The 114,069-nt window shown below is 33.9% G+C and overlaps 1 protein-coding gene across 1 annotated transcript; it reads left to right on the top strand.

The window, feature by feature from the left end:
* The first annotated feature begins 52,877 nt into the window (after positions 1-52,877).
* LOC132552390 (transcription factor COE1-like) lies at positions 52,878-110,606 on the top strand. Its single transcript, XM_060216558.1, has 16 exons — positions 52,878-53,029; positions 53,377-53,542; positions 54,094-54,157; positions 56,441-56,496; positions 59,555-59,628; positions 63,208-63,276; positions 93,237-93,318; positions 97,159-97,279; positions 99,181-99,246; positions 99,632-99,762; positions 102,579-102,705; positions 105,707-105,795; positions 106,698-106,887; positions 107,152-107,286; positions 109,811-110,044; positions 110,500-110,606. The coding sequence occupies exons 1-16, from the start codon at positions 52,878-52,880 to the stop codon at positions 110,604-110,606; spliced, it is 1,863 nt and encodes a 620-aa protein (XP_060072541.1).
* The last annotated feature ends 3,463 nt before the right edge of the window (positions 110,607-114,069 follow it).

Raw genomic sequence — 114,069 nt, 5'->3', positions numbered from 1 at the left:
CTTTAGTCCCTTTGTTGTATTATGTAAATTCAGCAAAATTACACGATCCAGTACTTCGTGAAACGAAAAAAAAAAAATTGGTAATTTTGCTTTTTCATAATTATCATAATTGTGCTTTGGTAATTATTGGTAATTATGTGTTTTGACGAATTATGCATTGAAAATTAAAAATTTATGTCACTTTCGGAAAAAATGTTTTCATAATAACACTCACGGTGACAAAGATACCTGAAAATCGGCTTCTGATTATAAGACAGTATGACTTAACAAGTGCTTGTTATCAACAACGGATATTTAGGCTCCAAACAAGATAACTATTGTAAAAACGTGAAGCCTTTGACTTGATTTCAGATTTTTGACCAGAAAATTCAAAACGACGTAAAATTGAAATTAGAAACAGTGTATTCAGTACAGATTTTTATGTAAAAATCATCTTCAACTCCTGCTATCCCAATATATAGTTTCGAGGCAAAATTCACTTCCATTTTTTCTAAGTAAACTTTTTATATGTGTGCTATAGTTAAGATGTTTATTGGCAGTGTATATACTTATCATAATGAAGAAATTGGGTCGATGTGTATGTGTGTATCATTAACTCTATCTATTCGTTGTGCAGGTGTGTACATATGTTGTGTAAGTGTGTACATTTGTTGTGTCTGTGTGCACATATGTTGTGTATGTGTGTACATTCGTTACGTATGTGTGTACATTCGTTGTGTATGTGTGTACATTCGTTGTGTATTTTATATACATATGTTGTGTCTATGTGTACATTCGTTGTGTATGTGTGTAAATTCGTTGTGTATGTGTGTACATTCGTTGTGTATGTGTGTACATTTGTTGTGTCTGTGTGCACATATGTTGTGTAAGTGTGTGCATTTGTTGTGTCTGTGTGTACATTCGATGTGTATGTGTGAACATTCGTTGTGTATGTGTGTAGATTCGTTGATTCTGTGTGTACATTCGTTGTGTAAGTGTGTACATTCGTTGTGTCTGTGTGTACATTCGTTGTGTATGTGTGTACATTCGTTGTGTATGTGTGTACATTGGTTGTGTCTGTGTGCACATATGTTGTGTAAGTGTGTGCATTTGTTGTGTCTGTGTGTACATTCGATGTGTCTGTGTGTACATTCGTTGTGTATATATACATTTGCTATGTATTGTGTACATTTGTTGTGTCTGTGTATACATTCGTTGTGTCTGTGTGCACATATGTTGTGAAAGTGTGTGCATTTGTTGTGTCTGTGTGTACATTCGATGTGTCTGTGTGTACATTCGTTGTGTATATATACATTCGTTACGTATGTGTGAACATTTGTTGTGTATGTGTGTACATTCGTTACGTATGTGTGAACATTCTTTGTGTATGTGTGTATATTCGTTACGTATGTGTGAACATTCTTTGTGTATGTGTGTACATTCGTTGTGTAAGTGTGTACATTTGTTGTGTCTGTGTGTACATATATTGTGTATGTGTGTACATTCGTTACGTATGTGTGAACATTTGTTGTGTATGTGTGTATATTCGTTACGTATGTGTGAACATTCTTTGTGTATGTGTGTACATTCGTTGTGTAAGTGTGTACATTTGTTGTGTCTGTGTGTACATATATTGTGTAAGTGTGTACATTTGTTGATTCTGTGTGTACATATATTGTGTATGTGTGTACATTCGTTGTGTATATATACATTTGCTATGTATGTGTGTACATTCGTTGTGTATGTGTGTACATTCGTTGTGTATGTGTTTACATTCGTTGTGTATGTGTGTACATCCCATTACGTAGGTGTGTACAATAAACAAGATGTTGATTTCTTGAGTATATGTATACCATTGTTACATTCGTGCAGTAGATATAAGATGTAAATTGGCTATTTTCTTACGTGTATTTAAATAATGTATATGAGAAAAATCTTCTCTCCGTATCCTCATTGTGGTTTTAGAGTAAAAAATACTAATAAGATTTGTGAGCAAAGTGACATATTTGTGGTGTGATACCTTACGCACAGATGAATGCAAATCAAAACCCGTTACTAGATTTAAGGCCATCCGGGCGAACAAGATTAGTTATGTTGAAATAACTTGTTTAGTAATTGTTGTGAAATAAATATAGTTTATTTATGTATTTAATCCGTTACCTGGTTACTATGTCTCTGTAAACAACTTTAACCGTCTATCAGATATGCTACTCGGCCATACCATAAGAAAACGGAGACAAAATATTGTACCTATTGAAATATCAGGTTAATGACTATATGTTTACCTCTGCATGTTTAATCGTTTTCGGTTAATAATAAAATTCCATTTAATGGCCAATCTCATTAAAAATGTCGAATTAATGGGGCACGTCCCTGGTCTACAGTAGAAATCTTTGTGATCGGTAGTAGATGGTTTACTAATATTTCCCTCCGGACCTCGGTTCCATCACCGGCATACGTTTCCGTACATTATCTTTACCAAATTGATTAGGAATTCATCATCTTCGCTGCAAGCGATAGAAATGACACGCTGAAATCGATAGCTTGAACCTCCTATATCGGAGTAGGGAGGAACTTAATATCTCCTCTCTGTTACAACCATATGGTCCTTTATTTAATGAGGACAAAACCACTTCACTTAAACTATCAGATGATATCATAATCACAATTGACCAACTTCATAACATTTTCGTTTGAAACAAGACATGTAATTTTAACCAAGGTATTTTTTAAATGATTGCAAATTTTAAAATATCCTGGAGCTATCGCCTTTTTTAAATATCGCAAACGTCAGACATGCTATCTTCTTCGAATTTTGGTTATCTCTGTCAAGATAAGTTATTGCTTTTCCACCAAATTAATATAAAAACACACACACACATAATCATAGTCTGTTTTAACGATAAGAAAGTACTCATCTCCTAAATGCATTCTATCAGATATAAGGTCTCGTGACAGTGTCACCCTGAATTCCGTGTACATTTTTGAAGTACTTAATTCAAATATGTACAAGTATTTTACGCAGTGTATCTTAATGTCTTTACTAACAATACCAGAAGTTATTCATTTCGAGGCGCATAAGTTGAAAATGACACTATGTTGAACAGCAAGAGAAAAGTATACACAGTTCAACATCTTTCAACATCGTTCCTATCTTAAGAATGCTAGTGTGTTCTACATTTCCGTTGTTTATTAGTTTGCTTGCTGGCTTGTTGGTTTGTTGTTTATCAACATTTAGCTCTAATTAGTATTTTTGGTAATTTTGTAATAAATTGCTTTTTTGAAACAAAATACTCCTTTCAAAGGTTAAACAGTCATGTAGCTATCATTTTAAATGACCTTTCGTACCCATGCATAATGAATAGACTCTGTCCGTCCAGTTTTACCGAGCACTTGAATTATTGGCATCAGTCACCAACCTTTCTAATATCGGAGACAATAACCATATGCTACTTCATTTAGAATACCATTAAAATTATTAAATTCATAAGTTGGCAATTTTCCATGACGATAAAACATTATCCTCACACACGAAATCTTCTAAATATTCCATATTTTTAAACTTTCTTTTCAGATTTTAAAATTATTGAAATTGATTACAGTGGAAGCTACAGGATGATTCCATCTACGCATTGTAATTAGACTTCCAGTCGAAGCACGAACGGGTCGAGTTAGAATTAAATATTAAAGCGTGCTGTTGAGTGCTAGCATATCCCTATATTCTCCCTACGGACTAATCAAACCGAAAGCAAGATATACGAAGAATTACAACGCTTTCGTGTAGTGTTGAATTGTGGTATTGTTTCACATAATACAACGAGTTTGATGAGGGCCCGAACATTGTATTGATTATGTGGCTTTAATTCTTGATTCTTAAACAAGTATTATCATAACAATCTGTAATAAGGTTTTTTCTTTTGATATCAATTTTACAACATGTCCAGATATAAAAAAGAAATCCGGAGTCTTTCTTTATTTCTGTTTTGTTAAAAATGTAATATGTACATCGTTCAATTGTATAATTGCCTTCCCGTAGTATCTGTTTTTAATGTCTAAACTTTATAATTTATTTACATGATGTAATACATACTAATGTTAATTCTTCTTCGATTCCTTGTCAAATCAGAATTAACATACAACATTCGGTTATAGTGTACTCAAACAGAACACGCTACATCGTCGTAAATAAAACGTTATCTACCAAACCGTGTCAGAGCATCAGTATCTATCTACAGGCCAACACGACAACACGACGGGAGAAATAACACGTATCAGACACTGAGGAAAACTGCTTCTCTCTCTTTGGATTCAAAACGTAATATTTCCACATCTAGAAAAAAACGATAATATTGTAATATTGAAAAGCAAATTAGAAAAAAAATATCAACCATTACGCGCCCACCTCAGCTCTCCTGGCAGGAGAAAGGAAACGGTGACAAGCGCCAAAATTAAGTATAAGGAATGCACTGCTGGAGCAAAAATGAATAATTCTATGACGTCATAACATTGATTAAGATGGAGAGAAATTTTCACAATAAAGTATATATTTTGATATGTTTTGGATCATTTAAGATAAAAAATATTATCCTGATTATCTACGTTACCATGGATAAAGTCTATATAGCGCCGAAGATTTCACAAAAGACATCCAATTGTGTAAGTGAATAAAAATCTAAAATTACATGTAGATACAGTAGAAAGGAGAAAAAAATAATTTCATTATACAACTGTTTCGTCCTTCTCGTCACTGATGCTAAGGGCCTAAATTTAGAAGCCTAGGAGGCGACGGTGGAAAATCAAAAGTGATCAAAACAAAAGTCAAACTCTAGATGGGGAAGTGCACTATCCCAATAATTCAATTTCATATATCTGATCATTTAAAAAAAACTCAAGTACATATGTACATTCTGAACTGTGCCGCTATTCCAATTAATCCAAAACGTGTCCTGAAGATGCTAACATTAACTCTGCGTCTCAATATTTGTCTATGTATTTCTTTGAAAAACGGCTAAAATAGATTATTCTCCGTAGTTCTTTTTTCAAATGAACTGACTTTGTTGCCCGGCCTTGCAGCTATCAAAATGCAATTACTAAAATGGTTACTTTTGTGAATATGGCCGTTTCACACTTACAACCTCTTAAGGTATACCTTCCTTAGAATGTACACGCTATCAGAGTTACTTTTAACTATTTTTTCATGGATATTTTCAGATATGTACATTTTTAACACTTCAACATCGTTCAACATCGTTCCTATCTTAAGAATGCTAATGTGTTCTACATTTCCGTTGTTTGTTAGTTTGCTTGCTTGTTGGTTGGTTTGTTGTTTATCAACATTTAGCTCTAATTAGTATTTTTTGGTGATTCTGTAATAAATTGCTTTTTTGAAACAAAATACTCCTTTCAAAGGTTAAACAGTCTTGTAGCTATCATTTTAAACGACCTTTCGTGCCCATGCATCTTTTGTTTCTGTAATAAGCGTGATTCTTTTATAAACATGAAGTACTGGCTTTACGAGTAGGTCTTCGGATGGATGAAGGAATTGATGAGGTCTCATGGACCCCTAATTTTTTATGATTAGAGTGAATACTTATGAACCACGACCGCAGTAGAAACATATACATTATAAATATACTTATCATAAAAGATATTCCTGTACCATACTGATCAATATATCTTATCTAGGGTAGTTCGGAGCATTTTCTTCTGATGGGTAATGTCGATAGAATAGTAGTTCTTAACCAGTAGAAGATTAGAGTGTGACGTTTCGATGACTACACGTTCACCTTCATCTTACAACACAGCCAGTAGAAGATTAGAATGTAACGTTTCGATGACTACAAGGTCACCTTCATCTTATTACACAGCCAGTAGAAGATTAGAGTGTAACGTTTCGATGACTACAAGGTCACCTTCATCTTATTACACAGCCAGTAGAAGATTAGAGTGTGACGTTTCGATGACTTTAACCTTTATCAGACAAATGACCAGTGTGTAGCGTACTATCACTGACGTACGTTTGTATCTGGGGATTTCTCCCAACAGTCTCTTCACTGATTATTAGATGTTTCAAGTTCTGGAAAGTTTATGAAACGTCCATTTTTATTTTTCACTTGGCATCATGTTTCGTGCTATTGTTTGTACTAAGCTTGAGTTTTTTCCTGTTTTTGTTGTTATACAATTATAAATGATAAGCTATGTATGCCTTAACAATACCCACGATCATAGGTTACACCAGTTTTGATTCACCATCCAATAAACCATCACAGGATAAAGAATCCCACTACCTCACGAAACTCATAGCTTGTTACACATAATCGCCCGCTTGGTAAGATGTGGTCTGATTACAAACATACTTTTCTGTTGAATTTACAAATTTATTTTGAAAAATTTCTAATCTACAACGATCATCTCTAAATATGATGATCAAAGTTAAAATCCTATTGCATAAAATAAACACACATATTAAAGATATTTTTATGTTTTTTTTTTTCAGTAGGGAAATTTCGACTATAAGAAATAAAATATGCATGTTTCATAACTTCATCACATATTCTTTGACTGCATACATCTATCCTTACAAGAAAACCAAATATTGTACACGTTCTTTCCTGTGAACAATTTCTTTATATAGTATTTAATTAGATATTTTGTTGGTGTGAACCTGCAGAAATTGAAATACTTCGCTGTTCCTTTCCCATAGAACAAAGCCAACTATTTAGCTAGGGAAATACAGATCGGCGACAATGTCAAATACCAAAACCCTAGAGATGTAATTTGACTGATTAGAAGGTTAAGCGTTTAGTATGGTAATATTTCAATAGTATTTCCCACTAGGACCATGTTCTTGGTTCTGAATGTTTAGTCGTGGACCACACTAACAGTGTAATTATCTATTCTCTGATGTTTACAGATTGTTTCGTCAGTCGCAGCTAGAAGTGATGGAAACATCTCCATGTATATGACTGGTCTGAAGACTCTAGAGACAAACCAACGAATTTTTCATTAACAGAGATTATCCAGAAACAGAGATCCAGAGTTCTTCTTTAGGGCTTGAGGATCAATGTATTTTAATATTAAAGAATTTGGATATTTAATTGGTGTCACAAGAAATGTTCAAGAAACAGAGTTCCAGAGTTCTTCTCGACGACGCAAAGATCAATGTATATTAATATCAAAGAATCGTGATATTTAAGTGTTGTCACAAGAGATGATCTAGAAACAGAGTTCCAGAGTTCTTCTCGACGACGCATAGATCAATGTATATTAATATTAAAGAATCATGATATTTAAGTGTTGTCACAAGAGATGATCAAAAAGAGACATATTTTCCGCGACGTTTCTATTTTGTCTAATTGTTGGGTATCTGTTTCTCAATCAGTTTGGTTTAAAAAGAAGCCATTTATGAACACAGTCTACTTGTAAAATTTCAGTTTTTTGTTTTATTTTTTTTTTCAATGGAATAATATCGCGAATAAAGGTATGCATTGAAAACAAGTTTCGAACCAAACTTTTGCATAGTACGAGAATTTCTTTCCCAAATTTATTCTTGAAAAATTATACATATCGTCCTTAGAAATGTTAAATATTCTCAACATTCCATGTCAAAATTATAATTAAAATACGTAGCACTTCATGCTTACACTTTAAAATGCACAACTTTTCAAACAAGAAATAGTGATTTTCCCATAGATAGTTGAGAAAGCAACAAACGCCAGTATCCTGGTAGGCTCTAGAGTCTACCTACAGGAACAAAGCAAATCATGGTTGAATGCCTCGATTAATTTATTGGTGATTTGACATGACGCCACAGTTGTGTGAAAGACATTATTACCTTGGGCGTTTTTAAGCCGTGCATTAACAAAGGGCAGATGTCACTATCGTTATCTAAAATCCAACTACGACTTACGTCTGAAGAATCACAATTCTAGAATGTATTAGTCACAAATCTATTATCTAATGACCTTTGGCGTTCATTTAATAAACCAACAAAAATTGGATTTCAAAGGAGGCAGCGAAAAAAAAATACTGTCGTATTTGATATCTTCAAACGCAACTGGAATATTATATAGTAGACCAGCAGTCCTATGGTTGCTTTCATATTTAATGTAATTTTACCTCACAGCTTGAAGAAGGCTTCGAACTAGAATAAAGTATTGCGAACTGTCATTCACAATGTGAATGATAGTCGTTGAATAAAAAGAAATTTTAAACTGGCAAATTCAAGTGTGTGCTAGATGCTAATAGTAGTTATGACGGCATTCTTAAATCTCGCATTATAAAACATTATGTATGTGAGGTAATTTATTATTTGAAAATACTGCTTCCAAATATAACTTTCGACAGAGGAAAGGCAAGTGCTAGTTCCGTTGATACGACATTGTCGTGTGTTTATATTTATGTCGCTATCAGACATTGCATCAATAAGATAACGAGCTATAAATTCCACAGAGTAATGTTATTGTTCAAATCACGCAGAAGAATTTGTCTTACTCCGAAACATTGTCTTCCTTGAGTTAGAAAATAAACTGAAATAATTTTAAATCATATCTACATTATGTTTTGTCATGTACCATTTTTTTAGCTTAATCAACATCTGAAATACATAAAATCTGATCAATGTTGATAATACAGATGTACTTCCCATTTTGAGGGTCAGAAGAAATTTTATAATTGCTTTTTGGAAACCTAATATAACAATGTTAATTCATTAGTTTTGGTTGCACGCCTTTCATTGGAAAGAAAATGGAGCACATTACATTCATATCCGTATTTTTTTTATATAAAAACGTATCCTTTTCATTATAAACGAACTCACTTCATGGAAGAAATCAACATACAGATTATCAAGCGGATTGTCAAACTAGGAGACACTTCGAATCATTTATTCATTTAAACGTCATTTCATCATATCTCCTGGGGTGTAGCTTTGTGAGGTTGAGGATATTCTGAATCAGTTAGTTTCTAACCAACGATTAAGGTCTCATGTAACATTACAAGTATTGAATAGCACTTTATGACCCATAACAACGTCGCCAGAACGCTGACGTTCTGAGACGATACCCAGCAACAGGTGGGACCGCGGAGACGGAAAACCTGTCGATGAGATGGTACCTGGCAACAGGTGGAACCGCGGAGACGGAAAACCTGTCGATGAGATGGTACCCGGCAACAGGTGGAACCGCGGACACGGAAAACCTGTCGATGAGATGGTACCCGGCAACAGGTGGAACCGCGGACACGGAAAACTTGTCGATTAGATGGTACCCGGCAACAGGTGGAACCGCGGACACGAAAAACCTGTCGATGAGACGATACCCGGCAACAGGTGGAACCGCGGACACGGAAAACCTGTCGATTAGATGGTACCCGGCAACAGGTGGAACCGCGGAGACGGAAAACCTGTCGATGAGATGGTACCCGGCAACAGGTGGAACCGCGGAGACGGAAACCCTGTCGATGAGATGGTACCCGGCAACAGGTGGAACCGCGGACACGGAAAACTTGTCGATTAGATGGTACCCGGCAACAGGTGGAACCGCGGAGACGGAAAACCTGTCGATTAGATGGTACCCGGCAACAGATGGAACCGCGGAGACGGAAAACCTGTCGATTAGATAGTACCCGGCAACAGGTGGAACCGCGGAGACGGAAAACCTGTCAACCAACCAACCAACCAGCCAACCAACGACAACCATAAGGTCGCCAGAACACTGACGTTCGTCGGTGGAACGATACCCGGTAGAGGTATATAACTAACTAACGATGACCCTTCATATACCTATCGAGATATGCAAGAATGGAGAAATTCTCTAGGACACCTCGCAGAGTAGATTTAACCAACCAACCCCCAACCCCCCAACCCCCAACCCCCATCCCCCCAACCCCCACCTCCCCCCTACACACACACCTTGATTTATTATGACTTGATGTCTGAACATATACAGCTGAGAAAACTGATTGATATGAATCTGGAAATAATGTACACGTGGTTACTAGCTTCGACCTTTATACTGGAGGAAACCAGCGGACATTCCTAAATGATAAACCTTGGAAAAAATAGCATTCATGATAAAAAGTACAAAAAATACCACAAACATTTGCATATGGAATGTACAAAAGACACACAATTAAATGACACTTTTGAATGCAAATTTCACTACATATACGACTGTTTCGTCTTCCTAGGACTTGTCGTCAGTAATGCTCACGGGGTAAGTCGTAAAACCTGTGTTACGACCGACGAAAATAAAAATAAAAAAACGTCAAAAACCGAATACAGAAGTTGTGCGCTAACTCAAAATTAATTATTGTAATAAATCTCGATATTGCTTGATTTGAAAAAAAAACTTCAAGTACATGTGTATGATCTGAGCCGTGTCATTATCAGAATGAATAAAAAGGTGACATGCAGGTGCGAAACTACATTCCCCCAACAACAGACACACCTTTGAAGAAGTAAAATGAACACAACAGGTGGAATTTCAGACGTCAGATACCAAATAACAGAGCGAGTCTCAGGAAGGATGCAGCATCCATAACACAAGAAGGACGCGGAAAAAACAGAGAAAATAAAAAATGCTGTTTCGTATTGACAAAATCAATATAGTGATGAACTTTAGGGAAAATATCAAATATCGGTTAGCAGAATGAACCCTTATCCACACCACATACACACTATGATTTATACGGGGTATATAGTAATGAGAAAGGCAAAACAAATACGAGCCGAAGAGTTTGAAATGAAGCCGTTAAAATATATTATTGTTGTCAGAAAAACAAATACGGTTAACTGTTATCCGCAATCCATCATCCAGGAAGCAACAGGTTAAGTCGACAGGCAGAACAATAGGACGTTAATAATCTTTCCCATTAGGTCCCTTCTTGACTTATTGTTAAACTCTAAGACGACAGTGACAAAGGATTGGCTTTTCACGCGCTCGTCCCGGGGGTTGGGAGACTATTACCACAATGTCAAGGGGATGTCCCATGATACCTCAGCATGTCACACACCAACAAACGCAGGAGAATCCAATTATTTGTCCCCAGAATATCTAGTTATTTCAAAGTTGAGGAATGATAGAGTCGAAATGTTGAACGTCTTGTTTGACAATGATGAAGTGACCGCCTCGCGTTAACAAATAGAGGCCGTCTTTTTCAGTAAACTTTACATTAAAACGTTATTAGGTTGTGGTTGTAATCATGTATAAATAATAGAGGTACTAATGACAAGCTTAAGTAAGAATTAAAGAGTTACACATGAAAGGGAGATAAATCATGCCATTAAACCACAACCTAACCATAAACATCATTGCATAAACATCAATAGTAAAGAAACATATGCATTCAGCGGAATCTGAATTCTGATGAGTAAATCAAAAATAAAAAATGGATCCCATATCATTCGAAGTTTAACCATTACAAATAGAATTAAATGAATTAAACGTGTTTCTTTAAAGAGTCGAGTTACATAAAACCCCAGAAAAGGAATTGGAGAATGTCGAATTTGCATACAGTAATCAGACAAGAATTCGCAAATTTTGTGAAAAAAAATGTCCCAGACAAACAGACTTCCAACACAAACTTCTAAAAAATAACTAGTGCAAATCAATATCATTTCGTCAGTAATATCCACAAACCGTGTCCACCTGACATGGTAGAAAAACATATCTATTATTGACACAGTATGTAAATATTGTCACTGAAGGATTTCAACATCAAATACTTCAAACCACGGCTTTAAAGAAAAGTAGGAAACAAGGACAATAATTAATTATCAGAACCTTTATTCGAAACCTCTGTTGACTAACAGCGGTACCTATCTTTCATATAAATCATTTCTTAAGGCAACTATGATATGATTTTTTACCCTTTATCTTTAAACATTCTGAAATCTTATCTTTGCCTTTGAGTCGTTAATATTACTTTGTGAGAAATAAATATTATCCTACTAGTTATGTTTCAAGTATGACCCCGATTTGCTAATACCTTCTGTCGAAAACCATATCATGACAGCTGTGTAATGTATCGCAAGTGAAGATGATTTATAAATTATAGAAATTTCCTCTTCGTCATTTAAGATCATTTAAGATAAATAATAATCTCTTTTATAAGAAAATTTATGTACTAAAGGAAATTATTTTTTCAATAACACTTTAGAAAATTTTCGAATAAACTTATCAACATTTAGTGTTAAAAATATCCGTATGAATAACCGCCATTTGAAAGGTGCCTACTCAAAATACAATTTTTCCCATCATATTTGCTCATATTCAGGTTGTTAAAAGTATACTGTTGTTAGTATGTTTTATCTCAGATAATTTAGTAACATGGAAATTCATGAAGGACCTGTTTACTCTCGATGTATTAAATACGCGCCTATAAATTGTAAGATATGACGAAAACATTTATTAATCACTACAAAGAGACACAAAATCTTTTCTTCATCAATGAAATATTTACATGTTTTCTTATCAGATGTGAACTACCCCTAATCGAAGATCCCGTAAAAACAGTTAAATTGAATCATCTATTCATATTTCATGTCAATATTATTGTTTTCCACTTGAATGATCTGTCATTCTGCACACTGACATTTATATTACAAGCTTCTCTAGACTCAAGTGCTTTCCAATATCAATTAAAAACTCGTTAAATTCTAGGAGAGGAGACGTGACGCTAAACTAGTACGCAAACCTGTCTCAAACTAAATATACAAGTGTTCCCCATCGTGAACAGCAAGATATGCAGATAAATAGCTCTTGAAACACGCCAAATGTCGGACTTGAGTGGCCACGATAGCCAATTAAACATACAATTGTATTGCGGTGCCACGCGTCATGTTAAGTGCCACCCGTCTGCTGATATTCGTCAACGGCGCGTGCGCGTTCAAGTACCTCAGGGTATTTGGTTAGAATCACTATCGAGACGATTATCAAACACAAGTGTTTACGTAGAATTAATCGAACATAGTGGCTTATGAATAACTAAATGACTTCATGACTAAACGTGATGTATATTGAAGTCGACAAAACGTCCCAAAGAAAGGGCCATTCCAGGACAAACTACTTCAGGACGTAGCTTACTTATACATGCTCTTTATGTAAGAGCGTGCGACGACCGGCCCCGGGGTGCAGTTGTACACGACAATGGTCTCCTCGAGATGGAATTAGATAACTGACCTAGATATTTACTGGGATATCAACACAGAAAGTAAAGGGAAAGTACAATGCTGGATGTAACCAGACCAATTAACAACACAACCAGCACATACATATTCTTACCAGGGATAATTGTAAAAACATATATCATTTGGAAAACATACAACGTCAATATAATATACACTGAATATACATACCAAAAATACACAAACGATACACATACTAATGGAGAAGGTTTCAAGTCAAAACAATTTATGAAAAGACTGTAAGAAAATCATCCGGTAATTTTTCGTCGTAATAAATGAAATATCAGTAAAACATTTAATAATTGTAACATGAGAAATGGAAACAAAGAAATTCAATAAGCTAGCTTTGAGATAATTCCTGTCGAAAGGTTGTATAACGTTCCATTGGTGTATTTATTCTTTAATCCAACAACTGATGCGCTGATATATAAGGCCAGATATTTCTCAATCTTAGATTAAATAGGTATATCATATTGATTATATTTACAAAGGTATAATAATATGGAAAATTATTATGAAAATTGCAAGCTTGTTAAAGTTTAAACATGGCAAAAATTAAAATAAAATGTTATCAACAATTAATAAGAATATGATTTGATAAAGCAATGCATATATTTATAATCAAACGCTTCAATTAGACAGATATATCAACCACGATAACAGAGAAACGATATGTACAATGTATTATGATATTCTAGTTAAAAAATGTTTGATATTTTGATATCATCTCCTCATATTCTGTGATGGTTTTCCCATATAAAAATGGATACCGGAATAATTAGAATTATTTGGCAGGTAAACGGCTTACATTTCCAAGAAATGTTATTTCCTTTTTTATTGAAGTATCCAATAATTGAAAACGTTTTGCAAAAATATGACAAGTTTTTTAATATTATTATCTTTTTTATTTTGTCGTTATCAATTCAGTAGGGAATGAAAAACTGAATTAACAACACATAAATTTACTATGTATAAAATATTCTCATAGTTGATTATTGATAGCGTACGTCAAATAAGAAAATATTATAATATGACAGTTTCGAAGTATGAGCATAAACACAAAATAACGGATAATTAAAGTCCCAAAATGGCAAGTATGAACTCCACAAATAGGTATAATAAATTATCCAAGAAAGGTTGAGTAGATCTGACGTAAGGTGTGTGATGAAAAAGGTCAAAGGTAACACAAATATCTAAAGTTTTCCCTTGGGAATTCAACTTTTAACATTTAGAGCAATATAAAGACAATGTTTCCTTCTTGATGTTTCCAAGGTTAAATTATACAATTTCATCAATATTATATTATGCATAGTTATATGTATATGGTTCCTGAACTAGATTCAACAAAATACAACTATAATTTAGATTTTGTAATAAATGTAGAAAATAAACAAGACAAGAAAAGGGATTACGATGTGGACATGGATAATATACAACTTGTAAGTATAAGATATGTCACACACGAAATTCATACTATAGCAATAGAAAATAAAGATTCATTAAAATCGAGAAAAATGCTACATGTGGATATAATTTCTAAAAATAAATAAAAGCAATTGTGAGTTAAGAATATGTAACAGTTACTGCAAGGATTTGTACAAAAGACACGCCAGTGGATACACTTTCTGTTAGGAAATTAGAATTCGATAAAATATAACCAATTAACTAAGTTGTGGCATATTTTGTTTTGTCCTTCTCAGATTCGTCAGTAGAACATGAAGTGTAAATTATCGAAACCGAGGAGACCAGTGAGGAAAATCAAAATAAAGAAGGTAAAGTTCAATAACCTCTGAATTCAATCAGTTTCCTTATTCCGATATTTGATTTGACCATCGAGTCTATACTATGAACCATGCTGTAATTTCAGAGAATTAAACATGACCTATAACTGTTTTTAATATTTCATACATCTTCTGAGTAATATTTGCGTGAATGGTCCCCTCTTAATGACAAAGTAGGAACACTTTATACCAGAGCATAACGACACATCTTAGGGTCATGTATATCTACAATGTGATCAGAATATTCCCAGACATATACATGTCTCCTATTTCTGATCCATTTCACGAGAAACCGTTCCAAATTCTTAACACAGGCTGGCTGTTTCGTTATACAACACTCGCAGCTAACAGTGTTAGAGGTGATATCAACGTAATGCATAATACGTATGAGTGGTCACGTGGTACAAAATTACCGATATTGGTAGTATCCCAAATCACATAATGGTAGAAGTATTAAGTTAACCGAGATAACTTTCCAGGAAATTAGAGTAATTCCTTCACATCTGGAAAGGTGTATTATGAAACTATTCCTTAATTTTCAAACTACGAACCATCCCTCTTTTTATCAAATTTTGTTCATATCTATTTTCAACAAAGCACAGTACCAAGTTGAAGATCATTCAAATTTGTTCCATTGCACAACCATGGCTACTTTGCTTTATCTTTAAAAAAATAACTCTAAAACATAACGAACAGTATTATAATCATTATGATAGAACGGTTTGCTAGAATTTGATATTTTGATGTTACACATACTCTCTTAAATGACGAAGATTTATAAAACATTACACAAATGGGGTTGGTTGTAAGTTGTTCGCATGTAAATCTAGTTTTTATATGCGAATAGATTAACATTTTATCATAAATTTCCATCCAACCATCGTAAAGATATGCAATAGTTTTAACCCCTATTCAACGTCACTAAACACCCACAACGTTTTCTTCAGTCTCTTACAATAAGTAATATTCGTAAATGTATCTACCCACATGGAGTAGATATTAGATCAGATTGTGTCTATGATATTGTGTGTGAATTTCACCCGTTGATTAAGATAGTATTGCTGTGATTGAAACAACATTTGTCAAGACAAAGGATTACAATTAGCATGCCTGACCCGCATCCTTGTGGTTTACACGTTACTTGGTAATTCAATAAGCGGGCATTTTCATCTTGAATCATTCCAAAGCCGATGCATTCTACTCCAATGAAGTACTTAATACCATTTTTATAGAGACACTACTGTGTTAAATCGATCGCCCTCAAAATATTTATAGCAGTGGAAGTTGGCAGTTTGTAATTGTTTTCATTTTTCTCTTCAATATTTTGTCGATTTGCTGGAAACAAATTATTTGTTTAAAATCTGTATTAATAAGTTGTACTTCATTATTACAAAGATGATATAAGCACTGTCGCGGGGAAAGCATGTTGACAATAGTTTGAAGAAGATTAGATTGAGTTTGTATGAGGTGACTACCATTCCAGTTCAGCACACCATTAACGAATTTCAGAAAAAAATATATTGCAGGGAATTTCTCGACATCTGTTTTCAAGCAGTTAACATATACGAGATCACGATGAAATAATCACAAGTAAATAACGAAAATACTACAGCACTCTACAGTAAGAGAGGAGAGAGGTATGATTAACTTAAAAAGTAATTAGAAAAAAAATTGAAAATAAATTAAAAGAATGGAGTTACATGTCATAATGTGATGAAGCTACGCCAGTGTTAATCTTTTTTTTTAATTTAAAAATTATCTGAACTTCACTGAACGAAGTTTTCCCTGAGTTATTATATCCTATCATCGATAAATGATATCATTTCTATTGTTTTTTTATTCAAGAAACAATGTCATGTCCATTGTTCATCTTATCAACCAATCGCCCACAATGAGACATGAATAAAATATTTGAATTTCATGCGAACATGCATGCTTTTGAAAATTAAATTGGCGTCTCTCCAAAATGGATGACTATTTGACAATATGGGAATTTTCTTGCACGAAATCCATATCCTAAAAATGTAGAAAAATAGGACATTTAGCTGAATGAAAGAGGAAAAATGATATATTCTTGAAGTTGAATAAAATCAGTTTTATTTCAAAATTACAAAATGAATGACGTTTTTAGTGGAATTTCAAATGAAATATGATAAGAAATCCTTTTTATGATACCTTACTGCACATGATAACAAAAGAAACTGAAGAATAAACAGTTAAAATTAGATTTCATTATTAGATAAGGACTGGAAAAAGTTTGCGTTTCAACATTGTACAATAAAAGGCAAAAAAATGGTTTAGCAAAAGTAATAGAAGTACAAATGTAACAGAGCATATACTATTCTAACTTATATTTTGAGGTAAAATAGTCTCTACTTGTAAGTCGACTTATCAAAATATACCCGTATGTCTATTTAATATTGTATAGGTCGATTTACGAGCATAGTTTACTAATTACTGTAATTTTGTGATTGATACTAATACCATTTTACTACTCCCTTATTTTCAATATGCTATACAATTACTTTGTATATCTTTTTTTTTACTAATATTTGTTAGTTATTCGTTACATGAAAATTTCAGGCAATATTTCTTGACAATTCGTTGTCGAGATATAAACCAGATGTTAAACTAATATCTGCAAATGTTTCTGGGTGAATTTTCAAAGCGCATTTGGATTTGTGAAAAAAGACATCGAAACTTGAAAGTTATACGGAGTGTTTATTTCAAATAGATTTTCTTATGAGGCAATTGTGCTATGATTAAAGCATATACATGATGGTATACTAATTGTTTAACGATTGGTACTTATACTAATATACATATATATCTTAATAAATGTATATTGTTCTTAATGGTTTAATAGAATATCGTCACTTCATGGACATAAATGCGAAAACGAGATAATAATAATACGATAGTTAAAAATATCAATGAATATTTGGACCACATATTCTTAAAGACATGACTATATTACTGCCTTTTTAATTGATATTTTTTCATTGAGAACGCATTTTACAAAGGGAAATGAAGTAATAAATATATTTTTAAATGTAATTTTTGACAATACTTTCTGCAATTTTACAGCTAATGCATCTCTGAATTAGCGGTAATATATTGTAATTGCTTTTGGTACTTGCAGTTTTCCACAAAATGAGTATTTTATTTTTCTATTAAAAGTAACAGCTCTTCATTGTCACACGTGATAATCGTTTTACCACTGATTTCGTGATTGTCTTGGTGTTCAATCGAGTCACTATGGACGTGACATAAACGGTTGACACATCGGTGGAATAGGATTGAAAATTAACCCCTGCAACTCATTCATCATGTAAGGTAGAGGTGAAATATTTTCCAGTCAGAACGTGATGTGAAATCAGCTATTACAGAATTTAGATTAAAGTTGAATTTTAACAACAACAAAAAATAAAAGAAACATGTATGACCATTGGATTGATGAGGAAACGAAAAGAATGCATCCGTAATATGGCATTTAACACTTTGACGTGATGATGTATAAAATATTCAGGATGAAATGATGGTGATCAGTGTGGCATTTCGAAACAATACCATATCGATGCACGTGCTAGGATTATTAATTTATTAGTAAGAGAATGTCAACAGGATTTAATGATTTTTTGCATAGTGCATTTTCTAAACCAGAATATATTAAATATAATTCATTATGAATCTGGGATAAAACTATACTTTACATTCAAAAAATGTTCTCTTAATCAGATATCTTGTTAATTATAAACCATATACGAAATGTAAATACATGTATGTTTAACAATAGGTACGAAATATAAGTACCTTAACTTTTAATGTAAGATATGCTTTTAAAAGAAATGTATACTTATATATATATATCGATATATCAATACAGAATTTAGAAATAACATCATTAGAGACAGGAAGGACATAATACCGTTGAGACAGAAATGTATTAATTCCATGAAATAACAGATACAGATAACTGAAGTTAACGTTTCTGTCCAGTCTAAAACAAAGACATTTCAAATTACAGTTAAATGCTGAAACAATATATCATATTTCTATTGTTCAATAAATGAATCAACAAACAAATATAATAATACGCAAGTCTATTTAAGTAAATATGATTAGGTAACTAATATTCACTTTATAAAATAAATGTAATATGAATAATTACATGTTAATACGTGGGGAAATATTAGTAAATCAGAAATGATTTTGCGCAAATGACAACATTGTAAAATTAAAATAAATAGATAAATATTTTGTTATTTTTTAAAGGCAAAATATCAAATAAAATACTTTTTATATTCTATATTATTTATTTTACTATTAACCGAAATGGAGAAGATTTTGAATATGAAATAATAACTTACCTTTTTATACAATCATACAAGGACATTTAGAAATACGTGACGACTCAATGCAATAAGAGGAACATGTATAGATGCAGTTGACAAGTTGTATGTGTAAACAGAAAAATAAAGGAAATTGATTGATGTGAACTTTCTTATAATTCAGAACATAATTTTATAAATATATGCCATGCATGATAATACTAAAGTTAATTTAATAAAATACAATTATGAATAACTGAACAAAAAATAGAAATGATTATTGAATGCAAATATATTGCCATTGTTTTACCCCGAACATGAAGTCTTCGAGCACGTTTAGGATTAATGTATGTAGAAATCTTACAGGTAAAATGTGTTTTTTACTGTACACACTAGAAGCACCGTCCTTATACATCCATATCCTGTACGTATATAAGTATTTCTAAATGTACACGCCATTAATGAGTAATAATTTGTCACAAGAAATAAGAGTATATCGGAAGACGAATGTATAAAACGACTGAAATGAGCACATAAGGAAATCACAGCATGCCATAAAAAGTCTTAATGGACAATATTATCCGATTAAGCATCATCTGTACCACTTGAATCCGCATGTATACTAGTAGAATTGACTTAACGGGGTCGTTCAGTGCTTTTTTTTACCCAAAGTGAGGCCCAAAGGGGAATGGAACCATTTCGTGCAATCTACCTGTTCTTAATGGGAGAATAATTAACAAATTCTATGGAGACCCTGCATAGGAGGCCAAGCATGGTACATGCAACATCAAAAACATTTTCTTATCTCAGAGGTCTAAACCAAATTTTTCCCAACGAGTTTGAATGATACTGATTGAACAAAAAATCACTTTGATTATAGAAAACATGCGAAAATAGCGATAGCAATTTTTATCCAACCGTTCGTGAGTTTAGTGATTTTTAGCAATAAACGAGCTATTTTACAGCCTCCATTTTACTGAAGACATCTATAATTACTCTTTAGCAGGTCACAAATTAAAAGTGTTAATTTCTACGTAATAATTAAGCCTGCATCGCTGAAACGGTATGTTGATTTACTCACCTTGTGAAAATCTGCATCAATACACGGCAAACATTCTGACGAGGATTTTAATGTGCTTCTGGTTTTAATCTGTTAAACGAAGGCCTTTATAGCATTCCTCCGTTTGTTTATCGTACCGTTTTGATACATTATGCGAAAAGAAAAACCCAAATGAATAGTAATTATTTCAAAAACTGCTCTAAAGCTATCATATCTTTCCCCCATGGTACCATGCGAAATCAGACCAAAGAAAAAAGCGAGACATTTAGGGACCTTGGTTATCCGCTTGCATCAGGAGTTTAGATTGACTCGCGGTCGGGGACACAGCCACGTGCCGCACATGCGGGATCCAGTCTTCTTAAAACGCCTCGACGCCTCAAAGGGACCATCTAATATTACTGCTGTACGTTCTATAATTTAGCACTGGCGTTAGGATAGCATGTCTCTATCTATCTGGTTGCACTGGGTTTAGGTCTCCCTTTACACCGCATGTCAATATAATGATGCCTCCCCGAACGGCCCAAATCCCCGGGACGAGACGGAAATCGATACAACCCAATTAAGGAACGAAAAGGGGGTTCGGTGAAAGTTTTCCGGATGTGACCATGGTAAATGAACATTGTGAAGAGAGATAAATTCCATTTTATCACAGCCTGTGCTGTGCTTTCGTCTCTGTTTTTCTGTGTACATTTACTGCATTATTATTTGTCGATTTATGTAGGTTTTTTTCTAATGACTGCTTTTTCCGTGAGAAATAGAAATAAAGTGGATTCGGACGTCTCCTTCGTCCACGGAACGCACGTTCCTTGAAACTGGGGGCTGGGCAATAAATTGTCACGTTTCTCTAATTGACTTTGACAGCTTTGCATAAGAATTTCCTCCTGTGTCAATCGGCATTGCTGGTATTGTGGAGAAGTCATAAATTGGCGATGTTGTGAATTTCTAGGGAAATGAAATATACAACTGAGAATAAATGGTGTCAGCTTCAATTGCCTTTCGTTATTAAAAATGCCTGTGTATGCTACATGCACGCATATACGTCACAGTAGTTTATTGAGGAGTCTAGAATCAAAGAATTACGTATTAATAAATTCCTTTTGAACATGAATGTCTGATAAAGGATTCTGCTATGTACTGTGATCTTAATGCCATAAATCAATTATCTTAATACTAGCCAACTTCTTTATAAGACGTGACAATGTGTCATAAATGGACAAAGAAATGAAAAATAAACTTCTACACCACATATTAAGATCCATCAGATTCAGTTTATTATGAAATATGTCCCAATGTTCGAAAACTTCTGAAAAAGAGATGTCCCAATCCTGATATTAAATTCAATGAAAACTATATTACATTTTGTTGTATCAATAGGTCCTGTCATTAACATTCATATATTAGTATACACTGTGTCAGTTTCAGGCTAGGTATAATTGGCAATAGGTATGATGAATGGAATTGGAAACATTATGGATAGATTCATGCAAATAATATACAGACGTAAATCTTGTTATTTATAGTAGACCGATTGATTCATTGGATATTACGATCTATCAGAAATGACAAACACCATTAAAAAAGGAAAGAAGAGAGAAACAATAAACTTTACTCTTAGCAACCAAAGCTGTTTTTCATACGCGCAAAAACAGGAGTAGAAATGTTTCCTAACTTTTACTTTGTGTTGTTTTCATTATGACAAAGTTAACATTTTAACACTATTTTTTCGTCCATCCATCCATCCATCTATATGGGTTAATTGATAATTACACAAATTATGTATATTACAACATCATATTTTCTCTAACATAATAAGTCTTTTTTCATGTTCATTCATTGCATTACTTCATGAGAGTTGAAAAAGAAAATAAAAAATAGAAAAAAATCGGTATTTCAGTTATTAAATTACTTCTGAATGGAAGACTGCATATCTATAAAGAAGCACAACAGTTCTAATCAATGATCATGTCATATACATTAACACTCAATCATTTAAAATATATCGATTGTTGTGATTTGCTTTCGTTTTGCCTTAGCAACTGACACAATCATATTGCAAAAAATATTTTTTATTTATCTGCAATTCTGTAGAAATCACTGATAATTATACCTGGATACATAACGATAACAAGTGTCGCGAAATATTAATCCAGTTATGAAAACCATCGTAATTTGATAAGTCATTGTCCTTCAGTTCTAATATTTTCATCCTCATAAATGTTCAATACTTTTTTTTTTCGTCGTAGGAAACTCACACCTCCTTCGTCACATGGGAAGATTTTAATTTGACATCTCCATGGTGACAGTACACGTTGCACAAACTGTAATATTATGACTCTGTGAAAGTTTAGTTCACATAACTTATTCCCATACTAGATATTAGAGCTCATCAAAGTTTAGACCAAATATTGTTTTTCATGTTGATGGTGTTTCAAGTTTTTTTTAAGATCCAAATTTAAAATTACAAATTCAACATATGGTAGATGTAATAACGAACATATGATTTGTCAAATGCAGGCTAGAAATGAAAACAATAATATAAAACTTTTATAGTGTGGAATGGAACTTCTTACTTCTCTGTGATAATTGATTTATAGTACGTCAACAGAACAGGAAATACATCTTTAAAAAACTTGTTTAGTAAAAAGCAAAACTTTTTAATGGTGAAAGTATAAATCAGTAAATCAGTAATGTAAACATAAACACAACAACGATGATAAAAAACAACAAAACAGATCCACAAAAGATCCAGACATTAGGAATTTCGAGGACAAAGTAACGGCGAACAGAAATGCTACATCAAGCGTTATAGATGTATGGCAATAGCTATGAGAAAAGGGGTAGAGAAAAATATTTATAATACAGATTTGTATAAATTAATTCTTGTTTAAAATTGGATTTTTTGTTAGTAGTTTGTACAATACTTTCCAATACATTCCTCTCATGGAGTTTTATGATCTGGTTATCACTGATGTTCGTTATATCTCCGTGTATAGCATATAAAAAGAGTTTCCATTTCATATGAGATATAAATTTAAAGTTTTTAATGAAAACCTGATACTTTTTCTATCTAATTGATTTATTTCATTTCGGCAGATAAATGATGCTAAATACAATAATTTATATAGAGACATAGAATCAAACTTTTGGTGACTTGGTGATTTATCTATATATTGTTTTTATTTCATAATTTTGTGAGTTTAAAGTGTTTTTGAATTGATGGATATTATCCTTGATAATGGTTAATTTTCAATGCAGTTGTTAAATCAATATAATGAGAGAAATAGTCCAGTGATCGCAGTAGACATCACTTTCATGAGATCTGACACCTATCAATCCCAACAATGTGTCAGTCACCTTACCTGTCAAATATGTAGAGATTAAATTATCAAATGTCTCCGTATGTTGGCATTTATTGTTACCGAAGGACATTTAAACAGTTTGAAATTCATTTTCAGTTCAGAGACCGTGAATTATTATCAAATATTCATGACTTCGGGTAGTTTAAAACTGATCGATTGACAACCGAAGCAGACGACACCATTCAGTCCTATAATTAATGCAGTATAAGCCAGTGTCAGTACTTTTATAGATTTACCTGTTAAGGTCAATAGTACATATACAGAAATATGAATATGATGCGGGATACTTCGTGCATTAAAATGAACTGTTACCTTTGTATATTCCATCTTATAATTTTGCGTTCAATTGAATAACATAAACAGTTCAGCTATAATCTTTTCTTTAATTTAATATTCGTTGATTTTTAGGTGGTCTTGATTACAGAATTTATGTCCACAAATTGATGAACTGTATGAAATTTGAGATGATATTTCATAATCATTAGCATTCGTGAGTACCCTCTATACCAGGATGGTTGAAAGGTGCAATGGAAATGCCAAGGCCTTTCATGTAGGCGCCCGCGGTTCGATTCTTCGACCAGACTTGAAAAGGTATGGGGGTCACCTGCTCGACTATGTGGGGCACGTCGAACACGGACGTTCATCGGTGAGACAACGCCTAGAAATAGGGACGAGCCATGGGGAGAGAAAACTTTTAATCTACCAAACAAAATATGTGGTTTTTCTTCGGGTATTCCTGTTTCGTCCCTCAAGTAGACCACTCGCATGTATCCATGTCAACAAGAGGATTGGTATTGTTCCACAGTAAAATAAATAAAGTGAATATTTTTTTAGCTTGCAAAATCCTATATTATCAGGATTATCATTAGTAGCAGTATTGTCGTCCTGTTATCATTAAGGGATACATGTAATGTCATTGAGATAATTAACAAAATGAGTTATTTTAACAAATTGTTGTCTGGGAATGTTAGATATTGGCAATGGGATAAAATAAAACTAATAAAATATCTTCATAGTCAAAGGAATTTAGATAAGAAGCCATGCAACATCTTCACATGTAAAAAAATATTTTTTTATCATTGACCTTGTAGATAGGGTGCTACCAATATTGATACTCGGAAACAGCGTCATAAAAAGTGACGTTGCAATAAGTGACCGTATCTGCTATAAACAAAATAAATGACAGAACGTATTTGTAAATAAATAAATGCAGCATTTCATGGTATCATGCGAATAAACTTCCTCCCGAAATAACACACACTGCCTCCACCTCACTTTTTTTGTACATTTACGTGAGAGTAGGTAAAGTACATTAAATAGAAAATTTCATTGTTTTAACTTTAATGCCAATTACTTTTACGTAGATATCAAAATAAACTGATACCAGTCTCTCTAGTTTTGCAATTGAGACAAAGATTAGTATTCTGCCACACACATGAAATGTGTTTGGTATTAAAAAGGAAATAATTCAATATTCTCTAGGAAGGAGATTAATAGGAGTCAGACTGATGTTGTATTATATCACCAAACTATGTGATTAATACGTCAACATTTATAAAACAAGTAGTTGAATTAAAACAATAAATAATAAACTACATTACTATAAATCATATCATATTATGATAAGATATTGATTTATATGACACTTCTATGAAAGTGAAGTGACAAAATTACGAATTCATTCTGGTTGTTATAAACAGAAGTTATTGAATATCAATTTATGATCATGCCTGGCTTTAAGAAAAAGTTGTAAACACCTGTGAAGAAAATTACCTATCGATAAAAAGTAATTTAACTGTACGGAAAAGATATTCATACCAGATAGTTATTTTGTATTTCTTGTCGTATATACACCAACAACAGGAAATAAAAATGGACATTTCAACAAAATCTTAATTTAACCTCCATTTCGGTGAAACTAGAAACATGAATGGATAATCCTGATAAAGAGATTAAAACCAGATATTCCGGAATGGAAAGCGTTTTCTGCTTCATCGACGTCGCCCGCCATGTAACTCTTGATCAATCCTAGTAAATAGTGTCATACTATTACATGATAACAAAGTGATAAGTAACTGAACCAGTGGGCATTCTAACGAGCATTAATTACGACTTCACGACAAGGCAATAAAATATTTCCCAATGAGATCACAATGAAGACCACAGAAGACATATCAAGAATATTGATAAGACACTTTTCACATATTCAGCATACTTAATAATGACATAAATATGAAGGTAAAACTTAAACATTTCTTTCCGTTCCAGAGTTGGCAAAATTCAGAATCCACCCTTACTTTAAAATACACCAAATTCATACAGTTCATATTTAATTCTAAGGGCATATTCTGTTAAAATTCAGTTAGCTTGCAATGATTTGCTGTCTCAAATCACTTGTTTTCGATTAAATAGGAATATACCGTAATATTTTCTAAAATCTGTGAAAAGAATTTGATTCGGAGGCATAAAACATACGTCGGAGAATATGCAAATATCATTTGATAACGTCAGAGAAAGGATGCACCAATGATGTGTTCTATAATGGAAACTGGCAGCATTGCGTATGTTTTTTTAATTTTTTTTATTTCTCCCTTTTTAATCTATACACATGCTTTGATTCCATTTCTTGTGTTAATAGTATAATATACGTTTGAATACTCGAAGCATTCCCTTTCCTGAAACAAAGATAAATGTTGGTCAGTAAAAAAGGTCATGTACTCAAGGTTGCTATACTCACGAGGACTTTATTCCGTTTCAAACTTTTACCTAATCCGCGAAAATATCAATCATTCAAATAAAAAAATTCTTTACAGTATCAAAGCCTGATGAATATAAAGGCTTCATCAACAGAATAAACAAGATACTGAAACACGTTCCAATTGTAAAATATCAACTATCGAATTATATGTTTCCGTTACATGCCAGGTTTTGAATTTTCAGAAAGAGAAAAACATTCTTTTATAGAGCCAGCAGGAAAAAAGGATAGATACGATATACCTTTTTCATTTTTTTGATTGTAACATGTAATGATATGTGATGTGTGTTTCCCTTTAAGTGTAATAGTGAAAATCATCAACAGACCAACGCGATGTGTATAAGAGCTTATCATATGCATTTGTCAATTAACACGTGCCGTTAAACATAAAAGATTTAGCAAGAAATCAAAATGAATCGATTGATTGTTTGTGATGTAGATATAAAGCTACCTCATGCATACGTTAACATAATAATGAGCTGTCTTTCAGGAAAAATTATCTTCTCCTGCAATCGTGTCTTGTCCGTTGCTGTCCCGGTATTTGGCATGACGGTATATGGAGAACGTTCTAACGTGACAAAGATGTCTGCTTCGTTGTTATGGTTGTGGGCTTTAGCATTTAATGACAAAAAGCACTTACATAGTTGATAGATTAAACTATATCGTCATTTTAATATAAAAGTAAGAACGTAAAAAAAAAAAAAAAAATGCATATGCAACAAATTTAAACGACAGTTACCTGATGTATATTTTTCGACCTAAATTTTCAATTTGACATAAATTTACAGATTGTAAAACTGCCTTCTCTCATGTCTGACATATTCACCTAACCATGGCCGCCCGAGACAGAATCTCCACAGACGAAATCTAAAGCCTTATGGTCCCTATCTTGACTCGAGTGACGTCCCTCACTATTTTCAAATTTCACTAACGTAATATGTGTTCAGCATCGTAACTCACTCTTGCTAAAGATGCACAAAGTATCTGATGAATTTAAAGATATCTGGCGTTTTAGAGAATTATAATTGAAACCGCTTCGCGTATAATGGACAGGTTTTCAAGGAAATTGACTAGGCGTACGTTCAGTGAAGGCGTTCAGCGAGATATGCCAAAGAATGGGACATTTTGGTTCTTTATCATCGCTGTTTTAATGTCCATTATTTGAGTCAAGCTGTACTATCGTTCGGCAATGTCCGCCCAGGGGAGAGACGCAAAAACTATAATATCTATATTATATGTTCATTATAGTCGGTTTCTAATGTTTTATCAATACTATCACGGCGATAAATTAAACTGCAATAGGTCAGCTTTAGGCAAAAGTTTGCAACGAAAGTTTTATTTCATACCGATAAACCAGGGCACTCGTAAAATCGCATACTATGAAATATTGAAATGTGATTCAACTATAGATTTCCAACAACGGTAAAATTGTTTGGGAAATTTTTTAAAAATCATAGTTACTGTTGCCATGTAGAAAAAAATATTTATGAATACGCTATTGTTCGAATTCTACAGAAAGGCCCAACACTTAAATGGCAAGATGCCATATTTTCAATGATAAAATTTTATAGTGATAATTTCTAGAATGATATGTATTCAGTATGAGACATAAAAGCTCTGGTTGAAAGAAAAACAATCAAGACTGTTTGAAGGAATGTTGATGATTGTTTTTCGTTTCTTTTCATTTTCAGATTACTTAAATTTCTTCTACATTTTCTCTTTAACATTTGGTAGAACTTGAAGATTTTTCAGGTCTTTGTTTTGTTTTGTTCTCTTGAATTGTTTCGTTTCCCTTTTTTCACACAGAATTCTTCCTCTTGAAAACATAGAAATTATATATCTGCTTTTGCAAGACATATTCACAAAATGGTCTGTTCAAATTAAAAATTTCTCCAATTACCAAAATTTTGTCACATGGTTATATTATTATGGCATACACAGAAATGTTCTTCAGATAGCATTGCGTTTGGTTAACTGTTTATTGACCACGTTGTTTAAAATAATTCCTTTGAAGTTCAAGTATTTGATATAAATTTGATTTTTTGAACCAAGAATCTTCAGTACGTTTAGTAAAACTTATTGTCACTTAGTTGCAATTTTATGGAAAACATTCATATGATATATATTCAAGTTGGTACTTTTTCTTACATCAAGTGAATAGCACCTTTAATACAAATTTAGAGTTAGATATATAGTAGAGACAAACAATGAATTAAACGGCATCGTACTGGAGTTTCGTCCTACAATGACTCAATCATGCTTAAGGCTTAAACTGTGAAGAATAGAATCAAAATGACCGAAAGAAAAGTCAAAATCTTGATCGAGAGCTGCCACTAGCCCAATAATTGAATAAATTTCTTGATTTTCATATATCAGATAATTTCAGTAAAATGTCAAGTACACGTGTATCTTCTGAACCGCGGCATTACTTGAAGAAATGAAAACGCGGTATTCAGGATTTGGGAATGCTTTCTTTTCATATTTTTACTAATGAAATACCAGGAAGTTGGAGAAATATTCATTAATGATCGTTTGATTAAGGTACAATGAAAGAAAAATTTGTGATCTACGAACTGGTCGTCTTTGTGTATGTTTGACGCTCGCTAGTTTGCCTGTTGGTTTCGTTAGTGTTTAACTTGTTCTCATTTGGGAACGCGACATTACTTATTTTGCTGTAGTTTCATCGAATTTGTGTTTGCGGATTCTGTTAAAATGTCGGTACTTTCTTTATTGCTCATGTCTTATAATGAAAAAATGTGAATGGTGTCAATTTTTAATGTTAATAACATCTGCATTAAATGGATTAAATTGTAGATAAATCATTTTCAAAATATCAATGAAATGGTCCTGTCGCTGACTAGGGGAATCAAACATTTGGATATCGGAAAAATCTTGTATTATTCCGACATGTCAGAAATGTTACATAATATAAGAAGTACAGGATACAAACATGCGATCTGGCCTTGAAAAGACAGAAATAAAAATATGTCCATAAAAGCAGGTTGTTATTTTCATACATCCGAACATGAAGTACACGTGTATATTCTGAAATAGCCACCATTCGAAATTAGGTGCCAGTCGAGTCAGGTTTCAATATATACGACTCCTTCCTTTCGGGAAAATTACGAACTTTAATCAATATGGCATTAGTGCACGCGTCATAACATTTAAGGTTATTATCATTACTGAAGAGTCCTTGACGGGCGATTCAGATGTATGATACAGTTTACTTCAGATGGTAATTTCATACGTCAAAATTCTCGCGATTTACTTTCTTAAAACGACCGGATAACATTCAAACGATTTAAAAAATTGCGATCTGGATGTAAAAGAACATTTAATACACTTTTGTCTCATTATTTCACGGATGATTTTTTGCGATTGCTTTAATGTACCGCGAAATAGTGACAATTTCATACCCTCGAAATAACCGTCTATTAGCGTTTATAGATCAATACAAGTAAAATATCAAACAAAATTTCCTGTTATCACGTTATTTCCATCCATTTGCTGTAAACAAACTGGGATAATAAAGATGAAAATATACTCTTTTGCTTTGACGTTTCTCATTCACCTTCTAGATTTCAACAATTTAGGCCCCTAACATCCCTGACGGAACCAAGATGGATGAAACAGCTGTATGTTGCAGTAACTACACAATATGAATGAGCTGAGACAAACCAAATATTCTAATTTTACATGTCTACCTCCCTCATATGTCATTGTGTATTCTACAGTTTGCTGGTCGATAATTGTTTTTAATTTCAACATAATGAGAACAATAAAGGACATGTGAGGGCCTAATTTCTGTAGTAGCATTGGGGCATCTTTCTATATAAATATGATGTGACTGTATGTCAATGGAACCGTTGAAGGGTTGTGGAGAGCTTGAATCTGTTGGATTGTGTCAGTAAAATTCAGGATCAGCATTAGATCTAATTATAGAATGATGCTGATTCTTTTTTATTTTAAGAAGATTGCGGCAGTCGCGGTAGAAACAAATCCACACCTGTTCTGATCCAAGGAGACTTACTTGTCTAAAGGCGCAGAGATCAAGGTTAGACAATTGGAATCACAGACAATTTCCAAAATTAACACCCCAAACGAATTAGTCAATACGAGACACGTGTTCCAAAACTGTTCATTTATTGCTAGTAGACCATCTCTTGTCTTTTTTTTTCATTTGTAATATAAAGTGATATGCATCTCGGGCGTCAGAAAGGTCTGGCCTTTACATCTCTAGCTAATAATAATCGATAAAATGACAGCTGATTTGATTACGCAAGTTTAATTGTATAAATGGACCCATTTTTCTCTTTTATCATTTGATTTTGAATATATCTTGGGGAATTTTCGATAGAAACGGCTCATTGAGGGCAAACTCCTTAAAATTCACATGTAGCATTTCTTGTTTTAGTTGAAACACACCGTCTACGTATTTTAAAACCAGATATTTGTATTATGCAAATTTTAATATGAATGATCATTATCAAATGTAAGCTCTAACATAAGAGAAAATTTTGATAATTCTAAGTATAATATAGATATTGTACGGTATAAAATGTTAATCGTCCACATAGCTGGTTCTTAAAACAAAATGTTAGATCTGCTGTTATAATTATCCTTAGTTTCACTTTTAGATCTGTTGTTATAATTATCCTTAGTTTCACTTTTAGATCTGCTGTTATAATTATCCTTAGTTTCACTTTTAGATCTGTTGTTATAATTATCCTTAGTTTCACTTTTAGATCTGCTGTTATAATTATCCTTAGTTTCACTTTTAGATCTGTTGTTATAATTATCCTTAGTTTCACTTTTAGATCTGTTGTTATAATTATCCTTAGTTTCACTTTTAGATCTGTTGTTATAATTATCCTTAGTTTCACTTTTAGATCTGTTGTTATAATTATCCTTAGTTTCACTTTTAGATCTGCTGTTATAATTATCCTTAGTTTCACTTTTAGATCTGTTGTTATAATTATCCTTAGTTTCACTTTTAGATCTGTTGTTATAATTATCCTTAGTTTCACTTTTAGATCTGTTGTGAATAACCCGATTGTCAAAAGTTAATTTTGTTTATATTACATTATTTAATTAAGTGTTTTATACATATTATTACAGTTTATTTTGTATGCCCTAATTTTTTTATGAATTGATGAACCAGATAGTAAAATAGCAAAAATAGCCCTTGAAATTAAAGATTCCTTGTTCGCACCACCATAATTACAATTTAGTTAAAAGGCAGATACAAGTATATATATTTATGTATATCTTGCATCGGAAGTTGTTTGTTCTGTTTACTTATCGTTTGAAATATTTATTTTTGGGTTTTTTTCATCATGCTGTGCTAATTTTTGCAATTGCTGAAATAAGCACCATGCTTCCTAAATTATTAAAAATTAGGGCATATTAATAAATATCGTTATTTCAACGTTTAAGTCTTAAAGTAGATTTGTAGAAATTGTAAAAAAGACACACAGATAGAATACTTTCTGTGATACAAATATACAATAGTTTCGTCCTTCTAGGACTCGTGGATGATGCTAAGGCCCTAAATATTGAAACCTGGGATGCGACTGACTTGTCGAAAGTAATGTCAAAATGTAGAAGTGGGTGCACCAGCCACATAATTCAAAATATGTCATAATCATCTGATAGCTTTAGAAGGAGATTAAAAATGTATAACGGTCACACAAGAATACATGTAAGATATATACGTGAGATGTAGCATAGACAATAAGTAATTTAAACTGCAGCATACAGCAGTTAGAGGGTGGCTGAAGAAAACTTAGAATTGGCAAAATCAATTTAAAGATATGGATGGAGAAATCCACTTACCTCACATTTTAATATTGAATATTTTTAAAACGTCAAGCGCCTGTGCATATCCTGAACCGTGCAACTATCCCAATGGATTAAAAACTAACTTTTTATTTTTTGTAAAATTCTTCAAATAGTTAAAGATGATAACTTTGACGAAATCCTTATTTTCACTGATATTGCGTTAACTGAACACATAGTTCGAAGATACGAAAATGCGAAGTATTGATGCAATATGAATGACATATGATTATGAAGTTAAAATGAAAAAAAAGTCCGCCCTCAAATATTTCTCTTTTTGCAGTATAATTTTGTGAACATGGATTCAGGCTAACAGGTAATGCTTTCATTAACTCTTTTTGTTTTTAATACAATTTGATACACTAATTAATAAAGCACATGATAAGAAATTGGCCATCACTTACATGAATTACAATAAAGCCTTTTCAATCACACGATAGCTGAAGAAAAAAATAAAAAGTAATTTACCTTTGTCTTCTGTGATCCACGCTCAACATGCTTTTAGCAATCATAACAATATCATATTTTCAGCGTTTATCAATGCCTTATATACCTGTAAAAACCTGAAAATGCATTATTTAATTTAAACACCTAAGCGATTCTATCCGGATTTTAATAATAGTGCAAGCTCGTGTAAATTCTTCAATATCATTGACAAGGGAAATTTATCAACTTTGAAAGGAACGAAATCTAGCAAAAATCTATTTCTCTTGAACTGAGGGAGTATGCATTTCTGCACTAACGTAGTATTATTGGAATAATGATGCGATTTCTTGTCTGTTGAGATAAGTCGATGTAGGGGGTGAAATATCTGATGCTGTAGGGGACTATCAAAGAAAGTGTGCTCGTTTAATTGCTGGCGAATGAAATTGATTATAGAAGTACTAGGTGGGATTTTTCTTCATAAATGATAACGTATTTTAGGAGAGAAAACACGAAGTCACGCATTGGTCTGAATATCAAATCATACATGATTTCTATAAGCATTCTTAATGAAAATAGTGCCACTTTCAAAATATTTCTAAACTATTGATTTCCAATAATGTCATAAATCACTAAAGATGACATTTTATTATCAATTTCAGTTCATTTATATTTCATATTTGAATTCGTATTGCTTCTGATAAGTTGATAGTTAGGAAGTACCAAAGATTTATATATACTTACGATTAAGATGACGGTGCTTTTTTCACTATCGTAAGATAAAAGAAACGCACAATAGGGGGAAAGCCTACTGAGACGTAGGTCGAAATTCTATTTTAAGAATTAAAGATGATTTTCTATATCTGATCATACAATGAACAATTGAACAACAGGTGAGATTTAGCGAGAGATCTTATTTTTACTCAAAATGCAAATGCAAATTAAAAACGCCAATGACAACGATAAGTTTCAAGAAAGTTGAAAAAAAAACTCGTCCAGGTTTTGCTATTTGTATACTTTCAGTACTGTTAAACGATTGAGTGGTATTGGTGAAAGTCTCTTAGGAATCTGGAAGTATCGACAAACTATAAACATCAGGCTGTGAAAATTGGATCGGCAGAACGAATAACTTAACCTAAATACATTCTCATGAAATGACAAAATAATATTTTCAATGGCGTCTTGATATATAAAGAACAATAAATGAAAAAGATATCAATATATGGCGAACATCATGTTTAACATACAAAATAAGAATGACATGAAACAGGCACATTTTCAATTTCATAGAATATGAATTGAGTAGTCTTCAATGCAATTATCATTCAAAGGTACAGGAAGTACTGAAAATACAGTTATCCAGGATGTTGTTGATGTTAAACTTTATCGGGGGAGGAAATTTGGGTCAAATTTAAGAAACATCGAGAAATACGTCAGCACAAGGATACATATATGAGCTTCGAAAATATCTGCCTTGATATTATACAATAGAACATAATGGTTTCCAATAATATCAAGATGATAACTGTTGGGTTTATCGCCCCTGATCACCCTGTGTCACTTTAGGTGGATGGCCGGCTGCTAACTCATTAATACCATACAGGAAGCCAATCGTATGGCATCCCGAGCAATAAGGGTAAAGTGCCCAAGGGCACAACAACATATAATATACAGGATTTCAAGATGAAGATTTTTACTCCACATGCTTGTTTTTATCTTAAATATGTATATATATATTAAAAATACTTGAAACATAATTACCTTTTCTCTTACATGAAAATAGTTGTAAGAAAACCAAGAGGAACAGTTAATTATTGTGAATACCAAATCAAAATGTTCATCGATTGAACCTTGAAAGCAGACAAATATAAAAGAAATTCATTGATAAACTTTATTCATGGAATCCACTAGTACGTAAACCAATGTTATTTCGTGGACATGTGAATTCGTGAATTAAGAGTTACTATCAATTCCACGAAAACAAATCTCCCCACGAATATCAATTATTTGACAGCGTTACGTAAGGGGACTATCACCACTCATTATACATTAATGATTAGATGAAGTAGAGGTGCATCACTACGTCCATCTAGAAATCGTACTGATGCTAACGGCCTAAAGTGTTGACATTGAGGAGGCGACAAAGAAATATGAAAAAATATTAGGCCAAAAAATGTAAAATCAGAGAGGGAAAATCTCTAACACTATTTTTTATAACATTTATAGTTTTCGTATACTTCAAGTACATGTATCTATTTTTAACCTTGCCACTATTCAAATTAATCAAAAAGTGACTAATTCTGATATGCATTCACTTACATAATCACAACGAAAATGAATTTTCAGTTCATTAATCAAGTTGCCCTAAAGGACATTTATAAATTAATCCTAAGGAATCGTCCTTCAACGCTTATCTACCAGAACCCATTGATAACCTGTAACAATTAATGTCATGTCTTGAGGAGGTATCTGTATTTATTCACCCGGGATGTATATGATATTAGCCAGCAATAAATACCGATGGGAAATTACTTGTCAACGGAGAATATTTCTCTTCTTCAGATCGCCCACACATAGAGTGATAAATGGCATATTTTTTTGCTCTTTACTAAGTATTAAAAATCAGATCAGGATATTTAGAGGTAAATAAAGCAGACCCAAATGATGAATTAAACTGCCTCATACAGCTGTTTCGTCCTGCAAGGAAAATCAGAACTGGTATAAAGAAATAACGAATAACTAAACCAAAATGGAGAGGTATATTTACCTCAAGTTCAATCGCTTTCATAATTATCAATATTTCAGTATTATCAACATATGGTTTCAGAACGAACGTCAAGTACATGTGTATATCGAGATACTATTAGAAGATATAAAACCTATACATGTAGGTTAGGGTCATCATGAAGGACTGATAGTCCACCAGCAATTTACCAACACAGTGAAAAGTCTATCTAAATAGTAAGAGGTCATGTATATTTCCTTATTAAATCACTTTGACTGAGAGGTTTTGGTTTTCGCGAAAAACACATGTTTTAAACCGAAAGTAAATTATAGGACATTGTATATTCTATAACTAGCCATCGTACAACGAAATCATAAACTAGAAAAAGAAACGCAAGTGAAGAGACTAGCCCCGAACTGACAGCAAATAAGCATTACAGAAACGGTAACTCTATATACAACGGTGTTTTGAAACATTACAGACATTCGTTAGGGTTCAGTTTGATTAGGTTTGGGGTAGATATATGATAAACATCTGTTTAAGATCTTCCATGACATTGGCTTTCATGTACATTGTCTCAAACACGTAAGTTACCACGATGAACCTATTTTAATTATTAGGAAAATGAAACAGTTTCTGGGACCTAGGAAAGCCAGTTAAAAATGCCAAGATGCGTCAATCATTGACCTTGCTGTTTATGATTAGATATTAAAGCACTTCTATAAACGAAGTCATAATTTGTGACAATTACAAAGGTTAATACGCCCCTGGTTTTCAAATAAAATAACAATATATCGCAAAATAGATAACTTTGCTTTCAAAAGTCAAACCAATTGAGCATTATAACCAGAAAATTCAATCAAAACCTATACCAACCTTTCATATATAACTTGTTAGTGGTATATTTCACTTCGTGAGCGATACTTTGTATGCAGAATATGTGTTAATGATAAACGAATTGATATGAAAACTAGAACAACACTTCTGAATACAGTTCAATGGCCTTGGAATCAGAGCGTTGCGAGTGCATAACGGCAAAAGTCTGCTTGTGTAAATGTCAATTTGAACATCTGTAATTGGGACGAAATACGAAACAAGCCACTTTCTGGTGATCCAGTGGCCCATAACTGTCAACAGTATGCTTACGTTTCAGTCCTGACGATCTAGTTCCAGAAACAAAAGTGGCATAAAAATCAGCCGCGTTTGAACACGAAAAGCATGTTTTAAACGCATTTTTAAACCCTGACCTGAGCACTTCAGGGACTAACTTCAGATGGTTCCACATTAATATGTATGTACGTTTAAAGTCAAAGGGTGGGGGATTTGAAGTGGTAGTTCATGTGGTTTGAGAAGAGTTGTTGTCAATATTTAATTGTGGTTAACGACATTTGTTACGTCGCAATAATATACTGACGCAAGGTTTAGAATAGATCATTTTTCACGACATAAATAAAAATGTATCATTATGACTAAATAACTACCAAAATTGTGTTATTAAAATCACCAATACTTATTCCCTGGAATGTCACTCCCATAATCATGTGAAAAGTAGGGTGTACTTCAATCGTGTAAAGATATTTCAGAATGTTCAAACTAAAATTGACCTAAAATTGCCACATAAATCATTAACTCGGTCTTTATTAGCCTGAAGGTGTTGCGAAGTGTAAATGTCTCACACAGACAAGCAAATTACAGTTTTGCGTTTGTTGCAAAACTAAATTTTGTTGACTGTAACAATTGCCGATTGGTTAGGTCATTGGTCTAGATAAACTAAGAAAATATTAGACAAAGTCTGTAGAATCTGACGTCGAACTCAAATCCGATAAAACGCGGTCAAAACAAAACTAAATATGTACATTTACGCGGAGAATTCTGATAATATGCAAAGAGGATACGAGAGGATTCAAGCAAACAGAAACAATAAAATATTATCATGTCAATAGAATCACAATCTAATCTAATCATAATTTTGCGGGATATTGCGAGGGCTGATTGATAAGTTGTCAGCTTCATATTTAAGGGTTTGACTTAAGGTGGACATATTGCATTATTTTTCAACATGATCCCTTTCATTATCTATACACTTTTGTCAACGACGTTTAAGGGCCTCAAAGTCACTTTTAAAGAAGTCGTTTTCTTAACCGTTCAGAAAGGCCTCCACTGCATGTATCACGTCATTATCTAACCCAAAGTGAGTACCAGGAATGGCATTTTTCAATTTTGGAAATAGATGGAGCGAGATCAGGCGAATAAGGCGGATACTCAATTCAAATCCAGAGCCGTTAATGGCAGTCATGGCAATGACAGACTTGTGAACAAAGGCATTGCCATGGTGGCTTCCAGAAAACACCTTTAATGAGTTTACCGTGGTGCTTGAATTTAATCTTTTCCCGAAGTGGCCAAGAAGTGATGCACGATATGTGTAATTGATTGTTTGTCCCTTTTGCAGATAATCTACCATTAGAATATTATCAGCATCCCAGAAAACCGAGGCCATATCCTTTCCAGCAGATGGAACAGTCTTTGCCTTCTTTGGCGGGAGTAGACCATCTAGCTTCCATTGTTTAGATTGTTGTTTGGCATCTTGGGTAAAATAATGGACCCACGTTTCATCTATAGTCACAAACCTCAGTAAGATATGCCTCTAAAATGTTCAGATTAGCACGCAACAACGTCCGTCTAGTGTGCTTCTGATTACCAGTCAGAATTCTTGGTACTCTACGAGCTGAGAGCTTTCTCATTGCAAGATCTTCTGTAAGAATGGAATGTGTTCTTTCCTGTGAAATCCCAAATGTAGTGGCTATATATCCCTCTGTAACTCGCCTGTCAGCCATAAAAACATCATGGATTTTATTTACTATTTTTGGGTTTTCAACATTAACAGGCGTTCCAGGACTGGCGTCATCTCCAAGGCACTGCCACGCTTAAATTCAAACACCCACCTTTTCAATGTAACATATGAAGGGGTATGATTCCCTAGTGGTGCTACCATACCAATATGGATATCCTTAGGTGCTAGATCTTTCTTAGGCAAATATTTAATCACTGGTCTTTCAGCGTTTGTGTCCATTTTGCAAAAGTCACTTTCGTAAAAGTGCTACCTCTTCGACATAAACTGACCAAATGGCATCAATCTTCGGGCACACAGCCTTAAAAATCAGCGAAAAGTAGAGATAAAAAAAGGACATGTTGCCTTCTTCAATACAAGGCTCACAACTTATCAGCTGTCGTAACAAAAGGAAGAAAGTTCAAGGATATAAGACCAGGTGCTCCAGAAGTGTCTGTTTCCTCGACGACATCAGCCATGTAAAGTTTGGTCAATGCAAGTAAGTGGTGCCACGTTTCCAACTAAGAATACCGTAAACAACAACGGAACCTCCAGATAAACGACGTTCAACTTCATATCACACAAGTAATTGTCATGTTTTATTGAATATGAGTTTGGATTAAGATTACTGGTATTCATTTTGCAACCTGAAAATTTTCGGGAGAGCATATAGCCGCTTCTTTGTCCGTCCGTCCGGTCGGACGGCCGTGCGTGCGTCCATTCTTCCGTCTATCTTTCTGTCCGTCCTTTCTTGTACGCAGCATAACTTTACCCACAATTAAGCTAAAATCATGTTACTTAGAGTATACATTGCTCATACTAATAATGCGATGTGCAATGTACCAAATTCCGAGCGAACAATCCATTAGTTAATGCCCTTTGTCCAACGTTTGTGTCCGGAGCATAACTTTACTTTTATTTATAGTTGTTTTTGAATCTTGATGTGTAAATTTATCATACTAAAACAATGTGCAATGTACAAAACCCAGGCCCCGCAACTTCTTAACAACAGAGTTATTGCCCTTTGTGAACATTTCTAGTCCGGAGAATAACTTGCTTGCACTTAAACTAGGATAATGAAACTTTGCGTATACATTGATCATACTAAAAGGATATGCAGTTTACCAAATTCAGGGCCAACAACCCCATAATTAGGGTTTTTCCCCTCGGTTAAACTTTTTCATTTCAACTAGTAAAATGAAATTTGGTATATGTAAATGTTTTGGGCCAGAAATCCCTTAATTACTGAGATGTTGTACTTTGTTAAAATTTTGTGTCCGCAACCATTACCTGCTCTGCATTTAAACTTACTTGCATTCAAACTAGGAAAATAAACCTTTCAATCATGCTATTTTGACAACTTACGAAAATGGTCATAAATACAACACCGAATACCGACATGACAACAGAATCTTCATTCAAACAGCAGGGTTAAAGACGATCCAGAGAAATATTTTCAAGGAGGCTCCCAAATGTCATAAAGAGTCTTATGCTTCATTGACTACACCAGTCATATATAATTATTAATGTATACAAGTAATTTCATATTCCCAAACGAGTACAGGATTAACAAATAAGGAACCCCAGATATACAATGATTATCAAACAGGTCCTACTTCACATAGCACAAGGAAATATTTCCCAATGAAATCATTGCAATCGTGAAAAAGTTCAATATCTGCGTCTCTCGAAACCTTGTGTTCTGAGTTTCACAGTCGGCTTCCGACATTTTTCACGAAAATCATAATATTTGGAACAGGCACTAGAATATCGCGTTAAAAACCGTAGGCTATATGGATGGAGGGAGTTTACTATCCAGAAATGAAAAATTCACAATAAGATCACTTCAGTCATCATATCTATCTTTCGAATTGGTGGAAATCTGTCCCTGTTGATTTCGTTGTTTAAAAGGATCGAGGTAAACGGCTGATGTAGGAGGGTCTGTCATATCCTTTATTTCCAATTCGGGTTGGTATATGCCATGCTAATGGTCAAAATAATTCTTCATATTTAACGACAAGACATCCTCAAATATCTGAAAGTGAAACTGAAAGACTTCGCAAGGTCCTTGTTACTTATTTTGATAAGCCTTCCGATAAATCCAGCTTCGTATTGGGAACAAAAACACGTCAACCATGAGAGAGCAACAGTTGTTCCCACAAGTATGTCAAAGGTCTATTGGAAGATCATACTACCAAGGTCGACAAAGGTCGATTTCGTGATCCGCATTTTTCGTTTTAGATTTCGACTTATTTTTGGTTCGTGTAGTCCATGACCGTATATTGATACCGTGGTTCACCTTTCACTGAAATACAAATTATAATCTGATCGATCTGCATTAGCCACTGATTAAACCAATCTCGTAGAAAATGTCATGATTTAGGTTTTTTTCTATCACGTTTAAATCTGCTGAAGACTCATGGCAAGAAAAATCGTCCGTGAAAAGTCTAGTAAGAGTTCTTAACAAGGATGAACAAGATCGTTCATATAGAATAAAACAAAAAATGACGGAGGCCTGATCCTTGCGGTACATCCGCAAATTTATAGTTAAAGGAAGAAACAGCATTTCCATAGTCAGTGAATAGCAATATTGTTATGCCAAATCGTATGTAATGCCGCGGAACACAACGCGGGAAGATTCTCAGTCAATTTCAGTAGCAATGTAATAGTTCAAGCAACCTCAGAGAAATCCAGATTAGTATTTGTAAATAAAAATCATTGTCCCTTGTTTAATGGTAGATATATTCGAAATCGTATCTTCCCATTATTTAAGAAACATAGCTTAATAATGAAAAAATATTTGTAACGTGTAGTAGGAAACGAGCACTCATGGATGGAACGATGAGATAGCATGGCTAAGGAGAAGATAGTGTGTTCCCTGTAGCTTTAAACATTCGATGATTTATCCAATCCTTTTTCAATATCAAAAATAGACGAAGTATAAAATACTCCTTTTTACTGATAACGATATCACATACAGAATTATAAAAATCTGGTAAACATTGCATTAGAAGAAACAATGATGGAAAATGTAGAAAAAAAATCGTACGATAACTCTTTCCATAGGCTAGTTACCGAATATCAGAATCAGCATAGTTATGAGGGAGTATTGTTTGTAGATTTTATAAAATACCTAAGTATTTTTTAAAAAGAATCGAGGATCGAGTTTTTTTTCTGTATCTATCAATCAACTCTAGGTGATCGTTGTTAACTGTATATCTAAAGTTTTTCTAATCGTTAAGGTTTCCTGCAATGAGTGCCTGCTTAGTTTTCCCCGAATTTGACAATACTTACGTAAAGTACTACAGTTTGCCGACGGACACAATTTCGGAATACAGACATACGAGTAATCAAGATATTTTACTTGTGAAGTTGACGAGTCAAAGAACTGAGCAGACAGGATGATTTCTCTCCAATAAACATGATCGAAATCTGCTCGCTTGTAACTTCACGCATCTTTACGTTCACATTATAATCGTAAAAGAAATATCTACAATTATATGTTGCTTTGTGATCGCAAATATATTTCAAACCATCATCAAGACATTACGTTTTATTTAGCAAGAATTAAGGATTTAGTAGTGTTGATGAGGTAAGTGTAACATAAGTTGGTTCTAAAATTTCTAAAATAATGATTCGGAGGTTGAAATTGAAAACTATAATTTCAGGACACAAATTCGGACGCTTGAAGTCAACATTAAATTACCAGGAAGAATTTCATCTGAACCATAATCACATACTTATTCAAAATTTTGAGGCATCGATTTATGTCACGTCTTGTTATTTCGCTCGCTGAAGACCGCTGTCACTGCTATCTTTTGATTTTCTGAGACGCTGAAAAAATCTGACACAAATCACCTTACGGAAATAATATCTGTATTACCTTCTCGTACGGATTCGTATTTGCAACTCTTCTGACATATCACAGTTGAAATTAAATAAAACTGGGAGGGATCGTGTGAGTATTGCTCCAGAGTGTTTCCGCCATCATGAAAGGTGTACAATGCAATACCTTCCTCTCTTAACCTAATATTGGTCACCATTACGACTTCACAGGGGGTCGTTCCCTGCAAGACGAATCTGCCCTCTGGGACTTGAAAACCTAATTGTTACAAAATAACTTCGTTGATGAGTCGAGGCTTGCTTTCCATCCAATGTCAACGATGTAGTGATACCGGTCGGTGCCGTTCGGAAGTACTCTCGGGGGAAGCCGAAAAGCAGCAAATGATCTTACCAATAATTTCCTTACACTCAGTACGGCGATGGTTCTGTTGACATTCAGAAGTCTACAGTGATAAATTAAAACTATCAACATAAGCCAGTTATTGTCGCCTCCCTGATTATTTCCAATTCTAGGAGAGGATGTTTACAAAAACAATCTAGCTGAAACGTGTTGGATTAAAGCGTTTCGTTGCACACATCTAATCAACCAGACACTTATAAATCTAAGATTTAGACCAATTTCATCTAATTTATTTCAAACTCGAATAAAACATATTTCACATGATATTTGACAATTTTTTTTTTCACGTTTGGCTACGATGGTCCTTTGGGAGTGATTTTTACACCGTGGTAACTACAAGCTGAGATTTATTGAAATACTCCCAAATGTTAGATAAATCTTCTGAGTCAGTTTTATTCTTTCTTTATAGTCGTTTATATTGGTCTGTTTTTAATGTGTGATGTATTTATTTACAGTTGATGGAAATTAAGCAAAATTAACGACCAAATTTCGTACGTCAGAGGTCATTCAAACGCTTATAAGCGTACTGAGTGATCAATCTTATTGTTATTTTAATGGATCTTAATTGTATTGTAATGTCGACTGTGTCCTTACTCTCGTCTAGAAGGTTTTTTTACTTAATTAGCAAAGGGAAAATATAAGTGATAAAGAAAGAATCTTAGATATACAACTCTACACTGAAGTCGAATACTTAACTCTGAAAGCATTATGTTTGATAATCAAATATAGAGTTATTACTAGATAGATGTACATTGGATTCTGTAATGATATGTTGTTGAAACGACCGTCCGATGATGCTAAAATTTATCCAACAGGCAATCTACTTTGATCTTGAACGTGGAATACTTAGTAGGGAAAAAGTATTGTATACATAGATATATCGACATCATAACATATATTGATAAATATAATTTTTGGATGCACGTGCTTTCTCATATGAACAAAATGAATTAATATTTATAATAAATTTCCCTGAACATTTTTTATAGAGATGTTTATAATTGTGCGGTTAAGATTAAAAAGGTTTCTGGTGTAGCGGTCGTGCAGTCATCATTCCTTTTTTTTATCTCCATCATTACTTATTTATTTTTTATTTCATGGCAGTGTCAATGACTATATTATTCTCTACCCATCCTATTTCTTTCTAGAAAAGATATAAACAGATAAATCATTACTGGAAATAAACATTTACGTCTATACAAGAAACTCTGTCCTAGGATCATTCACATATATTTCAGCAACATACACAACTCGGAAATGATTTCCCTCGGGAGACTTGGTGAACTGAACAAAAATGAAAATTCGGAAAGTCAGAATTTTGCACATTCATTTGAATAATTAAAAAATCAGAAAAAAAAAGAAATGAAAACCAAAAGCAACGACAAATCTAAAATGTTGAATTTCAATTTTATATTGCAAACTTGTATGGTTTTAATGAAGAAAACGTGTAATGATGACTGAGGATTCGTGATGTAATGATATATGCTATGGTTCTTTTTGAGTCAGCTAAGCGACTCCAGCCAAAGGGTTTGAGGGAAATCACGTAATCACGAGATTTTTCTTTAAAACTATACCTAACATTTTTTCTTGGTCGATAACGAAATCACCATCAACATTTTTTCTGGTGTGGCGGCAGGGAAACTATGATAGGTTCTTTGAGGGGTTTTACATGTAATGATATGGATTCAATTTTGTTTGAAGTCTTCATCTTATTAAGTGACCGCGAAAAGTACTTTTGAAAATTTAATTTTAGTTAATGACCTTAAAGTATTGGTAGGAACTGAATCATAGATACTATAGAATTCTTTTTCATGTTCTTAATTATTCCCGAGCCAATTATCAAGTGGATTGAAAAATAGAAAATCATAATTAAAATGTTCCTAATTAAAAACTAATGGCAAATTCTGGAACTTTCAATACGTTTTTTTTTTAACTTTGAGCATAGGGTAGAGGAGACTTGAAGCCGTTTAGATATACAGGACTACTTTATACATTGTAGTTGTCATGTCCATTTGTCCTTGTCCGTTCGTCATTCCGTTAAACTTCTTTGATATTCTGGATCTGATTCTGTATGTATTGCGTTTATAGTTGCGTGAACACAATGGGAAATAAACATATCGTATGTTATTCTGGTATCCCATTGCGTTCATACCAAAAACAGCACAGAAAATATCGACATGTTAAGGAAATCATGAATCAAAGTTAAATTCAATAAAACTAGGGCAAATATTAGCAAAAGAAAGCTTTACTCTGGAAGGCGTTTGAAAAAAAGTACAAGGAGAATAAGGTCACGTGATCTAGAATGTCGATTCAAGTAAGTAGTGTCATTTTCACAAATGAGAACAAGGTATACAATAACGGAACCAACAGGTATGTTAACGAGCATCAAACACGTCCAGCTTCATATCGCACAAAGAAACAGAACATTTCTTGGTGAGATCATTATTACGACCGTAAAAGTCTCTATAATCTTTATCGTCCTACATCCATCGTAACTGAAAAAACGCATTTCATTTTCTAAAAGACAAATTTCTATATAACTGCAACCAAAATTATATTAAAATCTAAAAAGATGTTCAACTTAAGTTCAAATTCCAAGTAACTCCGTAAAGAAATGATAAATTCTCAAGTCATAAACAGCGCACACAATAACAAATAAAAAAGTTGTGAGGAATATGTTTTTCCATGAAATAGATAGTAATGCCAGAGTTTCATAAAAATGTCAAATTGCTTTAATTGTCCACGAACAAAAGACGTAGAGATTTGAATAGCTTCTTATATTGACACCGGAAATGTCCGTTAGCCATGTTTGTTTAAGGAATAGACACCTCCGTATTTCAGTGTACACAGTATCATGGCCTACAATTTTGATTGCTAATTACATGAATCAAATCAGAATATACTGTTAATTAATTACTTTAACTCTGGCCAGGATTTCCTTAAACGTAGATATGATGCGATGACAAATTTGCGCCATTTTGTAGATCGTCAACAATCAATTTAGAAGTGTTTAGTTTGGTAAGGTTTATATTGTTTCACGTCCTATCAACAGCTTTTGGTATGTAAGGGAAGCAGTGAGAATGGAGACAAAAGCAGGCAAAAAGGTTGCTAGAAAAAAGAGAAAATATAAAGTTCTGAAGTTTAATTGCCTCTGATCATATAATGGGGGCAACATGTACAATTCTTTGGGAACGGACAAGATGTATTTCTTAACATGTATCGCCTTTAGGTCCTTTTGCTCAAAATAAAGATATCTATTCAGATAAGACTCGTTTTGAGGAAAGCATTAACATTTAAAAAAGAGACGAACAATAAACATCATTTAAGCTTTGATTTTTATAAAAGTGTCTGTCTCATGAAAACTGTTTGATGAATAAGAAGACTTGACATTTGTGGTACAGAGTCCGGACCTAGAACGACCATAAGGTCTTAGTACAATTACAGAGTGTTTCTGATTAAGTGAACGCACCCCATAAATGTTTACCTTTATGTTGAAACATAACTTATCCAGACTACTATTACGTCACGGTATAGATGCCACGTACCATAAGCGTCGGACACTCAGTATGACGTAGTGTCACTTGTCCGTTCTCCGAGCACGTGCCATGGCACGCCAAATTTGCACGGAGGTGCGAAACGAATCCGGCGTTAGGAACATGGGATCTTACATGGTTGGGGGTAGGAGTTGGCGGTTCAAGTATAAAATTTCAAACTAGAAATGAAATGGCCTTGAGTTTGTATTCGTGTTTTGAGTTAAAACATATCTTGTTTTATGAATCCTGGGTAACATTATATATCACGATGTAATGTGGCGATCAGCTGGTAACACATAAATTGGGTCATTTAGGCTGCGTTTTAACTTTGTACTCACGACAGTTTTGTGTTGAAGAACATACGCGTTAGAGTGGGAAATTCTGGATTTTGTTTTGAAATACATGTATACTATTCTGCTTAAGGAGTTTTGTAATGAAATGATCAAACAAACAAAAATTTAACGACTGAAACTGGCTGTTAATTCACACCAAGCAGGCCTATTCTTCTCAGTTAAAATGGTTATTTTAATGTGTTTTTATGTCTGTTTCCGGGGGAGGTGTAATTATCACTGTTCCGTTCGTGTCGTTATCATTTAGGTAAGAGGTTAACGACTTACTCATTTGTTTTTCCGTCATTTTATCCTGTAACGTTTAGTGTGTGAGAACTGACCATGGTCAGAAGCATCAAAACTATTCCAGCATTGTAAACAAAGTTAATTTGACACGAAAAACTGACGCAGTGGTACGTATAGGCAAACCGGCCATACGACCTGGACTTGACTTTTATAAAGATCATAAATATCTCATCACGACACAATAAGACTACCTCTCCCACTTTTTCCTTCCCCTCTAATGTCATCCCTAGTCCCACAGATACCACCGGCTGGGTACAACCTGTTTGTCCCGTCAGTCAGACTGCCAGCAGCTGTATCTAGCACAGGAGAAACACATACGCAGTAAATTAACTCGTTGACATTTTACATACAGACGGGCTCTATATAACTCGGTTATAGATGTATAGGAGTCCTCAGCTTAACTGTCTGATTAAAATACATTAGTACCTTTGATTATAAAGACCAACTTCGCAGAGACATATTTCCTGTATTTTGAATAGTTTCCTGGTATTGAGTCCATATTGTTGTAAAAAAGATCTTACTGCTTGTCAGTATATTAGTGTAAAGATGATTAACAACTTTTAAAAGAAAAATATTTGCGTATCGCAAATTGGTGTTTCAAACATCCACTGTACATCTACGCAATAAGAAACAGTGGCAGTTTATCTGATATCTGAAAAACACTAATTTCTTGTAACAAAAAAGACATAATGCCGATACCTATGCTTTAAAAAAATCAATGATATTTATTCATATTTACCTCGGAACTTACATGTAACAGTATCATAACTGGATACGGGAGTCTAATTATTGTTGTTATCTCCCTTTTATCTTTGTACGGTAGGTGGCGTACAGTTGTACAAGTATTCAGTGTAGGTCCAAAAAAGTGATTAATCGCTAATATTGGACAGAGAAGTAATCCTATTTAGTGTGATTTGTTTCAGGTCGAACTGTCGGGATATCGGAAAACTAGATCATGTTTGTTGAAATGTTATGGCAAATTCGGACATTCGACCGCTGTCCTGAGAATGGACCATCTGAGATCATTCGTATTTTGCACAATACAATGTAATTAATTTATTCCAGCAATACAACACATGGATTTGCATATATCTATGTTATGTATACGAACACGAAGAAGATTTCATCAAAGGTGTATGGGATTATTAAAAAAGACTTTATGGCTGAAAAATGAAGAGTTGAATTATTTATTTTTATAAACAACATTGACATTTTTAATATTGATCTCAGATTCTATGTCATCTGTGGGTGAGGTGGCATGGGCGGAGTTGTAAAGAAGGCCGGGGGGAATGACAACTGGTTTTGGGGATTTGACCTAGAATGTACCGATACAAAACAAAAAAAAATGGTGATTAAAATGTCACTCCGATAAGGAGACATCATGGAGGATAAACAAGGTGAGTTAGGTTCTGGACCTTGTTAAAGGGTACACGGTGAGAGTTGAGGATTTCGAGGCATGTTATAAAAAAATAAGGGTCTCGAGTGAAGAAACAGCGAAAATTGCGGATATCGACGAGAGGTACACAAGGATGGTTAAAGATCTCGAGAAGTGGTATCATGGTTGTTAAAGGTCTCCTGGGATGATACAGATGATAGTTGAGGACCTCGAGGTGTAATACACAATGATAGGTGATAATATTGAGGGGAGACACAAAATGATAGTTAAGGATGTCGAGGGGAGAAAAAATAACTGGGGGTCACGAGGATAGATACACAATGCTAGCTGAGGATCTCAGGGGAGAGGATGTTGAGGATGTGAGGGGAGAGAAAAAAGATAATTGAGGATCTTGAGAGGAGATATGCAATGCTACTTTAGGATTCCAGGGGAAATACACAATGATGTTAGAGGATCTCGAAGTGAGGTACACAATGCTAGTTGAGGATCTAGAGGGGAGACATAAAATGATAGTTGAGGATGTGAGGGGAGATAAAAACATGATAATTGAGGATCTCGAGGGGAGACATACACGGATAGCGAAGATCTCGAGGAGAGTACACATTGATGATTGAGGATCACAAGATGAATTACCCAATGCTTGTTGACGATCTCGAAGGGGGACACACAATGACAGTTAAGGATGTCCGAAGGGATTCGCTGATTTTGTTGAGGATGTCGAGGGCAGACACATAATGATAGTTGAGAATATCGAAGGAAGATAAAAATGATGACTGAGGATCTTAAGGGGAGATATATGGATAATGATGATTTCTAAGCGGGTACACAATAATGATAGTTGAGGATCTCGTGGGGAGATACACAAAGACAGTTGAGAATATAGAAGGGAGACACCCATGCTATTTGAGAATATCGAGATATATGTGGAAATTGATGATTTCGAGAGGAGTATACAATGATATTGAGGATCTCGAGGAGAATTACACAATGATAGTTGAGAATATTGAAAGGAGATAAAAATGATGACTGGGGATCTTAAGGGGAGATATACGTGGATAATGAGGATTTCGAGGGGAGAACACGATGATAATTGGAGATCACGTGGAGTGATACGATGATATTTGAGGACCTCGAGGCTAGAAATGTATAATAGTCCAGGATTTGGTGGAGAGATAGTTGAGGATATACAAATGAAGGGTCTCGAGGGATGATACAGATGATAGCTGATGCCCTCGAGATATGATACACAATGATAGGTGAAGATCTCGATTGGTGTTACCGATGATAATTGAGGATCTCCTAGGGAGATATACACCGATATCTAAGGATTTCGAGGAAAGACCACTATGATGGTTGAGGATCTCGAGGTCAGGTACACAAGTGAGTCTGTTCCAGAACAAAGTGTGGGACTTGGAAGGGAAGCTCACAATGATAGTTGAGATCTTTCATGACAATTGAGGACTTCGAAAGGAGGGTCCTCTGGCAGCTGAGGACTTTGAAGGGGGAATACCCAAGAGCGGTTGGACACCTCGAAAGGGACGGGATATTCATTAGTATTGGTAGCTAAGGACCTCGAAGTGAAAGGGTGTAGCATGAAATAGATACCAATTATAGGGTTTTATATTGAACATCCAGGAGAGTGTCGCATTTAATTCAAAATCGTCTTTGTATGAATTTGATAACAATTGTTAGAAATGATAGTCTGAAAGATAGCCCCAGCTACAAATTTAGTTTTATATTAACGGTGCTACACATTGTACCACACGCGCGTCATTTTGACAGAATTTGTTCGGATAGTGTACCTAGACAGTCATGAAGATCTTATTTACTTTTAACGGAAAAGAAATTATCTCACTTTTTACTTTTGATAAATTCCATATGTTACCAAACATTGAATATTGAAAAAAAATGAAAAGGATGATTATGAAAAATAGCGTTACACAAATTGTACGTCCAAGCACGCCCCTGGGAGGACTGTCTTGTTATACTCCAGTTATAAATTATGGCATATTTTCTTTAACATTATTTTGATATCGATTAGAAACATCAGAAATTTATTTGTCCGCACCAATTCGATTTTGTCAGTGTTTCAATAAACTTGAAAGATATATGATTTGTATTGGATGAAATAAAGGCTTGGAATAGTTGTATGTATATCTGTAGATACAACTCGTCTGTTATAGACAAATAAACAAACACGGTAGTTCCTTCAGTGACAGCTAGAATAACATATACGGGTCATAGATATATAGATATTGTTGCATTTTATTTATTTATTCTTTTTTTTAGATTGATGAGCAATTTCCTTTTAATGGTTTAAACTTTGTCAGATGAGAAATTAATTACATGTCATAAAGTTAAATAATTCCATGATTTATATACAACACGAATCTTAAAGTTACATGTATCTTGACTTTCCAATGACATTTTCTGTGAATGCATTTAACCACAAAGACAAAAGTGTACAATCATTTATTGTATTAACGATAAGTTTTTCATATCAGTAAAACTAATTGGCTTTGTGGTTCCTTAAGGGCTTACAACAACCTCTGTCGACTATGAATAAGAAGCATTTCGAGTAAAACATACGTTCTTTTCATGTTTCCATTGTCTTATTTCTTATGTTTAAAAGCTTCATATAATGTTTTGTATACAAAACGGATAGAATTTATATGAGTGGAAACAACATGAAAACATCCTATTTATGGAGTAACATACAGTGTATAACTTAAAAGTTTTATGAAAAGATGGTCAGAAACGTTTTCCGAAAGCTTGCTATATCTACTCAGTGTTTGGCTCTCACTCATATCCATATTAATTTGATAAACATCGATTTATTTAAGTGATTGTGACGTTACGGTGAAGTTAACACCGAGTCCTGCTATCTACCTACACCATCAATAAAAGATTTGCCAATGTAAAGGAGTCTCTCGTCGTTCAAAAGAAATATTAACCATTTGGTCAGTGATTTGACCATTGGTCATTTGACCCGATTGGTATCCAAAAGGTACAAAAGAAACATGCGTCACAGATGTTTGAGACGTGCTAACGGGTTCCGAGCGAATTAACGGTACTGGGTATTGTGAGGATGATGTTAAAGGGATCGGGTATCAATACCCAGCACCACCTCACGTTCTAGTCACATAAAAGGGTCAAATAGTGTCACGTGATATCACGACAAAGCAAACACTCCAGATTGATCAATAATTCATGCCCCACAATGTGACATTTAGCATTTTCGAGTAATTCCGGATAATTTTCCGGTCCGTTAATTACACACCTGTTCCGGTAAAAGCAAATAGTTAATATCATCCCGATATTCTTTGTTTACAAACAAGTCACAATAAACATGACGGATGTGTTAGAATAGATTTCCGTTGAGAATGGTAGTGATTTTTACATCAAATATCCCCTGGTGATATTCTATGTAGAATTTAACCAATATTTTGCTCAGTTATTTCTTATATATATATATATAGTAGTATAATCCGTTATTAAGTTCGTGTAAATGATATTTCAGTACAATGAGATATCTAGTATATATCTGATGATTGCAAAACACACACTATCATTGTATATGATCGAAATTGTCTTTTTCTAAAGTATGTGTACTGCTTCGAGATTGACATACTACGTGTTCATCTGTAAGATTTTTTTTTACCATTCCTTTTCTATCAGCTCTGTGAGAAAAGATTCAAATTTGTTTACAGCATATTAAATCTTAATTTTGAAATTAGATTATAGCTTTGGAAATTACAATTTGTCAATTTTTGTTAGTATTAGTAATATTCATGAATGGTTTATGCAGTCATTATAACCAAATCAATCAGTATTGTCCTTTAATAAAAGCTTTGTGAATAAGAAGTTGACAATACTATCGTTTCAACTTTTGCCTAGTTGCATATAACAGATTCCAATCTAAATAAAAACGACATTCCAGGCAGTATCACAGAGAAAGGTCCGTTAAGCGGCGTGGGCGCTCCGAGGGGCGTGGTCTGTTGTATTTTGACATTCCTAACTACCACGTGCTTTTGTTATGATACGAAATCGACCTTCTGTCACTTTACCGCTGAGGAAATTCACAAAATTATTTAAATCTCTCCTTGAAAAATATCATTTTAACGGACGCGTATTAAAAACCTCATTGTAGACACCGACCTGAGAAGAATTTTATCAAGAGAAATTCATTTTTCAAAACGTTAGTATCATCTGATTGCCACACAGCGCAGGGATCAATATCACAGTATTCCTCCGGCGGCGTGTGTAGATGATCAGAGCATGTGTTGTAAGATATTAGTGTTGACCCGTTGAGCCATCTGATTGGACTGGGGAATCCCATGATTCGAGTCCCGTTGGTCGGGAGGCGGGCGGTTCGCAATCGATGTCTGTATTACGGCATTTGATTGGCTGTTCGGGTGACATCTTCGGAGCAAAAGACTTTCCCGAGGGATATATTCTCTTCCTCAGGGACAGGAGAGTTACACTGTACACATGAATTCAACAAAACGGGTACCCGTGAGAGTTACCAGCAGAAGCTGTCGAGAACGCATGCAGTGTAAATGAAACCGGGTTTTACCTTATATTCGATCTCTGACCCGCATATCTACAATACAAACAACAATTTCACACTGTGATTTTTGAAAAAAAAATTGAAAAAAATATATATAGAAAAGAAATATATATACACTTATATATATTTTCTTTGTGAAGTATAATGTGCCAGTGTGTCGTGTGATTATAAAGTGTGCGTGGATATTCGCTGACATGAGTTGTGTGTATAGTATTTACTAAGGGAGTTCTTACATGTTTGGGGCGCCAGAAACCAACCCACCGAGAATTCTACCGCCAACAGCATCAACACATATGAAGGAAGAACCACTGCAGCAGACGACAGGACAACCAGCCCCAATTAGGAACTGGATGCAGCCTACGGTCGTCGACCAGGGTGGGGGAAGGTAGATATTTATTTAATCAAACAAAAACAACTTAATTTGTAATATTTTTTATTTCATTTTTACGTGAGTGTGTTTTTTATTTAACTCAACTTTGAACGACGTTCATTGAATTTTATCACAATTTTCACACTCGCTTTAAACTGATGTCTGTCGTTTCGGTATCATCGGTCAAGTTCACATAAGGGATTCAATCCAACACTGTTTACTGACAGGGCTAGCCGACGTTCGGACGCTTATCACATTTACAATCCGCAATGAGAAGCTATGTTTTTCAGTCCCTTGGTACTTCTATTCAATATATAACAGCAATGTCCGAAATTCCATTGGGTGTTTTCTTTACCTTGCAGTGTTGGTTTCGGACGAGCACACTTTGAGAAACAACCCCCAAGTAATCTACGGAAAAGCAACTTCTTTCATTTTGTATTAGCTTTATACGATAGGCAGGGCCAGCCTATCGAAGTTGAAAGAACTGCTTTCATAGATTTTGTTGAGAAAGAACAAGTAAGTTTGCAGGTCAATATCAATTTTTATATTTTTATGACTTCTGGATGTTGATATTATCATCGAACCGTAGTTACTGTGTACAGTGAACATAGTTTTGATGAAGTGACTCATTGGACATTTTTGTTATACATATCATCTCTTTTTTAGAAATAATATATCTGTTATATACGTTTCTCAATCCTGTATTTTATGACGTTTTTCTCTTATTTACGACATATGGCGTTCCTGTGAAGTCAATCTGGGAATCTCATTAAAACGCAAAATAGCTTGTTAGGCCGAGCACTTGGAATGAAATATTCATAAACGGCATTACACTGAAAACATGGGAAGCACACGGTGAAAACATACTCAGAAAGACATAGCATAAAATGAACAAGTATTATTTAGTCTCAGTATACATAAGTAAATCGATCTGCTTAGTTAATTTTGTGGAATTCGATGTTAAAATCAACTCGTAAAATAGAAATAGCAATGTCTCTTGGACTGGTATTAAGAATGTTTACTTTTGGACTAAAAACAAACGTCAGTGTTTCTGAAGATATTATAACCTGCTTTTTCAGGAACCCGAGGGACCAAAGACAAACAATGGGATTCATTACAGATTACAACTTCTATTCGCAAACGGTAAGTAGTTAAAAATACTGTTTTGCGCATAAAGAATTCTAAATGTTGCATATTTTTTATTATATTGGCTGGAAATATCAGGCTACAGGTCCATATTCTTGAATGCGTGAGAAATATATTGAATATTGTTCAAAATATTTGACACCAGTTAAAAATGTGTCTCATTAAAGTATTCGTTCATTAGTTCTATCCGTTTTCACTTATGTCATGAACAGGGAGTCCTTTTATTTAACATATATCCTATGTATTTTCAAAAAAAACCTTTATCGACATGTGAACCTTTTTTTATATGTAAAAGACGCGGTCAGGTTTCAACAATTAAATAAACATCTTATATTTAAAAGTATATAATGCATTTAGCAGAACTCACACAGTACTCAATAGAAACCGACATGAAATATATCTTATCTATCACTCAAAGTAATGTAAATAAATGCGTGACCGTTCAGTGTTCTTGTTAAACCTATTTATCTAATGACTGTTTATATTTGTCAGTAATATAGAATATTACGAAATGCCAATGTATATGTGTATTCGAGCCGAATAAAAATCCCATGAGGCCAATTATTTAGTAGTCCCTCGGAAAGTCTTTGTCACCTGTGGGTTTTCTCCGGGGACTCATAAACAAAACAGTCATTATAAACAATATGTTTTAGACCGATAATTTTGGTCTCGGCTGATGTTGAATAATTTACACACAAACATCATGCTTGCGATTAATTCCAACAGGTTTAGCCCTCTTATGTGACGTTTTTAACAATGTTTATGTTTTGTTTTGTTTTTCGTATATGCCTTTATGATTAGGCCAACAAGCGGTTTAAATATATATTATATGTAAATATTTATTTCTCATTCACTAATTTGTCAAATTAACAAGTGAACAAATCCCACCGAGTGTTGTTAACGCATAATGTAAAATACTGTAAAGTAATTCTGCACTGTATATATTTGTGTGGTCTTATAAATAATTCCTACTTGAAAACAATACCAGAATAATATGGTAGAATGCATTCTTGTTAGGAAACCTGTCATATTTATTTGTAAATATACATATATGTTTAGAAACATATCCATGATAATGAAATACGATTTATCTACAATTAGAAATTTAAGCAAATTCAATTCCAAATATTGCCAGAAAAGAAAAATCCAGTAATTAATTCAGGAATCAGTTTGAACTTTGAACTGGTAGTTCTTTGATTGATACGAATAGTCATGTTGGATCTAAACAATCTTTGTTTACCTAATATCGATATTTACAGGATTTCGCGTCATAAAATCTGTTTTCCCTATATATTCTGAGCAGTGTTTTTATTTCTCGAGAATTAATGATATGTTGAGATAAAACTGTAGTTGACTTGTTGAATATCATTGAACAATATCGAGATCAAATATCATATGTAAATATTGACACGGGCATCATCGCGCTGTTCCTATAGCACATTAGTAACGATTGTATCGGAAAATAATTTTCTTTTTTCCCTCTGTGAACAGAAAAATAATCGCCGTTAATGATAAAAAATAATCAATCGGTATTCATGTACTCGTCTGTATGAAGAGGTTTGAAAGCTACTGGTTACCGGTAAATGATGGATTGGGGATACATTTTCCAATCCTTTTTGATCGAACTAAAGAGAAAAGTGATTAAATAAACTATTTTCGGCTAAATGAATTTGCTAAATTAATTTCCTGATATGATCACACGTTTATTAGGATAATTTAGTCTTTAAATTATTACTTTATATTTCGTCTCCGATTTGACTTTTAAAGGAATCGGTAATGGTTATCACTCAACAGAAGTCAGTCACAAAGAAATATTTTCATAATTTTGAAGATGAATAATTTGTGTCAATTTATGGCATTGTCCAAAATCAAATTAAGCAAATACGTGTATTTAAAAAAAAACTGTCTGGTAAATAAAATAGGTATTTATAATGGGTTATTTCCAATAAAACCAAGCAAAACGCATCGTTAGTTATTTTGTGTCAATTGAGAAATTACGGTAAATGGCAAATTGATATGCAAACAATTAATATAATTCTGGGAATGATCGGGATGGTCTCTGGGAATGATTTGTATGTAAACAGAGCAGACGAGTGTCTGTTTAGATGGTACGAGCTTCACTGACAAGAACACTCGATACCTCACAAGTCGTCTTCTACTAACGAGATTGGTCGCTGATTGTTTTTACATAGGCCCGTTAACAGCTGTTGGTGTATAGGCATTAACGATCCGGAACACCCGGTGTTGGTTTTAATGTTTGTTTTCCCCTTTATTTTACAGGAGTTCGGCAGGAACAGGACCTTTATATTCGCCTCATTGACTCCGTCACAAAAGGGGTAAGCTATTTCACGAAGTCCCAAAATATCAAATCAAAACGAAACGTGAATTTGTACTCCTTTTTTAAGATAAACAACAACAATAACACAATGAAATATTTATAATTTACAAAATGTATCTTTCACGGAAATACACGTAAATAGAACTAAACAAAATGTATCTTTCACGAAGGAATGAGACAAGTTTGATATATTAACAGATTAGAGAGTAAACAAACCGTAAACAACCAGTAAACAAACAGAAGCCTCAATACAGAACAAAAGGAGCGCAAACGTAATTCTACGAAAATGTCAGCAGTCGGCATTAAACCTAATTAAGAAATTGATTTATCTATTATCATGTAACCGAAAGCAAACTATGCGAGACAAAACCATTTGTTTAAATCATCATTTGTTTTTACATTACGAGAGAAAATTCCTGGCATGAAGACAGTACAAAGTAAGATGCGTTCCATTGTGTCCGTAATGGACGCCCTAGTCAGCTCCAACCCATCTCTTGAGAGTGTTAATGGTGACTATAATGATATATTGACTATTTACACTGTATCCTATCATGTCGTGATGGAAAGATCTACTGGGAATAAACATTAACGAAAAAAATCTTTGTACAAAGGAAGTATAAAATTTCACTGTACAATCAGTTTGTATGTTTTTATCATAATAATAATTCCGGAAATATTTTTACCCGGTTTTCCGTTTCTGACGCTAAAAGTTGCCATCTTCAGTTTGTGACGTTGATGGAATTACCCGTTCATTGCTATTCGTTTTAGTTTAATTTGTAATCGGACTATTTCCTTAGCGTAATGTTTTAACAACACTGACTGACTGTATCATGCAATCGACATAACTCAATTTTTCATCGTCTAAATCGATTTTCTCTGGTAATACAATTTGCCTCTATTGAAATTATGAGTATTCGTCACCTGATTTCCAGAATTGCAGTTTTTTTCTCTCTCTCTTTCGGAAAATCACTTAATTCCTTGGATTTCCTATGTTTATATTCCTAAACTACACTATTAGCTCTAATATGAATTAAACTGCAATTAAATCCGTTTTGTCCGGACACAAAATTGATCGCTACGCTTCCGAGCGACGAGTATGCAAGCACACAGTATAATGAATAATGACCTGAAATCCGGATTTCTGGAATGTCACACACGGTCGGTTTTTGCTTTTAGTTTCCCCATGCTATTTTTCCGGAACATATGGCATCAAAGTTTAGAGATTGGTTACTAATGTAAATGAAATTCTCGCGCAATTGTGTGATGCTGTCTATGGCACGTTCCGTGCGCGTGTCACATAGAAAAATGTCTCGGCGCAGAGTCGGTCTGAAGTCTAAAACTAATTTACTGGGAAATGCTGCGAGGTAGTGCAGGCGGGAGGCTTGTATAGACACTAACGCATTGTAGAAGGACTGCAAACTGAATCAATTAATCGCACTCTCATTGTACTGCTTATTATGGCTCACTTGCTCAATATTGTCCGTTATTCATTAGCTATTGCCTGTGCCGTCATTGTAAAGTATAAATATTTTATGGCTAACATATTGGGATCGCGAAGAGAGACACGACGGGAAGGAGAGGATTCAAAAGTACCCACTGAATATATACACTGCGGGGTCGGCATCCTTAAACATTGGAAAATATATATTGGTATCATCATCCTTAAATACTATATTGAATGTAAATCGAAATTTGCCGTTGTCTTTTACCCAGCAATTGTATTAGGTATTTTATGGTGGAACGGTGTTGATGGACAAACTGTGAAATGAAATTCAGAAAACAGTTCACTGTGAATCAGGTCACAGATTTGACTGATAGTAAAAAAACTTAACTTGAAATTATTCGAAAAAAATCTAATCTAGAATTGGTTATATCTAATAATATTTCAAACTGTGATTTTCCATCTCAAAAAGTGTATTATTAGGACCATGACCGCTGTACAATATTACAATTCAATCATATAAAGAACATCACGCTCTATATGCACATGTGTGATAGTAAACAAACGCCACATAATATATCAACATATATATAATGTCACCCACAATACGTAGCACTATAACAAGTGATATTTTGTTATCACTTCACGGATTTTTTTTATCTATTTAAGTGACACAACAAAAAGCAGCCATGTTATTGTGAAAACAAAATTAAAAAAAAAAGAAGATAAAAACCAGCATTGTTCATATTTTCATGATGAAGAGATAGGTTTGTTATAATTTTATATTCGAGTGTTCCAATTCTGGTTTTGAATCTTTATGAAATATTTTGATTACGGTGTCACTGTTAGCAGAAATGCTGGCGATAATTCTAATTATACAACACACCTGTCAGAATTACCTAATGACACGTCCACATGACATCTATACCTGATCAGTATCTGGGCTCGTTCGATAATTAATTACCCCAACGGGAATTACCTGCAACTGAACAGTTCTAACATTTCTCTGGATTTATGGGTGTGTGTATTTTTATTTTTATTTATTTTTTTACCCTTTTTATTTAATTTGTAAACTGTAATATAAGAACCTATATTATTTGTTGAAATGTTACTCTTTTTTCACCACTGATCTATAAATCGATTGATAAATGATCGATCACAAAATCGGTCAATCATTATCGTGTTGATGTAAAATGTTTTGAATTATGATGAAAATGTATGTTTTGACTTAAATAACTGAGAAAGTAAGATTTATGAAGCATCTTCTCATTTTGAGCAAATATTTGGCCTTAGGGAAAAAGAAATATTTTTCTTTCGATGGTGCTTTGCACAACCAAAAGAAATAAACAAACAGGCAATCATGTACAAATTATCCGTGTTTTCATTAAATTTTGTTTGTATGGACTTTTTGTGGTTACGTAAATACACGCACACACACATATATATATATACTATATCTTCATGCTTTGTTTATAAATGAATGTCTTAGAATCTATACATTGTCTATTACTAATTAATCGGAAAACAATACAATAGACGGGATTTTTTTTCAAGTATTACATTTTATCTGAAACGTATATATATTTTTTTTATCTTATGCTGCTCTTTTTTTCAGGCTATTGTTTATGAAGGCCAAGATAAAAACCCAGAAATGTGCCGGGTGCTGCTTACGCACGAGGTGATGTGTAGGTAAGACTACAATGAAATACAACTTAAAACAACCAGTGCAGGGCATATCGCCAAGTACACGGGTGTGGTACATTACAAATGGTTACTAGTCGGGTCATTTGGTAAGAGGGTGCTAGAGAGGGAAAAATAGCCGACAGTGAATCTTTGGTTATTGGTGGTAACTTACAGAGCCATAAAAAGAATGAAATATACATGTTAAGTTACTAATGGGTAACTAATAGCGAATATGACGACAGTAAGGTGCGCGTTGTGTTGGTAACTCGAGTACATGTGAAAGACAAAGTGGTGTACATTTCAGGTTGTTTCGGTAACTTATAAAGTGGTGAATTGTGGTTTCCCTTTTAGGTAACTAAGGTTACTTTGTAGTAAAAGATATTAGGTGTACATATTTTGTTACTAATGGTAACTAAGCAATGAGAAAAACTATTGTTTTATTTTGTTAACATACTTTGAACCATGAAACTAGTTCATCCATCCAACCGTGAAATTCACCGAAATTTAAAAGATCACACAGACATAAAGTCTTAATTCTTTCACTTATTTTTTATTTATAGAAATATAAAGCCGACTTCGATTATCTATTTTTGTTACCAATGCACAACAGGGACGTTTAAACAGGTCTTTGATTATTTACGGATATATGTGTCAATTGTTTAGATAAGTGTAGAAATCAACACCTGAGAATGCTATATATACAACAAACAGCGTCGTTGGAAAGAAAACCGTACCAAACACCGGGAAATTTCCCTGGGGTCGAGCGAAATGAATATTCTATGGGTGATATCATATAGCGATAACAATTGATGTCTTTTGATGTGACTTCATTCGTCATAGATTGATAAGTATCGGTAGATACAGGTAAACAATAGGAGTACACAACGTCAGGGCGAGGTAATAGAGAGCCCTTCTATCCCTTGGGGTCAATTTATAGGTTTCCACTATTAACGATAAATCTGATCCCTTCGTAATAATTTATACTAAGTCGGTGAACCTGTATATCCTATGAAGCATATCGATATTAACTCACTTTTATAACTGTTAAATGGTGATTAATTAATTAGAAAGTGTGGATTGATATGAAAACCACCCATTTAACCGTAAAGAGTTGGTCGTACCCAAAGGAATATTATAAAAAGTGAAATCGAGTTGCCTAATTGCAACTGAAATGAACAATTGATATTGTTTCGACCGAAACAGTTTGGTTTTTATAGAAAATCAACTTCATTTTTTTAAATAAATAAAGACATATATTCGTGCGAGATTGTTTTTATTATTACTCATCTGGGAACAGTAAAGAATTGTTTTTGAACACTAGAAAGGGTTGTATACTTGTTTCATCATTAATTATAAATGAAATAATTAAGATTGGTAAAATTGTAATTATCTATTTTTGTTAAAGTGCCCGTAGTCCCCATTATCTATATTGCTGTTTTATATCCCTGCGTCTATTAAGGTTTGCTGGTTTTAGGTAGATTTCACTCGCGAAAGCAGCATTCTTTCCAAAGAATAGACCAGAATACATTAAGGCAAATTTAAACAAAAGGTATTGAAGAGATGTTTTGCATGTGCAAGTCGATGAAGAACTAATCAAAGAAGGTAGAATACACTCGAGGTTAACTGTTAAAAGGCACATCAACTTAAAAAGACAACATTCAACAAAAGAATTCTTAATTCATGCTAGTCACGGAAGCTAAAATCCACATAAAAAATCAGGCAAAGAATTCAGAAATGAAAAAGTACTTGAGACAATTCCGTAATTACTTAGTTATACAAGTACTTATTGATACTCTGTAACTAAATCTATCAGTTTAGTTACAACTCGGGCATAAATGCACATTGTACAAAAGTGATAAGAAATATCAAAACATGTAGTATAAATAGATATATGAAATAAGGTTATAATTGATACAGTGGTTCAGTTTCTGACACGCTACACCTGTTAGAAGACACCACCCCCTACTGGTAGCCCTTCAGTTTTCACTCTAATTATCCTGCCGTCGAGTCGGACACGCGTATCCCATCTGGTACAGTGGTAGGGGGTGGGGAGGGGTGGGGATAAAGGTTATTGATCAAATCTATCCCCATTCGTTACACCTTTTTGAGTTACTACACTTGCGATAGGGTAACCGATAAGTAAGAGGGATCTGACTCCCCAAAGGATCCACACGGTAGAGACGGGCTATCCGCTGTGTGATAACAACTAACAGCTACTAGTATTACACAGGGTCTCCGAAGATGTCTATTCTATGTATAATAGAACTCTTAAATTATTTTATAAACGTCGTGAAAAGATACGAGATACATATTCAAGTTTAAGTTTCGTTTTTTATCATCTGTCCTCCCATACCGTTATATAATTCCTAATATTAATACGTTTGTAATCTGTAGGCCCCAAACATGTATGTGTCATGCACTGTTAACAGTTCGAAAGCCTTGACATATAGACACATGATTTGTATGTGTCATGGTCAGCTGATGGTTTTAGGCCCCGAAAAGTATAGTTGACATGTACTGACGACAGTTTAAGTCGTTAATACTGTAGGTGTTTTATGTACTGGTAATAATCTGACGGCCCTGAACATGTTTTGTAAGTCGTTTGCACATAACATTGAGATATTCTGAAATTTTGAAAAATATTTTCATTATTTTGAAAATTGAAAATGAAGTGAGCATGCCGGGCAGTCTATTATCATCTTATCCGAAAAATAGGTTCAGGAAAGCTGATATAACATCTGGATTTAACAAATTCCTCGACCTTTACACAACTACTGACTGTTTGGTATAGTGTGTTCTCTACACCATCTGCTCTTACTGACTCTCTTATTTGTTTTCGTGTTTATTCGCATGTAAAATTTAAAAGATCCCGAGGAGTGATACATCTTAAAGTGCTATCGACATCAAATAGAAACTAAAAATAGACCCAGGGTTAAACTGACGATGGAAATGCTGTAATCTTTCTTTCTGTTACGTATGCTTTATTTTTGATAGATATCCACAAAATGTTAAAATGTAAACGTTATCTGAAATATTAAATGAGTTTTATTATACTGTCAAAACTGAAATTTATCGGTGTCGATTGGTATCAAAACTTGATAAATTCATCCTTTAATACTTTATCTTAATCTTTTTATGATTATTCAACAATGGGTTTGTTACAATTTATTGACTCCATACAAAACCATCCATTTAAACCCTACCGCAGACAACAGTACTTTTGGTCGTAATCTTGAATAAAAGTTCTCTTTGATAGATGAAATACTAATCTCCAATTGTCATTGCCCTTTAGCACGTGACTAGCAATGCTTACTTACAGCATGTACGTTTCAACCGCATAAATGACAGCACTTTGAATTTTGTTTTAAGACTACTATCTTTAACTTTGTGTGTTGTTAGTTTTACTCAATATTTAAGATCCATTTCATCTTCATTTGCTCTTTGTTCAAAACACCAGTAAGGGATATGTTATTCTAAATGATAATTATTTTATCTTATTGTCTTTTTGGACAATTCTTTACCATGTGGTTTGCATTTTAAAGTTATCTCCCCTATTTATTTACTTCCTGTGTTTTTTTTTTCCAGCCGTTGCTGTGATAAGAAGAGTTGTGGAAACAGAAATGAAACTCCTTCAGACCCCGTCATCATAGACAGGTAGGCGATCAAATATATTCATTCACCCTATCTAGTGTACAGACGTGTACAGACTGAATTCATGGGTTATCTCCCATGATTATTGAAAATATTGCTTTTTCACATAATCAAATTTTCCTGACCTGCAACCTGTTACAATACCTCATATTTACAACAAAGATTTAAATTTCTGAAACGTCTTTAGAATTAATCACACTAAGATTTCATAATCCTTCATAAATTAAACCTGGTTTATATACTTTGATGTATTTTCTTCAAATATGATTTCAGAACTTGCTAATTATGTTCACATTGGCAGAACGAAAGATACAATATTCAATTACATACATAAGTAATTAGATAAAATAGAAAATACTCTGAGTTAAAATAACAGAATTATCCAAATATCCTTTAATTTTATCAACGATTTCAACCATACCATATCAGGTCTGGAGATGTTAGGATAACTTGTCAATAATGTTGATATTCTTAAAAAGTAGAGTTGAGATCAGTTTATAAATAGTCATATCTACTTTTTGACAACTGAAGTCATTTATTTACCATAAACAATCACTGCTATAAACACACACATTAATCAAATGTTTGATATGAATGTATATTACATACAAATTTATAACGTATACTTGAAACATTACGTTTGTGTTTTAAAATAAGTAAAAAATATTATCAAAAAATACGTGCTGTCAGGATAGTTTAGGTCAACATTTTGCTTGTTTACTTTCTGAAATATGTGGGGCTACGTATTTATAGATCAAGTGATAACGAGATAAGTATATATATATATACATACAAAATATATGCACAGATCGATAAGGGTTGATCGGAGTGTCTCCTAGTGGAAACAAAGTGGACATATACTTTTATTCTCTGGTCAAAATGGCCAAACGTGAGGTAATGGAACCCGACCATTACGTTTGTTTGTCTGGGACTGTTACAACTATTGATCAGATCCCGGTCCTACTGACTCAACAGCAGATATTATATCATTTATACGAAAGTACGGCTTATACAGAAAAAATAACTCACGCGAAATGGACGGAAATGTAACCGACATCGGAGAGACAATTAAGACAATGTATTTGATGATATGCGTAATATCTTCCAAATATGGTGACTATATCAAATTGCAGAAATTGATTAATGTAAAATAAGTATAATCGGTTTGTACGCCTTAATAAAGAAATATTAATTAATTAATTCTTTCTTTCATTCATTCATCCATTCATTCATTCATTCATTCATTCATTCATTCATTCATTCATTCATTCATTATTCCATTTTTTCTGACATTACAATTGTTTTGTATTGACGTCATATTTACCTAACGTCAGTGAACGATTCACAACTTGATGAATTATATATCTATACAACGTTAGATTTAAAATGAAACATAACAATTTATAGAGATGTATGAAGCCATTTCCACTGCTGACTTTCGTACCTCGTCACATGCTGTTTCTGACAAATTTAGCCAAGACCTGGTTCAAAGTCTGCACTAGTTTCATTTGTTACAGAAGACGCTATCCCGGAATTGGGAAACATTTCTTGTTTTGGACATCAGAAATTAGCGTGTCATTTCGCACCAGCAAATGGTGATGATTATACTCAAACGTTTAATTAAACCAATTGATAATTATACGTCTGCTGTGGCTTTTTAACCTTTGCACGTGTGTGAGGGTCCTCAATTTGCCTAAAAGGTTATTTATAGAGCAACATCCCTCATTCTTCTATACACTCCACAGCATGAGACTTTGTAATTTAGCGACATGCGTAGTTGCTAAATCCTATCTGACCCCGCCCCAATTGTTCGAATTAATTGATATTCTGTCGATTTCCTATAACGGTTTAGAATACAGAAGAAATTCATCCCCTGCATCTATTTCAAAGACCCACGAGAATTGTAATTCATATATGCTGTCTTTAAATGTGACAAGGGTTATCAATTTCTTATTTGCATGCAGACCTGTTTTAATGTTACCGAATTTAATATAAGTTATGACAAACATTTTTATCGAGAGCGGTTATGATATATGCAAGACATTTACTTTGCCGTTAAGTTCAAAGATGACAAGGTAAATTCAACGTTGTAAGAAGTTTGAGAACATTATGAATTATGAAAACAAGGTGTCGAGTGCCTGGTGCTTTTACATAATATCATTCGTTCAAATTTTCTCAATGCTAACATAGAATCGTTGTGATCAGTTTTGTGTTTAACCTGTGATAAGTAGAGGAGCTGTTTCAAACAAGTTTAACCTTTTTAGAACCCCTGGCGAGTATTTAAAGTTTCATTTTAACGATATTTAATGCAGATATTTCATTTCATTCTAAAATACTGTCCATTTCAATTAAGTAAACGTTTTCTGTGATGTTATGCAATCTTAACTGAGATTATTAAATTAATTTCGATGTGAAAGTCCTATACACAGTTATGTCATTATGGTTGTTCCTGTACGTCACTAAAACCTCCTGCGTAGTTCCCTACAAGCATTATTAACATAAATAACAGTATAAACATTACGGTATTTCTTCTATACACAACTTTCCCTGGCCGTGTCTCTCACCACTGCTACAGTCATATTTTGATATGTTTTTACGTCTCCTGACGGACTAGGAGTCCACATACCGGTATGACAATCCTACCCGGTTGACAGCTGGTCCGGGTCTTTAGCCAGTGCGACCCCTGCATCGCCTGTATCGAGCTAGTTCTATTGTACCGAAGCTTCCATATTAGCCATACACAGTTAATTAAAGTGAACAGGGCACCTCATGCTCGTCTGGTTGACGGATGGCGGCTTCTCTACCCTGCTCACAGCCAGCCGAACCCTGAAAGGCAAAATAAGGGAATAATTAGGCTGATTCCTAACGGAAAACACGCTGATTAATTAGCATTTCCTTTTTTAAATAGAGTGTAAAATCAATATCTTTTCTCAGAGAATTTGTAAGTATACTGCTAGATCTTGACAAGGTTTCGTCTGTGGAATGTCTCGTGATTGTTACGATAGTCACAAGGATTTATTTATTCAGTTACTTATTCATTCTTTTAACAAAAAAACAATATATTTGTTATATTCAATAAATCATTCTTCCCCCACCAAAACGTACTTTGAATTTGAGTTGTGGAGAAACAATTGTTTGTATGTTTCGCTGACGTTCTAAGTAAAATGATAAATCTTAGCCAGAATATCTCTCTATGTATTAAATCGTTAACATATATGGTCTCTGTGCCTTAACATAACAACCTTCTCTCCAAATACCTGTCTTATCTAAATCTGTTGACGAATTGTTTGCACATTTCAATATCTCTATTGAGTATTTGGTGGTTATTTCACGAATCGTAGCAAAACACAGTTTTTAGTTAAAATGTAAACGATTGTAAACGATAAACAGAATGCTGAATGACTATCAAATATATAATAATGTTTTTTCAAGGAATAGAATTATTAAATTATTAATAAAATTAGTAAAATATTGAATTAGTAAATGCAAAGTTGTGAAATATATCCAAGTAGGTGGTTTTACACATTTAAACATATCAGTAGTTGAAGACTGTATAAAAGACGCACAGGTGAATGGCACCTTTAAATACAAAATAGAAATTTAATACAGCAGCCTCAGATAATGAACTACACTGCATCATACAGCTGTCCTTCTAGGACTCGGTGATGTTTAGGGTCTAAATCGTGAAAGCTTGAGGTGAAAGAGTAAATTCCAAATTGATCAAAAGAAATGTGAAAATCTAGATGGGGAGTTCTAGCCCCGTAATTAGATAAATTTGGTAACATTTGAACGTGGTATATGTATAATGATGTAATTCGTATAAATCGTTTGAGGCAAAACTGCACACATATTGTGTGACTTTTTATCATTACCAATGCTTATATAGAGACAGACGAAAACAGAAAACCGACCATTGTTGTAAAAGTGAAAGACAGCTATGCTCAGTGGTATTATATCCCAGGGTCATACATTAACCGAAGGATATATGTCCATGATCATGCAATATTTGTGTTAAGCACGCGGGTACAACCTTGTTTAGGACCTAGATAGACCCAGGATCACATGGTGTTATCATGATAATCGCAAAGCTATAGACGTTACCGTCAGAAATATAAGATCTTTATGGTCAGTATCCTTATCAAGACGTCTTATCGCTTACGTCTGGTATTAGAGAAGTGTAAATTATTGTGAAATTCCAGCCACACTTTCTTATCAGATTCATTACTTTACCAGATATTGGTGAAGGCAAGAGGCATATCTATAGTAAATAGTTAAAAATCCCAGCTGTAAGCCAGAAATATATAATATTAATTTCGTTACACAACCTATCACAAAACAAATATTGTATTATGGAATGATATATTTGAATAATATTTCTAAAAATATTAAATGGAAACAGCAGATTAATGGAATTTATTGCAATTTATTGTCGTTTTAAAAATCTAGACAAATTTATTCATACAGGACTGGAGTACTAACCATCAGATGTATTTGTTATCTAACGTTTCTATCCAGATAATCCAGACACGGTCTAGATAAGAATCGGTGTTGACGATGAGACAGGCCAATGTTGTGATGGATATAATGTTAGTTTTATCACTCATTGTCATCTTGTTTAACAGCACCATCTTCATTTTGGGCACAAGATCCATATCGAAATATTTTACAAAACCGTAAAACTAATGCTATTATTTTCAATATTTATCTGAGAAGCCATCACTATGTACTAGCGTTATAATTTCTGTCACTATAATCTGAACACAGCTTTTAGCTGATTTCATCTTGACCTCCTGTACTCAATAGCTCACAAGATCGAATCTGAAACATCAGCGCCATACTTCAGACAAAAGGAATCCTTATTCCACTATAAAAACAGCTTTGTGTAAGCAACAGGCATGATTCCCGACTATGTAATGAGTCTATTAGTAAATTGACAAAGCGTTAACATTGTCACAGAGCACAGGGAGGCATGGCAACGAATTCTCTTTATCTTGTGTTTTATTTTAATCCTGTATTTACGGTTGACGAAGAGAGCGCCGTCACATACTGTTTCTAAAATACTGTACATATCAGTAGGTTTATCGTAAGATTTGTATTAAAAACATTCTCTTTCCATTTCCCGTTGTTGAAAGATAGCGATGAGAAATGAGAGCTTCGATGACAGTTCGAAACAGTAAAATTACATTGTAAACTCAGTGCATTTTCTATCTCAAAATGCTATGCCGATGTGATGATATTCAAGTTATCAAATAAATCCTTTTAAATGTATAAGGCAGTGAAAAATGAAATAACTTTTATATCGGTGGACAAAACATTAAAAACGAAAATAGATTTATTTTCTAGAATGATCTAAAGATGTACCAAATTATTCAATCTTGGAAAATGTTCAATAACATTAAATCAATCCGTGTCGAACATTTAAGTGACTTAGGTATCGATAAAATATTTGTATAACTTTGTTGATAAAGGGAGAGAAAATTTGTCATAATTTTCATTATAGTTTTAATTCATATGTAAGTCTCATATTGACCAGAATTCTGAGGACGTATGGTAGTAATATGTACTAAACCGACAGGTTCATAGACATCTTATCACCACTCAACGATCAGAAAACAATGTGGAAAAAGTTCTTACTGTACCAGCTTTCATAAATCATACTAAACAATGTATCTTAATTTGTAGTGATAAAAGTATTGTGTGCTCACTTAAATTTTCAAGTTAATGACGAAGTACATGAGGGGTTAGTCACTTAGTTGGGTTTTAATGATACATTGTATCTAAATAATTATGTATAAAAGATATTATACTCAGTGTAGAACTTACTGTAAAACATACATTTTTTGTATGTTTTTATTTTCGTTTGTTTAGCATGTAAACTTTACCCAAAAATCCATTTTATATCCACGTTGTGTTAGTACAAACTAAATTGTGTTACATTACGGATTCCATCAAACAAACAAAGTGATTAGTATGTCGCAAACGACCTTCGATTTCTGTCCCGATGTAACTACATGTATATGTGATCAATATTGTTTCGAATAAAACGTGCAATTAAACTCGTTTGTTATTCGTAGAGAGTGTGTTCCGGGTCCTACGTACTCGACAGCACTAAGGTCAATACCATTACTTGGCTAGTTCATACATCAACTACTCATCGCTTGTTTAGACTACAACAAACGGAACGTTATGCAACATTAAGTTGCGGAAATCAAGCTGGATACTAATAAAGATTCAAGGTTTCACTTTTAACTACTATTGTATTATGATTGTTTTATTTTCAAGTGCAATAAAGTTTTTTAATCTTCAAAGTAAGATTTTGATATTAACTACAACAACAAGAAAATACAAACAAATGAAAATAATCGTTATCTAAACTCAAATTAAAACTACGGCAAAATATTAATAAAAGTTTTAGGAGAGTAAGACCAGGTGTTTCGGAAGAGCAATTGTCTTCTGCTTCATCGACGACAACCATTATGTAAATCTTGGTCAATCCAAGTAAGTTATGTCACGTTTTCAAATGAGAACAATGTATGCAACGGAACAAACAGGCAAACTAACGAGCATCAAGCATTTCCAGCTTTCTATAACATTAAGAAACAGAATATTATTTTTTCAATGAGATCACTATGACGACGTAAAATTTCCCCATAATTAACAGAAATGAAATTCGCTCATTTTTTACCTGTGCTACACATTGTGTTTTTTCACGGTGAATAAACTAATATTAAAATCATCCTTCCTTTGGATTTCTTGCATATTAATTAAGTGCCTTACATGGTATACCGTTATTGTTCTGAATAGTTCAATCTTACGTTTTATCATACAGAAACGTTGTAATCATATAATGTAAAATAAAGAATTTTACAGGGAAATTGTGAAATGGAATCTGTACATATGTTTTGATTTTATTTCTATGATACCTTTTTAGTTTTTTCCATTTTATTCCATCCTCGGAAAAAACGGAAATTTTGACCCCTAAAAAGACAATGTTTACAGTATATCAATAAGGAAATACGCAACAGTCGACATCTTGAGCATGATGAAATGCATTCGGCTACAAATAGGTTTATTAGGAATACTACGTTACTGTAGTGGGGTGTTGTGTACTCTGCTTGTTGGATATTTACAAAAATATAAATGATTAAATAAAATCATAAATAATAAGAATGAAAAGAATATCTAAATGAAAGAAGACCTTATTACAAATATTGATACAGGATGTTACAACTAGGCGTTACATGGCAGGTTGATGGCCGTTTGTGGTTTCTCTCTTTTGATTTCAAAAGCAAATTTTCAACTTTCAGACATTCGTTGTTGATTGGAAACACTAATTAACGCTGATAAAATCTCGCTCACTGATCACACTATTTGCAAAAAATAATGAAATTAGTTCCTCGTAAACTTGACAAAAGCCTATTGTTCTTTGGAAGACATGGGTCTATAAATAAAGCGTACTCTTGAGAGTCGGCAGGCGAGCAAGGCTATAACCTTCCGAGTTTGTAATTATTGTTTTTATTTTCGAATGATTGGAGCTACAACAGTGAGACAAAACCGATTGATCAAAGGCTTTCTTCGGCTCTGGCATCACGAGATCGCCTTAGCTCCCAGTGGGCCGTTCGGCTTGTGTTCCTGACAGAGCAGATCGTATATATTCACTCGTAAAGGTGGGCTTTGAGTCTATACCTAGTTGTATGAACGACAGAAAATTAAATGGTGTTCGCTTTGTTTCAATCCTTATGGGAGAAAATAATTCCACTTAAAACGCTGGTTTTTGTCACGCTTCAATGAAAATAAGAGTTCTTCTGGGAATAGAGATGTTTCGGAAACCCTTCAGTAATCCGGGCTCCCCCGGGATTCTTGATAGCCGACCGATAGACGATCTCTGAATACAGAGTTAATTGAAAGAAACGACTCTATTTGAAAACTACACGTTTCAACTCCCAAATGCAGAGTCTGTCACCGTGATAATCAGAGAGGACTGTGAATTATTTCTGGTTATGATAAAATCATGAGAGGGCGAGTGAGAGTCCTGGGATTAGAGGTAAACACACAGGTGTGTATTTATTGAGAGATAGGGGGAAAACTACATAAAGCGCGTGATTATGTCAACTGTAAGTGACAGGTTTACCTCATAATATGGATCCGTGCTTAACAGGTGTGTGTGTGGTAACGTTTAACCCGTTTGAACCTTTTTGTGCATTTTTTCTTGAGGTTAGAGGTTTGGAGAAGTGATGTACTTATTATCTTCTAATGCTAGTGTAGTGCTTAAAAACACGAGTATGATTATTAGACTTTAAACAAGGATGGCAACAATAACACAAAAACTGAATTTTTTCAAGCACGTCGCTCTTGGTCAACAAGTAATTGTTTCTCTGGAATCAAAATCACTATCACTCAATGCTGACAACAATATACATTATATCACATTTCTAGATTATAAGTTCTAGTAAATCATGATATAACTACTGACTGGGTCATTGCCATGTTTGTATGGGGAATGTTTTATAATGCTTCATGGAATTTTAAAACTGCAGACATCCGTATGTATTTGATATCACTATGTATCATTATGGTGCAGAGATGAGTCATATGTTAAAAGATTAAGTCTGCCAGATCGAAAGAACACAAACAAGCCCCCAGCATTCGATATGGTTTTGATTTTAATATATATTAGGAATACATGCATGAAGTTCATAAGAAGTGTTTCTTCGTTTATTTATAAATGTTTGTCAAATTGATGTCAAAAGGAACATTGAGTGGTGGATCACATTAGTCTTTCTATCATTTAGTCTATCAAATGTGACATTTTTCTTGTTATTTACCTCATATAGACTACGATTGGGAGTAATCGGTGTTTACACTAGCTATTTCTTATATTTAGATTAGTAAGTACATTTTCGAATTTGGATATGGGGTACATTTTGTCATATCTTAAATTTTAAAGTTGATAAGCAAGTAAAATGTCGATTTTAACAACGATGACACATAAATATCACTTTCGAAAATTTATCTTTTAAAATAATTTTGCTCCGTGTTTGTCTTTGTTAGGTTTCTGTTTCTGATTACATAGTGTTGACGTGGTTTCTGTAAGCGATGCTAGATGTTGATTTCCATTGTTTTTACCGTTCGTGATGCGGACTACTATGTTTCATAGACCTGAAAATTAAATACATTATTAATGAAGATGTTGGCAACTTCATTCCTCCTAGCTACCGTAACGGTGGCTTCAGGTAGGGAGCATGCCTAGCATCATGTTACAGCTAGTCACAGTGTGGTGTGTGTTAATATTGATATTGAGCTTCCAAAGGCGTGTTTCGCTCAGGTGATTTTAATGACCTCTTAACTCTGATCACAATAATAATACTAGCTATGTTCAGTTTGTCAACATAATAAATATTTCATCACTAAGCGACATGACTGTCATCCGTGACAGACTTGCAGTGAACAAATTGTCTTTCCAATTTGGAAAATAAAATGAATTTCCCGCATTAAACTATGTCTATAGTCTATCACTATGGTTACTAGTTTTTAGTTGTCTAAGTGCGCAAATGTCAGTATCTAAAATTTGATATTTTCAAGGATTTTATCGACAAAAAAAAAAGCTTCAGCAGCAACAACAACAAATAAATCAAATGATCCGCTCCCTATCACTCTAAGCAAATTTCGTTACAAAAATACACATTCCAATTAATTATTTAATTAGACAGAAGAAATAATGCTACTAGAACGAATAGGGTTTGTTTTTATAGACAAATAAGGTGAGTACGTCATGAATACATAATAGTTACTGTGTCCCTGTGGTATTAAACCGTTGTCTGAAACGTTCTCTAACTTATACATAATTTCCTTTAAAATCATGCATAAAAATTAAAAGGAAATAAACACAGTTTCAAAGGATATTCTTAGAGAAAATACTGATATTTTTTTCCATATTCCCTATGATATTTATTTTCATAAAGAGAGATAGTACGCATTCTTATTTATGATTTCTTTACGCCAACAACAAGTATCTATAGATAGTCTAATGCATTTGGGACCACTGTCTCATGCCTGAATGAACACTGGTTCGAATCTCCCCCATCTTGTACCGTTAATGCCGATGCGCACCATAGAAATCAAATGCGAATCGGAATTATGATTTTAATAAACAATGTTACTCAGTGCTGGCCGGGCCATGGTTCCATTATTTCCGCAGAATGTGAATCAAGTTTAATTTGAATTAACGCTGAATCTTTCACATTACCAGGAGCGTTGTCTACCGAAGTCCTGATGATATCGGGTATGCTTTAGTAGATAAATAGTTGATCTGATATTCCCTAGAGTACCACATGTTCAGGCTATCCACAACAGTCTTGTAATTTTGTTAATGAATGAGTTGTACGGGGGATATAAGCTTAACCACGGTAGAAGCCTCTTGATGGGTAAATGAGGTACAGAGTCATTGTAAACGACAGCTGGTCATCGCCGGTGCTGAGTCAAACCTGTATTAATGACGATGACTTCTGTGTAAAAAATAAACATGGAATACATTTCATTGTAATTTGTATTTGTAAGACATCTATTGTATTAGTGGTAGGAAAACCAGCTGTCAATCAAGAGGAAAGGTATTATAACATTATAGAATTTAAAATCCGTTGTAATTACAGGTCATAATCAAAGTGCAATAAGTTTAACGGGTTCATAAAGAGAAAATAAATCAATAAAGAATAAAATAATTAAAAGATTAAATTTAACTAATAATGATAATACATGAATTGAGGTTATTGGTTGTAATTCATAAAGTAAATTCCATTTTGTATAAATCCTGGGCTTTCTTATCTATATCATTTCTTTTTTGGTTTGTTGAAAGGGGTTTGATTTATACATTTATACATAATTTGAAATTAAATATAGGTGACTCACTTTATATGATAAAAGAAAGCTGTGGAAAAGTTATTATGGTCCTGATGATGAGAAGGATTTTAAAATATTTAATATTATTATGTATGTGTAATTTTTCAACATTGTTTCACTCATTGTGAATGAAACAATTAAAACTTGTTTCAAAACTTATAAATGGAGATATTTCTGTGGAAAGTCAATAAAAACGTTGATGAATTCGACTTAAAACATGGTTACTAGTAAGAAGACAAAAAGCAAATAATGCGAAAATAAATGTATGTACAATAGGGGCAATACTATAACAATTAGGAAAGCAACAATGTTTTACTGTTAAACAAGGTTTCATTGTGTGTCTTTTGTACAATACTTTCAAGCACCACTCCGTGACACGGCAAATGTTGACAAGCTGGTATACCATACTTTTCTAGTTATGAATGAAAAACTTCGAAACAAGGAAAGCAAATGATGAATCATGAAAAAAATGTACGAAAAAGAGTTTGGATGTACCTATGTTCCTTCCAGTCATAATATGTAATAAAACTGTAATGCTGAATTTTTCATGTGTGTTATCGCCACAACGTGAGGTGATGTCTAGTCGATGTGACCCAGGACCGTCGCAGTACACAGGGCGACCTAAATCGTTCCCCATGTGATGAAAAATTATATTAAATCTAACTCGTCGGAGATAAAGTTGTCTTTGTATATACATCAGTGTATTTTTTCTCTATCTATTAAGACATGGACGGGCTCTAAATATTCGTTCGTACATATAAAAAGACAAGAATAACAGTCAGTATACACCTTTCTCTTGACCCAAACTTAATAATGGCTTGTCAGAATTTGGCGATCGCGTATCTAGAAAACTGGCCTTTCATGCATTTTTAATATTGTGATTGGTTTTTATTTACTCACAAAACTCGTAAAGCTTCATCCTCCGACATTTTTGCAGGCCAGATTTATGTGTCTGAGGGGACTAAGTGTGTTATGGCAGGAATTTGGCCGAATGGCTGACAGTTATGAAGTTTTGTTGGTTTTTCCTGTATTTCCTTCCTTAATCGTTATTGTTTGTGCCCTTACTGGTAGACCGGTAAAGGAGAAAAAGTCAAATTTGTTTTTCTTACTTATGTATTTATACGGAGGATATATATCATTATAAATATGCTGAAGTAAGACTAGTAATTTGTAGAAGGTGACGATCTCTTTCATGAGGCGCCTTATTGGGACCACGGGCATTGATATAATTGTGAAATTGTCCTCGCGGTAGCCTAAGTAGTATGATATGTAGAAAGTAATGTCCAGATCTTTAATGTGAAACGACTAATTCGATTTACGGTAAACTACATTCATGTGCTTCTATCGCCAGCGTAGGGGTTATCGCGGCATTCCTACTGCAAATTATATTTAGCTAAATCTTGATCAATGCTAAGGAATGCTGGAATGCAATGAGGCATTGTTTAGACCGTAGGAATTGTTCTCTTAGCAATTTTTAGTATGGCTGATCTTTATCCGTAAATGTCCTATTTGAATTTTTAGAGCCAACGTTTAGATACGTTTTAACGCGCGGTGTCGTTTGTAGAGAGGTTCTTGAATGAAGGCTAACCCACTTCCCAGACTAGATAAGAGCACAGTGCCAGACTCAGTAGAGTCATTTGACGGTAATGCCATCAACTGTTTCCCGTTTGTCCTGTGTCTAATGTCACTTTCCTGTTTCACTTGTATCAACAGATAATTATATTGTCCAGTTTAACTCCAGAATGATAGCGGGTAATTCTTCTGTCACCAGTGTCGCTTCATGGTCATGTCCGTCTAGCTCAGTCCTTGTGCTCTGACGATAGCTTTAATCTTAGACCGGCAACTATTGTGAATATGACAAGAAGTGTGCTAAAGGAAATTCTATAATAAATTAGGTTCTAAGACATATTAGGCAGTTTTGTTGGAAAGCCAGGCTACTAGTGATGTGAATAATGACTCTTCATTCTTCTTGGATGCTCTTCACAATACGGCTGATGAGGTCTTGCCGAGTTGGAGTGGCTCTAAGTCTGGGTATTGACTTGGAGCACTTGGAAGATATCTGATGCTGGATGTTTCTATTCCACGCGAAACTACAGAAACAGCTAAATGATGTTATATGATATTCTTATCAAATGTTTTGAAATTGTCTTTCTAAAAATGCCTATATTGCTTACAGTTAATTGGAAAATTCGGCATAAATGCACGTTCCACTTAGTGAGAAGAATAAATCGGATTGGACACTTCTGTCTGTGTACAAGAGATTCAATTTTAAGTAATGATGTGTTTTTAACAGTAAATTATTTAAAAACTAGAGCGTCCTTCAAGAAGCTGTTTGCCTATGAAAAATATCTTAATGCAGGAAATTTTGTATAATTAAGGAATCTTTACGACAAGAAGGAAATATGTTCTTGCTTATCGCATTGGCAGCGAATGCGGTATTGCTCCTATTATGCTTAAGGATGTAGTTAGTATTCTGACATTATGATATTTAACGTGTTCTCAACGACTAGATAAAATGAACGGTGCGAGATTTTCATCATTGTCAAATTCGAATAAACAATGACGGGAGAATGATTTAAGTCGTGTGTATATATGCTCGGCTTCATAACTGCGTCGAAACGTTGTGTCATTGGAACAACATCGCATAAAACATAGCGTTTCGTATAGACGTAGACTTATCCCTGGTAACAGTGACATAAAATGACTGAGAGTCAGGCCCAGACTACAACAAAAGCTCGATCGATAAAGCGATACGGTATGCTTATTAAACACACATTGGCTTCTACACGGGAGCTTTCTTTACGTCAGATCTTAGTGTAATTATCTATTCTTTAACGTGACCCGTTGTTGACTTTTAACTCGTCAACAAGTATATAGCTTCGTTAATATTTTGAGTTGAGTCACACCGTTTTTATAATCATCATTAGGATCGAATTATCTTCAGTTACAATTTCTCATGGTTTGTTTACACTTCCCTGTTACTTAAGATTCGGTTAAGATTAAAATGTTTCGTCACATCCGTTCAATATGCACTAGATACCATCAACTTGTATATATAACATGGCATATGATATTATTCTTCTTATGATCGACTGTAACGTTTTATGAGATGATCTCTCGAACAAAAGCTAAAAGGTATTAATACGGGCAACATCTTACATTCATATAACCCTGCTTTGTTTTTCTTCCAAATTTCCTTTTACGATAGGCTCATAAGAAATATACGACTTGAACATATACAACCGTCCATTGTTAGGATGGCCGGGAATCTGCTTTCCCTGTGGAGTCGTTTTTTCCCAGTGGAGTCATTCGCGATTGGACCTTTAGTCGCAACGGTTACTAAATGGATAGGCACAAATTATTTATATATTTCGTCATCTTTTATTCATACGGAGAGAAAAAATCGATGAGAAGCCATGAAGAGAGAAAAAGTGTCATGGGATTGCATGCAGCACGACAAACTATACCCACAGTTAACAGGTGACGCTAGACTAGCGGAGTAGCAAACTCCTACAAAATTCATATCTTGACTCCGTCAATTCAAAAGCTCATCTGTTGTTGCCGTTAGGCGATGAATTACGAATGTTTTATAATCTCGTACTACTGTATAATATCAAAGAAAATTACACGGCGCTTGAGTTTGGCTGTATATAAACAGAAAACTGGTGATGTTAGGGTATGACTCCAGTTTACAAATACGTTATTGAGAATGAACTTTTTAGAGAATATTCATGATATGATATTTTAGATATTGATTTTTTTCAGCTGGTTAATAAAATAGATTAAATGTATTGTACCGTATATAACTAAATAAAAAGTAGAAACCAGTGAAAATCAGTATACATAAAAATATTTATCAAAATGAACGATCTGTCTCTTAACATTGCTCAAAACATGTTTAATTAATATTATTGATGATAAGGTAAAACCACCACATTCTTTCAGTATTATCATTATGCCTTAATTGGTAAAAAGATTCCCTTGTGCTTTTTAAAAGATTTTTTTTTCAAATAAATGAATGAAAATAAACAAGAGAATAAATCAAGAAAATATGTTTAAGCCATTTTTCAAGAGTTCTATTTTCAGTATATTTACTATACCCCCATAAAACGTTTCCTGCCTTGGTATGTGTGAATGTTTCTTGTGTCACATTTTATGCATTGTTTTGTAATGGATTGTGCAATAAACAGGAAAATGACAGCAATCACTTAAGTAAAGCAATGTGAATCCCCTTTTTATATGTGAGTCCCACATTGCAGTTTCGTGCTAAATAGCTGTTGAAAGAAAGCGCGCAACTTAACGGCCTAGCTGGTTACAGGTGATGAAACGATCCCCTAGTCATTACATGCTTTAGGTATCCTGATGAGCCGCCAGGTATACACACCTAATCAGCGTTTTGTCAGAAGCCCCGGGGGTGTTGTAGGCCCGTTTTCCAAACAATCAGGTGATGTTTTTTTCCCTATTAAACACTTCCATGAGCATTATGTTGCGATAAGTGTCTAGTGTTTGCTACCCGACTAGGGGTTTAGCTACCCTCCAGGGAAACATGTAACAAATACATCACCGATTTCTACTTCTCTATAGCATGGTAGGCTGTCCGTCGATTAGGCCAGGCTTAATTTCCCCCGCGAGCTTATCGTTAGCGCAACAATACACATCTACAGAAAGGCATACACACTCGGGCAAGTAATTCCAATTCAGGATTAGCCTAACTTGTGGTCCCAGTTGAAATGAAATTCGTGAATATTCATCAACCTGCCTTCTCATCTCGTTCAAGAGAAGACTATTATCTTATTAGGTACAATATTTAAACTTACTTGGACAGTCTGTCCCTTGTGGGGTGTACATTTTGCCTACGATGTCGGTGTCTTACAAATGTCTATGGGGCGAAATCCAATTGCTATGCCTAGGAGAAATTTGGTGTGGGTTTTATGATCTGGAAGCTCGTAAAACACACTTAACGGTCGATCTTCTTTGCAAATTCCTGATACTTTCATAGTTGATGTTCATCGCGTTTTAATGAAGATATATTTTCTTTTGTTATGCAGAAAGCTGTCATATGGTGATATTTTTTTCAAAATCAAATTGTTATTATACCCTAAATCTACACTGTCTTTGTATGCTAACAAGAGAGGCAAAAAGAAAAAGAAGTGCATGTATTTCATGATACCTAAAAGTCAACTTAAATCTTTATTGCGGTGATTCATGTTTTATCAGAAATTCGGTAAAAGCTTTCAACAAAAACGACAGAAAATTCCACAAACCTATTTTCCCCTCTCTTGATAACATTTTCTAGATATCCATTTTTGAATTTTTTTTTTCAATCTCTAAAAATGAAATACAGAACTTGTAAACAACAAACTTTGTAGTAACAATCAGAGGTAATATCTCTTTAAGGATATGTAAGTAAATACTTTCCAAAATATACATCTTTGAAATACACTATAGTTGCTTAATTTCGCGGGGACAATATTTCACGGCCGTTCTGGTTATGGCTAGTTCACGGGTATCAACTTTCGATGACCTGATCTCCATGTATACGGCGTAACACTCTCTCTATATTTATTCCTTACTAGGAAAATTGGATTATGCATTTATAACAGCACAAAAAAGGTCATCATGGCCACAAATGGTGTTCAAATAAATAAAAAACAAAATGACATCAAACAAACGAAAATATACTGATAGTAGATCGAAAGGTGAATATTTTATCAAAACGTCTATTTGCGTTGTTACCAAACAGAAGGTCAGTTACGCAACACCAGAGTGAAAGGAAGAGTGAAGGTTGTTACAATAAAGTTCGTGGGTAAGCCTTTGATCCAATAGGCTAGTGTGACAAATGTCCTGTAATTGGGGAAACATGTTCACCTTGCACGACGTTAAAAATTTATACAATTGGCAGATAATCATAGCATCGATCGCGGTGAAAAAGACCACCTCAAAAGGAATAAGAAATGACTAGCTGATTCCGTTCTTTGGAAAAAAATCCTATTTAAACAGAAATGAAAGGCACTGGGCACGTTTTTGGGTTTGTTTTCTTTTCCTTCGACACAAAAGAATAGAAGTTAATATGAATATTATATCAGCAGTTTGGTCTATACAAAAATTCAAAGCTGTGTCATTTCAGTAAATTTGATCATCAATTATGAATGCATAATTGTCTATTTCTGAAGTACCAAGAAATTGTACAATGCAATTAACAGTTAAAATAGCTAAAAAGTAACAAAAAGCAAACAATTAGATGTAATTTATGAAGAGACGAATTCATGAGATAGCGTGTTATTTTTCATCAAAGAACTAGTGTGTCGTTAAAAGGGCGAAGGGTGTGGGAGCAACGCAGGGACCAGTCGCCGACCGGTCTACAGTTCCAGCTGTTCCGCCAAAGTTTAACCCAGCATCACCTTAATTATGGAGTTAATAAAATAACAATATCACAAACCTGTGCATCGTGAACGTTAGATCAGTGGGGCTAACTTTAGGGATCAGCCTTACCACGGCGACTGACATGACCCTGAATGGTAGGATCTGAGTGCTGATGGCGTAGTGGATGATCCCCGTGGGATCACCAAGAAATAATCCACAATGGATCAGGCAATCTATAGGGACCGATCTGGCTGATATCTAGTATGATGGTGTGGACTATATAGGCCGATTGGAGATCTCCGTGGATACAGGAGAAGTGTTATATAGTGGATACGGGATACAAAATGGAATGGTGATAATTTTCACCAACCTTTTATCTACAAAAGTATAGGTACATATGAATCCTCAATGTGTCTATACAATGTAACAGACACTAAAACCGTCTTAAGATGTGCCTTTAAAAATTTCATGTAAACAATAGTTTAAATGTCCTGACCGTCTTAAAATGTGTCTGTAGAATACAGGTTTTTCGACAATCCCAAGATTTCTTAATTAGGGTAATTTCATGGTCCTATAAGTGAACAAACAAAAAAAACTATTTATATACAGAAAACAGATAATCGAAATACTCTGTGTAATACCGTTTATTCTCGTAGAATTTTCAAGTTGACTCCGCGCTTTGAGAAGGCTATTTCGTTAGAACGATACCTTGATATTTCAACGTGAAAAAACATATCCAGCGAAAATGCAGTGGTTTACATTTCAGAGAAAATTAATGTAAATACATGTTGATTCATTTAATACAAGTTGTATGTTGTTGAGTAAAAAAATAAAGGCACTTATGATAATGGTGTCCATTAGCATGGCAAGTTTATCGTTGAAATTACTGACTTCCGCATCGAATACTTCTGGAGCTAATGTGTATAGTTTCTGTTCAGTTCTAGAATGTACATAAAGAGAGAGATTATTTTATAGAATTCGATACATTATCAAAAGGAATAGATAAAATATTTCCCAGAGCATAGTTTGTCAAGTACAAATACATACAAGACAAAAGCTTATAATAAAATATAAGACGATAAGGGAAAATTTAATTATAATATAACATTTTGAATTATTTTTTCATACATCCTTAAAACTAGACAGTATATGTATATAGATCTATAAAGGTAATGCAGTGATATATTAACAATGAAACTACAAAATGAAAATTTAAAAAAATCGGTATGACTTTTTAAGGAGTGATATGTTCGATATAAGATAGAACTGCTGTGGCCTATTAAGACTATTTTCCTGTGTTTACCCTGATAAAGGATCGATAGATAATTGGGTGGTCCAGATATAATCTCCAACAGTATATAACAAGATGGTCCTTGATGGTTTATAATCCAATAATATCCATTAGACCCAGTCTCCATGAAATAAGAACATTTTCCGCAGTAATGGTTCTATTTGTGGTTCATACGAAAATTATTTGATCTAAACATCAAACTTACCCTACAGCAAGATCTGCCTTTTTGTTTTCTGTCTGAAGGAAACTTGATGTTTATATATGTACATTCCTGCCTAAAAATGTCCTTAAATTCTTTATAGTTATGAAGATGGTGGTAGTTTTATTTCTTATCATTATTATTTGAAAGCATCAATCAATCAGGCTTGTGTTTAAAACCAGATCTTGTTACAATCTCCTTTCGTTCAATATAAGGACTGTGTTAGAATGGACATTAATCTTTTTACCATATTTGCACATTTTTGTTGTATTGCTTCTGTGTTAAAATTGTTTATTTTTATTGGGGGTCAAATTGTTTCTCAACTACATATATGTAAATGAATTTCATAGATGCAAAAAGTAACAAAATATTACAAAAAAATAATATCGTTCGACAATAGGAAAGGTGAAAATGGATATAACAAAACAAATACATTTTTCATCGATTTGGAATCAAACTTTTATTTCGACGTAGTGTGAACGTAATATGACTATGAATGTGTTTGTGAAGCGGGCGTTGGAGAGCCAGGGTATAAACTGTTTAAACCAATGTGTCAAAGGTGTTTACACCTCCTAACACTCGACCAAGGACCATGGCGCGGAGATCCTGATGGCGATCGTTTTCCACTGGTCACCCCCATTCATCACTCCTATCATTCAGCGTACTAATGGGATTAAACCTTCGATTAGGGCGCTGATGTCATGCCGGTTGTGGTGCCAATTGGAGTTTTTCCACGACGAGATCGCATTTTATAGTGCATTTTCCCCCGGCTGCAGATGGGCGTCCAAGAACATACGATCTGGCAAAGCACATGATTGAAATCATAATGACAACCATTTTTCACTTGAAATGTTTTCGTCGCTTCTATTTGTAGGCAAAACAATAAGGTTGTAGATAGCGAAAATAAGAGACGATAGCCCCCACGAGACGACCAATTTATTTGGTATAAAGGAATTCAGTTCTGCAGGTATTAAATTTTCTACTCGACTGTTCAAAGACGTATCACTTCAGGATTGGAAGCGACGTGTGTATCTGGATGAAAGCAGAAAGAGCGACCGTTGATGATACGAAACTTACTCTATAAAAGGGGTTTCGCGTTTTCCAACCAGGAGCAAATTGAATCAACTTTCTACTCAGTGACAAGACAATAGAGGTCTGTCAGTAACAAAAAAAGAATGGTCTCAGTGGTCACACATGAGGGTTAGAATAGGTCTTTGGGGTCCGCACTGACTCAATAGATTACTATAGAAGTATATCAGTAGGTATAGCGATCATGTAATTTATCCTACCCTACACATCAAAGTAACAGATGCTGATTTAAATAGAAGCAATTATCTATAAATTTCCCGTTTAAAATCCATTATGTAGATTTGTTAGAACTAGACTAGTTTATTCAAATTTTTATGAATGTGTAGATAAACAGAACACCGCAGTGGGTAACAATTGAATTCTCCGTACTTTTGGATGACTTTTGAAATCAATTTCATTCTTCATGTTTCAGATATATCCTAAATAATTTGTTTTCAATGGTGCACAGGTTTGGTTAAAGTTCACCTTTTCTATAAACAGAATGTTTTTTTCTCCAATCTTTCGTAACCGATATCGATCAATTTTTAATAGTCAAGAATTAGCAAACATCAAGAGGGTTTAAGTAGCTGGTTTTGTCAAAGCTCCGCTAAACTATTGATATAAAATGTACTTTATCACAGTCTAAATTCAGAATGTGGGATTGTAACTATAATCTGTTTTAACCAAAATGTTGTATGAAATTCCGTTTTGAGATGATATCACTATAAGATAGTGTGTAGAGGTTGACTAGCATGCAATAAAGTATGGTAACTCTGACATTATGAACCTGTTCTCATTGTTTTCTGCAACAAATGTTATATACATAGTATATATACTAATATTGTATTGTTATCATATCAGAGTTGGTTTTTGTAACGTGATGCAACTTTTCATTTCTTTATAAACATATTGTACAAAGAATAGACTGAACAAAAGGACACAATGCTATGCTTGATGGTTGTGTTTTAGTAGCTTTACAAAGCAGTTGTCCTTTGTCATTTTTCATGACAGGGAGACTATAAATCAGACGGTAGAGAACTACGGAAGTTGGAAGTAGTAAGAGCACACGATCCCGAGAAATTTCTACGGCGTATCCAAGGAAATAATCTAGACGACTAAAACATTAGATATAAACCTAACCTGAATGATTCGTTACAGTCGTTTGGCTGGCAAAAGATTTTGCGAGAAAACATCGAGAAAGACTGAAACTAGCGTCGGTTACTATTTGGGATACAGATAAGCTATTCTTGCCGGATATAGATGATAATATCTGCACGCGACTTTAGCGCATTGTACCAATAAATTACATGCTATCACAGCATTAAGTCATCGTTTGCCTGGCCTCCGATCTCATGGCCGCCACTCTCGCTGGTTCGTAGATACTCTTCAACTACGGAACACCGGGCAAGATCACGAACGTCCATCCAAACTATGACTATGACTATTTATTTAAAAGGAATGTATTTCCATTTCGGGATCTTGGCTGAAAATCAGTTAACAAAAATTTATCTTATTGTTAAAATGTGAAGAAGGATTCTCAAGCTACTATTTCTCAAGATTGGTTTAAGCAGATAATTTTCATTTCATTTTAAGGCTGTTTGGTTGCACTTATCAAGAATGGTTAACGTTTTTATTGACGTCAGAGCACAATTGAGGAAAATCTGACGTCGCATTTTTAGTAACATAAATAATTCAGTGTGTTTGGTAAAATTGAAAATTGAAAACAAAATGAAATATCATGTGATGCTTTTTGACGATGATTTTTTAAGAAAACTGAACAACAACAAAAACAAACCGCTAAAACTCATATCACGATATAAAAGTACACGATTGGCTCTTTCGCTCCTCCATACTCCTCTAATACACTTGGAGCAGGAATAGTGATTAAGTTGAGTGAATTTGAATTAAGTGTACTTGTCTCTTGATCATCGGCGATACGCGAGTGGAGGACAAAGGCAACTACAGTGTGGGCATCGGGAGCATAGGGTAGTAACTTGATTACGAAATGGGAGGATCGACATCCAATGCTTTGCTAGACCTACTCATCACCGGCTTGTTCTAACTGTTACCATGTCATCTGTGTTCTTACCGTCGTTTATGCGTCAGACTGATGCTCTATAAAATTCCGTCATCAGATCAGTTTTCAGGAAGTCCGATTATACTTAGTTTATGTTCTTTGTACCCAACATGACTTGTGTTGTTCAGAAAAAAAGAACAGATAAGATAAGACATCGATGAATAATGGCCAGTGTCACATCTGATAGTGTTTCAGGTATATTGGTTTGACATTCTGAAAAAAATCATCTGCAATCACATTTTTATCATTCCCATTCTATTGTTCATTTACCTTATTTTCCGTTTAAACAAGTGTCATTTTACTATGTTAAAGTTTCTAATTTTATTGCTTCTCAAACAACCAACTTTTGAACTAAAAAAAAGTTTAGAAAATGTGGGGAACTCTAAACCCACGTATTTATTTGTCCACAGACTGTAAAAATAAGTATAACTAGATTTATTGGGCAATTTTATCCGTGAAATTTAGTGTCCACTAAAAAGTTGTTTTTAAACCAAAATTGAGCACCACGGGAAAATGTTTACAGTACATCTCGAATCTTATTTAGACTTGGATAAGAGGCATACATTAATTGGAGTCCCACTGATAGATGTTTTAAAAATAATAACAGTTTGATAGAAACATTTACTTTAATGATTGTCATTCATGTTACAACCTCTCTCCTGGGATACGCCTAACTTAATAAAACAAAAAATAAACACCAAGTCATCTTTATACCGCGGTAGGTGGCAGTAGATTAGCGGTACGACTCTGCGTTTGATGTAAGTCGAAATGACGTGGTTATATTGGTTTAATTGTTTCAATTCACGTGTGCAGTTGAAGATTGTGATAGTCTGTAACTCCAGCTCTAAGTGAACGAGCTGTCTATTGACTGGCTTCAGTTCACCACTGTTGAAATCATACTTTATTACGCGACGATTCGCAGGCTTGTTTTCATAGCACAGCTAATTCTAGTTGAAAGAACAACCTGAAGAAGCGCTAACACTCGTAAGAATGAGCAACTTGCATCTTCCGAATGAAACGTATGACTAATTAGGAACGAAATTCCCAAAGGCTTCGAAACGCGAAGAGGACAATTACCCGAGACATTCAGTATTCTCATCCAACTCTGTGCGTGACATTGCTAACCTCCCGAGGGAATCCAAGCCATGATGTACGCTCGCAAGGGGCAGAAAATCATTCCTAAACTAGCTGCCAATTTTGCTTTTCGTCAGCTTCTGATAAACGACAATATTTAGAACCGAGTTTGAAAGAAGTAATATGTAAAGGAAGGAAACGGAGTGTCGGTGCTGGTCTTGGAGTTGGCTAACAATGTGAGCAGATCGCGCCGATCCAGATTATACATAGGAAGTTAGAGTGATGCATTGCGCTTACCATCAAGTTGAAAGGCCAATGTTAAACGTTGTTATGGTACGTAGGTAATATACCATGACATTATTTACCAGGAAAATATAGTGATGATAAAATATGATATCATATAAGGATATGTTAAATAAAAATACGTTTTAACAGATGATTTAGATCAAACTGGACCTGCAGTAGGAAAATATGTAATATTCAAAATATACGTATGTTCGCAAGACATATTCCACTCGACGCATCACCGGTAATTTTGTCGGTATTCCTTTAAATATAAGTCGATGAAAACATAAAGCTTTACTATCACAATTACACACTTTCTTTTTTAATCAAATGCTTCAGCTTTCTTATAACGTTCCTGTTTTTAGCTTCCCAGTTTGGTTTCCTTCGCTTAATTAAGGTTTAAAGGGTAAGCTGCTCCTAACGTTAACTTTACAGTAGACAGGTAATGTGATACTTACCGAAAATGAAGACAGCAGAATGTCTTTACTGCGATTTATTCGTCAGGCATGTTAGTTTGATATTTTCTATAGTATGAGAATAGAATCGTGTTAAATCAGATCAGTTTATCCAACAATAGTGGGGAAGCAGACATAGAATCATTACATCATATTTATAACTACTACACTGAAATAAACGGCCTAACATTCTGACAGGAATTCCATAAAGATATATTCTTATGAGTCAAGAAGATTCAGACATCTTTTACTTAAATGAAGTTCATCTCAATAGTGATTATTATCAAAAACTAATTGGTAGTTTTTTTCCCCTTTAAGCATTTTCTGAAGCATATTATCCATTCAATACACATCGTCAACATAAAGAAAAAATACAAAATCAGTATTATTTCGATGGCCGTAGGATCCTGCCTATTTCCATCTTGTCAACCGTATCATACCCGTCGAATTAACCCATTTATTTTGATTTCAAACTCAAGAAACCCGCCATTACAAATGTCCCAGGAGACCATGACAGGTGGGATAATGCATTGTTACATAAATGGATCTGTATCACCCTCACGCTTGCACAAAGAGGAGTTACAGATTAGCGAAAATGATATGTTTGTTTAGGTATTCCATCATACTCATCTCATGGCGCTGTTCCCTTCAGGGAGTTCCCCCATTCAATAGACCTAACGGTAAATGAGAACATTTGTTCAGCGATTCACCCTAACGCCCTTTGTTGGCGTAAACCATGACGGATGGTACTCTGAGGATATAAACACTCGACCGATTGTTGTGATAGTAAAAGTAGTCCAAACAAACTGCCAAGCTCCACACACTTGTTACACAAGCTGGGAAAGCCATCATTAGCGGTTAGTTACTTAATTTACTTATTTTTGTAGCGTCATTGATAGCCACTCGCGAAGCAAGAACGAGTATTTACAACTAGTCGTTGTTTCCTTGCCATCACCTACGTAATGCATGTCATCAGGTTCTCGCTGATTTCGAGATTATTCGTGATTTTGACATTTACGACTGAAATCCACACGCTATTAATTGTTTGTATTTATGTGTCAAGCAATTATGTTCTGTTATTACTTGGAGTAAGTTAATCTAAGGTAATTATTCGATAATTTCCATATTCACCAAGATGTTTTCCACGTCATTTTATAAGTCATGTGATAACATTTAAGATGATAAATATACACCCCCGAATAGATGACAACTTCTCATTCCATAAACCGTATGGCCGGTTGTTTTCGCGAGAATGATTTATTTCGCTATTTCGCGGTGTATTCATATGATCGCGAAAATTTGATACATAAAACTATGAAGATTCCTGTTAATAACTTAACCCTAGGTTTATCAGCATCAGTAACAGTCGATTCCAGTTGAATCATTCTGATGTTGTATTGTTGTATTTGCAACTTAACATCGGAAGCAATATTCCCAAACTTTATACATCAGATTGTGTTATTTCAATTCGTTAGAATTAAGGTAGATTTTTTCATTTTAAATAAAAATGGTGAAAACATTCAATACTTATACGGCATATTGGTCATAAATGTAAAGAATGAGTTTGAAAAGAAATAATGATTTGAAATGATAAAGGTATATATACATTGTTGGATGGAGAATAACAAGTAATTTTAGTCTGATATCGAATAAGAACTCGTGTTCATTGCACTCTTTGACCACTGTCCATCGATACTTCTCGAGAAGAATCATCATAATTCGCAATAGATCATTTGTCTGGTCATCCAGTTGGCGTCCTTAGATCAATGGTTCAGGCACAAACTTAATTTCGAGGTTAATTGTTTAGGTGTGAAATTTTCTACCATTTGACTACATTAGAATCTATTGAAGGCTGAAGTTAATAGACTTGACCGCTCTAGCCACCACTGGGTGATGTAATCAACTCCCTAGGGTGAAATTATTCATTTAAGGAATTTATATCATTGAGCCAATCAACCAATGCTAGGGTGTAGCATATCAAACGAAGTTGATTGCCCAGCATGAAATCGATACGTGACGTTCCGGATAATGAAGACCTGCTTCGGTTTAGTCAAGTACTTGACTTATGCTCGTTGTATCTTATTTACACGATGACAAATGTTGCGCGTTCATCTTTGATCATTCCTCCAACAGATCCGGTATACATCTGGTGCTGATAGATAGCATTTTCCGAAAATTCGATTATTTATAAAGCATTACAATTGCTGATAATTGAAATGCGTCTTGATATGTGTAAATATATTTATTTTTTCACAAAAGCAATTAATAATCTAATGGATGTTCATATTCTATATGCATTTATACATAATATGACTCTATATATATATTAATTAATTAGTAATACTGCTTTGAAATAAAAAAAATCCATGTACCTAGTCAAAAAACTTTTTCATTTTTTATTTTAGTTTTTCTTCTCAAATCAAAGGTTTTAACATTAAAAAATGATAAAACTGTATTTTTGACATTGTGTCTTGTCATATTGTACTCAGTTGTAACGACGTCATTTTTCATAGATTGCGTCATAATCATTTTCACAAAAATAAAGAAGTGTTGGATGAAAAGTAATTGATAAATAGCTTATTAGATCAAATATAATACACCTCATACATATCACGTTTACCTTTTTTCACTATAATGATGAGTATTTCTGTTTTTTTCAAAATGCTAATTGTTGGCTGTCTAATTTTATTTTATTTATAAGGGACAAGCCCTCATACACACTTTGAGGGATGTACCCGCCAATACACTTCCTCTTATTGCCGACGATCGATTTTACAACTAATTTAATAAACGAACGATGTCATCCGATCTATTTCCGGAATTACTTCAACAAAATATCATTAGTTGATTGTTAATGTTCGATGTTTCCGTTTTCTCACCAACCGGATCCTGATCCTGTTTTTATATTCACCTCTCCTTTCACTCTGCTGATGGAGAAGGTTATTACAGTATAGAAAATCAATGCCGAGAAACCACAGGTAAATTTATCCATAATCAAATATTTCCGTTAGCTCATGGCCTCTATTATAGCTCAATAACGCCGTATAATTGTATCTCTCTATCGGAACGGTTGACAAGACCTCAGCTGAATACGGGACTTTTGTAGAAAGGTTTTAATTCATTTGTTGAAAGAGCTGGCCTGATTCCGTATCATTATTTTATCAAGATTTGAGCGAATGGTATCTAGTAGCAGGACATTCATATGTTAGATTTTAATTCATTTGTTAAAAGTCTCTCACAGTATGGGAATCACGTTTTCAGTGCAGGCAGACGTTGACATTCTTTGCCTTTGGAAAATAAATCGTCTGTTTCATATTATTATGATTTTATCAGTCGGTCTGCTAATGGATCGTCGGCCATATTGGATAGCTATAAATACAATCACGTGTCTAAGGTTACTGTCGGACAGAGCATGCAAGGGGCATTTACTGTCAAAATACAAATGACTTTTCAATTTTGTCATTTGTGTTATTAAAATTTTCCTTCTAACGATGTTATATTTACATTATATCGGGGTCTGATCTTCTATAGTCTAATTCAATAGTGGAAGTGATTTAACACAAATCTTGTATTAGGATCATGGCTTTTAGATACCGTTCTACTCATACGGGTAATAGCAGATGTCAAACTTGTAGTCATAAATCAGTTTTATCAGTCAAATGGAAATATACTTACCAATCTAATTTAGCATCAATGATCTAACCTCGATTGCTATCTAAGGAGATTATAAAACATCCATAAAAAGTATTGAAATAGATTCAGTTATACAGCACATCGCATTTTTCTTTTTTAATATAACTACCTGCCATAATCATATATCTATATATATATATATCCCGATAAACACAATACACAATATGATAAATCTTTCATTATCAACAATAGCATTAAAACACTTTTGTTAGAGATGTATATCGTCTTTTAAATTCAGAAGGGGGAAATAACTCTATATTTTTTCTGTCGTTATTTTATTATATATTTTCTTTGTTGGTAACACAAACCCAACAACCTTACAATTTTCCCCATCACATTAAAGTTTAATAGCTTATGCCCAATACTATTGCATGGGGATGAAATATGTGTAAAACTGAAGATTATATATTCAAATAAAACCCACAAAAATATAACAACACATATTTAACCACTTGTTAATGAAATATGACTCGTCAAATTCGCATTACTTGTTTCTTGTTCTAAAATATATATATTGACTATATATATGATTTTTATATCGGTATTGAAAAGATATTTCAGTGGTCAAAGATTAAACAATTACTTACAGTGAAAATTGCCATGGTTTTACGTAAATGCTTATTTACCTGATATGAAATACGTAGATGTTTTTTCTTGTTAATTGACATGTGAACGACTCAGCGAAACAAGCATGTTACAATTGTTATTTACACAATACAGACGATATACCGATATGCGTCGTTGACCAATCATTGTATTTGTACATTTTTTCATATCGACATTTATATTTTGCTATCATTAAGTATCAGTTTTATGAACAGACTGAATCTCCGACCTAACATGACATTTTTGTGTCGACAATTCATCTCGCTAGCTTACCCGCAAGATGTTGAAACACTACAGCCTTGGTACAAACATAAACACATGTTGACAAGCAATATACATCGTATGAAATGTTAACCTCAACCTTTTTAGTAAAATAGTTGATCCACTGTAATTAAATTGAAAATGGACTTGATATTGATATAAAGTCATCATTTCTTATAGGTGTGTGGGTTAACTTAAATTATTATCTCTAAATATTTAATCAAAGTCAAGGTAATAGATATATCAAAGTTAATGCTAGCTGACTAGAGATTACATGCAAATAGGATAAAAATAGACTAAAAAGCTTTTCGTGGCATATCAATTTGTATGGTGTACTTAATTGATATATATTTTTTGGAAGAGTATGGGTATCGTATCTCCTCGTAATTTAACTCTTAAAGGCATGTCACTTATTTAAAGGCAGACTGTTACTAGCATTAAGAATGAAGACTGACAAAAATCATATCTCCGCTCCTCTCTTTACAGGAATTTAGCCGTGGGCAAGGTTAATAAATTATGAAATAATGCTCAACTGAAAAAAAATAATATTGTTATCTTTTTGTGATAATCGTGATATTCTTTGTAGATATATTAAAGGTACGTTAGTGAAATAGACAATCTCCTAGGTGTTTTTCTTCTTTTGTTTGGTACTTTTTACATTATCAAGATAATATGATCCGCAGAAATGTCTGTGTTCATGGTCGTAATCAGACCTTTTCATAGCGGGTATTTTAGTATGGTAGATTGTGTCATAACAAGTTACATGATGTACTAGTAATTGATTGTTGTGTCTAACATGAAAGTGACATCCATAGCTTAAATATAAATTCCATAGCTAGCTAGGCACAGATGTCGAATTCCAGAATAGATAAAAGCATATGTAATATTCATTAATTTAGATAAGATCACACACGGTTCACACCCAGTCGACGGTCGGGACCGTGGTGGGTATCACAACAATAAAATCATAGAATTACGAGCAATCCAATCGGGCGAGAACTGACATTGGCAGGTCGATATTATACTTATTAAGCAGAATGTTCAAACGACAGGAATTAAAAATTTATCTCCCGGTATAAAAGTCTGACTTAATGTATCAATGACTTGTTGTGTTGATTTGAGACCGATGTTGCCAGTGGTTGTTTTGGTCGGTCATTACTCAGTAAAATTCGATCCAGGCTGAAATTGATTTGAAATGTATATTTCAATGTTAGAGCTAATGAAACAATGAGAATTGCTAAAATCATTTGATACATCATACATCCACACTCGTTATCACAAATACAGTCCGGTTGTTTTAGAGAAAGAATAGTCAGCATTTATCAGATTAGATCTTAAACAACAAATATATAAATAAAACATTATATCACAAAAACGAAAAACCCAATTAAGAGGAATTAGTATATTTTAATTGGTATTTTTCTAACAACTTTCCTCGTACAGAATAAAAGTAGATTTTAAAAAGGTAGAAAGAAGAGTCAGTGTTATCTGGATGGTGTTTGCTTCAACCTCAAAGAAAATCCAAAGCAAACAATAATAAACCCTAAAAAATAAATAAAAACAAATAAATCAGTACAAAAAAAAACCCATAAAATGCTGGTGGTAAAATGACATCCATTGCATCGAATTCATTTGATATAATTATTGATATGAACAACATCATTTTTATATTTTCTTTTTCTTTATATTTTTCAGATTTTTCCTTAAATTTTTCATGAAGTGCAATCAAAATTGTCTAAAAAATGCTGGAAACCCACGTGACATGAGAAGATTTCAGGTGAGTCTATCATTGTGTTATCATTTTCGTTAATAGAGTACTTGTATACGTGTATGTTACAAATCTACTTCTTTGACCCCCGGTTTTCATTGATTTGGGAGTCACACGTTAAAGATTATGGGCCATCAAATGCGGAGATACCCTCAATAAACAGTGACCTTTTGGGGTCAATGCCTTTCTTGCCTTTGATCAATATTCCTATTCACTTCCGATGTATTTTTGTAAAAAGAAATATAGCACACTGTAAACAAATATATTTCTGACATCCCTGTGTGTTATTTTCTGACTGGATGTAGAACGCTGACATGATGCGACTAGGCGGTAGAGAGTCGGATTAATGTCAATGGATGTTCCATTAGGGAGAAATGACAAGATTTTGGGGATTAAGTTGAGTAGAATGTTATTAATACCACGCGATGCGTAGTGAAGACAGACGATTATATTGTCCTGTAATGGCCGAGCAATTCCCTCGTGACATATTCCCAACCGAAATAGTCAGCAAACCAAATATATATTAAAAATATCTTGACATATATGCACACTCAGTGATGTAAAGAAGCAAAAAGTCGTGCAAATATCGTCAATCTCCGTATAATCCGATGGCCCGTTGCCATAGTGATATGTAAATGATCGGAGATAGTAATTAACTAAAAGTCCTCTTCTAATATAACGACTTTTAAGTATGTGGATCTTTTTATACGTATAACAGTAAGAAGAAGCCATCACAATTTTGCCGATGTTAAGTATGTTTATGCTTGAGTAAAATTATAATCATCAGTGACATGGATCGTAAAAGAAGGTCAAAAGCAGATATTACATTGTTAGATGGAGAAGGTACATTTGAGTAAATAGTGTTCTGGGACTAAAGGCCATTAAAATACATTTTTTCTCTTTAAGTTTTACTAATATATTCATACGGAAGTTTAAATATCTTGTGCCACACACAACCCGCGTACATTGAATTATTACGATTTGTACACAGAGATAGTTTACACACGTTTAAGGTTTTTATTAGTAGAAGCAATTAGACAAAGTCATTTTCAGGAAAAAGGCAGAAAAAATGGTAATATCAAGACATTTTCCATTCGCTTTAGGTGTAATGTAGAGTAATTTCGTATCATATACTTGAAAAGGTGCAAAAACACAGAATGGTCTTATATCTTTTAGTAATTTTAAGGACAATATTTACAAATTTTCATGTAAAAAATTGTTATTTTATAGTTAAATGAGGTCATTTTGATATCTATTTTGCAAAAACAGTATATTGATGAAAGAATATTGATATATTATAAAGATCAATGGTCTATATGTTTGTTTACGAGATGTTATGTATAATATTTAATTACATCGTTATTTCTCCATATGCTTTATAACATATTTGAACTTATTAAATAAACAGATGCATATGAAGTATATTTCCGAAACACCATCGTAATTATTCTTTTATTGTCAGTTAAATTTACCAAATTTACTCTAAAAAATATCACCAAACGTTAATATAATTTCGTTACGAGTTTTGCAAAAATTTACAGCAGGAAACAATAAAACACTGTGAGTCATAAAGGTTATTAATGAGAGTATGGAATAAATCCAATGAAATTGAAATTTTAGGGTTGAAGTTTTTTTATGTAAAACAACATGATGTATCTGTAGAAAAAATAGACTTCCTGGTTACATTCTGATATTTATATTATATGTTGGCAATTGAAAGACGATGGCAAAACTTTTCATTTAACCGACAAATTAAGAGGTTCTTAGAATCGATTTCGTTACAAACAGGTATATAGAAATGTACAAATTATCACAATTTGGTCAGGAACTCAGTTAGATAAAGAATTATATGTGATAGTCATACTCATTACACTGGTACATGTCGTATTCGCATTTAGAATTTTTTCTATTTTCCTGTTCGACATGAAATCACTCTTCTGGAAACTCGATTTTTTTTTCTTATCAAAAGCGCGGCTCTCATTTTGTGAACCATACATTAATTTGCTTTATGGTAGATGTAAATGGAATACTTGATCTTATCATTCTTGTACCTTTTTAAGGGTATGTAAATCTTTGTTTTGTCCATATCATAGCTATGGGTTTGTTTTGGGAATACTTATTTATTTATTTATTTAAAGGTATATTACTCTAGACACCGTATTTGCATTGCACTTGTATTAAAATTTAATGATATAATCTGGAACCTGTTTATTGTAAATATAAAATTAAATGTATTATATTCGGAATAGAAAGGTGCTAAGAATTACATACTTATATATTTTTCATGTAAGTAAAAAGCCATCGCGATTTGAATGGTTGACTGTTTACTTAGACATACAACTAGGTAGGGATAATGACATACGATATTCCAAAACAACCAGTTGACTGTAGACTTGTGTTGTCCGTGTCTGATCCCAAGCAAGCCTTGTAAAGATGGAAGTTAACGACATTTCATTAATGTCGACGCTAGGGGACTCTTTCGTCGTTTGTCGGGCATAATTGCATCGTTTGTATTTAAATGTCTGGGGTACGGGGAACGATCTAAATGGTAGCGAGCAAACAAATAAACAGCTTCATCGGAGCATTAGCACAATAGCGGTTAGCGTTAATGAGATGGCCGGGGTTTACTCAACAAACAAATGCAAGTTTATTAAAGTCCCAACGGGGACACAAACCTCTGATACAGGACGATCCCCGGCACTATTTGTGTATATGGCGCGGCAACAGCTATCGTTTCTGTGTTCAGAAACATAATAAAAATGTTAAAGACTATTTAACTGCCAAAATGATTAAATGTTTAAAGCTGCTATTCTCATCAAAGTGTTTGATTGGTATATTTGAAATATTTAAATTTCTACTTTTTATGTTTAGATTATTTATAATAAAACCACATTTGTATATAAATTCTAAGCGAAGAAAGAAGATTATGAGCTGGAGAAGAAAATAGTAATTTCAACAGCTTCAGCATCTACAACAATGAAAATTTGATGACAAAATTAACGTATGAAATCGGGATGTGATATACAATCGTTTCCTAGGTTATAGCATGTGCAATGAAATACCTTGTCAAACATAGGGTAACACGTTGGGAACTAAAAATCTGAGACACAAGGAAAAGCATTGTTGAATACGAAAACGTTTTCGGATTTAAGTGCTAAAGACAACAGTATATTCGAGTGAGGCCTCTCACATATTTAAAGTACCGGATGAAAACATTGGATTGACTGGCTTCTTTCAGATATGAAATCCCTGGATAGACTGGTGCCTCTATTTATGAATATCTGAAAACCCTAAATTGATTGGTGCCTCTTAGATATGAAACCTCTGGCTTATTGTGTTTGTTATGAAGTAGAGCTGTTCCTACATATGATAATGACGAATGCATAGAAAACCCCGCATAAACAACCATTGATTAACAAACAGGAGACTTTTACTAGAGTAGGCTATAGACCAACAGGTAGGACAACCTTACTGAAGTAGTTTATTGGTCAACCGGTAGGAAACCCTGACTAAGTAGTTTTTTGTCATCAAGTTGGTACCACTGACTAAGCACTTTATTGGTCAACTGATAGGACACCCTTACTAGAGAAGTTTATTAGTCAACAAATAGAAAATCTTGATGAGTAGTTTATTTGTCAACAGGTAGGAAACCCTGACTAAATAGTTTATTGGGAAGGATATCATTTACTACGTAGATTATTGGTCAGCATGAAGGAAACCCTATTTACATACTTTGCTGGCCAACAGGCAAAGGATTATTTACCAATACTTACCTTTTCGAAGACACAAACCTATCAGAAATTTGACTTGTTGTCGATCCCAATTAATTACCATTGTAATTTATTTCAGGTGGCCGTTTGTTCTACGATGTCGGTGGAGGGTCCACTGCTGGCTATTTCGGATAATATGTTCGTACACAACAACTCTAAACATGGCCGTCGAGCAAGGCGGTTAGATCCGACAGAGGGAGGTATGCCTGTAGATAGAAACCTATACCCCATTTAGTCAGTGCTAATTAATTCGACAGTCTAAAGAAAGTTGTCACCCAAGTAACCTTTTCAAACTGAAAACATCCCAAAACGGATTTCCATTATTAAAGACAAAGAAAATGTTTTATTAACTTGAAGAAAAGTTAAAAAATCTAACTTATTTTATCAAAACAATTCAGAAAGATTTGTTTACTCTGTCGAATCTGGTTCACTGACTAAAGGCTCTATGTGTTGTTATTTTGTTCTTTGTTTACTAGTTATTTTGTTACATTTCTTGTTTTATTATTCATTTTATCTTATTATTTCCTTTTACATTTTCGTTGCATTCGTTATCATTTTTGTCATCTTTATTGATGTACCATTCGCGTCTACAGTTATTAGGTCGGAAACATATATTTTAATTCATTTCAAAAAGATATTATATATAATTTGTAAATATATTCTTCATAATTAGATACGTGTCGCCAGCATGAAAAAAATAAGATTATTTTCTTGTCTGAGTCTAATCCATCGAAAATAAAAGTACTATTTTAGGTAGTCCACCCCGCTGTTAATGTTCCTCTTGATTTGAATTAATTAAAGCCCTCGTCTTCTTTAACCGTCGCTCTTGTTGGAATCTTTATGCAAGAATTCTATTGAACGTTTGATGAGAGCCGATTTCATTTTCATCCACTGTCGACTGTCACCTCTAGGAAGGGTCAGATTACCTAAAGACAATTATTCACTGATGGAAGATTATAACTTTAATTAGAATGACAAAGAAAAACGTTTGAGTGACTGTTGTTGGCCAGCTGTCTAGTATTTGATTGCGCCGGTCCATCTGGCTCAACCCGACCCAAACATCTGTGGCGCGAAAAGGACTTCCTGTGGGTAGTAGACGAGCGAACACCCCGACATGTTTAATAGAATACATTGAAAATTGCTGCATGTAAGCAGTTTTGGTTCCGTTATGGGGTTTCAACACTTTTGACCCTATGCTATCGTTCAAAAGTTAAAACTCCGTCTTAGATATAATTCAGCATATGCTCGAAATACTTTTTGAGTGATTCTTTTCATGCAAGTATCGCTGTAGTCATTTGTCATATTTTATTTAAAATGAAAATTCTCAGTGACGGAACTTTCAGTCTTAAGGCTACACTGTATTCGTTGGCAGGTCCACTTCAGATTCATTCTGCATTTTCTCCCCTGATCCATATGCTATATTTTATGCTATAACTTTTATAACAGTTGCTGACAAAATGTTGGGAAGATTTGTTGAAAATTAGATTCCATGCAAAATGATTTCTATCAACTGTGATCGCCAGCAATATGGCCGAAGCAAAGTCTAAATCCGACAACATCTCTTATTCTTATTTCATTTCTTTGAACCACGTCATCCGTATGGTGGATCATCAGGCGTCACCGTTATTTCTGTTCGAACCCAATCCCTAATTTGTCACTAATATGTAAGATTTCAAACCCGAGAGTTTGATAAAGTTGTTTGAAATGGACATAACGAACTTGATTAAGTACTGGCCATAGGCCACCGATACATAAAAGATAAGCTTTCTTTGTGCTTCTACATCTTGCCATTTTCAGCTTTTCTGTAGTTTTTGTTTCAATTTAATTTCTGTGTTGATGTTTCTCCATAAATATATTATTTAGTTAGGTTCAACAAAGAATTTGTTATAATGATATAGAGGATGATTTTTTTCTTGAATTAGGTTTGGGGAAAAGCGCTGTTTACAGACATATAATACGGAAATGAACGCTTAGTATTTAGTCATAACATGATAAATTATCTATGTCATGTATCTTAATGGAGTTCAGAACACTTAATGGTTCGTTAAAAAACGTCCTTCTTTTATCATAATTTAACAAAGAATTCCCCCATTCTTCTTAGATGCTTGGTTTCTGGCAGACTCATATGGCCGATTCTCTAAGTACCCCCGGGACACAGCCATTCTTAGTAAGTAGTCCTTTATGTATTTTGATTGGTTGATTATAAATAATCCTTACCAAACAGAATCAAGAACATTATGTATAACAGTTTTCACAGGCTATGTTATTGTTAGTTATGTAGTTTAATTTGAAATTAGAATAGAATTTTCTAAACGATTATATCTTTTTTACACATCTTATTGACTGCTTCGTTTATTTGTTCTTTATTTATTTTCATTTTTTAATTTAGTTTTTTCTTTGCCGTTATTATCCTTAACTTTGTAGCTTTCTTTCACTCACTGTCTAAAATTAAATAGTTCTCACATTTAGCGAACAGTTTAAATCTTAATATCTGATATATAAGTGTCATCCGTTTGAAGAAGCAATTATCAATATGTACATTCTGCTTACAGCGACACCTTGTATCAAAGCTATCTGTCCAAGTGAGGGTTGGACAACAGGGGGAACAACTGTCATCATTATAGGAGACAACTTTTTCGATGGCCTTCAGGTTGTTTTTGGGACCATGCTTGTATGGAGTGAGGTGAGGATTTTCTTTATCAAAATTGAAATCAATTAAAATTAATTAAGATTAGAATTCATAACACAAATTGCCGATCCTTTGCCAAAAGAAGAAACGTAAGGCAAATTATGCTTTAGTGTCAATAAAATGTAAATATAAGTTAAACCCATGAATAAAAGATGTGATATGACAATGTATATTTTATATAATTTCATGTTAAACATTATTAATTAGAAAATTCATTTAAGGCAACATTTTAATTTACCTGTGACTGAGTGGATGATTAAGGTGTCTTTGAAACGTTGGCTGGATTTAATTGTAATGGAAATACAAACAGCACTACCTCATAGGGATCTAATTTCTGATTTTCCAGCCTATTTAGTCTTGCGTCTAAGCAGTCCTTTTATACAGAAGGATAGGCGCTAAACAATGAAATTCACCCATTAGACGAAAGCTGGGAAATCTATTACTGGTTACTCAAACATTCAAACCCAGTAATGGAAGAGAAAATTAATTTTTGATGCGCAACAAAAGGAGACTAGCTTAGCCTAGGATCGAACGGTATCAAACACATAATCCAGCATGCAAGGGAGTATAATAGAGCGGTAACGGTGATGCTGATGGCTAAGGACAAACAAAAAATATTCTGTGTTTCATATTCTCAAATTGGAGGACAGTTTTATATTTTTGCAGTATTATTGAAATGTCCAGAAATTATATTAATAGAGTTTAAGGTCTTTACGCGAAATTTCCAAAATTTGGTTCCTCTAAGATATCACGATAAGTGTAAATGGACTTAAAAGCTTCTGAAATCGGAGAAATCTGTAAATCTTCAATTAACATCTGAAGGCTAGTTTAAAATAGAAACAGCAAAAGCAAAAATTAAGTACACACGGCCTAACATTTGAATAGTTGTATTTACCATCCGCTCTTTGTATCTATCAGATTTTTACGCCTCTTTCATTTCAATAACGGGACCTGGTATTGAAATGCAAGAACGATCCCGTTCTAAAGAGGAGAGGAGTGTCTTTGCTTGCTCTACGATCCGTAAATAATTCACTGTTTTCAGTACAGCAAAGCTATACAGACGAGTGCAAACATTAATCGAGAAAACTAATTGTAATTCTTGTTTCCGAAAATAATTTGTAAGCTTGCGTTTCCATGTCCGGTACCATAGTACCTTATCATACCTTTTAACAAGAGAATGGCTATTTCAAAGGATGTCATTTCGTATGCAAATACACAAGATGAAATGCGATGAAACGGAACGCGCGCACGTGTTATTGTTTACCAAGGCGCGTCTGTGTGGGGTGGGTTCAGACTGACAAGTGATCGACATATTCTATGAATGATTTATAAAACTCAGTACCTAGCTATCCACACAACAAGTGTGGATAATTAAGTCGGAATTAAGAATTGGGATGTGTCACAAATCAACACTACAACAGTGTTTTAATTCAGCGCTGAATCAATTTATAGATATAGGATGGCACTTAGTTTATTTTTTTCGTGTTAAGGACAGTATACAGTTACACTCAGTATATATATAAAATCAGAATTTATTTTCCGAATCGAATCAATGAATCTCGAATAAATTGAAATAAATTTCAATATCCAAGTTAGAACCAACAAGAAAGTGATCATATTTAATGTTTTAATATTGCCAGGCGTGGCTTTGCTAAATACTGGTTCAAATTGCTGTCTTGGTAGTTTCTGCTCGAATATCTCTTTAATACCCTTAAATTGAGAATATGTGTTTTGACTAAGTGATTTCTAAAAGAAGAAATATATCTCTAAGAAAATCAAAATTTGTAGCATTTTGTGCACATTGTACGTAAAACATTTTTGTCGTTAATGATAGTGTGGTGACAAATAAATTTACAAACGGCTTCTGACATTTTGTTATCTTCTAATGTTATAAAACATCATCTTTGTACCGTAAGAGTGAAGGTCGGAAACATAAACAGCATGTCTAATTCCAAAACATTACGAGAAAGCGTCGCGGCCTACTGCTGAAATACATTCTAATTTACTTTTTTCAATTGCCTGGCTGTGTTTGGTACGTATTCTACTTAACCAGGAGATATGTACCAACTTTGTCAGGGCATCACTTCTCTCATAGTATTCCAATCTACAAGTCAGTTTATTTATAGGTTTTACAATAAAATGTGCGACAAACATGCTGGAAGTTTCATGTCTCTGCCCACGGGGACTTGACATTCTCACCTAATCTTCTTTTGCCGATTATGACTGTGTGGATTAGAGTACGTCTACGTGCATGCGCATCATGTGTAGAAAAGCTACCAGTGATTTATCGGCACATTTATATATAAGAATACTCCAATTGAACCCTATGAGTGTCTCGAATGCTTCAGTTTAATTGAGTTTGACGGGAGTGGTTCGTGTGTTTCAAACTATAGAATTTATTACTATTGCAATATGTTAGCTTGCAACCAAATAAAAGAGATGTGCGTTGTTAATTTTGTTTATTTGTGAGCTTAGTGCCCTTTTATAGTTGAATTTTAGATGTGGCAGAAGACCGGTAACCTGTACTTCAATCCAATTCTCTAGTAGAAGTATTAGAAGATTAAGAAAATGTTAGTCTTAAATCGTTTATTTTCTTTATCAATATTGAAAAGAAAAATAACCCATAAAAATCATACTCGACTATTTTCGAATCTAATCGCAATCTAATATAGTCCATGAAATTTTAAATATCTTCCATGTTACTTGTGTTTTGTTTCTAATGATTCGATGCATTTTTGATATCAGCCTCGTTTTGATATTTCCCGCCATGTATATTTGAAATATAACAGAAAATTTCTTTTGTGTTGTAGCTGATCACGTCACATGCTATCCGAGTACAAACACCTCCTAGACACATACCTGGGGTCGTCGAGGTCACACTCTCTTATAAATCCAAACAGTTCTGCAAAGGCGCACCTGGTCGTTTTGTTTATACAAGTAAGTAATAACATCTCTATATTTGATTGCCAGTTCATTAGATAATATACATTTTGTGTCTACTTCATATGAAAAGGTAATGCAAAATGGAAGGGCTAATTAAGAATTTAACTAATTTACTGCAGAGAAGCGGAATACCGAAAAAAAGCTTGAAGGCAAGAATTTTTTTTTTTTTTTTTTTACTATTTTAAGATTTAACTGCATCATACAACTGTTTTGTCCTTCTTGGACAGTGTTGCTAAGGTTCGTGAAACCTAAAAGACGATAAAAGAAAATCTAAATTAATCGGAAGAAATACCAAACTTTAAATGGGAACATACACTAACCAAATCCATTCACTTGGTTTTCTCACATTGGCAATCTCAAGTGTCAATTTTCTCATTGACGCTTATTTTGACTAAAGTAAATAAAAATCAACCAATCACCCTCTCAGTCATTAACCCGACCGATCAATTTTTAATTGTTAGTTCTACCTCAAAAATCTTCTCGTTCCTAAACTCGCATATCATTCCTTCATATTGTGTATAATTGTTGACACCACTTCAATAAACTAGGGCACATAACAATTTCAACATAAACGTTTGAAAATATGCTCTATCAAAACCAATAAATAAGATTTATGGAATGGGCTTTTAAAACGTAATGAACTACACTTCAATAACTGTATGGATGTTGTTAAAATGCTTTATTCCTTATTGAACAAATGTTTGGAGACATAAAGGATATGTTACGCCTGTTTCAGATCCATAACAATATAAATCATCCAGTTTCATGGTTATATTTCAGATCGTTTTTAAGCATGCGTCACTGTACTATCCTCTGAAAGTTTATTTCACATTACACAATTAACATGAGAGATTAAAAACCACAAAAGAATACATTTCCGAGAGATGATGATATAAATTGGATCCGGTGCTAGAAACATAACACTACCGTTTTCCTGTTTTAATACAACCATGTTATGCAATTTCTAATTGCTCAAAAGAATAGGTCAAAATGTCGGTGACACACTCAGGACTGAATTCAATCCGATGATTTGATTGGCTATCGCATTTTACATGTTTCTGTGTGACATATGGGCTTATTAATTCGCTGTCAAATAGGGAACAATCGACTATATTTCTATGACATCTGTATCTTTCGGTGCTGCAAAGTTCCATCCATCACATTGACGTGGGCAATGAGAGAACTGGCTCTTCCTAACGTTGAATGAATGACTACATCGCGACATGATATTAACACGAATGTCAGTGGCGAACGATGATTTTCTAATTCCTGTAGCGGTAATGGTGGAGCTTGCAGTATTAACGCCCGACGAACAAGCTCAAAGGTTCCAGGAGCTTTCATTACTTCAATAAAACTCTGCATCTCGCAACGAGACACCACCGACTATGGGGCAAATTACTTCCCTCTCTTTAATTATACGGCGGACTGATATGCGCGTGAATCCCGATAATATATTGTCGTGTTACTGTGTTGATGAATATCAATATAACATTCATCTCGGACCAAGGCAAGGTGCTAAAAGCTGTAATTATCTTTCAGGCGAAAATGAAACATATTTGTGATCGAGTATGATTTTTATTGCATGATTGAAGCATCGTTTGTTTCCAAGGTTTATGACAGATGAGATGAAAAATGAGATTAGAATGATGTCTATTTAGAATATTGATTTGTCCGGCAATGGAAAAAAAACCTTATGAAAAAAAGAATGGACTATTATAGTGATGACGTATGTTCATGAGGCGATTAAGGTGCAGTAAACAAGGTTTTGATTATCTCCCCTTTTCGATGTGGTGTTATTATCTGGAAATATTTATTCCAGTTATCAAACGAAGGCATCTACTGTCAACACTTGCCTTATATGGCTGGAGACACCTCCTGATACGTGCCGACGGTCTGACAGTAGTGTTCAGGCGTTGGAGAGGTATTCTTGTCATTCGACAATCTGATACAGACCGTAACAGTAGATTTATTTTCCTGATACAACACTATACATTTTCAATGTCTTTTATTCCACATCATTAAAAAATGATGAGTTCTTATGGACATCTTTGGGGGACTACATCAGTAGCGATACAGATCAATGCATCAACTAATTTATCATCCAAAATCGTGTGTATGACTGTAAACGTATATAATTTAGTGGTAAGCTTATTTTAAGGAGTGGAAGTAGTGCGCTAAAATATTATTTCATTACGATGCATGTTTTATATCAGGAATTTATCACTTCAGTATTAATTAAACATTTTCCGACCTAGTATCAAAAAAGCGAAAATAATATCGAAAAATAAATGAATTGTAAAGACACGGTTTTTGTTTTATGACCAATTTTCAAACTGAACAAAAATCAACGCTGGAAGCAAGATGAACGATTGTTTCCTCGTAAAGGAGCTCAAAATCATTAGGTTTGACCTTCATATTATATTGGTCAGTACCAGTTACACCAAAGCGGGAGTATTACGACGAGATCTATATAAAGTTCTTTTCCCCTAGCGCTGCAGTGATGTATGTTATGGATACAGACTAAAATTTTACAAATCATGACAAACCATACCAGTAAAACATATCATTTATCATCACTTCTTTACAAAGGACATATGGATGTCATTACGTCGAAAACTCAATGCATTTGAAATAATTTCATATGTCAGATGTTGTGAGTTGATACATTTAAAAGTGTACTCATTCCAATTTCACTCGCCGATGAGATGAAGTCGATCTTACATCATGAATATAATATCTCGACACTATTATCCATTAATAATGATACAGCACAATTGTTGAAAACAATCCTCAGTTTGTTTAATCTAATGGTCACAAACTCCATTTGAGACAAGCAATTTATTATTTGATAACAACCTTGAAATTACGTTTTTTCATTTTTTACATTTTCTATGTTGGAATTGTTATTTCAAAAACTGTGTTTATGAAATGTGATTTTGAAATCGATGTCTTTGATTGACAGTGAATTATATTTTAAACTAATATGTGATTTCAGCACTAGCTGATCCAACTATAGATTACGGCTTCCAGAGGTTGATGAAGCTTGTACCCCGACATCCAGGAGATCCTGAGCGGCTTCCTAAGGTAAGTGGATGTTGTTTTTCTTATTTTCTCCGATTAATGAAATATCTGTACTGTCAAATCACAGATCCATATTTTATTCAAAGGTGAATTTGCATTGGGTTTTTCCCTCTTCACATTACAACAATGTATAAAAATAGAAAAGTCAGAAAATTAGAAGTTAATGTACAATGATATTAATAATCTCATGTTTCAATAAATTACTGGTTGGATTTGTTAGGCTTTCCATGATTATAAGAAGGTCCATTCAATCATCTAACTTCCTTTGATTGGTGAATTATCTCTCCTCCTTTATGTAGCAGATAATGTCAATGGTGGAAAAATAGATAAATATAGATCAACCAGAAATAGCAAACTATCCGAGATCGCTAGTAAAAATCAATTCTTTAATAAATGTATCGACCAAACGGTCAACAGCATATCAAATACTATCCCCGCTTTTGTCGTCCAGAAGGTATGTCATATATTACATTGGATAAAATTAGGAGACATTGTTTTGTTCACGTTCGACTAAAAGTTTCTTTTTTTATCTTTATCAAGCTCTCAAAGGAAGTGATACGCATTTGAAAATGTGGTGAAAGCACAAATATGTGGCATAGTAACTATTTGACTATATATTGTTAGAGATAACAAGACGGAGAAAAAATACTGCTTTGAAAATTAGATGTCAATGTGGAAATTAATTTCTTTCCGTCGACTTTGATAACATCGTTGCCGAAAATAAACTTTTTCTTTAGTCTGTAAGAATAGCTTTTAGTTTTGGAGTATTAAGAACACCAAGACAATTTTTTTTACTCAGTTTTTTATGCTTATAGAACTGAAAATGATAAACCTTTACCTGATATGGTGTTATTCAGAAAGATGTTGATTAAGATGATTTAGAATTATGTAATGTTATATTTCAGGAAATAATTCTGAAGCGAGCCGCAGACCTAGCTGAGGCTTTGTATAGTATGCCACGAAATCATAACCAGCTTTCTCTTCCACCTCCTCGCTCTCCAGCAATGAATAACGGCTCACCTATGTCAAGTTTTAATTCATACGCCGGTCAGCTAGCGGTCAGTGTTCAGGACACAAATGGTCAATGGGAAGAAGGTAAGCATACAATTGAAAAACGAAATCTTCTGACTTTATCATAGCTGGCAAGAGGTTTTTGCCTCAGACTGATTTTAAGATTATTTACCCATATTTAAGCAACTTTAAAGTAGACCATGGAACTCAAATGATGCCGTTTTCGGCTTATTTTCACTTAATTATTTCGTCACGTAACAGCTCATAAGCAGTATCCAGTGGAGATAAAAATCAAGTTCATTTACCATGCTCTCCTGTATATCTGGTATATCACCTTGGTTTTATTAGGTTACACCAGGGGTCAGGCGTCAAGTGTTTCGCCGAGGGGATATGGCTCAAATGGTTCTACGCCCCATAGCAACGGAAGTAGTTACAGCTCAACAGCCATGAATGGCTACCATGGCGGAAGTCTGGGAAATATGGGTAAGCGTTTCAAGTCTTTTGCCAATGAAATATCCTTGTTTATTGGTTTTTATTGTCACCATCAAATGTGAGGAATTTAAAGGAGAACTCGTTTTTTGTTGGGGGTGGGGTGGGGGGGGGGGTTGGAGGTTGGTTATGTGATTTTGAATACTGGTATTTCTGTAGATAATCCCTATGATGTTTTACATGGATGTCCCACCTATAGATAAATCCAGGTTCGATATGTTATATCATATATGATGATTGAAATTATTTTGAAGATGTACATTTGAAACTTAATTACGTGTGTAAATCTTTCCTTGTTAATAATAATATTTATAATCATGGTATTTTGTTCTTCCAATTGCCTCAACTGTCCAAATTTAACGTATGATTTAGAAAGCTTTGTTTCTTCTCGGAAAAAATATTAAGAAGTGTTCTTTCATGAATACTTTATTTCACACAAATATCTCTCCTTTATATGTGTGGTTAATGTAGCACAATTTCACTTCTTTGGGTGTTAATTTGTACAAATCTTGACAATAATTGGCTCGAATAATTGATTTCGGTGAAATACATTAATCACCATGAACATTATGGATATTACATTTAGTTTTTATTCATGTGAATGCGCTGGATTTCCATAATCAAATACCAAGAAATACGAGACAGATGCTAAGATCTCTAACGAACAAATAGACTTTCGCTGGTCCTGTCGCTCTGCCTTCGCCTAGCAAATATACTGCAAAGAAACTCGCCCTATCTCAAACCAATTCTCTAACTAACTAACCAAAAGCAGTTTTTCTTGTAATTTCCTCTTTCAATTTGCAAACAACATGATCTGTTCAAACAAAACAATGTTGCCTTTATTAGGTTAAGTCTCTTTCAGTGTCTTCCGCATACAAATTTGTTGTCTTTTGTGATGAGATTGAGACACACCATCTAGATTCCCAAGTGGGCTAGTTTTTTCAAGAGCCTACACACAAATTTCTTGGGAAGGACTTCTTTAGGGAGGAAAATGATGTATTCCAGAAATGTCAACACAGCTATGCACGACGATCTGAAACATAATTGGTCTCGGATTAAATGTTATCTATTATCCTGCTTGATTGTTCACATCCGGTATCTAAAAAGACTAATGGGATAGAAAATCCGATTTTTTTCTTGATTATTCAAATCTTTAATCACTTTGCCTCGCTCTTTAAAATATAGTATGGCTGGTAAGGTTTTTTCATTTTCCTCTTTGGCAAGAGTTACTGAAGCATATGTTTTTTAATTTACACATTTGAAATTATACATACAATTAAAACAAAATTTTGTCAACCATTCTTACTTTTGTTAAACCGTTACAATAATCAAAAGATAAACTGGTATCTTTCGCTTTTCAACACTCCTTTCCCATCTAACAGACGTTTCCTCACGGATTCACTCTCTGGCCAAATAAGGTGAACAACTACCTATATGAGCTATTGTACTTACCAATATATCAATTACCTCGAAAAAAATCTTGATCACATTTGATTTGAGATTTGATACTGAGTATATATCGAACGGATGAAGCGAGGTTTTCGCTGATTGCTTCTTTAAATTAGTGTTTTTGGATTTTGTTCTGATTAAGTTATCAGGCTTACTTATTGAGACGCCTATGCCTATATGATATGATAATTGCTTAAGCAATCAATTGGCCTAAATTAGAGATATCGGTCGTCAAACAAGACATGCAATGCCTTTGACCCGTTATCAATGTTTAAGTAACACAGACTGAATGGTCCAATGCTGTCTAGAATATCTTAAAGGATCAACTAGACTTAGTATTAGTCTTGGCATATTCTGTTTATATATTCGTATTTATCCATTTTCTTCATTTTTATTTGTGCCTGATGTAAATATAGTCAATATTGTGTTTGAGCTTTATGAGCTGGACACGATATAACTCTTCATATGTACTGTGTATAATCAGTAAAGGGGTTGGTTCTGACCATAGGCAAATTTGGTTTCCATCACTTGTCCTTTCATGGAGAAATTGCGTTGCAGGATTTATCTTAACAGAAGGTTAATGAGTTGATTGAGTAGTATATTGTTTTTTATTCTGTTTTAACCTTGTGATCCAATACAATGTATTATTTTTGTGGACCTTAACAACCTTGAGCATTATTATTTGACTTGGTATTCTGTTTTCCTACTGCGTTCATCAACTTTGGAGTCATAGCTTGACTGGGTACTTGTTTTCCTACGGTGTTCACTACCTTGGGCCTCGTGGTTTGTCCTGGTGTTCTTTTCCGTCGAATTCCTACAATTTTGCCACAATTTGGCCGAATATGGTGTTATTTTTATCATGAAGGTCATGGTTAAACTAGATTTGATATATTCCTACAGGCATGACTCAACAAGTATGTGCCCATTGTGCAAGTGTTTCCCTCTTGCCATAGAAACTGGTTTAGACTTTATGGGATTCACCTGAAATGCTATAAAGCATCTTTCCTGAAATTTCGGTCTTGGTCGGCATCCTCCTAATTTTACTCTGTATCATTTTTGTTTTCTGCAGTGGGTCCCTCACACTCACCCTCCCTGCCCCCTCCTGTGCCCTCTTCCGGTTATCAGGGTGGAAGTGCGCCAGGGATATTCTCTTTTTCACCAGCCAATATGATCTCTGCAGTGAAACAGAAAAGCGCCTTCAACCCTGTTGTGCGGCCTCCGGGTACGGGCGAAAGTCCACCCGCTGCGGGATCCATTCCTTCAGGACTAACTAGTGGGTGGGCGCACCCCATTCTCAGTGTTAGTATCTTTGCAATTTATAGGACAAAAATGTGTTTTAAATCCTTTTATCTAAAAGAAAAACACTGAAGCAAACAAAATATCTTACTGCAGATTGGGAAGTTAACGTTTTGTAGCTGCCAAATGCTAAAAGGTAAAAAAAAAAAAAAAAATCGCGGTCGGTCTACTTTTTGAATTAAAACTCGGAGCGCGGATTCAAACCCAATCTACAGTAATTTTCCATTCTCTTTTAATTTCAATTCCGAACGGCATTTGCTGGATTTCCATTGATATACTAACAAATCGATTCAAGACGCTTATTCTTACTGCAAGAACATATTGGCTGATTGTTTGAAATGTGTTTGTCATTTCTTTTAGATGTATTGATGTTCAATATCTGTCTTTGTAGTATTTGTAGAAGAAGTCTTATGTTTAAGTTGTGTGGCTGCATTACGTATAATGTTTTTTGTGTACTTTCAGGAATGAGCAGCATAGTTGCGTCACCATTTTCTGCTGTTAATCCCTTCGCTCTACCGACATGTAATGGTCAAACATACGGCAGCTCACTAATATCATCGGCAAAATGATCCTAGTCCGTTGCTACGCAACAAACAACTTTTACGACATGCCCCAAGGTGGACCAGAATGTGTGTAACGGCGTCCAAATTACGACACTTTATTCTTACGGAACATTTGCTGAATGGGAGAAATTGAAGTCGTAAACTGTTTCTATACAAAGCGATTCGACTTTGAATAAGAGATGTCGTGGAATACACAGAACATTTTAGATAGAAATACGGGCGTGTCCAACACTAATGCACGTGCTAGTCTATATATACAGAATGTTGATTAAAAGACAAGGACGGTGAAGAAGTTTTGTGTGAGCATTTCCATCATATCACATGATCAATCTCGTGTGAAAGGAAAGATTGTTACAAACAAAATGCCTTACTATAAATTGCTCATTTTACTTAACAGGGATTTTAGTGATGTGTGACCAATGTGTAGTAATTGTAAGGTGAATTAGGTTTTTAATTTTATTTCAAAATTAATTGGGCCTCCAATCATCATCTCCACGGATCACAGTGCTACAGTTCTCGTTACAACGAGACTTTAACAAGACTTTGTTTAAGCATTGCGGCTAACGTCTTGACATTGCATCACAATAGCTCACAAATATTCATTGACTAAAAATTTGATATTATTAAGGGAGGATGCTACTTTACAGTGCTGTGAATATGTTTCATGGACTTTATTTACATGTGATAAAATGGATTTACATATAGTGTATGTCCAGTTTCTGTTTCATTATTTACTTACTATTGATACAGAGATATTGTGTTTTATCTTTCTATTAATACTTACATGTTGAATTTAAACCGATTACGATTTCTATATTTATTTATAAGTTGTTCTAGTCAATTTCTATATTGTTCTGTACATTTCTAGTCATTATGGGTAGGATTATCTTAATTACGTTTTTACTGAGTGTAATTTTGACACTGACTTTGATATTTATTTTCTCAACTCTGCATTATTGTTACAAACGTATAGACGTATGAGCGAGTAAACAGTTTTTAATTCAAGTCAAGTATTTCCCTTACGACGCTGCAATTACTTGAATAAACACAAAATTGACATTGTTTAAGGAAATTTTGACCAAACCATTTGTGTTTGATATTATACTATCATTTTGTTATAAACTTTATATTCTAACCAGAAAAGACATTTCCTTATAAGCCTTTCCTGCTCAATACTCGCACAAACAGTGAATAACTCATTTAGTTGTGTGCCAAATTCATTGTTTAATATGTTAGAAATCTAGTTGTACATTTGATCCTCGTTAATCCGAAGTTCTTTTATACAGTTTCGACTATCTGAAAAAAATTTACCTGGATAAAATGTCGCAATTTTAACAGTGTTCCATTAAATCAGAATTTCTTTGTCCCGTATAATTATTTAGCTCGGAAAAAGACAAATACGGATTAACAAGTTTTCGATGTATCGCAAATATTATTTACGTCGATAATTGTTAGTATTATCCTATTTTTATTTTTATTTTTTACCTGTTTTTTATTGATAACTTTTTTTAAATGTACTTTTCGAAAATACTTCTTACTTCTTAAAGTTTTATTCTTTCGAATGTTTCTGCTTTCTTACCAATTCTGTTAAAGCGTTGTAACGAAATTGATACTTGTCTGTCTGTGTGTCTGTAATACGTCCTACCTGCAATTTTATTGATATTACATATAAATATCTTATTGATTAATGTGATGTATGTAATTCCTTAGGAAGATGGTGCGCAAGAAATTTTATCACTGAGAAATACTTAAAGAACTCCTCATGGATATATAATGAGTTATTTGAATTTTTTTTAAAAGTACACTGAAATTAAAATTTGTAGTAATTTAAGTAGAATGCACATTTAAATTATTTATAGAAATAAATGCGTATTAGGTTAGAGTGTCGCCACACATTTATTTTCACAAAATTTACGTATCTAGTCATTTGACATGAGAACCTCTGAACTCTCTAGTGAAAGAGGCAGTTAAGTGTCACGAGTATAGTGTTTATCTGTTTTTCCGTCCGAATGGAACAAATATCTGCTTGAATTTGAAAATACATATTTATCATATAGGATTTTTATAAAAGATAACTTCACGTTAAATATTTCTTTCTTAAAGGGGAAACAACTCTCACGTTCGCTCAGATGATCTTGTGTTATTCAAATACCGTACTAAATATCAGTATCTTTCATTCATGTGTTATTAATTTAGCAAAGTTAATGATTTATAACTAAATTGCCTAAATCAATATACCTAAATTATGGAGAGATATTTTTATACTCGTCACTTTAATTAAAAGTAAAGAAATCCCGTCACATTCATAACAAATATCATTCCACATGTTAATGTAGGCATAGACAACCTTGGATTTGTTGGAGATTAAATCATGCTAGGACATTACTGAAAACGTCCAATGAATCCCGAAGAGTTCTTCGTCATTGGCTAAAATTACGCATTATTTGTATATCAAACTGCAAGCAAATTCATATACATGTATTTATTTGGTCTATCGCCAAATTATCAAAAACTACGATTTCTAATGGCAATTTGAAACTGAGCTTATTAATCGGGAGTTCAACAATACAAACAAAATTTTGATAGCAAACATCCAACATTGATGAGATAGAGCATATAAGATTAAAAATAGAAATAACATCAAAAACCTAATCTAGTCATAATATAGGTTTGTTGAAATGTGATGTGTTCTATTTTATATTTTTTTTTATTTATATATTTATTGAACACAGTAATGTGTAACTCACAATCGATATCTTTGTTCTAAATACCATGGACGTCAAATTGCAGAAAGTGGAGGGGGGGGGGGGGGTTTATGCTGAAGTAGCTATTGGTATTACATAAACACTATTCAGAAAATGTTCACTCAGGTCTGCTGTTTCTGTCAATTCATTTTACTTCTTTTGCATGTTCAAAGATAATGAATATTATTGTATCAATTTAACTTTGTCTAACTTTGATGTAAATTATATTTGAATCTTTAAAAGTATGAAAAATACAAATAAAAATCTTGAAAAATCTAGGAGTATTTTTGTTATCACAATTTAAGATAAGAGTTCTTAGTTTTATCATTTCGTTGCTATGAATATTGCGGTAGACACATGAAAAGTACGAAATTTATTTAAATATCTAGATTTTAACATTTTTTCGGTGATTTTGGATTTTCCTCAGTCGCCTCCTAGGTTTTGAAATAATGCCCTTATCATCACTTCCTAGAAGGACGAAATCCTGTATGATGCTGTTAACGTCATTGTTTGGCTCTTCTGTTTCTTATAGTTAATTTGTTTCATAATGTGTTATTTTCATGTGTCTACTCAATACTGATGTATTTTATATGGTACTAGAAAGGTTCCTTTACAAAGTTCAGTTCTGGTGAATTTCCTATGGTATTGAAATGTCTCCTGTATTCACATACACTTTTTTGTAATGGGATTGAACATAAAATCATCTTATCTAGGTTAACTTTTGT

Source organism: Ylistrum balloti, unplaced genomic scaffold (genome assembly GCF_031769215.1).
Source record: "Ylistrum balloti isolate Yb309-2 unplaced genomic scaffold, AGI_CSIRO_Ybal_v1 Utg370246, whole genome shotgun sequence".
In the NCBI taxonomy this organism is placed as follows: domain Eukaryota; kingdom Metazoa; phylum Mollusca; class Bivalvia; order Pectinida; family Pectinidae; genus Ylistrum; species Ylistrum balloti.
The sequence above is the reverse complement of the archived record's forward strand: the minus strand, read 5'-3'. Positions and strand labels throughout refer to the sequence as shown.

Coding starts and splice junctions, on each gene's coding strand:
- LOC132552390 (XM_060216558.1), top strand. CDS start 52,878: ATGTTTGGGGCGCCAGAAACCAACCCACCGAGAATTCTACCGCCAACA. Junction 53,543..54,093: donor AAGAACAAGTAAGTTTGCAG/GTCAATATCAAT, acceptor CTGCTTTTTCAG/GAACCCGAGGGACCAAAGAC. Junction 54,158..56,440: donor ACAACTTCTATTCGCAAACG/GTAAGTAGTTAA, acceptor TTTATTTTACAG/GAGTTCGGCAGGAACAGGAC.